Consider the following 144,179-nt stretch of genomic DNA (forward strand, 5'->3'; position numbering starts at 1 on the left):
TCCACAATTATATTGCTTTACCCAGTTAATATTGTTCCATTTGTGTCCATAAATTACCCAGACTAATATTCTTTTTGGCAGACTCTACCATATACATAACTACACTTCCAAAATAATTTCTTGAGATTTGATAAAATGCTGATGTATCCAAACTTTTTGTTTGTATGTATTATCATTAATGACCTCCTTGTTGTGTTATCTGTGTTTCAGAACCAGGTGAAGGCTGTGATCTCAAATTTCACCAATGCCACTGACTACGCCAAACCGCCAAGGAAAGAGCCTCCTGTCTACAGAGCAGGAAGTGAGAAGACGGAGGACAAGTCTGACCTGATGATGCCCAGGAGTGGAGGAAAATCTGGGAAGACCGGAGAGGTCACAGAGGACAAGAATAAGAGCCCAGAGTTCTCCAATGACGTCCGTTCCTTTGCCATCCTTGTCCTGGAAATGATGGCATGGCTGAAGCAGAAAAATGTGGACCAAGGGCTGGATGAGGAGGTTGCCATTGGTTACCGGAGTCACAGCATCTGGGAGCGGCCCGATGCAGCCACTATTGGGGCGCGGCTTGCTGCGGAAGGGAGCATGCGGACAGGGAGGGCCTCTCCAAGCATGTACTGCTCCCCACGTAGCAGTCAGGATGCCCTAGATGCAGAGTCTGGCCCTCTTACTGGCACCAGCAAGGAGGGTGCTGAGATCAGGGGGAGCCCCAGTCACAGGAGGATCTACTATGCCAACCAGGCCTATGCTGTAGATGAGATGCGTGCCAGGAGGGCCATGAGCGATGCAGGTGTCTACCGCAAGATCCTCAGCAAGCGGATGGAACGCCCCATGCTGCCTCAGAGACCCAAAAGTGGCTTCACAGATTTGCATGTGAGAGGGAGTGGTGAGATCAGACAGGTGTATGACGAAAGACAGAGAGATGGTTCTATTGTGAATGCAGGAGAAACTGACAGGGATGCACTGAAGCTTTTAAAGCAAAATAGTGCAGAGGCATCATGTTGCCATAGTAACAGTTTAGTGCAAGATTGCAATAGGAATAATATCATAGTAGAAGGAGGTAGCCTGAAAGACAATCCCAGGATGTCTGCCACATTCCCACGTCGTTCAGCAATGTCCTCTGACATCTTGAAGAGTGAGAAACGGCACAGTCTGTGCAGCAGTGACAGTGGGATTTCCTCCCCACGCAACTCCATGAGGAGCTCTGAAAACAAGGGTGGCCGGAGCCGCCGGCAAGAGGCTCACCTCTTCCAGCTGGCTCACCGAGTGGACCCTTCTCTGTCAGACAGTGAGGTCACCCATGGCTCTGCTGTGTCCAAGTTGAGGGGCATGCTTGATGCGACGGCCCAGAGTCTGAAGGCAGGAGAAGGATCAACGGACGGTGACTCCTGCCAGGAGGAAGACTCCATGATGGAGTATTCAGAAGATCGTGGGAAAAAACCAAGGAAGCTGCACTCCTGCCCCAGTGATGCTGGCAGCGATTCGTCCAAATCTGACAGCGAAAAGACGCACAGACCGTTGCGGTCTCGCATGAGGTCATGTGACCTTGCCAGTGACTCTGAAAAGCCAGATGAGACTGGCTATGACAGTGACAGGAGAAGAAGCAGTAGTGGTGATGGTCTGGAGATAAAGTCTACCAGTTCTCTCTCAAAGTTCTATGTCCGGAAAAAGTCAGTGACACCCTTCACTGCAGGTATTCCGGAGTCCCTCACCCCGCCCTGCAGCAGACCAGTGAGCCGAGCCAGCAGTGCAGCATCTCTCCTTGATGCACAGGATTCCACCCGGGCCAGATCCTCTCCAGAGAGTTGCAAATCCCATCGCAAGTATTCCCTGGGTGCCATCAGACATGAAGGTCAGCTGTATGGGCTGCCGGGTGGTGCATCATATGCCTACTCCATGGCCACCCTGCCCAAGGACCATCCCAGCCGTGCCCGATGCAAAACGATGGACAACCGGTCAGTGACCCTATCTCGTGCCTCCAACCATGAACAGCAGGTAGTCATGGGCCGCAGTGCCTGGGGCTACTCGCACTTTGTGCCCATCCACAGTGGAGGAACCACCATTGGGGCTCGCCCTCTACCCCAAGCGATGCACAACGGGGAGCACTTCTTCATCAGTACCGTGCCTAGTGGGGTGAACAAGAGTCACGTGGCCTATGCACAGCAGCTCCTGGGGGCCTTGCCCTGCCTCAAGGCGGCGCTAGGGCAGGACCAGCTTGTAGGGGTGGGGGACACTCACATGGCCTTCATGGAGTGGCTGACAACAATCAGGGATGCAGACAGCTGCCTCAACAAACAGGTGAGTGTGGGATTGAAAGCCTCCTTCCTATCTCAAGAGATCCTCTTCATAAATGCTTGCTTGTTAATTTTCTCTAATTATTTTGTGTGTGTGTGGGAGGGGGGTGGGAGGGATAATTGTCATTTTTTTTAGGAATGTTTAACTTCAATTAAGTAGAAACATGAAGCTATTTGTATTTCATGACAAAAATGGATCCTGAAACAAAAGAAGCCTCAGATTTCGATCTTGGCAGAATCTTTGTCAGAGACAAAATGACCAGAGATGGATGCTGATATCCTTACTTTCAAGACAAAAGAACTGGATTTTGGAGCTGTTAATGTTGTAGAAAGTCCACTATCGTGCTATGTGACTGCATGTACTAAATTACATGCCTTATTTTTTTGTATTATTGCTGTCAAAGAGGTGTCTGCAAGGCAAGCAGATTTTATTGTAGTTTCCACTGGCACATTTTCCTTCTGATGTAATATCGTCATTGGTGTGATTTAAGATTTATGTTACGTGATAGAAGTGTGAGAATATAAGATTTTATTAATTTGATTGCAACTATGTGTCACATGAATTTCATCTTTTGTTGTGACTCTCCTCTGTAGCTCCTGAACATCCTAAAGGCCTGCTGGACAAGAGAACCATGCCCCGAGGCTGGAGACGTCCACTGCATGCTGGACAACTGTGTGACCGAGGTTCCATTATGAGCACCATCTCTGACCTCCCCCCACGGGTGGAGGGCAATCTCTGCTCCAGATCTCCATACTCATGTCTGTCGGGGCTACTAAAAGTGCTTGCGATTCACAAGATCATCTTGAACTACGAGTGCACTTGTCAGTCAAAAGCTGCAAGACCATACACTTTCATATGCTATGTATTTTTTTTTTTCATAGAGGACAGAGGGTTATGCCTCAGAGTTGGTGGTATTCAGATGGTTAAATTCACCTGCCACAGTGATTGATTGCAATGTCATTATTAACTGATTCACTGTTAATATCTCTGTTCCATCAATTTTGAAACTGCAAGTGTATGAGGGTTCTAGGAGTATCGTTCTTCAAAATTTGAAGATTGAAATCATCTCTGTGACATTGTGAACCTTACTGACTCATATTGTCTAGTCTTGAATCACTTGTGATGCAAGCCATGGAGACAGTTGTAGAAATATTACTCCGTGATATTTATGAGGGAATGAACAGTCATTACCTGCGTAGTCCATCCACATGACAGACGTAGTGATATATCAGTACTCTAAATAATCTTAGGCAAAATGAAAATCGATGGAATTGTACAGAAGCATTTTAGTGCTTGACATGATGACCTGACTGCACCTTAATTTAGGTGAGACACTTCTATCTTGTCACTGTCTTGTCAGTTATCATGCTTACCTTGCCTGCCCAATGAGGGTAGCATTGTTTTTCAGATACCACCATGCTGTGAAAAAAAGCCTGGGGTTGCCAGCTCTGTCTATTCTTAAAAGAAAATTTGATTAATGTAGTGTCTTAATTCAGAAAGGGACAGAGTATTTTTAGCACCAGAAAGAACAGGAGAATTAAATCGTAGTACTGCATTTTCCTCTTGGGCATCACAGTAAAAAAAAAAAAAAGCCTTATTCACATTCTAAACTGTCTTTATGTACCGACAACCATGTTAGCCTAATCCATTGCTCAGAATGTTTGTGAGACAGTGAGGCTGTCTTCTTGAATGTTCCCACTAAAGAGGGACCAAATAAGTTCGTAAAGCTGCCTAGTTTGCCAATTTGCAAGGCGTGGGATGATATTTTGAAGGTAGTAATCAAGAACAAGACAAAGCAAGAGTGGAATGATAATTGGAGTAATGAGCTAGTCCTCGGGGGCCCTTCCTCCGGTTTCCTAGAGCCGGTACATCCAGACATTTTCGAGACAGACTTAATTGGGCGTAATCCCTCACAAGACATTGCCTCCAGCCTCAGATTTGAAGATGTTGACCACAAAAAAATAGAGAAACTCCAGAAGATGCAACATGCACCTCTCCTACAGTTACTGGAAGCATCACATACGTCTCCAACACTCAAGACATTGTCAGCATGTAACAAAGCATCCTATAATATGCCACTCAAAAGTGGGTACGGCTATGCGAGCCATAATGACATTTCCTCTCGAGTGCAGATATTTTGTTTTCGCCCTGCATTTTTTTTTTTCACTGACACATTTGTCGTGGCCACCTGCAGTGATTAACAGCTGTAACGTCACCTCGCAAGTGGCTCTAAGGCATTGTCCTTTGCTACTGCATGTGTGGGTGAATTGTGGATGTACCAGTTACACTCAAAGGGGCTTGTAGATGAAGGGGGGGGGGGGGGGCATAAAGAAAAGTTTCATGACAGTGCATGAAAGCTGTGGCAGTATAATGGATCTGAATTCCCTAAGTTCCAATTCTCTTCATGTAGGGTTGTATTATTGCATTCAAGTTAATGTCAAGGGTGCATTTTGCAAAATGTGCCATTTTCTGCAAAGTTTGCTGGTGAGTGGTTTAGAATATTACATCAACCACCACACAAATTTGTTCATTTGAGAGGGTAATAAGTACGAACTATTAAAAGTGTAATTGGGTCTGTGGGCTGAAATGCCACGTTTTGTCACACTTTTAAAAAGTGTGTCAAAAAACAGTGGGATGACTAAAAGTCGTCTAACAGCCATAGCATGAGAAGAAAACAGCTTTACATTTCCTCTAAAGTCACTTATCATGAAGGGGATCCATCTATAACAATGATCCTATTGCATCAGAGTATGAATAAAAAAAAAATGTGCTGTTAGTAATAGATTCATCACCCTGTAGACATATCTTGAAGGAATAGCTTTCCCTGACACGGTTGAAAGTATTGCACTTCCACCCGCTGCATGCCAAACTAGAGCACTTCCTGAAAGTAAAATGTCACAAAGTCGTTTACAGGGAGAATGCTGCACATTTTGCAATAATTTAGACTTCACTCTTTGCTGGAAAATGTCAATGAATACACGGCATTCTTTATTTCTAACGAATATAAAGCATTATCTTGTCTCCTGCCAATATTGCAGATGCATTTCTGAGAGCAGGACTTGGGAAAGATTTTGGATAATTTAGCATTTTCCATAGTAAACAGGGATGAAAAATGTCATTTGCCCAGAGCACAAATTTGATGCATATTGTTTGGAAATCTTTGGGCAATGCCCAATAAAAACAGGAACAAACAAAAACTTTGTTGAGCCATTCACACTTTCTGCTGAAAATTTTGACATTAGAGAAATTCCTACATTTTCATGAAAGTTGGTCGGCAACTGTACCACATGGTACTGAAAAAAAAATCAGAAAAAAAAACCCCAACAAAAACAAAAAAACAAAACCCTCGGAGCAGAGTGTGAAATTCCTAGCTGCTACAGCAATGTTTGGCTGCAGTGTTTGGCTGTGAGAGTGCTGACCTCAAGTAGAGTGCAATCGATGCCACACGACTACCACTGGACGTTTGGATTGCTGCCCATAACTAGGCACAAAATGTGAAGCTTGCCATCCAAGAGAATCTAAATAGAAAATGAAGTTATGAGGTTAGTCTCACATTACAGCCTAGCCATGGTGCTAAAGATGCTGGACATGTTTCTCAAAGTTACTGCATTTTAATAGCAGCATTGACATCATGATGCTGGGGTGATGATAATCATTTGTCTCACGAAGAAATTGTAGGTAGGACGTACTTCTTACCTACGATACGTCTTACCTACAATTTCTTCACGAGGCAAATGATTATCTTTACCCAAACTTCATAGAGTTCCCTGCAATGGTCAACATTTTCAAGAGGACTGAAATTAATGGGGTATAAGTTTTCTTCAAATCATCTCCCTCTGTACAGAGAGAAAAACAAATTGAAGAAAACTTGTACCCCATATCTTAACCCCTCTGCTTGATAATCTCTTGCCTTGACTGAAATTCATGTTCAACAAACCTCTCAGTGGATAGAATGTTACCACAATATATTTCTAGTTCAAGGAAACTGAGAAAGCAGATAATGTGGGTAAAGAATCTTCAGTGGCTGAGTGATGCAACTCCTTTGCATCAGCAAATTGCAATGTGCATATTTTATCAAAAGCCTGTTGTGGACATTCAATAAAGTCAGTTGCCTTGAGATGTTTAGTAAATATCTAACAATAAATCACATCTCTGAATATCATCTCTTATATGACTCAAACTATTTTCCTCATGCTGACAGTTAGTTCAAGAGTTTAGTTTTACCAGAGTAATGTGAACATTTATTTATTCATTAAAGTCAAAAGATATATGCTCTCATATATTTTACATCTGACAAGGCATGCATTCTCCCTCTGTGCATGTCCTTGGAACTATGCTAGAATCTATTTTTCGTATAAATCAAATCTATCAAAGGATTATTTTTGTGGAATATTTCCTTATGAGAAATGGTCCTATATGCAATGGAGTAAAAATTGCAATACTCAAAGTGTTTCTAAGCTGAAAGATATATTTCAGTGCAAATGTAGTTCTTTTTTTTTTCGATTCATAATACATGTACATGTAAATGTAATGGATGTGTGTAAGATATTTATGCATCTCTCTTGCCACAGAAAAAAACATTAAACAGTAATACATTGTGTGCTGACAGGTAATGCTAGCTTTTGTTGAAAGTCATGCAATGTGGAGACATATTATGAGTAATGTGTGCTCTTATATGGTTGTCATTTCTTTACCAAAGTTGACTTATAAAGCAAAAAGGAGTGTATGTTTACTGATGTACATTATCTGGCTGCTATATTGGTTCTGAACATGATAATACAAGGCCAGATTCCCAGTAACAGTCTTGTTTTTGTTGTCTGGTAGTTAGCCATATGTTTGTTTATTTACTAGCTTTTGTTTTGTTTACTTTTTATAAGACAAAAAATATCAGAAATGGTATTTATAGAGTCTGAACTACATAATTGGTGTAAGCTTGTGGTCATGAAGTGTCATTTATAGAGTAATTTACAACTGAAAATGTTGTTATAACCTCTGACAATGATAATGATGAAATTACCTAACCATAAATATGCAGCCTGCTTGGCTTGCTATGAATACAAAAGTACTCTTACATGTGCAAACACGAAATGAATGTTTGTTTACTCTGTTTTGTAGCAAATTGGACAAGTTAACGTCATGATAAGGGACTAATCTATCATATTTTATCAGTGATCAGACCAGGCAAATGGTGAACAGAATGTGCTAAAAAAAACCATAAAGAGCAAGACATGATCGTGGTTGTTATGCCTCACAGATTTTGTGGTGTACGCAATAGCTGTCAGGGTACCTATTTCAGAGCTCTCAATAGTGTGCTAATGTTTGTGAGGGATTGATATGGCAGGTCCATTTTATTCAAGTCTTGTCCATTGTTTTCTTCTTTGAAGGGTGAGTGGGAGTTTGTATTGTTGTTTGATTTTTTTTGTGTGTGTGTTTGTTTATTTAAGGAACGAGATAATTGCTGCACTAAGAATATGGAAAGTGTTTATCTCCTTGTATTTTATGAGGAATGTTGCACAGTCTGATTGGAGATAAGTTGCAGAATTAGGACATAATGACAAATTCCTTGAGATATGCAACCGGTTATGCAAGAAATAATGCAATTGCAAATACATGCAATTGTCTGTTTGCTACATTACATGAGGATTTTGTGTAGCGAAGACCTTTTTTTATTGTTACAGATGTCTAGATGTGTTTTGTTTGTGTGTATGTTTGTTTTTGTTTTGTTTTCCACTGTAATTGTCAAAGATGTTAGTCACCAGAAAAATGCTACTATGTGTACTTGGATGACAGCATCTTGAGCAACCCTGTCTTTTATGTGTGTATTATGATATGTGGGGAAAAGATAAACTAGTTAATCTTTTCTTTTATATATTTGCAGTTGTAATATCACTATCGTATGAATAATACCTGTAAATCTAGCGAAGACAGGACGGTTGAATAAAAGGAAACACACAAGTGATCCTTTCCCAGTGTATAGAAAAACAAGAAAGAATGGATGCAAGTGTGTGCATATTTTATTATTGATGAAACATAAAAACAAAAATTTCCTGTCACGATCTTTCTCTCCCCACCCCCCCCCCTTCTCTTTCTTTCTCCTAGTTGTGATGAAAGATTGTTTGCACTGGCTGCTAATGCAGTGATTATTTGTTCATTCGGGATGGCTTGGATGTTGATTTGATTTGTTGCAATTCTTGAATTGTACCTAGAGAAGAAGAACTAATGCATATTTTGATTTCACTCTCAGACTGTATTTTTTTTGTCTCCCCTGAGGTTTCCTGTGTGCTAATAAATATGGCTTTATGCAACCGTCTGCAGCTTGCTGTAGTAAAGTCCAAGTTGATGGCTGTTTCACTTTCAGAACATCTTTGGCGCCAACATTAAGCACTTTGCCTGGAGTAATGAATGACCGTTTTATTTATAGCACTGTATATAGCTAAAATTATGACCACTTAGACAGTAATGAGCTTTGTTTGTGGGTTGTTTTTTTTTACACTTGTGTGAAAAAAGAAAATCTGTTGTTTTGTCCATCAACTGTTTTCAAGAAAAACTATCAGGCTGAAGAGATTTGGGATACAATGCTGCCCATAGAGAGGCACCCCTAGTGATATTTTACAGGAAAGCTTGGAGGGGGCTGACTGGACTATGTATGATACAAGCTGTATTTATGTGTGCAGCATAGTGACAGACATACCCACCATGCAACTTTGTTTCAGAATGTACACCTTCTATTTCAAGTGTTCTTCTTTTTTTTTAAAGTATCATGTATGTAATGATTTGGTAAATAGTTGCTTCTAATCTTACAAACAGCGGACATTGTAAACCTCTATATGGATTGCAAGGAAAGATGTAAAATCATGGCAATGTAGATTGAAGTCTAAACATTGTGCATACATGGTAATTCTTCACCCATGGGAACTTGGAGAGACCTTTGCAGTGTCTATGGACATTTCAGGAGCTCATGGAAAGTTGTTACACTGGTGTTTTTGATGGAGTACTGTAAAAGTGGAAATTTTCAGGAGTGTTATATTTTTCGCGCTCAGCTGGGTAAGATGAATTGCACCTGTTTTTTAATTCCATGGACTAAGAACATCCAACAAACAGAAAGATTTGAGCATTTTTATTTCCGCAACTTTCTCATTGCATTCTATGTGCAAGACTTTCTGTACCACGAAAAATGTCCACTTATTCAGTAGTATGCCATCTGTAGATGTGTTACAGATTTTGTTTTGTGTCATGGTATGACGATATAAGCCAGCTGAACTTTGGCAGTGAGAAAAGTAGACCCATCCCTTTAAAGTGGATGTCTCGTATAGAAATGCATTCTTAAGGAAAAGAAAGAAAGAAAAAGGAAAAGACTCTGACCATCATTCCATTATCAAGTGAGCTTTATTTGTGACCAGCCAAATCTTGCTGTCTTTCTCGCAGCCACTTTGAAGCATCTCAGATGAACAGCTTGTGTCTGTTCAAATTGTTTTATTGTAGATGCTTTTGATTTTTCTTTTATGTATGTTCTGTTAAAAAACAACTTTTTTTAAAAACCATTGTAAAACAATCATATGTCTGTCTTCAGTGTCTCTTCAAATTGTTTTCATTGCTAGTGTAAGGATGGTGATTTTATTGTCGTGTTTTTTTTAATCAAGATGCAAAGGCAATTGCTTCTTTTTTTATTCATTTGTTGTGTAAATGTTTGTGATGTCATTGGTTAAACATTCAACGATTAGTCACCTATGTGTCATTTGTTCACCACTGGTATGACATTAAATTATTGTTTTTACATAACTTCAGCGCAGCCTGGTGTCCCACTTTTCTTTGCGTTGGTCAGAAGAATGAAAAGCAATCACATGGACACTCTCTGAGTTTGACTTTGAGTGTGGCTATGGAGACTGCATCGTCATGTTTTGCAGAAAATTGCCCATTGAAAGTACTTGAATCCTCATATCTGAAAAGTCAAGTGAGATGGAAACAATTCTTTTGGGTTTTGATTGCATGATGTAATAGCTAGAAATCTTTTGTAGTGCTGAATACCCTTGAGAATATGTTGTATGCTGGATTTCTGCTTTTAGATGTGATGCAACATTCATGATGCATTTGTGAAACTGTGATGAGGAAGAAAATAAATGGGTAGAAAAAAAACAAACAAACTAAAAACATATGTAACACCAACAGCAATAAAGACAAGATGGCTTAATAGGCAAAGGGAGACTTGCCAAGGGCAAAACAGAGTTTCTTATTTCCATTTTCATGCTATACTTAGTAGAAAGAGGCGAAACAGAAAGTCTTACATATGTGGAGGAATAAGTAGTTTTCTTCTCTCCCTGCAAAGTTTTGTAGGATTACGTAGTGATTGTTTTTGTCAGTGGTTGTAGATATTCATCTGTAAACATTTATATAAATGATTTCCATGAGCATACAATTTAGCACTTGTACTTGGTGCCCTTAAAGTATATATGTTATGACGATGTATGTGTGTGTGTATGTGTGTGTATAGATTATACAGATATAAACAAACACCAATGTACATGTAGTATGTTCATCTATCATATGTATGTGTATAAATATATTGACATATGTATGCTATATTCATATATATATATATATATATATATATATATATATATATATATATATATATATATATGAGAGAGAGATGATATGGAAAACAATAATCATTATGATCATGCAAAACACAAATTCATCTCACTTGCAACACATCATCCCGCACCCCCAAAAGTCCAAAAGCACATACTTCAGACTGTATTTGTGCATTTTTACTCACTGAATCAATCCACCAATATTTCAAATGAGATGAGAAAACAGTTTTATCTTTGAACATATCATAATCGATAAAACTCTGCTAGGACTTGAGATGGATGTTTTGAACAATGAGCAAATAGAAAACTGTGCTGATAATCACAAAGTCATTTGGGTGGATGAGAAATATTCACATGAATCTCATCTGCAGCAAACCATGAATCATTATGGGTAAAATATCAACTTGAGCCCCCCCCCCCCCCCCCACCCCCACCAAAAAAAAAAAAAAAAAAAAAAAATGATCTGATCTTGCTCAGAGGGTCTTCATTTTCTGGAAGGAAGTGGGAGTTTGAAAAAGATTGCAGGTTGGCATGGTCTAAAGGAAAAGAAATAATCTTAAAAGTGTGCAAGCAATCATTTTGAAAAGAAGAAGCGTTGGATGAGGTGACAATGACAATGGAAAGCGGGAACAACATTACCACCACATGTCAGAAAGAGATAACGGCTAAATGGGGGAAGCAGGTAATTGTCAGTGTTCTCATTTGGAAGAATGACCCAAGGGAGGTAAGGGTGGAGGGGGGGGGGGGGGCTCTCTAGCCCACCTTAGTCTCTTTCCCATACCCTGTCTGATCATCAGAGATGACCGGAACTAGAAAGTCATAGCAGGGAAATGGTGCTACGAGGAGCCCTCCTTTACTTCGAATGTGTCACAAGGGATGTGCCGCCTCAAACTGGCGAAGCAACAGTATGTTTAGCCTATGCTATTCAGGCACCGTATAGAAGTTTGATTTTGGGGGCCACAATTAAACATACAAGACTAGTCCACGCAAAGTTCCTTAAACAGGATGTCCAGAATAAAGGCAGTCCCTGGTCGACACATTTTTTTTTTTTTTTTTTTTGGGGGGGGGGGGGGGGGGGGGGGGGGGAGAAGGGGGTATGATTTTATTTTGCTGCAGGAATTGACGGCTCCGCTACCATTGTCAGGGCTTTGTTACTATTTGGAGCTTTCTCCCTTGAGAGGGGCAGTAAGTGACGGTAAGTGAAGAGTAAGAGAACAATGTGATGCAACTTCTGTAAATGTGTATTTAAAAGGCAAACCTTGTGGGATTCAAAGGAGGAAGAAGGTCCTTAAACAAAACAAAAACAAAAATGATTTGCTAAGTCAAACAGCATGGCACATCCAGTCAGTCAGCTAAATGCAAGCTTTTGTTGTCGTTGCTTGTTCTCCTCGCAACGGAACCGACCTTTTAAGGAGAAATGTCGAAACACTTGTGCATGTTTGGAGGCAATCTCCGCCTGTCACGATTGATTTTGTCACGTTATTGCTGTGGTGTAAAGCGAGAGGATGGGTTAAGTGATTTTCATGACATGCTGAATTACCTGTCCAATTATTTCCAAATTTGAAAAGACTACACATTCATGTGATCATCTAGGCCAGAGTTCACAGAAGGTAGTTTACATCTAGTCCATGAAATATGGGAATTTATACTGCACAATAATGTGCACGGCATATCCGGAGTGCCAAAAGTCATCCAATATTGAATGCATGGTTAACAAGTGCATTACTAGATATATGCAAATGCACCTATTATGCTCTTATTGGAGTTCAAGGACTAAAGCTAAACAAAATATGCATGTAGATATAACTTAAATTTTCTTTGAATTTGAATGTGGCCCCAGTATTTTGTTGTACATTTTTGCATCAAACAACCTATAGGAGCTGTCATGATGGCGCAAGTCAATTCACGATACTGCTTTGAACTACGGGAGAGAGATGTAACTTTGGGGTAAAAAAAAGTTAAAGCAGGGATAAAACAAACAAACAAACAATATTTGACAGCTATTATGAATATGTGAGATTTACTTTAATTTGGTTGCTGGGAGAAAATTGAATTGATATTTTCAGTTATTTGCTTCTAGGGAGGGATTGTTTGCCAGGGAAACTCTGCTGAGAAAAATAACTAAAAAACAGTTAACAGAGGAAAAAAATAAAGATATTGATGTTTGTGGGGGCTAATGACACAGACCAATTCTACTTGTTTGTGTGGGATTTCTTTCACAGCCTTGGGGAGACTCGACAATATTGATCGAGTTTGATGGACGTTGCAAGCCAGGTTGGATGCCCAGAAGGGCATTACAAGCCTTCAGTTTTGCGTCAGTGATAAATGTTTTTCTGCTTCTCATGAGACAATTAATTGCTTTCCGTCATGTTAGCGTTATGTGATGAATCTACATAGAGCGGCCAACAGTGTACATTCCAACATGTGCCTTGAACATTAAATGAACGATCGACTCACAAAAAAGAAAGATATGTAAGGAAGTATGATGTAGTCATTTAAGATTATGATGGAGAGATATATTTGTGAGCAATTTTTTTTTTTCTCAGTTTGATATTTAAAGCCAGTTGCCTTTCCACAAAATATAGTAGGCCTAGAGTGGCCGTGCATTGATAGATAGATAGACTGATATATCTTAAAGGGATGGTACAGTTTTAGTTTAGATGGGGCTGCAGGTTTCCAACTTTGTGTGTGTGTGTGTGTGTGTGTGTGTGTGTGTGTGTGTGGTAGTGTGTACATGTGTGTGTGTGTGTTTGTGAGATAATGAGGAACCTCTTATGAATATGAAAGAACATGTCATTCTTACTTCTTAGAGCTAGGAATTCACAATTTATTTGAAGAAAATTGGTCTTGAAATGGCTGAGATATCCCCCCCCCCCAAAAAAAAAAAAAAAGAGATCCTAATAAAATGTGACAGGCCACAACTTTTATTAGGATCTCTTTCTTCTACCTTAATCGGGATATATATTTCAGTCATTTCAAAACTGATTTTCATCAATAAATTAAACTTTCAATTCCCCTTAGAATTGTATACTTTTTAAAATTTAGTGAAAAAAAATGATTTATTAGTGGAAAAATGAGCAAAGAAAATGGGATTCCATCTGGATTCGAACCTGAGACCTCCGGATTACTAGCCCGGTGTTCTACCAACTGAGCTATAGGAAGCCCTAATACAGTGTTTGTCCAGAAACCCTCAATTCTCAATGCTCGAATGTTCAGAAGCCATAGCAGTGTGTTTGTGTGTGACGCACACGCACACACGTGAATGTGACATAAACCCGAAGGATAATTCAACTTGGGGATGTGGTTTCTAAATATTTCGCAAACGTTAAAAGCTGAATCCTCACCTCAACAATACCATATCATCCCTTTAAAGTGGGACCTATACATTTTCAGAAATAACAAGATCAAAAAGCAGCTAAGCATGAGATTGTGTGGTATGTCAATGCTGCTGGAGGGAACAACGCTTCTGAGCGGGGGAGGGTGTAGGAGGGGGTGAGTCGCCTCCTGCAGTAAAGAGCTTTAGCATTTTTAGGCTGTATTAACCTGTGGTCTGGTGCATACTTGATATGATATTTGGTTTATTCTGATTAAAAGCAAACAAACAAGTAACAAACAAACATTGTCTCTAAATGTGACTTTTTTGGCTGTTGGATATAAATGCTTCGTGTGTATGTTTTTTGAGGTGAGAACAAAAGCTTGTCAGGTGTGTGGGCATGATGGAGATAGACCCCTGAGGCAGGTATCTCATACCTAATGAAAGAGACTTGGTAGGTCTTAAATATTTTGATATCACAACAGTTTATTCATGATTTAAAAAGAATGTAACACTAACAACAAAAGCTAAGCCATTAAACCACTTTCCTGTTCTTCCTTGGGAAATATATGAAGAGTTTGTTCGCAAAAACCGATAAGTCCATTTTTGAGGATTTTGAAATATGGTAGTCTCTGTCATAAAGTACAAAATAATACCTTTTAATTGATATATTGGTCACTACATATAAAAGTACATTTTTGAAGTTATGGTCAAAAGAAGCAAAAATTTTCTTACTATTCTCTTTATTTTTCTTGACCTTTAATCGCAAATATCTCCACTTGGCAAATATGGACTTATCGGTTTTTGTGAACAAACTCTTCATATCTTTCAGATGCACTGAAGGAAAGGGAGCAATGTAGTCTAGTAGATATATGGCACTGGCATTGAAACAGAAAGTTCATGGTTCAAATCCCATCCAGTGCATTCATCCGTGGACAAGATATTTTACCTGTGTCCCTTATGAGCCAGGTGTAATAATGGGTTTGCAGCAACATTAATAGCACGGCTCTCTGGGAGAGGTGTGTAATGCTAATGAGAATATCCTACATAAATAGGACCAAATCATAATTCACAAATGTAACTAGAATTTCAAAAGATAATTCATATTTCACCACAGGCTTTAATTGGTCCCCCACAATGAATACGTCTATACTATGACTTAATGAAACTGTAATGATTGTTGTTTTTAATGTGGAAATGAATGAAGCGAAATGATACCTAATTTTTACCTACAGGCCTACTCCTACTCAGTATATGTAATGGAGATTGAAAAGACTTGCACATAGGGAGCCCAATATGTGAGAGAATGAAGGGGATTGTTTTGTGGAGGCAGTGTAGTTCGAGTTGTTGTTGTTGTTTTCTTCTTCTTCTTTTGCTGTTCCTCTCTGTAAATAAGAGCATAGACTTGAATTGTATTATTATAAACACTGATAGAGAAGGAACTAGTCTGGGTTCTAAAACCTCTGTAAAGAAAAAAAAAAGTTTAGTACGGTACACTGTAATTTTGTTGATCATGATTTAGAGCTTTGTGATACATATCGTCTGCAGTCAAGTTACCTGCAAAAACATATCAAGAGGGGCATAACAAAGATTACATAGTGACTGTAGCCGGTCAAAATGAAGACATTCATGGTTGGAGAGCAGCACAAATTCACATGCAAGGCTGCAAGAAAAATGTACTGGTACACACGTGCATTATGACCTCAGGGAAATGACTACAGACAATTAGTTCATCAGTAACACCAGATGGGTGCAATGACCTTCTCATCACTGTGACGTACAGTATAAACTGGTGTAACAGTTTCTACATGTCGGAGAGGAATATCACGTGGGTTTGAGAGTGTATGCCGCATGATTATCCAAAAGCTAATTGTGCATGCTGCAATTTGGACTTGATTAAAGGCTGTTAACTAGCATTTTACCATGGGCAAGGCCTTCATGGACAGTAGATGTAGCCATGAATGGTGCAGAAGTCGCAATCAAGCTCCAATCATGATTGGTGCAGAAGTCACAATCAAGCAAAGTAATGCCTCTTAAGTTTGTAAAACAACATCAGCATGACAGCATCTTGCTGTTTGTGGCTGCTTCAGCTGGTCCTCAAGGAATTTTTTTTCTTCAATTTTTTATTTTATTTTAATTCATTTTTTTTTCAAGCTGTGATGTTTCCTTGGTCGATCCGTAAAGGGAGATCAGGCCTGTGGAAATAACTGGTGCTGGGAGCCATTAGCCAATCAGATTGGTGATGTATCTCAAGTCCACTTTACGCGATACTTTCCCCAAGTACTTAAAAAGTTGTTTGTAGTTACTATCAATTGTCCCCTACCTGCATCAATATTAGGATTTGTAGCATATTGCAGCTGCCAGAGGCAGAGATGAAAATCGTCTAATTCTATGACTATGGTTTTATGAGAGATGATCGCTGTTAATTTCAGACTTCTCTCATCTTCCTATAAAACTCTGACTAAACATCAGAACCTGAAATAAAATGGCTGAACTTGTTGGCAACATTTTGCTCCTTAACAGCTGAATTCGCTTGACTGCCTATTTTGATGCTTCCAGAACTTGCATTTGCTCACAAGTGCAGTGCAAAGGAACTGCTACAAAAAAGGAACATGTCCTTTTAAGGCCCCTGATGTCCAGTTCCAAGTTGATAATCAGATTCTGGTGGTGTGACTAGGTCTACAGATCACAAATTCTGGAACTGATTGATCTAAAATGTACCGTACGTACTACAGATTTTGTTCGTTATTACCTTCCTTTTTTCCTGCACCCTCAAAGTTCTTGATCCCTTTATACGAAAATTCTTCCTTGCCTTTCCTGATGTCATGAATAGTTCAGATAAGCATTTAACAATTCCTAATGTTACACATCTAAAGAGCCATCTCACTGGAGGAGATGTCGCCATGACTGCCGCAACCGGAAAGACCATGAAATGGCTTTGCTCTAACCAAGAAGGAGGCTCCAGGGTGACATCCGAGATGTCTCCAAACAAGGTGACAACTTATTTGCCTGTTAGTTGTGGGAATGTCACCAAGATGTCTTCTCAGTCACAGAGACGACTCCACATCATCGCTGACAGGTTGCCATATGTCTCCGCAAGGTCGCAGAGACGTCTTGGCAACGCTGTAGACAAAATTAATCTCCACAACTTGGCTGCAACTAAAGAGATATCACAGTGATGTCCCCGAGACCAGCTGGCGACTGGAAAAATACTCAAATCTCTGATAAAATTTAGCATGTTGGATTTCCTCGCTACCTACTCCCTGTGATCTCCACGAGATGTTGAGGAGACGACGCATAGACGTCGTGGAGACATCTCCATGATCTCGAGTCACTATCGGGTCACCATCTGGTCTCCAATACCCACTTTACCTTGGCTATAGCACACAAAGTCACAATAGTGAGACAGTTCTCATGGAACTACACACCAAAGATAGTATGGTGGTCACTGCTATGTGGAAAATGTTCCAGGATTGAGAGTTTGGCAGGTGGTGACATGACATTTGCTCCTCCGTCAATTGCTTCGGTCTTATTTTCTCCAAGGACTTTAGGGTTAGGGTTATAGGGTTGTGACAGGGTTTTGTAGGTTCAGTTTGATGTGAGGATTAGGATTAGAGTTAGGATTATGTTTGTGGGTAGAATTTATGTTTGGCATAGTGTGCAGATATTTCATGGGAGCAATTGTCGCAGGAGCAAATGTCATGGAACCATGGCTGGCACAGGTGTGGGATTGTATTGTATGAAACCTGCCTAACTATTGTGAGCTGGTACACCTGGTCAGTGGTTATGGCAAGGTGCATACCATTAGGTACCATGACTACTCATATTCAGCTGACTTGACTGCAGATGACACCACAAAAGGCACGAAAGGTTTTTGCTCCTTTTTAAGTTGAGGTTAGTGCATGCACATAAAAATGCAAAATTTAATAATTACAAACATTTGCTACCGGTACATATTTTGATCAAAACATTCCTGAATTTGTGATAAGAAGACCCATTGACATCACTATGGAATGGATTTTCACAGGACAGGAACTGAGCATCAGAGGGCCTTTCATGCAAGTCATTTTGAATTGACTACAGTGAATGCTTTACTACAGCAACAAAAGCACAAACAAAAAGGAGTTATAACAACTTTTGATGTGAATGGCCGTTTCTACAGCACCTAGAAAAATATGAAGAAAACATTCTGGTCATGTGGCAAAGATGTCTTGTATGAAACAGCTATTGTTTGCTCTGTACACAAAAGGACCTGAATGAAATGAATTTTCCAGACTTTGCATCTCGGAATTCACTTCCCCTTTCTCTTGGTGGATGTGTAAGAACATCCTGTCCTTGTCAAATCTAGAGCAAGGTCAAGAAAACATTGTTTGTGCTGAGAAAACATAACATTTAACAGTGATGAGGAGTACCAGTACCCCAGGGAAACTATGTCAAAAACCACAAGACCACAATCGCTCTTTCAAGGTCACACTGTATGTAGATCACACGTAAGATGACTTTCACTCTCATTTTCAAGCATGTAGCTTTACACAACCAGCCGAGTAGGTGTATATATCCTATTGTATACCAGTTTTCTTTTGATCGTTGAATGTGTGTACCACTGTTGGTTTTGAATAGCTGCATGGACTATATTCATGAGGCAACATGCAGCTTTTTTTTAAATTTTTTTACTTTAACCTTTGAACACAACTTGTGGCTGAAAGTAATTTAAACTGTGACACCTCAGTCACCTAAATATACAAGCTCCCAATTTCAGATAATTGCTATTTACCAGTATAATCCGTATATAAGTTATTAGCATTTGTATACAACATAATGGATCCATGCAGTGCACATTACCCTAGTTTGATAAGAAAGGGAAAATATGTTAGCATTCCTATAATACACATCATGAGACTAAAGGGGGATTTCAGTCTCCCGCATACAAAAGACTGCATTTTTCTTTCATAAAATTTGAAATGCTAGCATAGATTCACAAATATCAAATGTGATACATGTATACTCGCTGGGTGACTCCTATTCTGAGGCTTGAATGAGCCAATTTATAACAGTGTACAAATAGTGACAATAAAATTGTCTTATTCACTATGTCGAATCAGTTCTCCCGGACGTAACACCACCTACCATTCTTTAGTACCAGGCACAGTTATCAATGCACAATTGGGATGACTTGGTAGTAGAGCTTACAATTTTAAGGTCAGAAATTGAATCAACCATATTTTACACAAAGTTCAATACATAGACCAATCAAACAGCATGAAATAACATACATGAAGGCCTCTACACGCACACACTCAGATGTCAAACATGACCAGTGCCGATGACCTTTGTGATGCACTGTCCAGCAATATATTTCATCTACTGCTGAATACCCCTTCATACACATAGTTTCTATGACTGCTATAACTCTATTCAATAGCTAGTGCTAAACATGAGTCATAAATCAGATGAATTTACTTCCTTTAAAGGGAATATAAACCTTTCAAAAACATTTGCATGAATCCAGATATCAAATAAAAATGTAATCTATTCAGCCAACATCTCAACATGTTTTAGCAGTAAAGATAACATTTTTTTTTTTTTTTTTTTTTTTTTTTGGGGGGGGGGGGTGTTGCCTTGTTACAGCCCCTAAAAAGTGGCATTTTCATTCATTCAGGTCCAAGTTTATGGCACTGACGGTACACTGACTCTCATTTGTAACATTAGGGTTAACAAGAGGAATGGTGGCACACTGGCTACTGCAAGAGCTCCAGCGTGCCCATGAAAGAATGGTCTGTATGTTTCTCCCTTACAAGATGCTGATGAAGGTACATCAAAACTAATCTGATTTCAGATGACGCTAGAATGATGATGGATGCCAGTCACAGATGCATTTATCATCTTGTCACCCAGATCACGCCACAGCCAGCCAACAAGGGAAGGAGGAGGCAGGGTAGTTTTATAGGTCCCTGGTAGATCCTGAAAGCGTGCCAACAGCTATCTGGGCACGCCTGGACGAGATGATGAATGGGCCATACTCCAAAGGGTTCCAGCCATTCCACACTGTATGAGGAATCTGACATGAATGGACGTGGTACCATGAGATATGATGTAAATCAATCACACAAAACTTCAGAGCAGAAACTGTCTCATTTGATATGATAATGCTTTATGCTAGAAAATGACTTTTTCTTCAATATTCCTCCCATTTTCACTCTTCCATCCTCATCTGCCCACTTCTTTCATTTTTTTTTTCATTTCTCACTCATCTTTTTTCTCCTCTAGATTCTCTCGTCACAGACTCTTGAGAACAATAGTCATAGCCCAACTAGACATCCAGAACTGATTGATTTACAACAGGCGCATGGCTGCTTCAATTTATTGTGCATGAGGTCATATTTCAACAATCACAGATGAATACAAAGTCAGGTATTTCCTTATTAACATCAGGAATTTGTCGTCTCTTGATGCAAAACAGTTTTTATGCATTTCTCTCATCTTTTCCCTTTTTTTTAATGAAAAATATATATGTATATAACAAGCCTCATCATAGAACAGCATATGATCACATGGTAACATAGCTAAAATCATACATACACTTTTATATTCTCATAATACATAAACTTTACAATTTATACAAAGTGGCTGCATATAAATGCACATGCTTTTCATGGTACATTTCTATTACACAATAAAAGCTAATTCAACACAAACAGACAAACTCAATGTGAAGCTGCTCATGCAAGATAACAGTGTAAGTGTACAATGAGTAACGTAATTCACTTGCTTCATGTAATCGCCTACGTACATCAACACTAACTGATATCAAATTAATAACACTGGCCTCTCTATATAACCTGGATAAGATTTAGGCCTACAGTGGATTCTGTGAGAGAAGCTACAGTGTTCCTCTTTTCGCCGTTTTTCTCTCATGAATTCTGCTGCGACATGAATTGCACTGTGTATGAGCACAGGACTTTGGTTTGTCAATGAGCATCAAAACTCTTATATTCTCAACCATCATTTGAAATATCAATAGGGTAGAGTTATCTAATACTTTGGACTCTTCCATGAAAAAGACACTGCTGTAGGATTACCATGCAGAGAAGAGACAGTCATCACCACAAGGAATACTGTAAAACATGATCTATTCGCGGCATGAATTTTTCGTGAATTAGAGCCGACGGCCTTTTTTTGCGGCATGAAATTTTCGCGAACTGCCACTGGCATTCAATGCATATAGTGTAGACAAGAACTTTCGTGTGCATTTTAATTTCAGGAATCTTGGCACTCGCGAAATTACAATGCATGCGAACATTCCTTGTTTTACAGTTTTTAGTCTTCCACCAGAAATAGCGCTGCAGATTTAGCTAATACTAGATATAGTACTAGCCTCTCTAACACAAATGCTTTCACCAGATAAAAGTTGGTAGATGGTGGCACGGGCTGGCAATAGAGGGCGACACAGTTCAACAATTCCTTGTTGCTAAGTCTTCCTCTACTGACTGTAGTTGAAAGGTAGCTAAGAATAAAGATGACTTGGGATGAATGAGTAGAGGAGTATTATCAGAAGAGTGTATTTCTATGCTTTATGTATGCATGCAATTACCACTGTACATGGATGCAAAGTAAATACAAACACCACTGCGTAAAACATGAAGTAGCGATATAAGCATGAGAAACTGTTGTGGTTCAGAGAATAAGAATATAGACTCTTGGTCTTAAGGTCCTTGGTTCACATCTGTTGGCAGCAGCAGCGGCAGTACCTCACAGCAAATTCATCCTAACTCAACTGCCTTGCCATTTTGAGGGGCCTTATTAAAGTTGCTGGTTCCAAAGATACTTGCTCCTTTATGAGTAATAGCTTCCTTAGTGGCCATTTAATATACTTAAACCCAACTTGAGCTATACATGCATCTATCACAAAGTCACCACTATAGGATGAAGTAAGAAAACAACCACAATTATGCCCTTACAAAATCAAGAGATTGATGCTTGTGATTTATGTGAGTGTGTGCTATTTTGGCTTATTGGCTTCACTGAATTTGATATACGATATAAGAAATCTATTGTGCATTGGAACTTATTTCTATAATGCAATTTTGACTAGTTTACTACACATTAGTCCATATTAGCCGGAAGTTCTATGAAGAACATGCATGTTTGGTGAAGGAAGCTACTATGCTCAAAAAGAGTAAAATGAAATTACTTGTCTCAAATTCTTAACATAAATCGGTAACTAACACTTCAATTAAATATTAGTGGAACTGGATCTTGGCAACATGTGCTCACTGGATCTATTCTCCTGTCATATCCCTCTTGTTTTGTTTAGTTTCTTTTCCCCTATTTTAAACAAACATGTAATTGAAACTGACATCTTGTACAAGTAACCAAACACCACTTGAGAATGGCCAACTCCAACAAAAATGGATCCATTGTGAAATAGGAACCTTGATAGTATCCACCCAGCTAGTTTTGAGTGTGTTGGTCCAATCAGCTCAGAGCAGTGGTCCACGTCATATGTGAACATCTCTTAGTGTTTCATTCCAGTATGCAACGCAATTTAATTATCTACAGCAAATGGGGACACATTCTTGACACACTGGAATAGCAGATAAAACAAAGCTACTTCATGGTACTTTTACAAATGTGAAACGAGGCAAAACAAAGAACTCATTTGTTGCTTTCTACAGGGTGAAGAAATGGCCGACATGCACCTAGAGTTGCAATATGAAGGTTGATACAAGACTCACTCATTTCAAAAAAAAAGAAGAAGAAGAAAGGGCAAGCAACATGAAAAATGAGAAAGGAACGTACTATTTGTAAATATCTAGTGCACACTCATACATATATGCAGCACTGTGATTCTTCACTGAACCTTGCCGTAACAATTCTTCAAGAACTACAGATTAAATAGCACCATTGTATCTACATGTACAACTGGAATATTGTCACATGCTTCAGTGACATACTAAACTCTTTGTGTGTGTGTCTGTGTGTGTTGTGTGTGAGTCTGCGTGTGTTCAGTATCACCCACACTCTGCGATTCTGCACATAACATTTGCTTTGCTGTCTTAATTTACTACAAATACTAAAACTGGAAATACTTCATTCTCTCTACACCAAAGACTTGACCAAAGGAGTGCCTCACATTACATCCATATCATCACATGAAATACAGGAAAAAAGAAACAAGGAGAAAGGAGTACCTGCTGAAGCAGATGTAATCTTGAAACTGAAAACATCTTCATTTGTCTCCCAAAGAATTTCTTTGAATCCTTTAACAATGCAAACAATAGCTTCCATCCACCCACACCAGACAAGAAACAAAGGACCTCTACATCTGGAGGCAGCACTGTACATTGCCAAACATGATGGGCATACATCCGTATCCTATGGCAACAAGACCTTGCTTTGGTATCTATGTCATATTCATTTCATCCACCACACCCCCCCCCCCCCCCCCATCACTTTGGATGCCACAAGCACATTACTACATGGAAATATGGGTTGTTGATGAATCCATTACCTACACTTGTGGTAGGGATGACAGTGGTGGTGGTGGTGGAGGTAGGGAAAATGGGGAGGGAGATGGCTCGGAGGGGCAGGAATAAAACAAACAGGTAATCCTGATGCGGGGGTGGGGGGGGGGGGGCATATCTTGGCAAGATGGCCTGCCAGATGTATCATTGATGTGGGATTGGAATGAGAGCTAACGTCCATCATCACAAGTGGCATGATAAACAGGAAACCCTCCACTTGATTTGGGACCTTGGCATTTTTTTACGCATTCATCAGATTCACATACAACAGGAAATTGTGACCCGCAAATGGCAAAAAAATTCCCATTGTCAAATGCCTAAGGGGCGCAATTCCCCGCACAATCTGTCAACGTCAAATTCATATTCATTCTTCAACATCCAAATCAAAAGTTATACAAAAAAATGTTTCCTTAAAAATTTGAATTTATGGAGGGGGAAGAAGTTCGAGAAGAAAATGGGGCAGAGCGGACTACATCCCTCTGTAACCCACATCACAAGACTTTGTGTATTCAAAAGTGATGACGTCTGGTGTGGACACATGGTTTCATGTACCTGGGAGGATGTCAAAAATACTACCTTCATCTGTTTTGTGAAGGTGGACTTACTAATCTCCATCTTTTATCTCCTGCTGTTTTGAGATCTTCAGTTGCTGGTGACTTTGAAAAGTTTTTCGCACTCTGATCTGTCAAAAACAGGAAATGCTCCTCACAATGTCAACAAGGTTCAAAAGATATTCTGAATCAGAGGATACAAAAATCAATATGTCTATATGAAAAAAAAAACACCATCAAAAACAAAAAACCCAGTCTGAAAATCCCTGTGGGATTTACGCCTGTTATGTCAAATACCACATACCTCACACTGTTAAGCATTTCAGAACAACAAAGTCTTAATACACTATAATCCCTCTCCTTCCCTCTCCCCAATATCCTATGGTTTTGTTTTGGTTTGTTTTTCTCACTGCCTCATGACTAGTCAAGCAAAAGTCAAAGGTGCAGTAAAGGGCATGATAATTGTGACTCATTATGGAAACACCCATAAATCCAGACATGAAGATGTTTATCTGGCCTGTGAATGTAGTAAGGTGGGATTCTGCCTTATTCAAGCACCAAGCCACTGCAAAGATTCTGTGATTAACGAGGCTGGAAGAAATAAAACTATCCAACATGCAGCTGGTTACTGGAAAGTCATAAAGACTGTCCTTGGTTCATCTCAATGGTATCCACAGTATTCTCAAAGATAAAGCAGAAGACTATCTCAGCAGCGAGTTACTTAACAAACAAACATATGAACAAAAAATAGACCATGAGGGAAAAAGTGAGCATTGATCAATGACATCACAATAGAACTGGAACCATCACAACTGGGGATCAGACAATAAAACAATTCTACACAGCAGAATGGATGGCACGAATAAATCAAAGCCTCTCCCCTGAACCGTGTCAGATAGACACGATTGGATCTCAGTACATAAAACAGAAGTAAAATTGTTTTTCTCACAACAATGTTTCTGAAACATAAGCCAGACTAATGGTCTAACAGACACTGAACGTGACTGACGGGTCCTAAGAACTTGTGACATTATGGACAAGTGATGACAGACATACATTTAAAGGTACTGAAAGTACGGTATTACAGGACAGGGCAGAACAGCAAGGAGAGAGAGCACACAGACGAGATGGTTCACGATGAAAATACAGCGAAGTGGTCAACTCTATTTCTCTCATCTATGTTTCATCTAGATGACGTATATAAGCATCACATCGTGGATCATTCATCCAATGCCAGCCCAGCACACTCCACCCCCACAAAGTACTGACTAATGCATAGCTCATCCAGAGATGACACAGTTGACAGATGAGCAGTGCAATCTACAGCACCAGAAAAAGAAGGCATGGAAACAAAAAAATGTTGAAATGCAGTCAGTCAGACTGGGGGTGGGGGAGGGGAGGGGAGGGAGGGGAGGAGGGGGTGGGGAAGGAAGAAACATGCCCTTACATTGTCATCCTCGGGGGATAAATGCATCTCAGACAAATGTCATCGACACCACCTACCCCGTTCGGCTCATGAATGTTTGAGAAGTTGGTGCCATATAAAGTTCACAGAACTCCCTCGTCTCTCATGTAATTGCAGGTGGCAGGGCTACTGCTCCAAGAGAAGTGACATTAGTTTAAAGGGGCATTCGACACAATTTTCATAATTTCAAATCATGAAGTACATAAATCAACAGCCCCATATCTAGATTTGTGGAATTTATTGTGGTCCTTGAGCAGGAGAAAACAATACTCTGAAGAACCAAAAAGAAATTACACTGAACAAGGATGATGACATAGGAGGCTCACACATTTCAGAAATGTAGCAATGTAATTCCATTAAAATACCACTTTCTCAACAAGTTTACCTATGTCAAATTTATGCATGCTTTCTTCTTTTGTTCTGCTTCCTCGAGCCCCAACTCATGCATTCTTATGGTGAGGCTGCCATGTCATCATCCTTGTTCAGTGTGATTGGTTGTAAATTTTGAAAACATTCTTATTTCTCATCCGAATCACTATAAATTCTAAAACTCTTAACCCAGTATAACCAATTTATAGTTGTTTAAAGGTAAATATCTGAAAATCATCAAGAGTTCTCCCACAATTACCTGCTACTAGCAGTCAGGTGGAATAAAAAGAAAAAGAGAGAGAGAAAAAAAAAATTAGATGGAGATGGAGTAGAGAAACAAAGGGGGACAGAAAGCAACCTGCAACGACAAATCACCAGCATCTATTATGTTATCCTTCTCCAACGATATGTATTTGTCTTTGTGTTGTCTTTTCAAGGGACAAAATGATATAATGAATTTCCCATAAATCATTATATTCACTTCAACCCTGTAGGACCTACAGTTTTCTTGCAAAGTTAACCTTAATCCACTGAACGCTATGTTATACTGGTTTAGACAACTCGTCATGAGAAATATAAAAACACCAGAAAATTCCTTATTTCACTGGTCTATGGGAATGGGAAGTGCATGTTTTAGCATATCCGGCACTTAACAACTAATGTTGGTATTGATTTACAGGGGAAAAAAACCCACATAAATATACCCCATGGTATCAAACAATGTGTTGCAACAAATCTCAGGGTCTGAGTCACTGGCTACTGTATATGCTGTTATTTTCACGTACGGATATTTTCACAAATGACGAGGTCACAGACATTTTCGCGAGATGTTGTTTTCGCGAATCGACGCCGACGCTTACGTTAAAGGGATAGTACAGTATTGGTGGAGATGAGAATTGGGCTTTTAACTTTTTACGAGATACCAGGAAAACACTTATGATATAGTACAGAGCATACCATTTTAAGAGGAATTCAAAGTTTATTTGATGAAAATCGGGTTTGGAATTACTGAAACATCCAAAACAAAGTAAAACAAAGCAATCGTAACAAAGTGTGGGTTCCACACTTTATTAGAATCGCTCTTTTTTGGATATCTCAGCCATTTCAAAACCAATTTTCATCAAATAAACGTTGAATTCCTCATAAAATTACATGCTCTTTCATATTTCATAAGAGGTTTTTCATTATCTCACCAAAAAATGTTAGAAACCTGAAATTAGGTCTCAACCAAAACTGTACGATCCCTTTAATGCTCTATTAACACAGCACATGGAGTCATTTTCGCGTGTTGTTAAATTCGCGTTCCAACTGTGATTCGCGAAATTCGCGAAAATTAAACCCTCGCAAAAATAACAGCTTATACAGTAATTATCACCACCAAATGACAGAAGACAAAGCTACAATCCTTTGGCTACAGAGACATGTGTTGCAGGGCAAGCTATCTCGCCTTTGGTCCTGGCACTGACCCTGAGTGTGTGTAAGATATCTTGCCTGCAGAGACCTGAGAGAGATACCAGACTCTGTGACCAGTGGCTAATAATCACTGACACAAAACAATCCCCTACTGTCTGCCTATATAGGAAATGAGGTCTGATTGAAGAAATTCATCAAGTACCTAGAACCAGCATCATTTCCATACACTAGCAAGAGAGACATTGGTGCACTCCTGAATTTCCTGCATTACAACCTTGCATATTCCCGTACATACATAAGTAGATTATGCTTCTCCATCACACACTATATACACACAGTGCTACTGATGTGTAAATAGTATTGTCAACCCTTTGCTTGTTCACATAATACAGAAAATATCTACGGTCAGGAGCCATATTCCAGGAGTCTGGAAAACAGGCAGGGGGCAACAATTTCATCATTTAGTGTGAAGACTAGACACTCTAGATTTAGGCCTAGACCCTCCATTATCCTGTATTGGTCAATTTTTAATGAATTTTTAATGTTCAAATTGCCGGCTCTGTGCATAATATGAATGCGAATTGCAATAACACAAAATACTATGGGAGCAATGACCTCATTCACGTAATATGGGATATATTACATGTTGATTGACCAATCAGATCACAGAATTCACCATCACTAAATGATGAAGTGTCATATCAGTTTCATGTGCATTCCACCATAGTGAAACCGTGTCAGGTCATCACACTCTGCCTTCTAAACGGTCTGCACTCACGACCTTGTGGCTACATCATAAAATGTCTGTTATATTACACAGAGCTGTCTGTGAAGATTGCATCTGCATGAAACGAGTGCTGCTTTATGACTTTTAAAAGAAATGATACACCCCGTCATAGTCACTTGTGGCTGGAATACCTTCAGACATCATGTTGTGAAATTAAACCGGACCCAGTCATATTACTTCTGTATCTTAACAACCTAGGTATTCTTTTGCTATTGGATGATATTCTATAGATATTCTTCAGCTATTGAACCTTACGATGACTTTTCCCTGGATGAAAAAGTTAGTAATTTCCTCATATTATGCAAGGGCAGATCCAGGAATTCCGTAAAGGGGAGGTGCCTTTACAAAATTAAAGGAGGGCACATGTGCCCACTCCCCCTCCCATTTTTTGAAAATTTTGTTTGTTTTAACAAAAAATAAAGAGGCGGCATGTACCTGGTGCGCCCCCTCTGGATCCGCCACTGTTATGTTACTTTGAGGTACATGTAAACTTCACTGAGCTACAGTCATGGACTATTACATAAAGGATAGCTAAACTGAGGCAGGTCTGAACAATAGATACAAGTTTACATGTGATGAACAGATATCAGGAACAGACCTACATTTAAAGATCAATATTCCTCAATATACTCTCTCTTTTTTGAGTGGGCACACGCACAGAAGATCCACACATAATGTGAAGTTAAATTCAATGGACATCTAGCACTGTTCAGTCACTGAAAAGACAACCAAATCTTCCTGAAGATGACTGTTGTAATAATAATAATAATAATAATAATAATAATAATAATTGTTTTGGATATAAACTCAAAATTTTATTGTCCAAGAATGGAAATTCATTTTGCCCAATTGATCGTGGGCCCGGCAGCCACTGAGCAGCGCCAGATCGACGTTGCTCTAACCTTTTCAACTGTTGAACGGCAAACAAGGCAGCAGCAACTCCCATCTTTTAACGTCTTTTGGTATAACGCGGCCAGGGTTTGAACCCACGACCTCCCGATTGTGAGGGCAGCCGCTCTACTCACTGAGCCAACACATCGGTTGTAGAGAAGAAAGAAGTTTGCTTTTTAAAGGACAAGTTCACCTTCAAAGACATGTAGGTCGAGTGAATGCAGCAATATAAGTAGAACGGATCAGTGAGAGTTTGAGAAAAATCTGACAATCCGTTCAAAAGTTATGAATTTCTTAAGTTTTTGCTCAGTCACGGCTGGATGAGTATAGCTTGTGATGTCACATGTGTGCAACGATATAAAGAAAGTATAAAGAAAAATCAACATATTTTCATTTTTCTCGCATAACATAAGAACACTCAACTTCTCTCTTTCAGAAGGCAAGGGAAATAATACTACCCTTAACATACGTCAGTAACAAGTCGAAGAAATGTGCACTTTCTTCAAAAAGTAAAGTTTTGTGAAATTCTCTTGTTATTTTACTTACATCGTTCTACGCATGTGACGTCATACACTGTAGTAGTTTTCTCATCCAGAAGTGATTGTGCAGATACTTTAAAAATTCATAACTTTTGAACGGATTGTCAGATTTTCCTCAAACTTTCACTGATGTGTTCTACTAATATTGTTGCATTTACTCAATCCCCGTGTATATGAAGGTGGACTTGTCCTTTAATGTGGCTTAGGGAAGTAATTAGGAAAAGAATGCTGACATAAACAGCCTGAGAATGCAGAGCTCTGTATGGGCATGGTATACATTAATATCGTATGTAATCAAAGACTTACTTTGGATATTTTCTAAGAAAGTTGAATTTTGACTCAGGTTTCAAATGATTTTCATTATAAACACGTTGGAGATGACTGAATGTAGGTTTATCACACATTCTCTAGATTACCCACTCTACACATACTTCTGACATACTTGAACGGGTTTTTGACTATGCAACATGCCCCTATAAATCAGAAACAGCCTCTATATTCTTGATGAAAGTTGCCATATAGATTTCCTAATCTCATGACATTAAGATTATACAAACATCAAATATCAATAAAAACTCCTTCAAGGAGACTATATCACATATAAAACACAAGAATAGTGCACTGAACTGTCACATAATGACAGAGTTTTCAAAGCATTATGCTCTTTGATAAGAGAGTGACCCTCAAACCGATAATGCACTCTTGTCAGAATCAACATTGATTAAAAAGATGGTGACAACAAATTACTATAAATACTGGCAAGTGATCTGAGTGTGGTATATTGGCGGATGGCGAAGGCTGGTTTTGCATCACGTTAACATGGAATCTATCCTTAGTAGAATACTGCTATCTCTTCCTTTCTTGCAAGAAGTCTCCATCCATTCGGACCAGATGTGCAGGCTGCGGAAATGACTCATGCGAGCTTTCCAACAGAGATTATGCGGCATGGCACTTTTTTCTCTCTCTCCCACAATGTTCACTGGTTCCCATGGCACTCCCATGGGATGGTGACATGGGCATGCTCAGGGGTGCAGACACTGGAAGAGTACACACAGGTGGGTGTGGATGGGGTGCAAGTTAAGTGAATCTTCCATCACACTCTGGATGAGAATAGCTCCTAAAGATCCTCTACATGCACCTACATATAAGTGGAAGCTGAAATCATCTAGTGATGATGTCCAAAGAGCACTAGCGATGAGATGTTCATAATGGAGTGTCTAACTCCTGCTAACTACCAAACCCCCTTCCACTGCTGCCGACACCGGCCCCCTCCCGAGATCAAAAGCGCGGAGACGCCCTCCCCACGCTGGATGTTGGCGAGCTGCGCGTGGAGGAGGGTGTGGTGGGTGACTGCTGGGAGGTGGAGTGCGGCGGGTGGGGGTTGTTGGAGGTGGAGCTAGAGAGGCGAATTGACCCTGCTTGGGTGGACAACGCGCAGCTGTCCTCATCCATGTCGGAGGAGTGTGACTCATTCTCCTCACTGTTCTGGGCGGGGCACTCAAAGTGGACACAGTGGAATACCTGGTGAGGATGATGGCAAGGGGTAAATCACTTTGGTATAACTATGATTAAAACTATTGTAAACCTATATCACAATTTATATTTAACAGTACAATGCATATTTCCAAAGGCAAAGACTTGAAGAATAAATATCATTTAGCCACTCTGTGGTTAAAGTACATGCTACTATCATTAAAAGCAGCCTTAATATTATCAGATATAAAAAGAATACCAGATACTTCATAAAATTGAATGTGGAACAAATAAGTTATGAATTATAAACTTTCACATATTTTCACAAAGCATTAATGTCAGTAGAAAAATGATATGCAAATAACATGACACTATATTATGGCCTTTAAAGTCTCTCATTTACCAACACACAATTCTTCACTACATCTCTCTTTTTGTACAGGTAATGTATCAATCATATCATATTTGGGTTGTTGTTTTGTTATTTTTGTTGTTGCATTGTAATAACCTTGCATTGGTGACTTTTGGAGGAGAAAGAGTTGTAGCTCCTGAATTAAGGGCCAAAAACAGAAGTTTTATATGTCCCTTTGCACAAACTGATGGGAAAGTTGAGAATCAATAGCATCATCACCACCGCCAATTTGCACATGCACTTGCTTCCAAAGTCACTATTGGGTAAAAGACATGAAAATGTAAAATGCCAGAAGTTTCTTCTACTCTGTCTGATTTTACTTTATATACCTCATTTGATGAATCCTACAGTGTATATACCTCATTTGATGAATCCTTGATTCTGATGGGTTGAAATCCGGGACATAAATTAGCTTCATAGAACCAAAACTGCCTCATAGCGCTGACCTGCCCCATAGTACTAAACTGCCATCTTCTGGCAGATACGCAGTACATAATGTGCATGTACTGTAAGCAATTGGCTTTCATAGCATGCGAGCTGACCCTTGTTCGATGCAATAGCAATGCAAATGTCAACATCAGTGCCTAATATGTGAACTGACTAGCTCAACCGCAAAAATTCCATGTAATTCCATTTGGTACATAGAACAGATATTGACTCCCCTTCTTTGGGCCATAGTTGATATATTGCCCCTCGGGATTTCAACCCCAACGCTATGACCCTCGGAGCAAGCTCCTCAGGTCATAGTATTGAGTTGAGATCCCTCAATGGGGCAAGAATATTAATGCCCCTAAAATGTAGTCCATAACTGTATACCAAATCATTATTTACGTCAACCTGAACATGGTGTGAGATTGCTTGTTAAGACCAACAGCCACATACCTCATTTGCTGTGTTCCTCACTCCAACTATCCTGATGAAGGTCACAGGCCTCCTCGGAAAGTAGAGCGTCTGCCAAGATCTGTTCCAGTATGATAATCCATAAAATCTTACATGACATCTATTCCTCCCATTTCTTATGCTCACACTGCAGACTTCTAAAGAAACTAACACACGCCATACTTTCACATCATATCACCGACAGCGTCATCAGAGCTTCCATTCTTCTTACATCAGCACTCCACAGCTGTTGCTTTATTCTTTCATATGCAGAAACATTTATTCACTTCTTCAAATTTATATCTTTGCATACAAAACATTCATTTATTTTATGAATCCTTACTTGCATGGCCAATGTTATTGCTGGGTACATACATCACAAAACATTGCCCTTGAAGGTTCCCACCGACCTGTGAATACTGCCCTCCGGATTCTGTAAGACCTTACTGTTGTGTAACGATATACAAAGTTATCACTACCCCCTCCCATTCCACTACGACCGGATATATCTCTTCCCCTCCGGCCAGTCAATGACCCCTACTAATACTCTCCACCTCCAGTGAGTCATCGACCTTCATCATCCCTTGAGTATACATTGTACATCTATCCCATCTAATTTATGACCAGGTTAAGTCAAACCCAAACATCCTGCCCTTCCCCCATTGATTACTTAGAATTGTTGCTGAATCCAAATCCAAGAATACTACCTCCTTTATAAAACAAGTCCCGCCTTTGTTTCTATAACAACCAAAGTTTTGCCCAATTAAAAACCTCTCTTTAACATGAAGACTCACCCATTCATAACCCATTCATAGTACAATTTGTATGTTACATCCGTGTAACCAAGGTGTATCATTGAATGTATGAGGAGAATTGTATCAAGCAGAGAAGAAGACTTGTAATCTGAAGCTCGGAGAGGGGAGAGCTCTCAAACACGGCGCCATGTTATGGAACAATCTAGAAAGTTCGCTCAAGTCTCTAAAGCTCACTACTTTTAAGAAGACATTAACCCTAAAAAGGCCGGGGGGGGGGGGTTGAATCAACCCCCCCTCGACATTTTTCGCGACTACTCCGCCGCGCGAAATTTTTTGACCGCGCCGTTCGCTGACTTTTTACTTTCAAGTCTCGCGCATCTTTTGACATCATTTTCGCGAAAATGGTGCATACCGTTACGACGCTGCATAACGTTTTATACATGCCTGTCAGATCGATAATGGCTCAAAAACATGATTTTGTGTGTAAAGTCTATGCAAATTGAGTTTTCTCTTCTTATTCATAAAGATATGATTATTTTCACTTTTATAGGCTGAAACTAATTAATTTTGGCATAATTATGCTTGATATAGGTTCTGTCATAAATTTTGCAGAAAAAAAATTGTAAAACAAAAGGTCGAAAAAACAATGAAATACATAAGAAATTCATAAAACAATAAAATACATAAGAAATCGATTTTGATACCAATTTTTTTTTTCAAGTACATTGTTAGGAATGCTACAAAGAATGTTTTCACCAAAAATTAGGATTCTAGGAGCTTTAATTTCTGATTTTATGCATATACTAGCATAATTAATTATTATGACAAAAATTTCCATTTCTTTTTGTATAGCTTGGTAGATTACGCCACAGGAAATGCACGTGCCAAATTTCATGGCGATTGCGCGATCGACGGCCGAGATCTCAGGGGGGGGGGGGGGGGGTAATCAACCCCTCCCCGGCCACAGAACACCCAAAAAAGCCCGGCCTGGTTAGGGTTAAAGATGTCCCTCCTTTGCAATTAACGATGAATAGGTACATTACCATTCACACAGTATATAACTTTACTCTGTTTTTTGTTTTTGTCGTTGCAATGCTGAGTAATTCTTCATGCGAAGTGCCCACTTTATTATGATTTCTCATGCAATGCAATCTGATCTTCATCATTTCCAGTCACTGTTATTACATGTATATTAGTTTATTGTGCTATATGATTAATTGCGTTTATATGATTATTTGCTTCAATTTATATTTTCGTAATCAATATGTCCCATTACCAGTGGGTGTAGACATTCGTATAGTCTCATCATCATTGCATGCATTTCTTGTATTCTATAGCTTCACATAGCTATGATCTCTGTGCAATACTGTGCTTCGTTTTTCCCCTGGTTGCAATACTGTGTATAATTCTCAATGTAAAGTGCCCTGTTTACTATGATTTATCATGCAATGCAATTTGATTTTCATCATTTCCATTCACTATTATTATATTATTTTATTGCGCTGTATCATTAATTGAGTTTATTTATGTTCATTTGCTTCAATTTATATTTCTGTAATCAATTTGTCCCATTACCAGTGGGTGTAGATTTTCATAAGTCTCATAAAGTAGTATCACATTGCATGCATTTCACTATTATATCATACTATAGTTTCACATTGCTATGATCTTTGTGCAATACTGTGCTTCGTTTTTTCTTCTTCTTTTGTTTGCCATTCTGAGTATAATTCCTAATGTATTATTACCTTATTTATTATAATTTATCAGTGCCACAATAGTATTTCATCGCATGCATTTTACGTATTTTACATATGTTATTAGTTCACATTATTATGATCCTTGTGCAATACATTTCTTTGAATTCACGTGCCATCATATGATTTCTTCCGATTTGACTCTGCAACAAAAATCAACGTTTCCCATCTACACTTCCTTTTTATCTGGCAAATTATGATATGAAATACTGACTAATTGTTTTTTACATGATAGTAAGCATGCTTTAAAAAACTGACATTATATTTCATTTGTATAAGTTCGAATAAGTATCTGCTTTTAATATTTTGCATGCTATATTTTTTTTGTGTGTTACTGTTCAAAGTTCATTTTAATAATTATCACTAGATGTTAGTGTTGATTAACATTAGTATTATTATTTTTCTATAAAAATCAAACAAATTATATTATTGACGCTTATAATATATTTCGAATGCTGATTGACTAACTGAATGATTTTTTACTGTTTACTTGGCCTCTGTTTAACTTATCCAATCTGATATTTCACATCTTTTGAGTCAACGTACGTTTCAACCAACATTAATTTTTTTTTTTATGCCTCACTTACCCGATATCCATTATTATTTTTTTATTTGTTGTCTTTGTGAATGTATTTTGTATGTATGTACGCTGTTTTTCTATTTTTAGTCGCTTTTATGTTGTATATTATATCATTATTTATGTTTATTATACAGTTGCAATACGGTGCACCTTACCCGACAAGCGTTTGCTTCTTATAGGTGTCACCCAAATGAATCCTTGTAATATTTACCTTGTTTTAATATCCGAAATAAATGTGAATTGAATTGAATTGAATTGAAATACTTCTTGAATAAAGTGCTCTTTGAAGTTAAACCCAACTGTGTCATAAGTCCTTCATTAAACGTGTAACTCTCAAAAATAAACCGATCCCAACACAACATTACCTGCAAGCCTCTTTGGTTTTGTCGGCAACCCTGATCCAGCTTTGGTTGTCGGTGGAGACATCCACAAAGTAGCTGTAGGTCCTCGTATCACAGTCCCACAGTAATAACCTGCCAGTGGTTTGTCAACGAAATACAACAAAAACTTACAATCTTGCCAGGTTCTCAGCAAAACGACACTAAGATTTTTTTTCTTTTTTTTTTACTTCACTGCTTCTGTTGTCATTTTGTCCTCATTTACCACATATTTATGACTAGTCACATGAAAGCAAAAAAAAGAAAAAGAAAAGTGTTTTAAGGGAAAAAAAGAGACTTATTGCATTCATCAAAATTGATCATCACTGCAATCTTGGATAATTCCTTCATTTCAGGACAAATGAGAGTATATCAAAGATTCAATTTTAGACGAACAGATAAAAGTGCATGGATTCCTGCATAACCCTTAATATGTGAAATTTGTCATTTTATCAAAATTTATGAAGCTTTTTAATCGACAAATGTAACATTTCCATGCTTCATAGTCTTTCAAACAAGTCAAAATATTTGTTCACTCGAAAATTTGTAAAAGCGCGTAATTTTTTAAAGTACAAATTACATTTTGATCCCGTGTCTCCTTGAATTTGAGGCCACATCTCTGAGTAAGGAACCACAAAGACAATCTGTGTAAGCTTCTCTCAAGGTTTTAAAAAAAGTCATTGATTAGTAGGAGAGACTTTTTTCAGAAAACTAGCAGGAAATAAGAAACGGTGATGGTGAATAACAAATTGAAACAAATCTACAGATATGCTGGCTAGTTTAGATGTCATTCCCTTGGGAAGACTGGGGGAAATAAGCTGAGGTATTGTCTTCTCTACCAGGACCCATCCACCATGGCTTATAACCCATGACCTCTGACCTACGACCCATACCTGATGCTCCCCAGGACATATGGCTGGGCCAGCTGTACTATGATGGAGCCGCTGCCCAGCTGGTGGCACGTGTAGCCCGAGTCCCAGTCATAGTTCTTTGTGTCTCCATTCAGGAGGGCGTTCCGACTCCTGCTCACTCCCTCGATCACACTTGCGCTGGCTTTGATTGTTGCCACATTTTGCTGGGGGACTACAGGTCAAAAACAACCCAAAAATATTATATCTCTCCTTTCTAATTGCAACAAATAATTCTGTGCTCCCTAGCTTGTAACACTCATATCACTCATGTCATTTCATGCTAAATTTTAACTGCACACTCGAGACACGTTATCATAATGGAATATCAATTAATTTCATTGTTTGAATTTTACATGGTGATGTAAATGAGGAAGAGAGGATTGCAGTAACACCATGCGTACATAGTCTTAAAAGGACAGTTGTTTGGTAAAGAAAGACCCTCATAAAAAGAGGAGAGTAGAGGACGGAAGTGACAATGGGAGAGTATAAGGTAAGCAAATAGTAACAGCTGAGAGGCGGAGGTGAGCTAAAGTTGAGGTTGCAGTGAGGGAGAAGGAGAATAGGAGGAAGAATGGAGAGAGAATGAAATGAAGGGTTTGAAAGACAGTAGGGAGAAAGATGAGACAGAAAGGAGGCAGGGGAAAGGGAGGAAACCTCTCTCCCTCAATGAATGGTAAACTTACAGTCCCATAGTATACTGTAAAACGAGGAATTTTCGAGTGCACTTTAATTTCGCGAATTTCGCGAGCGCCAAAATTCGCGAAATTAAAATGCCCGCAAAAGCTTTTGTCTACACTACATGCATTGAATGCCAGTAGCAATTCGCGAAAATTTCATGCCACGAAAAAGGCTGTCGGCTCCAATTCGCGAAAATTTCATGTCGGGAATATATCATGTTTTACAGTATACAGGTATGGTATTACCGGACAGCACATTTTTGCATACTGATGACATTCAGTACGCGCGAGACTTCGTAGATTAGCCTCACAGAACGTTGTGTGGACCGAAATCGCAAAAAAACGCGACATAAAAATGAAAAAAGGCGAAGAAATTCACATTTTACCTCAGATTTATAGTTGGTGACAAGCACCTCATCATAGTTAATATTTATGCATGTTTGAATCACATTTCGTCACTGAAATTCTATGAAATCCCACTCACATACAGGAAAAATGCTGAAGATTCCAATAGAACCACAAGTGCACTGATCAAAACCGGAAATTTGCAGCTATCGTCCTCAAACACGAACGATGCGGAAAGTTGTGCGCAAAGGAAGGGGCCTGTAAGGCACGCAACTCGTCACCCGCGCTCCCATAGACAAAGCATGTAAAATTCGATTGTCGATTTTTCATAAGGTTTTATCGCGTGAACTGTTCGAAATGTTCAAGATAGACATTTTACCGTAAAATACGTAATTTGAGCCTTGTTTGCCGATTTTTTCTTTGTCCTCAGCTCGGTGAGAATGTGTACGGTGATTTGTGGGATGAATTGTGATTCTGGTGCAAGGACAAGGTGCGAAAGACGTCGATTATTTCATTGCGAAAATCGTGTCCGGAATTACAATGTGATTTTACACCACGCAAAAAGACAACTTTTTGGAGAGGGGTTTATTTGAAGTCTATTTACAAAAAAATCGGAGTGAATAATTTTCATAATTTTGCCGAATTTGTAATTTTCAGGACTTTTTGAATAACTCGTGCTATTTTTGGCCGAAATTTCGTCCTCTGAATACGGAATTCAGAGCCACGAAAAAAAAGCGTCCAGTGATACGATCAACTCTCCTACTAGTGACATTAACGTGTAGGTCTGTTTCATCTAGCGATTACAAAAACCACATATAATTATAGCATCGCAAAACAAGAAGGCAATGTTAACTCTACTTTGGGAACACATATCTTCTATGAATGCTAATGTCCTCACAGAGAATATTGGAAAAATTTGATAGAATATGATAAAAACCTGGTAACAGAATTCTTCTACCAGAGTTTTTCTATTTTGTTTTCCTAATTAACAACATGACTTTGTACATACTGCAGTGCACTATATCTGCGACAGAAGGACAGAAGGAATTTCCTAACGTGGTACCCCGGGGTACTACGGTACCTCGAGATAACGTGTGATGCATCAACTATTACTGCAAGTCAGACCAAGTTACATACCTATGAGACCATCATCCAACTGGAACACCCTTGTCGTGTGAAAGGCTTCAAATGATACGAGATGAAAAACTTTATTGACTGTGTTGTGAACTCCAACAATGCGAATGTACCTAAAAATAGAACACATATGGGAAAGAGTACAAGAAATCAACTGATATATCACTGACAAATATGATTTAAAAAAATGTACTGACTCTGTAAAAATGAACATGAAGAAAAGATGACCCTAAGCATCACTATCTACATCACTTTATGGAAGATGAGAAATAGTTGTATTGACATCATTCTATACACAAAAAGGGAGCTGGGAATGAAAGGACTTAAGAAACAATGCTGCCAAATGAAAGGGTATACAAAGAGTTGGGAATGTAGATATTGTCCTGCCAAAAAAAAAAAAGGGGCCTACAAAGTAGCTGGGAATAAAACGGTTATAGAAACTCTCCTCCATAATGCAGGGGTCTACACTAAGCTGGGAATAAAAGGGTTATAGAAACTCTCCTGCCAAATGAAAGGGTCTACAAAATTGCTGGGAATAAAAGGATTATAGAAACTCTCCCTCAAAATGCAGGGGTCTACACTAAGCTGGGAATAAAAGGGTTATAGAAACTCTCCTGCCAAATGCAGGGGTCTACACATAGCTGGGAATAAAAGGGTTATTGAAACTCTCCTGCCAAATGAAAGGGCCCACACTAAGCTGGGAATAAACGGGATATAGAAACTCTCCTCCCAAATGAAAGGGCGTACACTAAGCTGGGAATGAAAGGGTTATAAAAACTCTCCTGCCAAATGAAAGGTTATACACTAAGCTGGGAATAAAAGGGTTATAGAAACGCTCCTCCAAAATGCAGGGGTCTCCATGAAGCTGGAAATAAAGGGGTTACAAAAACTCTCCTCCCAAATGCAGGGGTATACACTTAGCTGGGAATAAAAGGGTTATTGAAACTCTCCTCCCAAATGCAGGGGTCTACACTTAGCTGGGAATAAAAGGGTTATAGAAACTCTCCTTCCAAATGAAAGGGCCTACACTAAGCTGGAAATAAAAGGGTTATAGAAACTCTCCTTCCAAATGCAGGGGTCTACACTAAGCTGGGAATAAAAGGGTTACACAAACTCTCCTGCCAAATGCAAGTGCCTACACTATGCTGGGAATAAAAGGGTTATAGAAACTCTCCTGCCAAATGAAAGGGTCGACACTAAGCTGGGAATAAAAGGGTTATAGAAATTCTCCACCATAATTAAAAAGTCTACAATATTGCTGGGAATAAAAGGGTTATAGAAACTCTCCTGCCAAATGAAAGAGCCTACACTAAGCTGGGAATAAAAGGGTTAAAGAAACTCTCCTGCCGAATGAAAGGGTCTACAAAATTGCTGGGAATAAAAGGGTTATAGAAACTTTCCTTCCAAATGCAGGGGTCTACACTAAGCTGGGAATAAAAGGGGTATAGAAACTCTCCTGCCAAATGCAAGTGTCTACACTATGTTAGGAATAGAAGGGTTATAGAAATTCTCCTGCCAAATAAAAGGGTCTACAAAATTGCTGGGAAAAAAAGGGTTATAGAAATTCTCCTCCATAATAAAAGGGTCTACAATATTGCTGGGAATAAAAGGGTTATAGAAACTCTCCTGCCAAATGAAAGGGTCTACAAAATTGCTGGGAATAAAAGGGTTATAGAAACTCTCCTTCCAAATGCAGGGGTCTACACAAAGCTGGGAATAAAAGGGTTATACAAACTCTATTGCCAAATGCAAGTGCCTACACTACGCTGGGAATAAAAGGGTTATAGAAACTCTCCTGCCAAACGAAAGGGTCGACACTAAGCTGGGAATAAAAGGGTTATAGAAATTCTCCTGCCAAATAAAAGGGTCTACAAAATTGCTGGGAAAAAAAGGGTTATAGAAACTCTCCTTCCAAATGCAGGGGTCTACACTAAGCTGGGAATAAAAGGGTTATACACACTCTCCTGTCAAATGGAAGTGCCTACACTAAGCTGGGAATAAAAGGGTTATAGAAACTCTCCTTCCAAATGCAGGGTGTACACTAAGCTTGGAATAATAGGGTTATAGAAACTCTCCTGCCAAATGAAAGGGTCTACAAAATTGCTGGGAATAAAAGGGTTATAGTAACTCTCCTTCCAAATGCAGGGGTCTACACAAAGCTGGGAATAAAAGGGTTATACAAACTCTATGCCAAATGCAAGTGCCTACACTACGCTGGGAATAAAAGGGTTATAGAAACTCTCCTGCCAAATGCAGGGTGTACACTAAGCTCGGAATAATAGGGTTATACAAACACTATTGCCAAATGCAAGTGCCTACACTACGCTGGGAATAAAAGGGTTATAGAAACTCTCCTGCCAAATGAAAGGGTCGACACTTAGCTGGGAATAAAAGGGTTATAGAAATTCTCCTCCATAACAAGGCAATCGCCAAATTGTGTCTCGCCCATTCGCGTACAAGGAATTAATATTTTTTATAACTCCCAGAAGTTAATTGACCTGCTTATGACCTTTGACCTTGTGGTGACCTTCAATACCCTAAGGGACATTTACCATCCAAGTTTGGTCACAAACGGACAAAGGCATCAAAAGTAATGAGCCATAATCGAAACGCGCCATAAAAACTTAACATTGGGTCCTAAAAATTTGTTGACCCCTTTCTGTGACCTTTGACCTTGTGATGACCTTTAACTCCCCAGGGGACATCTACCGTCCAAGTTTGGTCACAAACGGACATAGGGATCAAAAGTTATGAGCCACAATCAAAACGCGCCCTAAAAACATAACATTGGGCCCTAAAAGTTTGTTGACCCCTGTCTGTGACCTTTGACCTGTGACGACCTTCACCTCCCCAAGGGACATGTTCCATCCAAGTTTGGGCACAAACAGACAAAGGGATCAAAAGTTATGAGCCATAAACAAAATGCACCCTAAAAACTTAACATTGGGCCCTAAAAGTTCGTTGACCCCTGTCTGTAACCTTTGACCTTGTGGTTACCTTCAACTTCCCAAGAGACATCTACCATCACCCAAGTTTGATTGCCATTGTAGCAACATGTGCTGAGTTATGTGTGATAAGAGAGTCTTGCAAGTAAACTTTAACGTATGACCTCAAATGACCTTTGACCTTATCATGTGACCTCTTACGGCACCATAACATGAAGGTACCCCCAGTGCATCTATGACCCAAGTTAGGTTGTAATCCAAGCAACTTATGTGAAGTTATTTGTCAAAAGAGAGTCTTGCAGGTAAACTTTAACATAGAAAAGAGGGTCTTGCACATACCCTTTAATATATGACCTCAAATGACCTTTGACCTCATCACATGACCTCTGACAACACCATAACATGAAGATACCCCTAGTGCTTCTATCACCCAAGTGTGGCTGCCATTGCTGTAACAGTTGCCAAGTTATGCATCATAAGAGAGTCTTGCAGGTAAACTTTAACATTTGTGACGGACGACGGACGACGGACGGACGACGGACGGACGACGGACGACGGACGGACGACGGACGGACGACGAACGACGGACGGACGACGGACGGACGACGGACGGACGCCATTTGGATCCCTTAGTCTCGCCTTCACCTCCGGTGGGCGAGACAATAAAAGGGTCTACAATATTGCTGGGAATAAAAGGGTTATAGAAACTCTCCTGCCAAATGAAAGGGTCTACAAAATTGCTGGGAATAAAAGGATTATAGAAACTCTCCTTCCAAATGCAGGGGTCTACACAGAGCTGGGAATAAAAGGGTTATACAAACTCTATTGCCAAATGCAAGTGCCTACACTACGCTGGGAATAAAAGGGTTATAGAAACTCTCCTGCCAAATGAAAGGGTCGACACTTAGCTGGGAATAAAAGGGTTATAGAAATTCTCCTCCATAATAAAAGGGTCTACAATATTGCTGGGAATAAAAGGGTTATAGAAACTCTCGTGCCAAATGAAAGGGCCTACACTAAGCTGGGAATAAAAGGGTTATAGAAACTCTCCTGCCAAATGAAAGGGCCTACACTAAGCTGGGAATAAAAGGGCTAAAGAAACTCTCCTGCCGAATGAAAGGGTCTACAATATTGCTGGGAATAAAAGGGTTATAGAAACTCTCGTGCCAAATGAAAGGGCCTACACTAAGCTGGGAATAAAAGGGGTATAAAAACTCTCCTGCCAAATGCAAGTGTCTACACTATGTTAGGAATAGAAGGATTATAGAAATTCTCCTGCCAAATAAAAGGGTCTACAAAATTGCTGGGAAAAAAAAGGGTTATAGAAACTCTCCTTCCAAATGCAGGGTGTACACTAAGCTCGGAATAATAGGGTTATAGAAACTCTCCTGCCAAATGAAAGGGTCTACAAAATTGCTGGGAATAAAAGGGTTATAGAAACTCTCCTTCCAAATGCAGGGGTCTACACAAAGCTGGGAATAAAAGGGTTATACAAACTCTATTGCCAAATGCAAGTGCCTACACTACGCTGGGAATAAAAGGGTTATAGAAACTCTCCTGCCAAATGAAAGCGTCGACACTAAGCTGGGAATAAAAGGGTTATAGAAATTCTCCTGCCAAATAAAAGGGTCTACAAAATTGCTGGGAAAAAAAAGGGTTATAGAAACTCTCCTTCCAAATGCAGGGGTCTACACTAAGCTGGGAATAAAAGGGTTATACACACTCTCCTGCCAAATGGAAGTGCCTACACTAAGCTGGGAATAAAAGGGTTATAGAAACTCTCCTTCCAAATGCAGGGTGTACACTAAGCTCGGAATAATAGGGTTATAGAAACTCTCCTGCCAAATGAAAGGGTCTACACAAAGCTGGGAATAAAAGGGTTATACAAACTCTATTGCCAAATGCAAGTGCCTACACTACGCTGGGAATAAAAGGGTTATAGAAACTCTCCTGCCAAATGCAGGGTGTACACTAAGCTCGGAATAATAGGGTTATACAAACTCTATTGCCAAATGCAAGTGCCTACACTACGCTGGGAATAAAAGGGTTATAGAAACTCTCCTGCCAAATGAAAGGGTCGACGCTTAGCTGGGAATAAAAGGGTTATAGAAATTCTCCTCCATAATAAAAGGGTCTACAATATTGCTGGGAATAAAAGGGTTATAGAAACTCTCCTGCCAAATGAAAGGGTCTACAAAATTGCTGGGAATAAAAGGGTTATAGAAACTTTCCTTCCAAATGCAGGGGTCTACACAGAGCTGGGAATAAAAGGGTTATACAAACTCTATTGCCAAATGCAAGTGCCTACACTACGCTGGGAATAAAAGGGTTATAGAAACTCTCCTGCCAAATGAAAGGGTCGACACTTAGCTGGGAATAAAAGGGTTATAGAAATTCTCCTCCATAATAAAAGGGTCTACAATATTGCTGGGAATAAAAGGGTTACAGAAACTCTCCTGCCAAATGAAAGGGCCTACACTAAGCTGGGAATAAAAGGGTTATAGAAACTCTCCTGCCAAATGAAAGGGCCTACACTAAGCTGGGAATAAAAGGGCTATAGAAACTCTCCTTCCAAATGCAAGTGCTTACACTAGGCTGGGAATAAAAGGGTTATAGAAACTCTCCTGCCAAATGAAAGTGCCTACACTAAGCTGGGAGTAAAAGGGTTATAGAAATTCTCCTCCATAATAAAAGGGTCTACAATATTGCTGGGAATAAAAGGGTTACAGAAACTCTCCTGCCAAATGAAAGGGCCTACACTAAGCTGGGAATAAAAGGGTTATAGAAACTCTCCTGCCAAATGAAAGGGCCTACACTAAGCTGGGAATAAAAGGGCTATAGAAACTCTCCTTCCAAATGCAAGTGCTTACACTAGGCTGGGAATAAAAGGGTTATAGAAACTCTCCTGCCAAATGAAAGTGCCTACACTAAGCTGGGAGTAAAAGGGTTATAGAAACTCTCCTTCCAAATGCAGGGTGTACACTAAGCTCGGAATAAAAGGGTTATAGAAACTCTACTGCCAAATGAAAGGGTCTACAAAATTGCTGGGAAGAAAAGGGTTATAGAAACTCTCCTTCCAAATGCAGGGGTCTACACTAGGCTGGGAATAAAAGGGTTATACACACTCTCCTGCCAAATGCAAGTGCCTACACTAAGCTGGGAATAAAAGGGTTATAGAAACTCTCCTGCCAAATGAAAGGGCCTACACTAAGCTGGGAATAAAAGGGTTATAGAAACTCTCCTGCCAAATGAAAGGGCCTACACTAAGCTGGGAATAAAAGGGCTATACACACTCTCCTGCCAAATGAAAGTGCCTACACTAAGCTGGGAATAAAAGGGTTATAGACACTCTCCTGCCAAATGCAAGTGCCTACACTAAGCTGGGAATAAAAGGGTTATAGAAACTCTCCTTCCAAATGCAGGGTGTACACTAAGCTCGGAATAAAAGGGTTATAGAAACTCTCCTGCCAAATGAAAGGGTCTACAAAATTGCTGGGAATAAAAGGGTTATAGAAACTCTCCTTCCAAATGAAAGGGGTCTACACTTAAGGGTTATAGAAACTCTCCTGCCAAATGCAAGTGCCTACACTACACTGGGAATAAAAGGATTATAGAAACTCTCCTGCCAAATGAAAGGGTCCACACTAAGCTGGGAATAAAAGGGTTATAGAAACTCTCCTTCCAAATGCAGGGTGTACACTAAGCTCGGAATAAAAGGGTTATAGAAACTCTACTGCCAAATGAAAGGGTCTACAAAATTGCTGGGAAGAAAAGGGTTATAGAAACTCTCCTTCCAAATGCAGGGGTCTACACTAAGCTGGGAATAAAAGGGTTATACACACTCTCCTGCCAAATGCAAGTGCCTACACTAAGCTGGGAATAAAAGGGTTATAGAAACTCTCCTGCCAAATGAAAGGGCCTACACTAAGCTGGGAATAAAAGGGTTATAGAAACTCTCCTGCCAAATGCAAGTGCCTACACTAAGCTGGGAATAAAAGGGTTATAGAAACTCTCCTGCCAAATGAAAGGGTCTACAAAATTGCTGGGAATAAAAGGGTTATAGAAACTCTCCTTCCAAATGAAAGGGGTCTACACTTAAGGGTTATAGAAACTCTCCTGCCAAATGCAAGTGCCTACACTACACTGGGAATAAAAGGATTATAGAAACTCTCCTGCCAAATGAAAGGGTCGACACTAAGCTGGGAATAAAAGGGTTATAGAAATTCTCCTCCATAATAAAAGGGTCTACAATATTGCTGGGAATAAAGGGGTTATAGAAACTCTCCTGCCAAATGAAAGGGCCTATACTAAGCTGGGAATAAAAGGATTATAGAAACTCTCCTGCCAAATGAAAGGGTCGACACTAAGCTGGGAATAAAAGGGTTATAGAAATTCTCCTCCATAATAAAAGGGTCTACAAAATTGCTGGGGAAAAAAAGGGTTATAGAAACTCTCCTTCCAAATGCAGGGGTCTACACTAAGCTGGGAATAAAAGGGTTATAGACACTCTCCTGCCAAATGCAAGTGCCTACACTAAGCTGAGAATAAAAGGGTTATAGAAACTCTCCTGCCAAATGAAAGGGTCTACAAAATTGCTGGGAATAAAAGGGTTATAGAAACTCTCCTTCCAAATGCAGGGGTCTACACTTAAGGGTTATAGAAACTCTCCTGCCAAATGCAAGTGCCTACACTACACTGGGAATAAAAGGATTATAGAAACTCTCCTGCCAAATGAAAGGGTCGACACTAAGCTGGGAATAAAAGGGTTATAGAAATTCTCCTCCATAATACAAGGGTCTACAATATTGCTGGGAATAAAGGGGTTATAGAAACTCTCCTGCCAAATGAAAGGGCCTATACTAAGCAGGGAATAAAAGGGTTATAGAACCTCTCCTTCCAAATGCAAATGCCTACACAAGGCTGGGAATAAAAGGGTTATAGAAACTCTCCTGCCAAATGAAAGGGCCTACACTAAGCTAGGAATAAAAGGGTTATAGAAACTCTCCTTCCAAATGCAAGTGCCTACACTAAGCTGGGAATAAAAGGGTTATAGAACTCTCCTGCCAAATGAAAGGGTCGACACTAAGCTGGGAATAAAAGGGTTACAGAAACTCTCCCTCCAAATCCAGGGGTCTACACTAAGCCGGGAAGAAAAGGGTTATAGAAACTGTCCTTCCAAATCCAGGGGTCTACACTAAGCTGGGAAGAAAAGGGTTATAGAAACTGTCCTTCCAAATCCAGGGGTCTACACTAAGCTGGGAAGAAAAGGGTTATAGAAACTGTCCTTCCAAATCCAGGGGTCTACACTAAGCTGGGAAGAAAAGGGTTATAGAAACTCTCCTGCCAAATGAAAGGGTTGACACTAAACTGGGAATAAAAGGGTTATAGAAACTCTCCTGCCAAATGCAAGTGCCTACACTAAGCTGGGAATGAAAGGGTTATAGAAACTCTCCTTCCAAATGCAAAGGCCTACACAAAGCTGGGAATAAAAGGGGTATACAAACTATCCTTCCCAATTGAAAGGCCTTCTCTAAGCTGGGAATAAAAGGGCTATAGAAGTCATTCTGCCAAATGAAAAGGTGTACAAGGGAGCTGGTGGGTTGGACAGGATTATAAAAACTGTTTTGTCAAATGAAAGGTTGTATAAAGGAGATGGGAATAAATGGGCTATAGAAATATCTCTGCCAACCAAAAGGGTCTATAGAGGAACGAGGAATGAAAGAGTTGTGAGACACATTTTTGCCACATGAAAGCCTAGAGGTGAGCTGGAAATAGAAGGGATATCAAAATGGTTCTGCCAAATGAAGGGGTGTACAAAAAGGAGCTGGGAATATAAGAGTCATATCTTTTGTTAATCATATTAGTAACATGGAAACTTAGAAATTATGCTCAGTCTAGGGAACAGTGCAGTCCAATGTCTTTTGCTACACATATTGGTACTTTAGCAATGATTGACAGATTATATCATAGACAGAATTTTGGTCTGGAAATTTTTTTGTTTTGTTTTTGTTTTGTTTTTGCTTTTTAGCTGCATCACAGCAAAAGAGAAAGAGAGCAACAAAATTATCATAAAGTGGTCATCTGGCCACGTAGGTGATGTTGACACTATCACATATGAACAGATGTCAACATGCATATGCAATACATAATTCCTTTAAATGAAGTTTTAGAAACTCACTTGCACACCCGGGATTGGAAGTGCAGAGTCTGCCATGATCGACACAGATACTTTGAATGGTCAATGATCTTGATCCAGTCCTTCTCGTCCACCGATGTCTCAATGTAGTATGAGTATGACCTTCATATGACAGTAACACAAAAGGGGAAGTTGTAAGACATGAGTGTGCAAAGAAAGTTCCTGTTTTTGTGGCCAGTGTGCCTTGAAGCACATATCACTGATGGGGCGACAAAACCTCTTATCTCGAAACTGTCAAATGTTCAGGGGAGCAAAAAAAAAAAAAGCACAACCAAAAACATGGCAGCCTCTCCTTTGATAAAACAAAACCTCTTATCTCAAAATTATCAAATGTTCAGGAGAGGACAAAAACAAAACAAAACATGGCAGTCTTTCCTTAAATATGCCATGGTGGCTTCATTTTGGGGGTAAGACTGCTAGGAGTTAGACACAACATCACTTACCTGATTACCTGACAATTAATATTAAAAATCTATTAGCACTAAAATTCTAGATAAAAAGGTCTTGTCATCCCAGCAAAGATATGACACTTTCATGTTTACAAAAAGAAATAAAAACATGCCTTTTACTCAATAACAGAAATATCATTATACCAATAAATAATAAATGAGATTATGACGGTACAACAACATTATCTACTTATGGCAAATCTCATTCATTACACCAATTACAAGCACAGGCACCTTTTGAATTCTTTTTGATTTCTTCATATCTCCACACGCATGCATCACCATCATTGTCTTATTACAATATTTCAGTGGCCTAATCTTTAAAAGATCTTTGAAGAAAAAATTCATTTTTATTTCATTTCATCCTTCTACTGGTGATAAGAGGGTAGCTTAGGAAATTGGTAGGGTTAACTCTAATGCTGATTCACAAAAAACAAGAGACCTGCGGGTCTAGCGCTCACCTGAGCATTGCACTATGCCTTTATGGCTCTCCACCTGTGGCAAACTATTTCAAAAATCTTCAGATTCGGGGATTGCTGTAGCCCCATTGACAACACTCTGCTAACTTTGGGTATGTAGGCCTTTTCATAAGGGGACCCCTGGAGGCACCACATTCATTTGTACAAATATTCATGATTCCTCCCAAGTTGTGTCAAAATCCAGCTGCCAGTTTTTCAGAATATGAAAAAGTCAAAATTTACGATAATTAGCTGATTTGAGAGATGTGGGCCCATATGGAGCACCACCTCCGTTTGCACAAACTGATGCCCTCCCCTCAATGGTGATTCCTCACAAGTTTGGTCAAAATTCAACCGCCAGTTTTAAAGAAGAAAATGAGAATGTCAAGAAGTCTGTACACAATGCACAACAAATTTTGGACAGTGAGCGATAGCAATAGCTCACTTGAGCCAATTTCTCAGGTGAGCAAATTGAATTAACTGTAAGATGGTTGACATAGCTTTCCATTCATTGCCATCAACTACTGTAAAACCAGAAACATTCACAACATGAAACCAGAAACATTCACAGCATGAAACTTTTGTAAACTGGGGCTGACGGCCTTTTTTGCAGCACGACACTTTGTGAAATGCCACTGGTATTCAATGCATTGTGTAGACAAAACCCTTTGCATTCATGTTTGTTTTGAGAATCTTGGTTCCATGCGAAATTCATGAAAGATCGAGAAGGCTGAAGTTGAACAGAAATGGTAGTTAGAATGCACAATTTGGCAGGAAAAAAAGAAAGAAAGAGAGAAAAAAAAACCCAGCGAAGTATCACCTTGTATCACGATCCCAAAGTAGGAGCCGGATGGTATTGATGATGGTGGGCTTGCCCAAAGTGATGACGATGCCCTCACAGTGTACATCCTCTATGGGGTGCCTGGTGAAGCCCCGGTCCAAGTCATAGTTTTGGCAGTCTCCGTCCAGCAGGGAGGATCTCATCTCCCCCTTTACCACCGCTGCACCATGCTTTGCCGTCGCCACGTTCTCCTCCGGGACTGGTGATGTACACACACAAGAAAAACCATGACTTTACATCATGACGCTTGCTTGCCACTACAGGGTCACTTTTGTTTGCACTCATGAAAACATCATTTTAATACACTTCAAAGGGTACAGAAGGTTTCCCATACATCTCCATGGATTCAACAAATGCATAGAGAATAGTGAAACGCTGGGTGGAAGTTTGGGGAAAACCTTACAGTCTACTCAAAGGTTATACATTTGTCCAGTTTAGGTTAATTACATGTGCTGCCCTCTCTATAGATAGGAGCTCTGCCTACAATTGTGAAAAGGGGGAAAAAAATGAATTTCACAAAAATCCATATTATCCAGGACATCGAAAGAGGCACTTCACCTTGCTCCTCCAGAAGGCATGGAGAATAAAATTTCCATAAACATCGCCACTGGAAAGGGTACACTGTACTTCACATAAAAATCAAGACATTTGAAATTAGAGAAACTTCCTCTTTAAAGAAAGATACCAAATGTGAAACCCACAGACATTTTAAAGTGTTTACATCCTTCTAATTATCAACTAAAGGGAGGACATTTTCTCATACAGAGAGTCAGAGAGGCTGTCAGGTCGGATCGGCCATTATACCGGTCAAGGTATACTCACTGAGGACTCCCCTGTAGTTGAGGTCAGCACTCCTACACTCCTCCTTTGTCTTGAAGGCATCCAGGATGGCATCAGCACAAAGGAGGTTGGATGGACGCACTGTGTACAACAATTCCTGGACACAGTGAGAGAGAAAGAGAGAGAGAAAGATAATGAGTATAGAGTGGGGTAGCAGGAGACAGCATGTGGGGAAACTGGCAACTGCTCGTTTTTACACAATGTGATCCCATCATGAAGATTAGGTCACATCCTCTGTAAATTAGAAAAGTCTGAAGTGTGATAATACCTATCAATGAAAACTTCGATGAAATATACAGCTCAAGTTGAGTGATTGATCGTTCAAGTGACTGCAGAGGGTAAACACAACTTTAAAATTCTAACTCCTCTCATTTTCTCACTCTCATGTGAAAGACTGAGCTTTCACATCTTATTGAAATGAAGAAAAACAATATCAAGAATTATTACAATTTCATAAATCATATTCAGTTGCATTAAAATCAGGTTTTTCATTCCAGAAAACTGATAAATCAACCCTAGAATATCTGGCTTGGCAATATATCACTATCACAGTGTTGAAGAGGACATCCCAGTATGTACCAGAGGTTTGCCTGTCTTAGTAATGGCAGACCATGCATCATGTGCTCACAATGCCTTTGAGTTGGAATCTAATGAGAGCTGACATTATCCTTCTTTATGCAAAAGTAAAGGAAGTATGACCATTTTATTGCATACCTCCTCCAAGAATACCGAGGATGCTTGGTCAAAAAGAAAGAAAGAAAGAAAGAAAAAAAAAAAAAAAACAGTGACCACGTAATAAGTTCAATGATGCCACGCAATATGATCCAGTTACTGGCAATATTCTGCATCTAGCTACCTAGAGAGGTTAAATGACAATTTTCAGTACAAATTGTATTGTCAATCTTCATAAACAAAGAATAAAATATTACAGAAGGCACACAATATTCAGGGTAAGTGAGCTGTGTTGTGAAGGCATGTGTTCTCCCTGCACTTTTTAGTTTAATCATAGTGATACACATCCACATGCCACTGGACAACTAACACTCACAGTTGGGCAAGCAAAATGAAGAGACACTTGCCTGCTAACAGTACAAAGCCTTAGCCCAAGTGCCAATACCTGCAACTGGGGGAAATATCTTCTGTAGTGGCTTATCATGTAAAAAAAAAAAATCCTTCAATCAATGTAGAATAAGGAAGCAAAATGTGGGACAAATATTTGAACCTGCCAATTCAAACACAGAGTACTAGACCTTTACCCTCATCACTTCACTGTATGATATTACAGTGTACAAGCTATACACAAAAGCACTGTCAAAGACTAAATGCTGCCAAATACTAAAAGTGTTGTTGATATTTTTTTACAATTTAATTCAGAGTTCAAAGTTCCACCTCACGTGTACGCTTGCATGGAGTGCAGTGAGTGTTTACAATAACTGATAAACTGAGGAAGAGAATTCTTATTCCTGGGTGATTTATTACTTTTCTCCCCCATGCACACTTCCTTCTGTGACTGCATGACATCCCAATACAGAAACACTGATGTCTTTTAATGGTTTTCATGCCTTCTTAAAATACACTTTAAATAAGCATTGAGTTTGCTCTACTGGAACATTTGCAGAGTATCATGTTTACGTAATTGTTCTGCTCCAAAATTACATAACCCATTGAGGACAAACTGATTTTGCTACAACACGCATTTCCCATAGACACCTGCTGGAGTATACTCGGGACTCGTCCTCAATGGGTCAAATTTCAACCCTGTAGATTTCTCAGGTATGTTAAATGATTAAAAACAAAAAGCAACAAGGTCTTATCTATGCTAAAAGTAGCCTCTTCAGTGTAAGCACTCCCTCTCAGGGGCTCTGCCATTTAATAGTACTACCTCAGCACTGCCAGGCACCCATCTGTACACCTGATTGAAAAGGGGGCATTGTGGGTAATATGAGCTTGTCCAGGGATGCATGCATTGGGTAGGATTCAAACCCAGGATTTCTCTTTTTGCCATTCTAGAGCCTTATCCACTATATCATCGCACTGCCACACATTTGAGATCAACAAGTACACAGCAGATTCTTTTTTCAAGTGTACATGCACGCCTTTCATACGCCAACTTTTTCCATACAGACGCACTGAGAGAACAAACGAAGATTATTCAGAGACACATCAGTAAGAGATGCACAGAACTTGATACATTGTTCTCTGTATTGGCCTACATGAAAGACCCATGACATTAAATTCCTTAAGCTGGTTATCAACATGGCCATTAGCACAAACAAGAAGCAGTGAGATCTACATACTGTAACATTGAAGACATGCACTAACAACTGATACATATCTGTTCAGTGTTGCTCAGCAAAAAAATTGTAAAGCTCTTTTATCCTAATTTATTGCTTGTTTGTCGTTGTTGTTGCTGTTTTCTGCCCATCTGACTTTGCCCAGGAAAAGTAAACATCCACACTGTGAACATGTCTGTACACATCCTCCCTATGTTGATGACTCAACAAAAAAAAAAAGAAAAAGAAGAAGAAGAAAATTTGTTTACTTGGTTCCTTTCTTGGAGATACTTTAATCTTCATTCACCTTAAAGGAATGGTATAGTTTTGGTTGAGATGGAGATTTAGGTTTTAACTTTTTTCAAGATAATTACAAACCACTTATATGAAGTATTAAAGAACATGCCATTCTAAGAGGAATTCAAAGTTTATTAGGTGAAGATTGGTTTTGAAATGGCTGATATATCAAAGAAAAAAAAAGTGAAACAAAGTGGTCTGTTCTAACAAAAGGTGCGACCCAACCTTTATCAGGACCTGTTTGTTTTTGGACATCTCAGCCATTTCAAAACCGATTTTCATCAAATAAACTTTTGATTCCTCTTAGAATTGTATGCTCTTTAATATTTCAAATATAAAGTGGTTTGCAATTATCTCACACACACACAAAAAAAAAAATCTGAACCCCTATATCAACCAAAACTATACCAGCCCTTTAACTTTATTAAGATCAGTCATGTTTACCTGTCTGCTCATTAGTGGCAACCTGATCGCATCCACTATCTCTTTATGGGGGACATCTTTGTTGGCGTGGACCCACTGCTGCACGGCCCTGAAGATGTCAATCTCCGATGCATAGAATGAGTTTCTGGATATCACCTCTTTCAGTGCGCCCTGCAGCGAGATGACCACGAAAGCAAATCACACAGAAAGAGATTTTAAGAAAGAGACAAAGGGAGAAGAAAGATGGAGGTAAAGATGAATGAAACAGAAATACAAATTGATTTCATAGAAACAGAAAAAGAAAAGCAGAGACTCCAACCCAAAGCACCTTCTGATCTGGAGATTCTCCCGCCTGAAACCCCTAGCAAATGGGAGACTCCAAGTTGATGTGTGCGAAGCGCAAAGTTCCCAGGGTTCTAGATCTCTGGTGCTATCGAAGACTTAAGTTTTCAACATACAATAGCAATAAGTAAGAAATCCCTTCCAACGGGAGACACAGAGCCAGGGCGGGGAGAAATCAAATCTCAAGCGGGAGAACGGGAGATTTTGCAAAAAATGGGTTTTCGGCGGGAGATTTCCCGTCGAAAACGGGAGAGTTGGAGTCTGTGGAAAAGAGATAAGAGACAAAAGCATTCATGGCATGCCTTTGAGGCAGAATGAAGAGGGTTTATGAGATGTGAAGATTCGTGGGAGAAATGTATTGACTAAAAAGGGATGAGAAAGTATGTTCTTATCAATGTCTTCATCACTAAGTACTGCTAACAACAAAATGCTAATAAACATCAAATACAAATATGTAAAGTCTGTCAGTTGGGTAAACACATGAAGATACAAAAAGAAGTAAAACAAAAACACACAAAGGCACTGGATTTTAACAACATCAGACTGAAAATAGAAAATGCAATCTGGATTTATTGCACTGTTAAGCACTTGAAGACAAATATGCATGATGATATCCAAAGTCCAGGTAAACCAAAGCACGCACTCTGCCATAAATTCAGCAGAAAATGCATTGTGGGTGTCTTCAGTCCATGTTGTCGTGTAAGAATGGCTTCAGAAGTATTTTAATAGCCACTTTTCTTCCCAGTGCCACACGTCACACCAATGCGCTAAGGAAAGCAGTTTATTGTCTGAATTGTGTGTGTGTGTGTGGGGGGGGGGGGGGGGGGGGAGTATGATATAGTTTGACAGTTAAAGACTGCTATTCTAGATAATGCATAGACACCCAGTGCTCGCTGATCAAACCAACACTCACTAATAATGTTTCCTCAGTAAAAGATAAAAGGTGATCTACTCAACACTGGGTGCAATATCTTTGATCCCTGTAAAAGCCCTATCAATGTATAGATTCTGTTGTCTGCAAGATTATGGGTGTGGCTTTCCAATGTAAGATACATCCTTTGAGAGGCCTATCGCATTCATGGATACAAGTTCTGCTCGCTCCCTCCCTCTCTCATTCTCTAATATCTTTCACAAAGAGGTTGAAGTCATCAAAATCAATGATTCTTACCACAAGTCTTTTTCTATCTTAACAGATTGACCGATTGCCCTTTCTTTCCCTGTAAGCTCTGAAAAAAGACTCGTCATAAAATCAATGATTCTTATGGATGTCCTCTTTCATTGCAACAGATTGACAGAAATAAACCAATTATCATGGCTACTACTAAAACACTGAATAATCAGTGTTTATTTTCATCAATGAAGGGCCATTTATCAATCAGTTGCAATATGTTGATATCACATTTGTTGCCTACTTGCTCATATTAGCACAGAAATGTTACTGCACTTGCAGGATACAGAAGAGATGGTTGAAGGGTGGTTGAACAAGCATCAGTTTCTTCCCTCTCTCCATACAAATTCACTCTAAATATTCTCTGCGCAACTGTCTACACTCATGATATTGCTTCTCCACTGGAGAGTATCAGTAGTCATCATTTATCATAGGAGGGGCCGGAGACAGAGGTAGCCCTCATTCTTGCATGATACCGAACAACAAGGTCTTGCAGAGCACTCATTCCTAATGCTTGTATAAAAATAACACTACTATAGATTTTGAATCTTTCACCGTGTAGACAGCTTTGTGATTTTCCAGCTCTATTGTACTAGCACAAAAAAAAATAAACAAAACAAAAGAGAACATGTAAATATTTGGGGGAGAATATTTACTTTTATGTAAACAAAATATCCTCTCATCCTTGAAATTATAACAAGGGAAATTCACTACAAGTTGGCTGGGCACAAGAACTTGCATGAAACTTTTAATTTTTACATGACTTCTCCATTGATTCTTTCCTCAGGTTTTCTACGGAATGAGAAAAGGATGAGACACTGACCTTGGACAGGGTGAGGAAGGTCTCGCTGTGCATGACCTCGGTGGCGTAGTGGTCCATGAAGTGGTAGCAGGTCTCCTTGAGGGCGCCCAAGGAGTACAGGCTGGCCACGTCGTAGATCAGGCACACGTTGTGGATGCTGAGGATGGCGCGGAGGTAGTCGGAGATGGAGGCCTCCAGCTCAGTGAAGCCATACTGGTGGGCCAGGCCTAGGATGTCGAGCAGGTGATCCTCCTGGTTACAATACAAAGGGAGACCATAAACTATATGATTTCGAATACACAATTGAACAGTTTTCTTTCTTTTTCAAACTGTATTTGGGAGAAATCATTGAGCTATTCGCCCCACAAAGTTGGTGAAATGTACAATACCTGCAGTGGATACTACAGGTACATGTACATATGTGACCGTGCATCACAAAGCGAACAAAAAGTCGCACCCCTTGATTTAACACGAGGACTCAAAAAAGGTGAAACAGGTCAAACAAGTCAATATTAAGTTTTTCAAATTTTCTGAAAGAGCTACATGTACCCTTCTTCTACATTATCCTCATGTTTGGGATCATAAAATGGATGAGACAGTGCATTTTTCAGCAATTTTTCTACAACTCTTTTTTGTAAGTAGTGAGATCAGGTATGTCTTAAAGGCCCCTTTTCATTTCTTGATAACCCTTTGCACTCTCTTCACTTTCAAGTCTGATAACTTTTGAAGGGATAATGCTACTGCTTTGAAAGTTGGCATTACTCATGGACAAAATGTGTTAATAGAGCATCCTCAATTTCAACTTAATTTGATAATCCCTTCATTTTTGTTGCTCCAGTGGTTTACATTCTGTTTTTTGTCCCATTCATCGCACAGCTAGCACGGTTTGGTAAAGATTAAGCGCTTGAATAGGCAGATAGATCCTGCACTTCAGAGCCTCTTTTCTCGCTTCACACTTTTCCAGAGTGTGCGCTTTCTTTCCAATATTTAGATAGGTTAGGAGAGTCCATTTCAATTGAGCTATACATCATTTTAAAGCTTAGAGTCTGCTCTTTCAGAATCTGCCCTTAACTAAAAATCCAGGTCTGGCGACTTTTTGCTGGTTTTGTGATGCATGGTCACATATATGTAGAAATCTATATTTCATAGACTGACTTTCTAAATTATCCACATAAACATGCCAGCAACATGGAAATTTGCTAAAGACTTACAACACTCCAAAAGCATCATACAAATCATACAAGGATTGAATACATGGGGAACCTTACTGTTCTTTCTCTATCTTTGACGGAAAAAATGAAAATGATTCAAGCTACACCATTCCCTCAAGACCCAGTAGCGTGGGGATAACCATGGAGTGAAAAGGCTGGCCTGCCTCAGATATTTTTGTGAATCCCGGTAACAGCCCGTGTACAGGTTAATCACTGATCTGCAAGTAATTACACATATAGCCAAAGAACCTCAACTGGAGTTGACCATTTCCAATGAGTGCACGCTCCAATGCACATACTATCATTTGTGGTGCTATTTGTGGTTTTCAAATGTACCCCAGTGGGCATTGGTGAAGATCAATTCAATCAGACCACCCATGTCTTCCCATGCTAACAGGTCTTTGAGATTTTGATCTTTAAGAGATGATTCATTGACTCAGTCTTTCCTTCGCACAAACATCCGATGCTCTCTCCTTAAAGACAAACTTGATTTTACATGAGAACTACTCCATGCTTCCAATCAGTAGAATAAACTTCTGAATTGACTGATAGTAAATGACTAAGAATTACATACCACCATTTAAAAAAAGAAGAAGACAATACAAAGAAAGAAACAAACAAATTATCTTCATGATTCTCTGGTATTTTTAGGTTTCCATTTGACAATAAAATATGCAGTTAGCATTTCTCTCTTTGACAAATACCTCTTGGCATATTAGTAGAAATTGTTCTACACCTTTAAGCACAGAACGCTCAGAAATCCGAGGGTAAAAACACTTAGGCATTCATGTTAAACAACTATTCAATCAAATGATCAATAACATCAGATACTTGGCAATGAACTGTCTCACTGTTACAATTTCAGCTTGATATGACTGACAGAAGAGCATGTCATGAAATGAACATTATCGTCGTCAATGATATGAAACACCTGGCTTCTCTAAAATTAAGTGTAGCACATTGAATAATATCATGCACTGTGCACTGGCGGGTTTCCACCTTTGAGCCACTGTCGGTGCCTCAGCAGTGACTCACGTCAAGACAATTTTCAGACATTGTTCCCTCACAAGGCATCCCACCATGTCATTATCAGAGAGGGAATCCCATCCCTAGTGCAATCCCCCCCCCCCCCCAGATCGAGTGAGAGGAAGAACCAATCTTTTTCAGTTCCTCCCAGATTAAAGCCTCACCCCAGGAGCTAAGACCTAGGCCACGAGGCAGAAGATGCCACAAAAGTGGTATCAAATGATCCAAGCAGCCATGACGCAGTCTGTCTCTTGACCAATCATAATGATTTGCTGCACAGAGTGGACCAATCAGAATTAGATATGAACCTGGGACTTACAAAAGGTTGCAGCAACTGGCATCTTGTTGCTAAGTTTCAGGCTTTAGGTTTGAGAGCCTCAGACTGAATACAACATCACATTCATTGTATTACACATGACATTTACTGAACTCTGTCTGAAATGTCTCAATTCCCAGTTCATTGCTGCCTGAGTTGGACTCTTTTCATATGTGGTGAGTGTGATGTCTACGTACGAACTGTGGCACTCATATATCCTGGGTATGTAAATAACAGCACATTTATACCACAAGGAACATTCACTCTGAATTGCATGCTACTGATTGAGCAACTTGCCACCTCCACATTATTTTCACCCTTTAACATCCCTGAGACACTGATTGTGACACATTGCTGCCCACAAAACAGACAAGGCTGAGAAAGAAATTGAGATGACGGGACATCTCTTATGAGGCATTTTACTTCTCATGACACAATGCTGGGTAGGAAAATTGGCATGTTCCCCCTTGCTTCACATCTTGAGTCAAAGCAAACACATTTTTGAAAGTCTATCATTGTCTCCGACTACATAAGTTGAGGTTCTTTTGGAAGTATAATTTACTCCATAGCAGTCAAACAAGTACAGTGTACATTCAAGCACTGTTCCATAATATTAAAAAAAAAAATCCTTCAACAAAATTTCCCTATGATAACCTTCTGCCAGTCTTAAAACATTTCATAGTTCTAACAAGAAAAATGCTTACGATATTCTAGCTTACACTGTCAGATAAATGTAATATTCTTATGAAAAGTTACATACATGTAGATATTCCCCATATTCTACTCAAATATTGTACAAGGTAACTTCAATATTTCAGACTATGATAACTGTGGTACACCTTCAAAAACACTGAAAACATAACACTGGCAAAGCTCCATTTTTGTTAGCGCAATGCAAACATCTACACAAAGATCGGGCACCAAATGCTATTACTGCTGTTTACAGAGCAACGGGTACAATGTTGTACCAGGACTCCAGTATACACAGCCTTTGTTAACCTCACATTAAGCTTTTAACGACAGGACAAGCATTCTCACGTGGGCCTACTCGTGTAAAGAGGAATGAAGAGCCTTGCTTACCTTCTAAACTCATCTTAACAAGCAAAGCGTAAAGACTGGAATGCAATTTGAGTGTGTCTTTTGGTAAAGGACTAGCCTGAAGGTGTGAATAATCTCTTTGCACCTTAAAACTTTCACTTTACCGAAAGAGTATGCATATATCTGAAAATGTTGTCATTATTTTGCCTGATATTATGAATACGACTTTGCAAGGAATGATCTTCTTTACATACAGTGTTTTTTCTCTTCTTTTTTTTCTTTTCTTTTGAGGATGGGAAAAGAACGGGGGAAATTAGACCAAGTCCTTGGTATGCATATAATTGATGTGGGACATCTTGACCGACATCCCCAAACATGTATCAATGTCAAAACACACAGTCTGACTCACACAACCAAAAATCATTTTTGAGCAAGTGAGATGGAGCTTGTGCACTTGCTATTTCAATGAATGGTCAAGTATTGGATTTTTTTTTTTTTTTACCACCCATCTCACCTTGAGGTCGAGTAGATTGAGACAGCCAGTGTAGATGTATTTGAGCAACGCCTCGAAGGCCTGGGCCGTGGTGTCCTGCAGCTCAATCTCACAGCAGTCTGGATCAGACTCTCGCAAGCCACCATAGAACAGCGCTCTGCAGAAGGGGCATGGATAGGAACACACAAAAAGGAGCATCTTTACTGACAGTTGCAAAAAATGCAAGCTCTATCTCACGAGCATTACAATGACAGGTCTTTTTAGCCACTTCAAAAGTTTACTAGTTGTCAGGTGACTTGCAAAATGCTGTCTGAATTTTATCAGCCATTAGTAATAAACAAAAGAAACCCATTAGTATCACATCACCCTTCTTTATTCGGATATGATATCCATCCTTGTACACTTGTATTGTCTCTGTTTCAGTCTTTTAGCACACATTTCCTTTTAAGATACTCAGCAATATAAAGTACTTAGTGTACGATGTATACAATCATGACTCACTATGAAGCAATCATAAACTGAGATGGCTGCCAGATTTGCTACCTCATACAATGTGGATGTGAACCTCAAACATAAGACTCAGAATACATGTACATACTATGATGTGTTAGACTTTGACGAATAGGTTCCAAAGAACACATAGACAATTTGACAATATTGTAAAAGAAAATACAACTAGAAATGTCGCTTTGGCGACTGGTATGCCTCCGCCATAATGCATGATTTTCCCAATACTGTAGGTCTAGATAGTACATGTGGACAATGTGTGATTACATTTTCACAAAATTGGCAAAATATTGAAACAACAAATTTGTCACAAATGTGTTGAATGTTCACCTTCCTTGACCTAGGTTTAATTGGATGAATAGGAGAGCATGTATCTAGGGATTTAAGGACTTTAACTTGACTTTGACCCATTCATACATTTAGGCATTGAGTAATTTTCAAGGTACAGGTGTGGAGAATTGGTGTGAATTTCTGAATTGAATAGTAAATTGTTACCATTTTCATCTGGCCCTTGACCCTAAAATTCATAAGATAATCACTTTCAGGTAGAACATGCATAATATGCACTAAGTTTCAAGATAACTTGAGCCACTTCCGAGATATGGAGGAAAAAGTTAGTTCAGCACTTTCACTTGATCTTTGACCTTTTGACCTTTGAGGCTAAAAAAGAAGAAGAAAAAAACTTTCCAGAGAATTTCTATTAGGTTACACATGCATACACCAAGTGTAAAAAAAAAATAACCCTGCTGGCATTGCATAAATATGAGGGAAATAGTAAAATTTTGAAGTGTTGCACTTGACCTTTGACCCCTGACCTTTGACCCCATGAACCCTACATTCTCTAGATAATCAATTCCAGTCAGTACATGGATACTATGTTCCATGAAGATACCTTGAACAATTTTCCAAGGTACGGAGAAAAAAAGAAGTTTTAATATTTTTACTTGACCTTTTGACCTTTGACCTCATGACCCAAACTTTCACCAGAGAATTTTAATTGGGTAATACATATATACACTAAGTTTCAAGAAAATATCTTAAGGCATTCAATAGATATGGTGGAAATAGTGAAATTTTATGTATTTGACCCTGACCTTTTGACCTTTGACCTCATGACCCAAACCTTCACCAGAGAATCTTAATTGGGTAATACAAGTATACACTAAGTTTCAAGAAAATATCTTCAGGCATTCAACAGATATGGTGGAAATAGTGAAATTTTATGTATTTGACCTTGACCTTTTGACCTTTGACCTTGAGCATGTGCACCCAAAAGTTGATAGGTACAACTTCACCCCCTAATACACATACATGCCAAGTTTCATTAGGATACCTCAACAGGTTTTGATAGTTACCTTGTCCACAAAATTCATTACGGACGGACGGAAGGACGGACGGACGGACGGACGGACGGACGGACGGACGGACGGACGGACGGACAACCCGAAAACATAATGCCTCCGGCACCACTTCGTGGCGGAGGCATAAAAACAAAACAAAACTGACAGTTTCAAAGGAAACAGTCTCCGTCAAATCACTGATCACCATCCAAATGGTATCAAATACATCACTGGAATGCCCTCAATAGGTACTGGATTCACACTATGGTAAGTTGTCCTTCACAAACTGTCAGTGACTTCAATAAGCTGAATCAGCATGGTATCACACTGCTGATCAACCATTTCTTGACAATGCAAATCAACAAAAGACTGGTGAGGTCAATGCCACTGTTATTACTAGACTTTCCACCTTTGGTACACATGGAAAGTTCAATCCAGTACAATGTATGCTGGGCAGCTCTCGGGTAGTACCATCTCGACCACAAAGGCAGTATCAATTACCAAATCGAAACTACAGAACTTAATAATCAAGTGGATTAACTGCAGTTTATCACCTTCTGGTTCCCTGTATTCTGGACAATTCAATTTCTTTGTTGTTGTTGTTTTTTTTAATGCACTCTGGAGCATCCCCAAAAGCACAGTTGTCTCATCACATCAACTTTGTTTCTTACTACACTATGATATATGTACCAGATTGATTCTACCATAAACCTCTAATGACTATTTTATAATGCATTCTGTGAATCACAATCTTATTAAATGTATGTATCTTATACGTCATAAGTACAATTTTGTTTTGCCAGAGCAGATGAATTCAGTGCAATCTCTTTAGAAATATAAAATTCACTGGAATCTCATCTCAAATGCATTACTAGCTCAAATCTTTTTAGGTCAAACTTGAAACAGTTAGCTTCTTGAATCTTATGAGAAATCATAATTTAATCAAGGTTATGGCAAAATAAACACTCATGATTTTCTGTTTGTATTGTGTTGGTCATTGTTCTGTTTCATGTTCATTGTTGTTGTTTTCTAGTGTCATATACAATTTGTATCATCGTATCTACTTTCATGCCATATTAATACCTTTGTAATGGGAATCACAAATCTCAAGTCACTGGCTTTCTAGTGGTTTCCTCGTCATTTAACCCTTGTACATGATATATTGGCTTCATTGCTTAAATGAAATCAATAAACTAGATGAACTAAATTGAGAACACTGCTGCTATAGACTTACCAAAGCCCATTGACATGAGGTATGTCAGGCAAATTGATCATGCCTGGGGAGTAAACTTGAGTGTTGTGAGTCACCTTTAATACCAGCAACAGGTGCTACAAGGAATATTATTACTTCCACTTCCGTTTGAGCAAGTGGATGAGCTCAACAAGCCAGCTAGTAGTTAGCACGTGCTACGAATGACGCCAATAAACAATTAACTTTGGAAACATGAGTGGGTCCCTGTGATCACCTTTCTAATAACCCACAATGCTCTGATGAATGTGCTGTGAAACAAGCACATTGTGTCCACTCCATAGAAATATGCATGCAAAGACCTACATTTCAGTATCTGTTTCTGCTATTATTGCATGCCCTGAAAATGGCCACAGTGATTCTAAGCAATGAAAACCTTGAGACTCAATGACCTGTATTCAAGAAGGTGGTTTGTATGAAAAATAAACCATGGTCTAAATTTAATCCATGGGGCAAAACAAGCGTAAACTAGGCGTACCTTACACACACAAGTATCAACACACGGACGTTATTAGATGTTTGTTGCCGTACACAACCAGTCACAAACATTTACGAAGAAGAAATTTGATTAAACCATGGACTAAATTTAAACCACCTTCGTATTGACCCTCAATGACAGCCACTAAGCTTGTAGCACAAGTGACATTTGAATGCTAGTTGTGCATAATCAATTTTGAACTAAATCGGATGATAATACCCAGAGTCAATCTGGTCATGGTTAAAAATAGATTAACAAATTCACTTTCTAAGTTTAGAGCCTCAGCATCAACACAACTACATTGTCTGATCACCTTTCACCTATTAAGTCCAAGAAACCACGTTCTGTGGTTTGGTGATTTATTTGTACATCATTTTTTTTTTTCATACCATTCACTATTAGCATTCATCAGGGCAGAGTTAAACACTTTTTTTCATTAGTCCTTATAACTGTTTGTGTTAGCTACCCAGGATACTGAATTTTCAAACCTCTTAATTGGCAAATCTGTGATTGATTTTTACACTGAGATGACATTATGGATTAGAATTGCTGTTTCTTTCCCTTAGTGGCATTTTTTTTTTTTTTTTGTGGGGGGGGGGGATATTTCTTTCTGATTTTGTGCAAATATATGAAATTCAATCAATTCCAGGTGATCTTTTGCCATTGTATGATATGCAAAAACATTCATGTGCAAAAGCATTTAGGATGATAATTCATGCAGGAAATTCCCCTAAACTTGTTGGGCAAAAGCGCCATACAGTTTGCAAGCCAAGAAAATATTCTCATGTCTGTGTTTTGATTTTCATTCAATATGCTTTTGTCGATAGGTTTTTAAGGTCTGGTTGAAAGCACAAGGTCTTCTTTTTTTGTCATCAATCAGCCGTCCCACAGAAAACAACTTGATACTGGACTTAGACGAGTTCCTCATTGCTTTAATTGAGAACTTCCTCTTCTCCTTGGCATGGGTACAACTTGAGGGTCTATTTTGTGACACGATACCCACGGCTGGGCATGTCTAGAAAAAAACCCAAACTTATCTGTCCACAGAAAGGGGGGGGGGGGATGGTGGAATGATAGATATTGTTCCTTCCTTTTAAAGGCAAAACATAGTTCTGGTCCGCCTGCAAAATAGTCAAATTTCGCTCCAAAATGTACACATATGCCTAGGAAATGTGTGGAATAACGATGTAATAACAAGATATTTGTTGGCTAATGATGAAAATACAAAATGTTAACCAACAAGTTTTGCATCTCAGAACTTCTCTGATCGGGGTCAGGCTGACTCGGACTCGGGACAACTCGGCCTCGCTTTGACGGCGGGGCCGAGATGTCCCTCTGGATTGTGCAGTGTTGTCCTATGGGAGCGCTTCACGTTCTGGCTGGTCGCAGTTATGGGCCGAGTTGATACAACGCGTGCATCAAAGAACCTCTTTGGCGCGCATAAAAAATGAATGTGCGCCTAAGTATAGAATATGGCCATCACAAACTGCATGTAAATTGTCTGAAATAGGATCGAGTTATCTCTAAGACCGAATTAACCTGGATCCTTCTGGAATACAAGTCGGCAAATCGACTTATATTATTGATCTCAAAATACTCCAAAACAACTCATCATCCGGCAAACTGCTTCAGCCAGGTAAGTTTCTTGGTAGCCACTTTCGATATATTGCAAGCAGATATGAAATGGTAGGAGACGGTTTCTTGCATCCTTACCAGAACTATGTTTTCACTTTAAAGGAGAAGATGTGATTATCCTGGGGGAATCATCATTGATGATTTCTCCTTTTAACTTATTCTGGAGAGTAATCCTAGGAGAAACTCAACAGTCCCATAAATACCTTGACTTTATGCATAGTTGGGACATGGATGTGGTCATTATGTCACATATCACATGTGGTTAAGCTCAGTGGCTACAGCTGACTGCATGTCTGTCTGATTAAACATATCCTCTGGGTCACAAAAAGATTAGGAGCTCAATGTGCATTCACAGCATGCAGACAGCGGAGGGTAAACTTGTCATTGCAGTAATTGACTGCTGATACTAAGGACAGTACCACATCCTACTGTATATAGCTGCTTATTATTTTGTATGCTCGTAACTCATGTCAGAGTAAATTCCACTGAAGTTAGCAACCATCATGTGTATGAGAAATTTGACATGGGGGGGGGGGGGGGTGGGGGTGGGGGGAGGAGACAAGAGACCGACCATTTATTCTCTCACACATTCAATGGCGAATATGATAGATCTGTATGGTATACAGTATGTGATATCAAAAAGTCCACTGACCTTTCCCTAGTAATCATCATCGACAGAATCCAATGAAAAGTTCCCAATGGAACTATTTAATACCAGCAATGGAAGGAAACAAAATTTATTGTGTGCCTGGGCCTCCCTTTAAATCATTTCCAAATAAAGGCCTTCACAGGCACTGTGTATACATTCATTTGATAATTTCATGGAGGCAATCATTTCCTCCTTGATCTAACTATCAATATCAACAAAGGCAGACTGATAGAATTTCTAACAAAAGGTGAGGAGTGGTAATAGACTACAATACAAGTGCAATCCATACCTTCAGGGCCCTTCTGATGGAGGAATGAAACACATGAATGAATGACTAAAACTCTGACAAAAGCTGGAAAAATTACTCAACATTTGTTTGAAGACCTTCTGCATGAAACTTCCGCATGTACATCAATGTTATGGAGCATGTGGACGATAGGATGGCTCCATGAAATGCAAAATGGGTGATAGACATAACAATTTGCAGGTTCAATCCCCAAATGGGTTTCATAATTTTTTTCCCCCATCTTGAGTGCAAAGTTATTTCCTCCCAACATGAGGGGAAAGCGAGGGGTCACCTTGAAGAGGACAATGAGTGGAGATCCAGTGTTTGGACAGCAACAGTCCCAAATTTCAAAAATGGAGCTTCATGACTCATAGATAGTGAGGTGAAACTCTGTAGTAAAGCGAAGTCGCGGAACAAGCACTGGAAATCAGTAGTGACTGGCAATATCTACAGATATCTGAGATACTAGATTATCTCATGTAAACTTGGTAAATGCCACTGAAAGGGAAATATTCATACCAAGCTTCATACCCTGTCCCCAACAAAAAAAAAAAAAAAAACCAACACAACAATCATGAATAAGAGTTAATAGACGTGATCTTCTTCCTTTCTCTTTTGCTTCTTCTTGCTGTTATTACAAATTGTAGGAAACAAGAAATGACTGAAACAAGTAGCAAAACCACTTTGAAGTACACATATATACATGATCAGCACATTACACAGTTTTGCAAAAATATCATGGCTGCTTCTATCTGGTCAGGCTTGCTGCACGAAAAAAAAAAAAAATGAATCAAGTTTCACTTTCATATCCAGTATTTTCAAGTTTCAATGTCATTTAATTCTAGTCACTGTAATTGAGGCTAGCTTTGAGGGAAATTCTAAATCAAGTTTCTATTTCACACATTTCTGAAATCTGATCGTCACAACTGCACTGAATTCTGCTGGGAACTTCCTGAGAGTTTGCAATTGTAGCCCATTCTGTGCAGAAACAAAGGCTGTTCTTCTTGCAGTATCGAGTTTACTCAGTGTTTGTTCACACTCACAACTAACTTTTCTGTGAAAAAGTCAAAATAAAATTCAAATAAGATGAGCATCTGACCTGAAATATTGACATCGTGCTGCGAGTATGACGCGGTGGGCGTGGAACCGGTGATTCTCAACCACTAGGGTCACATCACTGTAATCTTCATTTGAAAACAAGTGTCCTGCATACAGAAAATATAACAAAACATGAAGAACAAATGCTCACCATGAGAAATTGCGATAACCCTCCTTGAGTAATATACAAAAGTCAACAACAGCTGTGCTCTTTAATCTTCTTTATAACACTGTTATTAGAGATGACACATGATGATCTATAAATGCAATTACATAAACTTGACTGCTTTCGCAAGAAGGACAAGTCACAAATTGCAATTCTATAAATCATGCACTTCTCTTTTTAGCATCGAAAAACTTAGAGAAAAAAAAAAACCCAGCAATGTGCTAGATTCAGATTGAGAAGAAGCCCACATTAAATACCAAATGATAGAAAAGGATAAAAGGCAAACAGTCAATTTTTTTAGAGGAATGTGGAAATGTATATAATAACTCAAGGTGCATGTAAAATGGCTTTTTGAAAAAACAAACTGCAAGTTACAAATGTAAACACTGTATCTGTCAACACTATCATCAGCGAAAATTACAATGTAGACCTAAATGAACGAAATAAACAAATACTTACCTACCCAGTGGGCAATAAAGAAAGTGGATACTATGTGACGTTAATGCTTCCATGACATTTACTCCTGCAACAACTGCTCCCATGAAATATCTGCATGCTAAGCCAAACATAATTTCTACCCACAAACATACCCTAACCACAATCCAAATCCTCACATCAAACTAAACCTAAAACCCTATCACAACCCTAATCCTAACCCGAAGTCCTTGGAGAAAATAAGACCGGAGCAATTGATAAAGATGTCACACTATTATACACACTAACTTCTACAGTGTAGAATGTAGGTGATGGAGAACTCTTTTCCCCCTTTTTGTGTCCCACGAGGCACCCTTGGCCAATCCCTGTGTGGGAATCAGATCGGGGTTCCAGTTTGCGCATGAGCACAAAAAGGTTATTTGCACTGTAAGACAAGTTGGTTTTTGAATTTACCGAGATAAGCATAGACCCCTGTGATGTTATAATTATTCATGTACTAGTAATCCTTATAGATGGTGCTTGCCAGTACATCCACCTGACAGCAAGCCTGGTATTTGGCAATGTTAAAAAAACAAAAAAATATTGATAACCCATTTGATACAAAATAATGAAATAGATGATTATATTCCTCGAGTGTTGATTGATGAACCATACAGGTCACCTGGTCGATGCAGGTTCATTCTTTGTTTGAACACGAATTCCACGAATTGCTATAATTGCTATAAGGGCTTTTTACACTTGAAAATTTTTGCTTAGTCCCATACCAACGGTGGGGCTGGGGGGGCCTTAGCCCCACCGTTGGTACCAGACTTTCCTTAGCCCACTTTCTGTTTACACTTGTTTTTGCCAAAGTGGGCTAGCCCCACCAATAATCCCGTATTATCTGGCCCTGCGAAAAAGCAGAGTTAGCACTGCAATAGCGGTGCCAAGCAAGTGAGTGTAAACAGAATGAAGAAATAATCCGGGGCTAAGCGACGGAGATGAAGTCCGACCCCCACTGACCAATCAGAAACGAGGTAATCAAGTGCTGCCGATGGGTGCGTGTACTTGTACAGTGCACAGCGTAATCATGAATATTCATGTGGTTTGGAAAGTACGGGACTAAGAAATTATACGAGTGTAAAAAGGTCAATTTTCTCTTTAGCCCAGGACAAGAGCTTAGTACGGGATTTATTGGCGAATGTACAGGTTGTAAAAGGCTGAAAAAATTGGTACGGGGTTAACGATAGTCCTGGGTCAGAGAAAGTACGGGGTTAAGAAACACAAGTGTAAAAAGGGCTATATTGGGCAAGCTGATGTATTATGTCGCTTTGAATCGAGTAAAGTGCCTACGTAATCAACTGAGAAAAAAGAAAGGTCATTTGCACCCATAAGCATGTGAGCTACAATGTATCTCGGAACTGGCTGATTCTTTTTGACATGAGGGCTACTACACTCACCTATATCATGAGAGAGAATGGTGGTATGCTCCACTTCTCCCATGGGGGTGGACGGACTGATGCGGTGCGTGTCGCTCATGGCTGGCAGGAAGGGTGGCAGTTGCAGACCAGTCATCAAAAGCTTGATACTTCGTAGACGCATGTATACTTAGATGGTCGTCATCATAGCCACTTTTGAAAAACATCAGCTCCTGGGGATCAAAACACGAGACCGTTTTTTCATGTCTCATGCTCAAAACCACCAAATTGTTAGCTTTTGCACCAGGTTGATGCTTTCATTGTATTTTGTGCATGCATGCAATATCAATGTACAAGTGTACAGTGAACATGTACCAGGAAAGACATTCTTGACAGACACATTGTACTATCACATACTGATACAAGAATGCAACTTAACTCTTCTTAGTGTTAATTGTACAAATCTCTATTATTTTAATGACATTATTTTATTATGAAATACATTTTAATGACATACCTACAACATGTTCAAATGCCTTGTCATCTTACACTGTATGGCTTTTAAGCATACCCAGTTATGGAAACATTTTTTGCTAACTGGAATGTTTCTACCAAGTTCAGTTCTAGTACAGTGTACCCGGTATTTGTCAAACACTGCAACAAAGTTGGCAGCAAACCAATCACATGATAACATTGCCATGCTTATCATGCTAGACAATATCATAATAACAACTGATTAGGGCTTACTACAATGTATGTGGGGGGGGGGGGGATCCATCTCTGCTACAATTCTGCTGGCACCTCAGCATGAATCAATGTTTTCCAGCATGAATAGGAATTTGTGTAAATTGAAAGTTTCTGAAATAGTCTTAGAACAAGTGTACCTACAATGTATGTGTACATTGTACATCTACATGTATTCACAGTACACTTGCAAATGTTAATTTCAAGGGCAAAAAGGTCTTTTCCATAGATGTTTGTAGCTGAATTCATCATGTCAATTGACATACAAATTTTGCAAGCTATCAAGTTCACTTTAATACACAATTTCTCTCACATAACTCTGCTCATACAATGTACTTGTACATGTACAGGTACACGTGTACATGTACATGTACCAAGTACTTTACACTGTACTTGCAATTCCCCCACAAACAATTTACTATTTAGTATACTGTCGCAGTGGATTGGGTGAAGCAGGCAGTTTTTCAGTGTTTTCATCCCCTTGCTCCCCTCCCCCTACGTGTACTTACATTACATTATACATGAATATTATACCTGTGAGTGAGCTAACAACCACAGAAGCATAATACAATTTTTCAACAGCTGTTTGACAAATTGGTCCAACATTCATGTGATTTCATGGTATGAGAAACAATGACTGTGTTTGCAGCATGGATTTTGAGACCCAGGAACACATGTCCATGGACATGTATCATACGGTACACATGACATATAACTGCCTACAGGCTGTGAAAGATGCCAATACACTTTTAGTGAGGTTTTTTTTTTTGCCAGACGGTATGCATGGCATAAACAGTAACTGCCACCTACAGGCTGTGAAAGATGCTGATCCACTTTTAGTGAGAGAAGTCAGTTTTCATGGCCTGAAAATTCGAATAGTTCCTTAGCCAAAATATTGTTTCTTCACTTGAGATATGACATTGTCACCCCCCCCCCCCCCCCCCCCCCCCCCCCCCCCGAAAACGCAGATATCATATTGAGGTTCACTAGACAGGTACCCTGCTCGTAAACATTTTGATTTACAATGTATAGAAAGCAAAATGGATTTTGTACTGCATGTCACAGAAACGATATCAATCTCCTGTCAAGTGCAATGTCTGCTTCCATGGATCAATCTATAGAGCATAATACAATATGTACAGTAGTTTGTATGACTTTTTTTAATTTTTGCTTTGTTTTTTGCTTTGATCATAATGCTCTAGTCACATGTCAAGGCAAAATTTCCACTGGCGTGACCATTTTACAAGTCTTAGCACTGATGAGACAGGAATTCCCTCCTGCAGTCTCTTTGTTTTGACATTTTTTTTTTTCATTCACCAATTTAGAAGACAGAGAAGCATCAAAGATAGTCACTACATAGAAATGTTTGTCTGTTGAAGAGATGAAATGGCACACATAAAAAGGAGAAACACAGGGAGAAAATTCTGATTTCAAACATTGAAAAGCCATCATACCCAGACAATAATGAACATCACAGTAGCAATTTCAGCAGAACATGCACAAATACAATTGTGCATTAGATTATGATACATCTACAAGTATTGCTTGACAACAATACCAGAAAATTAATGTACATATGATGCAATATTTGGTACCCTGGGGTACCAAATGAAAATTCGCCATTTTGTTGAATTACTTTTTTTTTTCAGCGCTGTACCCTGGCTTACCAAAAAATGTGTCAAAATATTTTTTAGCATTATCATGCACAAAAATGTTTTCTTATTTGTGATTATGCAACAATTAATGCATGCAACTGATAATTATTTTCAGCTCTGTTATAATCTTAACTGTTTGATATTATTGTACATATTATTGTTAGTACTGACTTTAAATTATGTTGAATTTGAATGAGATTGGAAAGTAAATTTTGTTTATTATCCAAGACTGTGTCAATTTGATTCATGAATGTTCTTGCATTGAGTGAATGAATGATCAAGTGTGTTTTTATTAAGAGAGCATAAAACATCTTACATACAAGAAAGAAACACAATGCTCTTATTGAATTTGAATCGAAGCAATGTTATTGTGGGCTAAATTTCTTCACTTTCAATTATGATCTCACAAATTTGGCATGACACAATTTTCTCAAAAACTTCTTTCACAGTAACGTTTCAGTAACAGGATGAACAAGAATGTATGCTTTAACACAGCTCTTCAATTGAAATAAATATATCAAATTATGAATAATAAAATTATGAATATCAAATATTAATATCAAATATGATCTCACATAAATTATTTGGCAAGACACAATTTTCTCAAGAGTTTCAGTAACAGCAATGCCAGAACACCGGTCCTTGTAACACCTATGGTGCTAGTTCATTGCGGCGACTTTGCCGTATCCGAATTTGGAATCGGCGTATCTGAATTTGAATCATACGCATTATAAATAATGGGCATGAGATAGCGCTATACAATGCGGTACCCCGGGTTACAACGGTACCCTGGTGTACGGCGTGCCGAATCATTCAAGTTAAAAACCAAGCCATACACGAATATGAGTGTGTGCGGAGACTTGCCCATTCACAACGTGTTTTATGTATGCACATGATGAACATGTTTGTACGTTCTGATGTTATCAACAGCGGGCCATCTAAGCCCACAGACATTACATAGCTGCTGATTTATAGGCAGGATTCTTGTCTAGCGGTAAAACAGAATACAATGTATGCATGAAATAAAATCCTGATTGGTAGGTGAATTTCCAATGTTTTTTTTAAGCTAATAAGTATTAAATATCAAAAAAGATGATGTAGTAACTTTAAAAAAGGGCCCTATATTATCAGTATGTGATTTCACCCTAATCTCACTCAAGCACTAAGCAGTGCTAGCCTGACCAGACACTGTGCTGCGCACAGGGTCTGACATGTGTTAGTGTTTCAACGTTGTAAACGACCGTCACTATTGACGGCAAAATCACATAAAATACCTTTTATTTTGTATGATTTTAAGAGTAATATAATTTACAACACTTACCTACAGCGTATTTTCCTGATGGTTGAGTTGAATTCGGCGTTTTGTTGGTATCCAGACCTTATTGTTGAATTTTTCGGAGTAGATCGTGCAGTGGCATCTTTTCCTTCGAGAGCTTCACAAAAGCAACAAACTACCATGCATGCGCATTCAGAAGTGGTTGCTTTTTACGTACGCCCGTGCGCCCGTGCGTTTCATGTGTTACGTAAAGCTTGTAGTAGATCCGCGCGTGCTGCACCGGCAATGATTTGAACTTTTTTAGTCGGGGTCATCCGACTATCTCATCACTTCCGCCCCGACTACCTACGTTGTAGTATACGAGAGTGAATGCCATTCATATAACACGCAGATGAGGAGTGAAGCAGTAAGGACGTTTACAGACCTGATTTCAGCCATAGATTTCGGTAAGTTTTAGACGTAATTAAACAAAAAATCGCATACCGGTTATTGAATGATGGTCACAGATTACGATAATTCCTTATATTTTAGTTTTCCACGATTAATAAAGATATTCATGAAGGAAACAGTGAACGATAACAACGTCCGCGAAGGAATAGAGGTGCAGCGCTGTCGCCAGCGCTGCGTGTAGTTATAAGCAGTGCATGCAAATCTGTTTGAGTAAATACCTTGCACTATGGCTATGCGATATCAAAGAAATACCTCGGACCATGGCATATGCATGTACATGGATTGAGGGACCGATAATAATGGGGCCCTAGGCTAAAGACTTTAAAGTGCATGATTGCCTTACTTCCATTCCTTTTTTTTTAAATTGACCTAGCAGTTCTTTGATAGGCAATTGTGCACTCACGGCCCTATACATTATCATCGGTGCAAGATTTTACCCTAGATCAAGCAGTGCGTGCGAATTTGAGTACGGTACCTATCAGACACTGCGGGTTCGACAACATGTGTTCCGGTACTGTGCTGTGTGCATGTGTGTGAGCTTTCGCGTTTGGATGCAGTGTGTGTATGTGTCAATGTAAACTAAGGTGTGTGTAATGAAAGCACTAAGCACGCACTTGTGTACAGCGACAGGGATGTCCATCACACACACAAGCCTCGCCCGCATGTGGTTTACGCGATTTAAATGGGGTCGGGATGGATGATGGAGGCATAAAAATATTCCCGTAACCATTGTGGTTTCTATCCAGGATGTTCAGAAATGGCAGCTATTTTATCACAGTCACAAACTTACTGCTAACTTTGTCAAATTTTGCGCCTGAACATGGCAGTTTTCTGCGAGGTAACATTACTAAGTGTAAAGCTCGATAATCCTGCAGCGGAGAGCAAAGGCATGCAATATCGCGATCACATAGTGTTCTATGCGTCAGCAAAATAACCGTTAGAAGCGCAGCGAGTATGAGTGAGGTGGCTTTTAGTGACCTCATCAATCGTCAGATGCTAAATGGTTAGATGGCCTTCCACACAGCAAGAGAAGCTTGTGCTCGCCAGCTGCTCAGTGCGCGGTGGTTCATGGGATATCACCTTGGCATACGGCATTACGGGGAATGAGGTACCGATAATATAGGGCCGTAAAGTGCACAATTGCCCTTTGATATTCATTTCAACTCAGCTTGTGCCTTGCTGGGGCTGTCAAGTACTGTATACGCTATAATTTTCGCGTACATAAATTTTCGCGAATTGCCGCTGTCACACATTTTCGCGAGTGGTTAAATTCGCGATTGGTGGACCAGAGAAAATATGAAGTGGCAAAGAAAGTGTGAATTTTCAACTTACTAGCAAATAAGAATGATACTAGTTATACACTGCATGAAAAAAACTTACCAAACTCTGCGAACTAGTACATGTAAGTTAGAATTCAACATTTTTGAAGTGGTTAAGTCCATCGCGCTAGATTTCTGACGAGTGGTCCCCTCTCTACAGTATTCGTAAGTAGACGTGGACGTGCGTAAACAAGCTTAGCCAGTATGGTCTGTTCGGTAAGCCGTGACATGATATACTAGTACTGAAATGTTCGTATCATCAAGGCAAGGGATTCATTTTGGAAGGTAATATTTTCGTGTGTTGTTAATTTCGCGAATAGCTCCCGACTTGCGAAATTCGCGAAAATAAAACCCCCGCGAAATATATAGCGTATACAGTATGTGGTCATGCGCATGCATTGCAGGCGTCCGAGGCCCAGCACACCACAGCACAGGCAGAGTGGACAAAGTTAGTTAGACGATCACTGCACTAATGAACACTGTCAGGGTCACTGAGGCCGAGTGTCACTCATCGCATAGACATAGTCATAGAGCGTGTTTCTACTGAGAGCACCTCACATCCCTGGCATCGCCACGAATTTTGTCCAACGCAGCACCTCGTATTTTACGACCACTCGAGCTGTTTCTACTGAGCGATAAAATACGAGGTGATGCAAAGGTGACGTGCAAATGCGGCGATTCCGGAAGTCAGGTATTTTTAAGTCACAGATTTGGGTCCGCGCGCACTGCCTGTTTGGACGATCCGAACCCTGCCTGCTTTGCTACAACTGCGTCGGCTATTTTTTGATTAGCCATTTCTCTTCGTCTTCCCATCCAATATACCCCGAACTAACATTATCCTGCCACTGACTGATGAGAAATCTTTGGAGATCGAGGGTCCAGTTGAGATTTTCTCAAGGCTGCGACATACTAATGTGGTACTCTCGCGATTCAAGACAATATAAAATGAAATAACGCGGTGTAAAATCAAGTAAGTGATGAGGGCTTAGTAATGCGATAAGTTAGGCTGTTAATCACGCGAACAATAGACGATGAATGCTATGCCACCATTCACATGTAACGTAACGTATAGGGCCTATAACACATACACAAGCGAGTTGGTACAAACAATTCATGATGCGAACACGGTCGCTGTGTGTTATACACACGTATTTTGTACACATGTGTCGAAGGAGTGTGTGCGATGAACCGATTGAAAAGCACGGGGAGAAATTCTAGATGTCCGATACACCACGAATTTCGCTACCCGGTGTGTTTCTACTGAGAATCGTCCTTCGCGTCACCACGCATCAACCACCTCAATAGATGGACGACGGAGCACCTCGCATCAGCCGGCATCGGCCACTACCCGATCTGTTTCTACTGAGGAAAAATTCGAGGTGTCACCACGCATCGGCCGGTATCGGCCGGCATCGGCCGGTTTCACCACACATCGGCTGGCATCACCTCGAATTTTCGTCGCTCAGTAGAAACACGCTCATAGACTAGTTCTAGTCATTTGACATTTTACACCGATCAAGGGTTAATATAAAGTCTACTTACCAGCGATTTCTACTTTCTTCATAAATGTTGTACTAGCGACATAAAATGGCTACTAGTACTACGCGTCCTCAGCTCAGCTCAGCTTCTTCTGGGCCTCTAACTCTGGCTCATCAGAATTCCAAAACAACGACCAACGTTTAGATCGAGCGAGCCGCTCCGTACAAACGTTATAATAGCATCTGTGTTTTTCTAGTCGTGCGTGCCGTGGATCATGGACCCTACAAAGATACACAACAGTACTACTACTGTACTACGAAATTACGCTTAGCTCCTGGGACGTGACCTTCTATAGGCAGCAAGTACTTGTATTTGTAATGAAACAAAAAGAACGAACAGATAAGATACCTGGTACCACAGAATGAACTCACGTTAGATCTACATGGAAACGTCGTACAACTTCACAAGAGCACCCGGCAGCGGCCGTCGTGTAGTCATCAATGCAAGCAGTCAGCTAGATAGCTACATTACAAGTATGTGATGTGTCGAGTACGAGTGCGTGTGTGTAAATGGTGGGTCGAGGTCGTCGGTGTACCGATGCGTACGTACGACCTGTATGTATGTACTGTATTGAGTGAGTGCAATTTGGTGCATTGGTGCATACACGTAAAGTAGTAATAGAAGCGCACGCGGCGCACTGCGTGGTCAATGGGGAAAATCTCTTTGGGTATGGTGCATAACGAGGGATCGAGGTCGGGACTTAGTTTGCAGGCACAAACCCTTGTTGGTCGTATACAGTAGGAGTCTGCATGCGCCAAGACTAATACACGCACCACTACACTGCAGCCTCTCCCAAGAGAAGCTTCAACACAGGGCCTATGGGACAGTGCCAAAGTGGTGCATGTAGTAGTCTTGGCGCAGACTCCTTTACGACCAACAAGGGTTTGTGCCTGCAAACTAGTCGGGACTCGGGGGTGTCGTGAGGGAGCTGGAAGAGAGATCTTCCACCTCCGTGGGTGGTGTAACCGAGGAGCACAAGTGCATATCGTACCTCCTTGGTGCAACCATGGACCATGGTGCAACCGTCCTTGAATTTGTTTGAACTAGATGTGCACCGTCAGCGCACCAATCTACATCGACATCAACGAGGTTCCATATTAGTGCACGTATGTAACCTCTTTGATCGGGAGCAGTGAAAAAAAAAAAAAAAATTCACAACATCCAAATTTTCAATGACCCGCAGCCCAGGAATAAATCATTACAGAGATATTCTGGTGAAATTATCAATCCTCGTGCTTGATATCCTCTCCTCTCTCTGTATCTCTTCTTTCCCCTCTCATCTCAGCTTGCCTTATCTAATCCCTCTATTTCTTATATCCAATATGTGAAGTTTGGAAATGTTAAATCTCAAATGCAAACTGTTAAATGTGGTGTGCCTCAGGGTTCCATTCTTGATTCGCTTTTATTTATATTGTATGTAAATGATGTTATTAATTTGTCATATAAGTTGAAATTAATTCCTTTTGCTGATGATACCAGTGTGTTTATGTCTTTTAAAGATACTCCTAATATGCAATATACAGAGTACATTTGTTTTAGTGTTTGATAAATTGGTAAATTGGTTTTATATTAATAGATTGGTTTTGAATTATAAAAAGACAAATTTTGTTTTTTACAAATCGACTTGTGAATACAGATAACATTGAAATTTAGGTTGGAAGTTATAACATTACAAGAGTTTCCTCCGTGAAGTTTTTAGGAATTATTATTGACGACAAATTATCTTGGAATGTTCACATTGGTGTTATATGCAATAAAATTGGGAAGTGTTTGGGTGTTTTGAATAGGATGAAAAATTTCCCTCACGAAATTTTATTGATAGTATTATAATTCTTTAATTGTACTGCATGTAAATTATTGTTTACCTGCTTGGGGAAATTCAAGTGAGAAAAATATGAACAGGCTTTTTAAACTCCAAAAAAGGGCTGTCAGAATTATTTGTCATTCACCCTTATTGTGCACATACAAGACCTTTGTTTTTAAAGTTAAAGTTTCTTGATATTTGTGATATGTATAAATTTCAAATTGCAATTTTTTGTGTTCTTACCGAAATGATTTATTACCAAAGTCTTTTCTAGAGTGTTTTAAACTTAATAAAAGGTTCATAGTTATAATACAAGAAATGTAAATAATTTTCATTTGCCACAAACTGGAACATCTGTGTATAAGAGATCTGTATTTTTCTTATGACCGCACTTAAGAAATTATTTGCCAGAAACTGTTCAGAAAAGTCAAAGTTTTTAACTGTTTTAAAAGGAGGTATGAACATTATTTGTTGAATAATGGGTAATAATTTTCATAGGAAACTATATCATTTGTATAATTGGAACATTGCTTGTGTGTATGATCAGGTATTCTGTATATTGTAATTTCATACAGTTATAGTGTTATGTGATTACTGCGTGTGAGTGTGTGTGTGTGTGTGTGTGTGTGTGTGTATTGTGTTTAGTGTATGATTGTTATGATTATCTCTGGGTCTCAGCTTTTATATAAGGCCTCGGCCTTTCTGCTGATTCTTTACACTTGCATAATTTCTCCCTTTTTGATACATGAAGTGTCATGATCTTTGCATTGTCTTATTTTGTGATGTATCTTTGTATGTTTTATGCCAAGTGTTAAACAAAAGAACTAGAACTTGAAAAAACAATCCTCTCTTCCCATCTCTTTCCCATAATATGGAGTTTAAGTTTTGTTTTGTTTTTAAAATGCCAATTTGGTATGTACTCTGTTATGTGTTTAATTGGCTCATTATGACATGATTTTAATTTTTGAGGGCCTAAGTTATACAAGCCGTGCTTTTTGTTTAGGCTCCACCACTTTGGTTCTTATGACTGCTATATTTACAAATTGTTGCAAATGTCAGAATATATCAGAATTTTTAGAATGTGAGGAAGCTTTTGCTCATTTGAAATTGAAATTCATTGATCAGGGCACACTCTGGGTGGAATATTTAAAGTGTTCAATCTAACAAGTAAGACATGAATATTCAGGGACAATCTTAAGCTTTGTAGCTGTCACCTCTTGATCCGTGTTGCATGTCAGTGTGTCTTGACTCTTCACTGTATACTAAATCTAAAGAGATGGACCAAGGATATCTCCCCTTGATCGCACACGAGGAAGCTCTTGCATTTCAGAACTGAAATTCAACAATCTAGTGCACTTTGGATGAAATATTTGAAACTTTTTCAATACAAAAATATTTTATTTCCATCACGTTTACCAATTTTGAACAAATTAGAAGATACAAAATCCATCAAATCCTAACAAATAGAAAAATAGGGCGAATCATCTCATAAGAATATAATCGTGTACTTAGTTTATATAAATGCAAACACTTTTTGTTTCAAAAATTTTCAGTAGGCCTACAATACAGAAGTACAAATTATTTTTCTCTTTTCGCTTTGGGAACCTGCTAATTGTATAAGCTTTGCTTTCTTTTTCTTTTGCAAGTTCCCTCCATATTCCTTTTAGTAGGCATATATTTCACTTCACAGTGATTTCAGAAGATCAAAATAATATTTGGGACCTACGCTTAACAAGCTTGCTAGGTTCCATCATATTTCTTTAGCATTTATACATAGAGCCAAACTTACAAAGATTGACCGCCATGTTTTATATGTTTACATTAATTTACTGTGCATCCAAGCCAGATATTATGATTCCCTCCATTTTATCATATTTGATGTATGTTCCTTCATTGAGAAATATGAAAATAAATTGAATGAATTGAATTGAATTGAATTGTATTGATTTGTAATTGAATGCCTTGCAGATATGTGTCACAGCAAATTCAAAACCCTCTACATGACCAAATGCAAAACCCAAACAGTGTGCAAAACTTTCCATCTTTGGGAAGCAGTTCACTCACCAGTAAAATTCTCCATAAATTAAAGAAACCATCTGCATTAAATGTATGAATGCTATTTTTGCCTTCACCAAAAAAGAAACAGGCACTGAAAGTGGACAACCACAAGACACACATATATACAGATCCATACATTTCCATCATTACATACACCTCATTTTTCATTATTTTTTTTAGTGAACAAAATAAGCAAAGAAAATGGGATTCCATGAGGATTTCCATCTGATTTAATACATATATGTTGTTTAAATACAATTTACATTTGAATTTAATATTTGCGATTAAAGGAACATCGTTCAGCTTTCCCCTCTTTCATTCACACACACACACACACACACACTCACACACACACACAAACAAGGACATGCTTACATAAATGACAACTATGCTTGCAATATTTCAGATGTGCCAGCAACATACCAAAAGAAGTCATTCATTTTCAGTTTGTATCTTACTCTTTTTCATTAAACAAAACTGTGGAAGACAGTATTGGCTGGACTTCACTGCACTGTTTCATATATTGCAAATGCGGTATTTCAACATTGCTGGACATTCTGTGTTCGAAGTGCCCATGGTAAGTCCAAGTTGTGGTGTAAGTGTATACATCACGTAAAGTGTAGAAGTCGTGGTTAGTCAGAACCTTTTGGTTTAAAGAAGACTGATACAAAGTTAGAGGGTATTTTGTTAACATTACACACAGAGAACACAAATATGAGAACAAAAGGATGAAAACATAGTGGATTTTGATTTGTTTTTATTGAAAACAATGACTCAATATATATCATAAATATGAGCTATCATAACATTCATAATCATCTTTTTCATTTTCTTTTTCCACCTGATCAACAGGGTTCATTCATTCATAATTCAACAGTTTGTGGTTTGTAATGCTAGTACTGTTCATAATATCAATTGCTTTATTGCTTTCAGTTGATTCAATGGCAAGTAGTGTATATTTTGATGATTTGGCAGACTTGACAACATGCACCATGTGCAACATTTTAAGTTTATGTTTCCCTATTCTGGTGCTGCACTTATTGTTTGTTATTATGGAGTGATCTACAAAGATAAAGAGGTTAAGAGTCTACAATCATCTATGGTATGTGTGAGTAAGGTTCACTCTCCACGATCCAGGAAGGTTTGATAATCAAGGGTGAGCTGTTATACCCCATAAAGGCTTAAAATCAACCCAAGCAGAACTTGCCAGAGATGGTGGATGTGGAAACGACTTGAGACAAAGGGGGAGGAAAAAGCCACACATTCTCATTCACTGTGTGTTCAATCATTGGCCATCTCTGATAAACCATCACATCAAACGACATCATAAGAGGAGCACAGAATGTTATTTCAGATGCAACAAAGCTTTCAAAAGCATCCTTGTTATTCCTTCCAGCTACACAAAGCCAGGAAGAAAATGTCTTAAACTGATTGGCTTACCAATAGTTCAGGGGAATCTCTAATGGACAGAGAATGAAATCTGAATAGAGGACTGGATTCATGATGTGTGAATGTAATGGAAGTGGCGGTGTTGAGACTATTATAACCATGACACAAACTGCATGGTGTGATTTGCATGACCTTGCCCAAAGAAGAATATTACAGTCAGAGATCTGGCAAGATGGTTCAAGCCATTTTCCTGGTGAAAGTGTGAAAATGGGGTCCCAAAAGTTATGGCCACTGAAACATAGGTGATCATGTACACTGTTAGCAGAGACAATGTATTACGCAGAGAGAAAAATTAGTCTGGATGTAATCTTAACCAAACAGCCTCACAATGATGAGAGGGTTGGCTGGTTGTTCTGATCCAAGTGCCAAAGGAGGTCCAATAGATCTTTGTCACCAAAGGTTGCTATTGAGTAGAACGGTAAATGGATATAATGAGACTGAAACTGCCTGATAGCCGGGACTGTTGTACCAAATGATGGTCAGGGAGTAAGGCGATAATGTAATCTGCAAATTAGATTTAAAATTATTGAATGGTGATATCTACCCTTGTATGTGAATTCTAGGAAGATCGTGTAGAGAAAATAAACCCTGTGTGGCAGAAGTCAAAGGATCTTAAGGTACAGTATTAATACTATAATCAGGAAATAAGATTGGTGGAAATATTTGTCAAGGTGGGTGGACAAATCATGTACCAGGGTACAGAAGATGATGATTGGACCTGAGATTTACTGCTGGAGTTCACTGATACAGTCATAGAATGGTTACAGGCTAGATGAAGTCATCCTGAACAGATCTGAAGGACAGATATGGTGATGACCATTTCTGTACCCAGGGAAAAGTTACTCTTACCCAACATGCCCATCTGTTGTATACCATCTGTTGTATACCCCTCCCCCATTTCACCCTGGCTAAATACTGGTTAGTGATAAGGTTAGAATAAAGATTAGGGCTAGAGTTAGGTTTAAGGTTACAGTTTGGGTTAGGGTTAAGATTAGGATTAGGGTTAAGATTAGGATTAGGATTAGGATTGGGATTACGGTTAGGGGAAGGGGAAGGGGTAATTGCCCAGGGGGCAATTGTCCTAGACCCTCATCTGTACATCCTGAGTGCTATTCCTTACCAATGGTGGAGGTCAATGCTTGATTGATCAAAGGCTACAAGTAGACTGGAAGTGAAAGGTCCTTACCTAGGAAAATCTCATCAAGCTGAAAGGAGATGAGACAATTACATTGACCACAAACTTTGGTACTGGTGCAGCAATCAATCCAGGAACCCAGCTCATTTATCACAGTACATTGTCAATATATGGCTTATTTCAACATTTTTCTTAATTCTTTTACTACATTTTTGTTGCTTTTGCTTTTTCTCCTGATATAACTTAGTTCCCTTGATTTAAAGTTTCACATCATAATACAATCTCAACTTTTTTCTTTATTCTTTTACTACATTTTTGTTGCTTTTGCTTTTTCTCTTGATGTAACTTAGTTCCCTTGATTTAAAGTTTCACATCATAATACAATCATAATCATAATAACTACATAAAATATAGTAATTATCTACTCATACGCTACACATTCAAAAATAGCATATAAAAACAATGATATATCAATTTCAAATACTTAGTTAACATAGCAATATAACAAAACTATGATAAAGAAGTAGGTGTCCAGACCTTTTGCTGCACCAGTACTCAAGGCTGGGGAACAGAAATAAATGTACTTTCACCAATCAGTGCTAGGGAAGAGATGACATACTATTTCCATAAGCCTATACCTTAGATGGAACAAAGGGTATGATCTTTGGTGAACCAGTCCCATGATGGAAAAGAGGACCTGTTGTTTAATTGACCAATCCTCAGATGAAGCCAGTCCTTGGGTGAAAAAGTGGACTGGTATGTTGTTTCATTGACCTGTCCTCGATGGAAAAGAGAACCTGTTGTTCAATCAACCAGTCTTCAGATGAAAAGAAGACCTATTGTTTAATTGACCTATCCTCAGATGGCCCAGTCCTCTGGTGAAAAAATGGACCAGCATAATGTTTCATTGACCAGTTCTCAGATGGTAAAGAGGACCTGCCATTTACTTGACCAGTCTTCAGATGGCACTAGTCCTCAGGTGAAAAGAGGACCTGCATGTTGTTTCATTTACCAGTCCTTAGATGGAAAAGAGGACAGGTTGTTTCAGGAACCATCCCTAAGATCGAAAAGAGGACCTGTTGTTTAATTGACCCATCCTCAGATTGAACTTGTCCTCGGGTGGAAAAAAAAAAGGACCAGCATGATGTTTCATTGACCAGTCTCAGATGGAAAAGAGGACATATACATTCCTAAGGTGGGAGACAAAGCAGGGAAGTTCATGTAATTCATTCAGCAAGTGAGAAAGGAATGCATTTTAGCTCATGTTAGTCATTGATTTCTCAAATGGAATGGAAGGTAAAGAAACCAACATTACTTATTCTTATCATGGAACGGAATGCATGTAGGAGATGATAATTGAAGAGATAATAGACCTGTACAGCTGTCTGCTATGGTAGAAGATATTTATGTATAGATGTGAAGGCATTGATGAAAAACAGTTTAACAGTTTAATCCTCAATACCTTGGGACTTATGGCACCATATGTGGAGATTGGCTCAACCCCCCCCCCCCAAAAAAAAAAAAAAATAAAATAAATAAATAAATAAAAAATAAAAAATAAAAAAATAAAAAAAAATGTGCATGCATCTATCTGCCTTCCCATCCTTCCATAAGTTACCTGGTGAGCAATCTGTATTTTGAACTATCCTCTTTGAAGACCACCCTTGCAATGTTCATGATCTAAAAGTAACAGTGGTAGAGCCAGAGGCCCAAGACTGATGATGTTGTGATCTAGTTATCACAGGGGAAGACAATGATGGTGAAGAGCCAATTCCATTAATTCAGAAACAAATGCACCCACCAGGCAAATTATGAAAGAACAGACAGACATATACACAGGTCCGTGAACTCCTCAAATCTTAACACCCTTTGCCAAGTGTGATGGCGACAGATTGCTGCCTACAGCCTTCAGATGGCAATCTTTGCTGATTTGAAATTTTGCCAAAGGTTGTTTTCTGTTACTCAATATTAAGCTAGACAGTGAGAGGTTTGCAAGATGGAAATCATGATGTACATGTAACTGCTAATGATGTTTGGACAACCTCTTTTGACCCCATTTTCCAGCTCCTCTTTCTACAATAACCTCATGGGCAAGGTCCCTTTCATGTCAGGAGTTCACATCAATTATTGTTTAAGTTAATGCTAAGAAGTGCTGTTGTATACAAACTACCTATCCGAAATGATGCAGATGGTTGGAAGGACAAAGGCAATCTCTTGAAATATAGCTGCTTGATGCAATGACATAGTTAGTCAAACACTAAACCACACAGTGAACCATTCTGTGCAGCCCATTCAACCCCTTTGCCTCAAACCGTTCCACATCCACCCCAGTTGGCATTCTCTACCAAGATGGATCTTTTGCCTATGAACAAACCTTCTTGAGCCATGGCAAGCAGTGGAACATTGCACTCACATGCCAAGATTCTTGATGACTCTTGCCCCTTACCAGTGAATCACATATCCTACCTTGGTAACCACACGATTTTCAGTGTGATGAAGACATTGCTAGCAGTTATAATAACTTGATATCTACTGAAGATTTCTCTCTTCATACTGTAGTTTTAGACAAATCATCACACTTGTTTGTTGCTCATGGTGCTGTGAAAAACTAATTGCACTGTTGAAGTTGCTGTTGTTTTTGTTGCTGTTGCTGCTACTGTTGTTGTTGTTGTTTTGTTGTTGTTGTTGTTGTTATGTTGTGAGTCTATTTAGGAGGCCCCATGGGAGTGCAGCTGCGAGCCCTGAGAGCTGCATCTTGCTTGCGCTGCATCTCTTTGGCCTTCTCCAGGCGCTCCTGCCGCTTCTCCTCTTGGTTGAGCTCCCATCGCTGCTGCTTGGCATCAAGCTTGATGGCTGTCATGACAGCCCGGTGGGCCTGCAGGTCCTCTGCCTTCTGCCTGGTTTCGTAGGCCCGCATCTCATGCTCCTTGCACCGGATCTGGATGCCAGTCTTGATGAACTGTGTTCAGAGTGTGACAAAGTAATATAATGGTGATGTCATACAAAGACTTTATATCATGGAAAATGGTGCTGGTTTGGCACCCATTAACATACAGTAATTACTTATTGCCAGGATGATGAATGTGGATGAAGCCAAACAAATATTCAAATATTATCCCTAAACTCAACAAAGGATATCTTTATCATCTGCCTCATACAACCTTGACTGAATATAAATCTTATATCCAAAGTTTCCCAATACTCAGGAAGTGACTATGTACTTGCAAGCTCACTGTGATAGAAAAGGTCTAAATACTGCAAGACATGTTAAAATCCAGCAACATTCTCCTCCAAGCATTTTTGGACTTCGATGACAAACAACTTAGGAATACCGGTACCAAACTCTTTATATTTACTGGTATTGGCAATACGATTTAAAATACTAGTCACTAGTGCACTGATCTTAATCAGTACACTGTACAATTAATTGCCATGTGGAACACATAGCAAAAAGTGCATAGCAACCCAGATTTGTTACACAAGCCTGAAGTTCAACATTTATTGGTTACTTAGTACCTCTTGCCGCTCTTGTGTTAACTTCATGCGACTCCTGATCTTTGCCATTCTCTCCTCTGGAGTCGTTTTTGGCCTCGCCTGTAGCAGGGTCTTGAGATGTGAAGGAGGCTTTTTGAGTACGGCAAAGCCATCACGAGGGTCGTAGTACTCGAAGCTCAAGCCCCCGGCTTTAACTTTCAGGGAGCCAATAATACCCTGAGTGTGCTCCTGGACCCTGATATTTTGGGTTTTTGGCTCCCTGAAGGTGCTACTCTTGGCAGAGTTTGGAGCAGCATAGGATACTCCATACACAGTCAAATCTGCAAGGTAGGAAGAGAAATGACGGTTTAATGGTTAACAACAGAGAGATTTTTTTTTTTTGGGGGGGGGGAGGGGGGAGGGGGAAGATCCTGCGAAGGTTGTTTTATTTTTCTTCAGTAAACCAGTATAAATTAGGAGTCTATACTGTGTATTGCACCATATCACAAGTGAACAAAGCATAACATTTATGAATTAACAGAACATGAACAGATCAGTGTTCAAAGAGGCACTAACCGTGTCAGTTTATCATCCAAAGTCCTTTTGGTAAACAGTATTTTAAACTGATTAGAGCATTACTTGAAACAGTCTTTAATTGGTTTGATATACCATATTGTCCACTATATTGGCTAAGTTATTCTTCAAAAACTAAGTCCAGCAAGGCTCACAAACACACACAAACATAGATGCACATACACATAAACAATTTTGTTTTTGAAGGTAAATAGCTTATTCTGCATGATAATGCTGAGTCTACATCAAACAGTAAATGGAAATGACAGTGCAAAAAATATCATAACTGCACAGAATCACTACACAATTCATGGAATAGTTTTCAACAAAGTTTTCCACAAAGTTTATACACAGCAGGTTCAGAACAAAGTATGTGGACTCAAACAAGAAGGCTGAAGAAGCATGAAGGGATGTCAAGAGTGGAACTGACATGATTTTAGGTAAAGCTTTATTTGTTTTTTATCATTCCATATTCCACATTTCAAGAAATAAACCATACACATAACAAAAAAATTAAATTGATGAATTGTCGAATGCAGCAATTAAGACAATTAAATATGTGAAATATGAGGAATCTAAAGTTACAAAGAAGCATTGCTTGCAGGGTGTATTTCTTGATGAGCTGCCCTAAATGAAGGAACAATTTACACTTGTGTCCAAGATGCAGTATTGTCATTCAAGTTGAATGCAATAATGAAAACAAAAATGGGCAAATTTTAGTGACAATGATGGTCAAGTGTTAACTCCGCACATTCTTTATGGACTTTGTTAGATTTGAAATAAATCAATCTTGCTTCAACATTTGATTTCATCTACAGTTACATTTGTATCTACACAATGAATGGAAATGTTGGATAACTGAAATGTATCACTGAACAATCAAGATCGTGTACGGTACTAGGTACCGGTACTTACCGGGGGCTTGAGCTTCTTCCTCCGCTACAGGCGAGCAGGAACTGGTGGCAGTGGGAGAGGTTGATGATGGTAGGAGCCGGTCAGCGATGTGTGCATATGAATGTGGGCTGTGCGTTGGCACATTCCTTGTGTCATTCTCGACCTCTTCTCTTGCTGCAACAATCAAAGGCTCGACCTGACACATTAAGAGATGATTATTACAAAAGATGGGGAAATTATAGAATAGCCTACCAGTTTCATGTGTACCATGCAAGTGTAAACTGCACATACCGTGATTGTATACCGGTAGTAAGTACTGTGAGTGAGCATAACCTGGAGGTGGGGGCCAAAGACAATGCAAGAATGATAATGCTAGTCATTCTTGATTAGGGCCTACTGTTGTGTAATATCCAATGAAGGCTCAATGATATTAAGACAGGCTCAACTACTACTAGATTTCTACTAAGTACAAAGTAGTTTCCCATGTTGGCAGCGGGCCCTGATTATTGCAAATACAAGAAAGATTGTTGACTGTTACAGCAGAAGGTGGAACTGTTCAGCATGTCAAGCATTGGTTAAAAAAAAAAAAAAATGTAACATATGAAAAGTCCATTAATTGTAGGACACCAAGCAATACCCTCACTTATGCGTGCTGGCTGAAAAGAGAGGCGACATCTTGACCCAGCCCAACATAATGGGTCCTAACACAGGTGACAGGCTATTAGGAAACCCCGGGACGCTCCGTGTACACAGTTACACACTGTTGCGTGTTGGGGGCTGGTCGCAGTTAGTGACAGGCTACTGTACGACATGCAATATTCGTGTTGAAATCATGTAACGTTAGATTTCTAACGTTATTTGTTAGACTTTAACGACGCAACGTTAGACCCTGAGATCCGATTAATAAGTAGTACTACACTACAGGGGAAGCTTTATAGAGAACAATTACATACTTTACGTGTCTTTAGATCTCTACTCATTTCCAGTGAGTCTGGTGGTTTTTTATGTTGATTTCTTTCTTTCTTAATATTTTTTGTGTGAGCGAGTTGATGTGTTTCTTGTGAAACGAGAGTGAGTGTGACGTTACCTTGTTGCGCTTTCTCAACAGCCTCCTCCACGACCACACCCTGATCTGCGATCGCTTTGATGATGATCTGTTGCAATCCTCCACATTTGGTTCGCGCTCTCTCTTAGAATGATTGCAACCCATATCTTCTTTTTTCTAAATTCCTAAAGATGACTGAGTGCCTTCCTCTGATAAAATTCTTACGCTTGCTGGTAATTTTCTACTTATCCACAACTTCCTTGTCAACTCAGTCCAATTATTACTAGTTCGTAAACACGCACAGAACTCAGCACTCTAAACAGCTGAGTACAGTTGTATTTATTATACCTGCTGCGCTCTTGAGCAATGTGTGCGCGCATGATATGACGTAACAGTGACATCAGTCTTTTCTTGCATACTTCAACCTTCTGTATAAAACTACTTTTCAATGAAATACGCATTTAGATTCATTGCTGGAACAAAACTTTAATATTCATAATCTTTAAAGATTTTTGGCAAAAAATTTGCATTCTGAAAAAGCGTTAGCATTTTACATACTAGTAGATGTCATCAAACGTTATAGCTGTTTATTGGCAACTTGGGAGTGGGCGGAGTTGCCTACGTTATATGCGCGCATGGACCTTGTAATATTTTGCATAAACCGGGGAAACGGTTGGCAATGGTTATGAAACTGAAATGACTTTCATGTGTCCTTGTCATGTTCTTCCGAAAATCAAATAAGATTTCTGTGATCTTATACAAGGCTAGGTGCTTAAAAAAAACAACAAACAAACATTTCCCACTTTTGATCCTTCGAAAACTATACCTCAAATGACACTGTCATTGATCGAGTAATAGCTGAATAGTGTACAATTATTGGAGGTGAATTGAATACGAAATTATGAAACAGTTTCGTTAAATTCATGATTAATTTCAAAGTTACGTTCCAGATTTTGGTCAAATTTGAACCCTCTGTACAAAACTGAACTCTACACAGGAATCAATGATTTGTATGTGAGTATGTGCGTACAGTGACCCTGAACTATAGACATGAAGACCACGAATACTGCACCTTTTCAGAGCACCGGTGTATAGGGAAAACGGCGCCCGGGGCAAGAACGAAAATTGCGCCCCTAATCTCTGAAAAAGTATATTCAACCCCAACCCCATCCCGGTATAAGGGACTTCTAAAAAAAGTTTACATGATATGCTTTTTCAATCACTTTAAAGAGGTCTATTGAGGGTGATTTAAATGTAATCAATTTTGATACATTTTGGCGAGCGAGCGGCGCAGTGTGTGAGTCGAAAATTTTTGTATTTCAGCTTATGGAATTCGTGTCATTGTTTGCTTATTAAATCTTACAATTCTAATCAAGATTAAGTGACGGCCTTATAGATAACGATTTATACCAACAAACTAAGGAATTTGAAAAAAAATACTCTAAATTAGTACCCGCGAGTGAGCCAAAATTTGTATATTTCCGCATCAACAACACCTTTGTTCACAATATCTTTTTTTTAAATAAATTTTGGCGAGCGAGCTCAGCGAGCAAGCCGAAAATACAAGTAGGCCCTATTTGTATTTCGGCTGACAGAACATGGAATTAATGTCATTTTTTGGTTATTAAATCTTACAATTCTAATCAAGATAAAGTGACGGCCTTATAGATTTATATACCAACAAACTGAGGACTTTGAAAAAATACTCTTACTCTAAATTAGTATACGCACGAGTGAGCCGATTTTTTAATGTTTACTACATCAACATCACGTTTTGTTGTTAGCTTGTTTAATCTATTTTTTTCGCCCCCCCCCCCCCACATGTCGAAACCATTGGCGTCCTCTTTTGATCCAATCGGCGATCGCTTCAGAACGAAAGAAATTGTGGCCTGCTGCTCCGTGTGCATTTTGCCTGTTAAATATAAAATGACATGTGTGAACACAATGACATTGTCATTTTCATCATCACGTTTTGTCTAGTCTTTTCTTCTTTTTTTGAGCGAGCGCAGCGAGCGAGCCGCAAAATGTTGTATTTCAGCTTACAAGACATGCAATTTTTTTGTGAACCAAATAAACATTGTCATTTTGTCCGCGTCGTTGTCATGTTTTCTTTTTATCTTGTTTGATTTGGAAATAACATGTGTGAACACGATACACATAGTCAGTTTGTCCGCGTCATCATCACGTTTTGTTCTTATCTTCTTTTTTTATATAGATTTGGGCCAGCGAGCCGCAAAATTTTGTATTTCAGCTTACAGAACATGCTTCTTGTGTGAACAAAATAAACATTGTCATTTTGTCCGCTTCAGCATCATGTTTTGTTTTTATCTTGTTTGATTTGATTTTGCGCTCCCCCCATTCTCCCTTCCCCCCCCCCCCCTCCCCCCCCCCCCTCCCCGGGTCCGGGCGAAGTTTTTTTTTCCTTGCTTTCTTTCTTTCTTTTTCTTCTTCTTCGCTTTTTTTTTCGTTTTTTGGCGCCCCAAGGAGTGGCGCCTGCTTGGGGCACATGGTGCCCCCCTCACCAGCACTGTTTCAGAGCTATGCTGACTGTAGGCTAATTCTTTATGGTCCTTTGCTCCATCAAGTTGATGGACTGCTCTAAGCACTGCTAGTCTGAATTCATGGTGAAGGGTAAAATGCATGCCCTCGAAAATAAAAAAAAGCAAGCACATGTTTTCATGTGCTAGCATAGTACATTTCAGGATGAATAATAGCTAGCTATATACGATAGTGGAATTTCTCATGAATATTTAATGTACCAGAGCATTCTTGGAAACCCTGGTCATTGTTCAGGACCATGTATTGTGGGTTCACCACACGTGCACTTATGCTCGTATACCCAATACAATTATATTGACCCCTGTCTGTTATATCCTATAACTTAGAAATACATAGGCCTATAGCAGGGCTCGACACTAACGGTGGCCCGGTGGCCCGGGGCCACCAAAAATGAAAGTCGGGCCACCAAATTTCAGAAAAGGGGAAATTTGGTGGCCCACCTCGGGCCACCAAAATTTTCTGAAAAGTGTGTCAACAAATTCGTAACTTTTTGCGCCGGAAATGCATAAATGCATGCAGTGAGTGTGCGACTTATTAAAAAAAAAATGGACTTTTATCAATTTTTTTTTCGGGCCACCAAATTTTTCTCTCGGGCCACCAAAAATTTGAAATTGATGATTTTGGTGGCCCCATCGGGCCACCGAAAAATAAAGTTAATGTCGAGCCCTGCCTATAGGCTTATCCCAATCTTCAATTTAATAAAAATGATTTAGGTTTTCATTTTTTAAACTACCTCCAAGAAAATTGCACACTAGTATGCAGCTATTGCTCCGTTCAGTGTCAGGATATTCATATTCTGATATAAGAGACCTATTATGGTGTTTAAAGTAATTCAACTATCAAAGATCAAAAGTGGGAAATAATAGTTACGTAAAACCTAGAATGCACGTGATTGTTTGCACTATTTAAAATCAATATCTCAGACCTGTTGCTTCTCGATCGTGACCGAATAAAAGATCGTCTGATGAAAAAAAGGCAGTGTTTGAATACTAAGTCTGTTGTTAATCAAATTAACAATACTTATTGGAAAGGCAAGTGTGACTAATTTAGTATCGATTGTTCGTTTTTTTTTAAAATCAAAAACTGCATCACCCAATGTTCAACTGCCTTAACATTCCGCTATTTATTATGTATAAGTCAAGAGTGCAGATGGTGATACGGGAAGCCGCAGATTATATAAGAAAAAAAAATCAAATTAAAAGAAAAAAGTCTATATATTTGCATTTATCCACCTAACATACTATGTTATTCTCTCTCTCTCTCTCTCTTCTTTTATTTGGAGTGTAACCAAATATGCCACTATACGACAGACACGGCAACCCCGATAGTGCTGTTATCACAAGGTCGGGGAGTAGAAAATAGGCCCCTATAAATAAATGACCATAATACACTCCCACTGCAAGCTCCATATTACATACATTTTTATTTCTTTGTGACTGGTTTGTATGACAAAGACACTTTGATTTATCAATCTTGATGGAGATTATAGAGAATGCATTATTCAGTTGGTCTCGTTGATATAGGTCAGTGCTTGTAGAGCGTATATAGGTTAACATAGGCGCCGGAAGTGGGGGGCAGGGGGGGCGGCCGCCCCCCCCCCCCCAATCCAAAAAGTGGGGGGGGGGCAAAACGCATTTTTGCCCCCCAAAAAGCCCCCCCCAAAAAAAAAAAAAAATAAATAAATAAATAAATAAATAAAAAAATAAAATAAAAATAAATAAATAAACAAATAAATAAAAATAGATGAAGTAAAATAGATATATGAATAAACGCGAAAAAAAAAATAGCTACAAACGGCAGTTTTTGGACTGTAAAATGTCAAAATTTCCACGCTCGCTCGCTCCGCTCGCTCGCATTCAATCGCTATGCCATTCTCCTGATGTTGCTGCCAGTAATTGCCAGCAGTTGCGCCTGCCCCCCCCCTTAATTTCCAAAGCGAAAAAAAAATATAGCTACAAATGGCAGTTTGGGGACTGTAAAATATCAAAAATAATCGTCAAATTTATTCGTTATGCCATTTTCCTAATGTTGCAGCCAGTAATTGCCAGCAGTTGAGCCCGGTGCGCCTCCCCCCCCCCTTAATTTCCAAAGCGAAAAACATAGCTACAACGGCAGTTTTTGGACTGAAGAATGTCAAAATTTTCAAGCTCGCTCGCTTCACTCGCTCGCATTGAATCATTATGCCATTCTCCTAATGTTGCTGCCAGTAATTGCAAGCAGTTGCGCCCGATGCGCCCCATTAATTTCCAAAGCGAAAGATATAGCTACAAACGGCAGTTTGGGGACTGTAGAATGTCAAAATCTTCAAGCTCGCTCGCTTCGCTCGCTCGCATTGAATCGTTATGCCATTCTCCTAATGTTGCCGCCAGTAAATTGCCAGCTGTTGCGCCCGATGCCCCCACCCCCCCCCTTAATTTCCAAAGCGAAAGATATAGCTACAAACGGCAGTTTTGGGACTGTAAAATGTCAAAATTTTCAAGCTCTCTCGCTCCGCTCGCTCGCATTTTATTGTTATGCAATTCTCCTGATGTTGCTGACAGTATATAATTTGTCGTTTCACACCGTCATTCCATAATCCATGTAAGGAAAACTTACAATGTTGCTCAATGACTGCGTTGTTGAATGTGTCACATTTCGTAATGTATTGTAGTCCCATTATTGCGCACGCACACACGCACAAGCATATACACACTGTCAAAATTACTTTTCCACAAGGTGCCCCCCAATGTTTCGACCCACCGTACGCCACTTTACATACACACACACACACACACACACACATATATATATATATATATATATATATATATGTGTGTGTGTGTGTGTGTGTGTGTTTGTGTGTGTGTGTATGTGTATATTGTGTAACATATGTATGGTCTATCGTGAGCCCCCTCCAATATTTGCCCCCCCCCCCCGATCCAAAACTGCTTCCGGCGCGCCTGTAGGTTAATGCATTCCGCTTGAAATGTATATATACAAAGGCCTATACAGGGACAATAATTGCTCCTATACAATACCATACCACACCATACCATTTATTGTGTGTTGTTATTGTTTTTTCATGTGCTGTTTGTATACAAGTAGTTTTAGCTCCCCCTGCATGCTCGTTACTGGCAAAGTAAATTGCCTGGGGAGTTGTTTAGGCATCCATATAGTTTGAATTGCATCCTTTAAGGTTAAATATAATTTCATCAAGTTGTTTCCACGAAATACCAAAAAGCTTCATTTCTCGCTGTCATCTCCTATATCAAACTTCGTTTTTTTTTTCTTCCTTCCCCTGCACATTCCTACAGGTTCTTTCCCCTCACAAATCTACATATTATATATTGTTTCTTTTTCTTTAAAAAATATAGTTTGTTCCTTATCTGCATAACTGTTTATCTTCTTTTTAAAGAACTCGGCATTTACTAAACAAGCTTGCTACATGATCTATAGGTTCCACTATTTGCTTCATAGACTTCATTCTTCTTCTTTTTTCGTATCCAGATTGACGGTCATTTTTTTTTTAATACATTGTTGTAATTTATTGTGCATCCGAAATGGCTGGATATAGTGAATGCCTCATTCTATTCTGTCTTATCTGCATGCATATTTTCATTTATAATAAAGATAAAAATGAAATGAAAAAAGTAGGGCCTATATCATTTAATAATCTTGTTCAACGAGCTGTGCGATTTATATAGGTAAACCTGCAATTTTGTAACTAAAATTTTATGCACATGTCGTGGCCGGCGCCACGTTTTCAAAAGTGTGTGTGTGCCGGTGTGTGTGTGTGTGGGGGGGGGAGGGCACTTCCACGTTTCATCAGCTAACAAGCACACACACACACACACACACACAAATGGAAATAAAATGCAAAGGGGTTTTAGCGCAACTTCTGGTGCCACTGTTGGGTTTCTTCAGCTGGCAGCCCCCCAAAAAACAACAACAAACAAACAAACAACAAACAAACAAACAAACAAACAAAAAACCCAAAAAAAGGGGGGGAGTACGTATAAAAAAGAAAGAAAAAAGTGGAGGGGCCCAAAGTGGTGACATCCTATGAGTAGGGGCCGGGGGTGGGGCGAGTCCCCCAGGTTCCGCGCCGCCGGCCCTGCATGTTCAATCTCCAGTATGCCAGCACTGTAGAAGTGGAAATTTTCGCGGTGTGGAAATTTTCGCGCATTTCACTCGACCCGACGCTAGCGTGAAAATTAAGCACGCGAATATTTTTGCATGCCTTTTGTTCCAGTAATGAATGTCCTGATTCCGCGCGGAATTACTCAAAATCAATCTTACCCGGCCGAGCGCGAAAAATTACGCGAAAATATCTCCCTTTAGGCCTAGGCCTACAGGGTGAATGTTTGCTGCGATATGGGTCTTGCATTGCCTGAGTGCATGCCGCCTATACGGTCTTGCTAGTTCGGTGGCTGTGCAAATTAGCAGCGCATACATAAAATCAGACGACGCGATTTTGCGCATGCACCATACGACCGACCCCTCTTGTACTCTCAACCACCGAACTAAAACATAGTAGAATGCGTGTCCCTATTCCCAACATACACGAGACCGTGCAGCCAAATTACCGTGTTGCGTCGCCATCTTGCTAGAGCAATTTTTCCTTATATGGAGTGCACGCTTAGGCGCGGTCAGACTGGGCCACTGGTACGCGCGCAAGCAAGAGTACGCCGTCCAGTGGCTAGTAATAATAACGACGTAACAATGCACGTTTGTACATGACAATGGTCTTGCGCTTCGGAGACACAGCCCGCACTCCATATAAGGAAAAATTGCCCTAGCAAAATGGCGGTGGTAGCAATTAAAGGCGGTGGTAGCAACGGTGGCTGCGTATTTCCTGGGTGCGTGAACACGCGTTCCACTGCACTATGTTTTAGTTCGGTGCTCTCAACGCGCATGCGTTCGCGTCGCAAAAATCTAAGTTTGTACACTTGTATTGTACTAGAATCGTTCCGTTCGCACCGCGCTGAACATTTTACATCGACGCTCGACTATATCGACTGTGGGTGATCGATATCGACTGTAATTATCGTCTGCAGAGTGTCATGTCGTTGTAGATCGTCGTCGTTGGAGATCGTCGTCGCGCACGATGTGAGTCGCGTCGACATACAGTCGAGAGCTAGAGAACACACACACTTAGCAGCTAACAACGTAAGTGGCATGGAGAGTTTCTTTATTTTCAAATTAGACCTAGAGTAGAGACAGTTTAGGCATCCCCATAAGATTAAAAAAAGAAGAAGAAATCAACCGTAATGCCAATGGGTAATGGCGTATTTTACTAGGTCTAGCGTTAGCAAGTTAGGGGGAAATTACAGAATACCGGTTTTGCGTCATATAAATTAGCATATTGGTGCGTATAAGAGCCGCCGGAGGCGGGGCCTTCGGCCCCGCCTCCGGCGACTCTCCCTTAGAGATGAATTTCAGCCCGAAGGGCTGAAATTCGTCTTTTCCGTCGTCTGGGGCCCCCAAAAAGCCCGGGAACGGAACGGCCGTCAAAAAGTAGATTGACCACACAATTTTTATGAAAATTGAGTGGTTTCAGAGGAAAACTGCTCTAAATCAAGATAACTCGAGTAAATCGTCGATAAAGAAAATCGAGCCGATTTTGACGGAACTATTTTAAAGGTGATGACGTCATCACAACTAGCAGCTCTTCTTCCTTTCACTCTTTTCGACACAAGTCATTCACGATCAATCACACTACACACTACTAGTAGTTTGGCAAGGCAGCGCGTATATACGCGTATAGTGTCAAGAGACATGTGCGCACTCAACTGCTATACGTATAGTACACTGTACTAGTAAACATGCGCGCGTTCAGCAGACTCAATACGCGCTACCACTGCACACGTGCGCATCATACGATGTGTAGGGCACTGTTGTATGTTCAAATGTACGACTGCATAGAGTCAACATGGTGGGCTGTCAAACGCACCCACACAGTGCGTAAGCAGCTACTGTAAGCTACCACCAGCAATTAGATAAGTGATTGTTTTCTTGTCTCACCTAAATTGCTATCGATTTCTAGGATATGGACTATCCTCGACTCCTAAAAACGTGAGTATACATCGTAAATTCGGGTAAATTTTAACGGCTAGTCTAGACTAGCATTGTCAGGATCTAGAACTACATTATTCGGGGGACACCCCCGAAACCCCCGAGAACAACGTAAGATACCACACTTCTCACCGCACAGATCAAAGAAAACACACGTAAACAAATGCAATCGTCGACAGCCGAATCACGGACCGTATCGCAGATCGGATTAATATTTCAGATGGTTGCTATCGGCAAGCGTAATTACGCTCTTTTCAGAGCGATTTGCGCTCTCCGTGATTGGCTGCCGGTATTCTGTAATTTACCTAGAGTCTACTTGTTACTGTTAGAAAATTATAGGACAGAGTTCCTTGGGATAGGCTAATTGAACTTAGGCCTACCGTTGTCGTTAGTTTTTGGTTTGATCTGTGTGTAACTTAGAACTGTGTAACGTGTGTGTGTCTCTATGAGGGTGAGGCCGTGTGGGACTATTGTGTTAGAGTTCTCCGGAAAATCTCCCTTCATCGATCTTCCCAAGACGAGTTAGATTTTTTTTTAATCAGTTGTGCACAGTTAGGATCTTGGCCACATTTAAAGTGTTTCTGTGAGTATATTTAGTCATTATATTGGTGAAATTCTGATGGGGATTCTATGATATGTTGTGTTGTGTACCACGCTCCAGAACAGGACACCACAAAATGTCTTTTTTCCCCAGAAGTAACTGTGGTTATAGGCCTAACGTTATAGCCTATAGGGCTGAGGCCTAGATATAACACTTGCATTTGGAACAGGGAACATCCTCCCAGACACCCCACTGCATGGCCGGCACATGTCTGACCAAATGAGCACTGTAACAGTTAAACAGGCTAACGTTAGAACTCCAGTGGTTATACGTACGACAATCGCTAGTCACAGCATAATAGGTCTAGCGTTAGACTTAGTCATTGCTGGCATTGATCGAGAAGCATGTTGAGGAACGATCAAGATTTTTTCAACGACTGAGAGTGCTGACTAGCGTTAAACGCTACGTTAGACATCTAACATGTTAGAACTAATCTATAACGTTAAACGTTAGACGTTAGACCTAGAACTTCTAGATCTGGACACTGTCCAGTCTAGTGTTTCAATCATATCTAGTCAAATAGGAGGGTCTAATGAGTAATGACAATGTTTAGATTCTAGCTGTTACTTTTGGTTTTATGTTCATGACTAGCCCGACCAGACGCTGTTACGCTATGCCTGTCGCGACGTACCATGTACAGCGACTGGGCTGTGTATAGTTAGTTCATGACATGTTCTACGAGTACCAACGACTGTAACGTTTAAATAATCTAGAAATATTCAAATGAGGGATTTGATGCTGTCTCATACGCTCACAATTTTCCATGATGTTCATGAAGGCCGGCCTACCGAATGTTAATTAACTAGTTAGGCCTATACCCTAAGTACAATGTATCAGTAATTCTGCCTCGGGTCTAAAACTGGTTAGTTAGATCAGTAACCAGCAGTAAGCCTGTTCTAAATGCTAGGTCTAGAAAAAATTGTGTTAGCTATTACAACTCTAATACTAATATAACTACACGCAGCGCTGCGCAGCACAGTGTCTGATCAGGCTAATACTAATAGTAATATGTCCAACAGTCGAGTTAGAAGGAGATTTTTTTCTAGGCCTATCGACAGAAAGCATGTTCTCATAATAATCATATCAAGATAGACGTCTATGAGTTAGAACTCCTATATCACTCTATAGAGTAAGCATTAGTTCTTTTATTACCTCCGCCAAGGGAGGAGGTTATGTTTTTGTTACCGTTACCAGCGTTGGATTGTTCATTAGTTTGTCCGTGTGCAAAATAACTCAAAAATTAGTTTACGGATTGCAATGAAACTTGCAGGAAAGGTTAAGAATGACACAAGTAACAAACGATTAACTTTTGGTAGTGATCCAAGAATTTTTTGGGAATTTATGAAGGATTTTTAAGATATTTTGGCAGGTAAGGTCAATGAACTTGGGAGTTCAGGCTGCGCATATATTGAGGTTTGCATGCGCGCACTAAAGTGTGTGCTCTAGTAGCCTCTAGTTTCTGCTAGGGCGAGGCACGCCGTGCAGCTGAGGGTTTTGACGTAACAAAGGCTTCTATATTGGGAAATCGGGCAACTTTCAGCACACAATGCTATAGAGTACTGTACGTATGGGTGGAAATCACTGATAATATCTCTATGGAAGAACAAGATCAGTGGTGGAAATGAGCTGCATGCTTGGCGGAGGTCTGTGCTCTCAGAGTGCTCTTCTAGTTTTGGTTGTTTTTTAGGCAAGATTTATATTGTTATGCTGCTGAACTATGAGATTTTTGTCATGAAATGAATAAGAAAGTGTGAGAGTATGACATCGTTGACTTGCTCATTATTCATATTAAGGACTGGTCACAAAGTGTTTTCAGAAAAAGTGAAATTTCAAAATGTCGTATCTCCCTCATTTCTTATCCATTTTTTTTTGTGTCTCCGCCATGAAGTGTTGCCGGAGGCATTATGTTTTTGGGTTGTCCGTCCGTCCGTCCGTCTGTCCGCAATCAATTTTGTGGACGACGTATCCAAAAAACTGTTAGAGGTATCCTAATGAAACTTGGCATGTATATGAGTGGGCGAAGTAGTGCTTATCAACTTTTAGGCGCACATGCTCAAGGTCAAAAGGTCGAGGTCAAATGCTCAAAATTTCACTATTTCCCCTATATCTATGCAATGCCTGAAGGTATTTTCTTGAAATTTAGTACATACATGAACTACCAAATAAATATTCCCGGAGAGAGCTTTCAGTCATGAGGTCAAAGGTCAAGGGTCAAGGTCAAGTGAAAATGTTAACATTTCACTTTTTTTCTCCATATCTCTCAAATATTTCAAGATACCTTCATAGAACTTAATATATCTGTCCTGACTGGCAGTGATTATGTAGGGAATTTTAGGGGTCATGGGTCAAAGGTCATGGGTCAGAGGTCAAGGTCAATTCATCAAAATGTCATTATTTCTCTTTTATCTATGCAATGCCTGCAGGATTTTATCTTGAAACTTAGTATGTGCATGTATTATTCACTACAGATTATCTTGGATATTTCTTGCCAAAAGGTCAAAGGTCAAGTGAAAGTGCTAAATTTCACTTCTTCTTTAAACTTATACAGTAATAGGGTCAAAAGTTGGGTACAAATCCTCAAATCCCCAAATACATGCACTCTTAGACAGTATAGCCATGCATCCAAATAAACCTAGTTCAAGGAAAGTGAACACTCAATGCATTTGTGACTTAATCCTGTCATTTTAATATTTTGCCAGTTATGTGAAACTGTCGTCACACATTGTCAACAGAGACTCCAACCCCAAGCACCTTCTGATCGGGAGATTCTCCCGCCTGAAACCCCTAGTAAACGGGAGACTCCAAGTTGATGTGTGCGAAGCGCGAAGTTCCTAGGGTTCTAGATGTTCTCTGGTGCTATCTAAGGCTTATTTTTTCAACATACGATAGCAAAAAGTAAGAAATCCTTTCCACCGGGAGACACAGAGCCAGGGCGGGAGAAATCAAATCTCAAACGGGAGAACGGGAGATTTTGCAAAAAATGGGCTTTCGGCGGGAGATCTCCCGTCGAAAACGGGAGAGTTGGAGTCTCTGTGTCAAGACATTGTGCTATAGACCTACTTGGAGAACCATGCGTTATGGTGGAGGCATACCAGTTGTCATAGCAACATTTCTAGTTCATTTTGTATCGTTCTGTAGGAAATGTTTTTCTCTTTCTTTTGCTGTTTATTTTGGGGGTGGATTTCTTCTTTAATTAAAAGGAAGTGAATTTATTATGTTAACCTTTATTTATCATGTTGCCCTCACTCAAGACGGATTGCACAGTGACCCAGATTAGTTGACAAGAGTTTGAAGTTCAGCTTTAAAGTTTTATGTGTTACCTCTTCAACTTGGCACTCTTTTGACTTAATGTCACATAGTTCCTGGTCTTCTCCAGTTTCTCCTCAGGTGTCATTTTTGGGCTCGCCTGTAGCCATCTCGCATGATGTTCTGGTGGTTTCTGTTACACTGCGAATCCATGGCCACGGTTGAAGTACTCGAAGCTCAAGCCCCTGGATCTAATTTTCAGGGAGCCAATAATACCCTGTGTGTCTTTCTGGACACTCAGACATTAAGTCTTCAGCTCCGTAAAGGTGCCAATCTTAAAACAAGTTTGAAGCAGCAGAGGACAGCCTGACAGTGTCGAATTGGATATCTAAAAGGTGTAGTAATGAGCATAGAATAGAGTAAATTTTTAGAGCAAATGAAGCAGTACATGTTTGTCCTGTCAAGACATTATCAGTAATCACTGGAAAGAATGAGTTTACAACAGTTCATGAGTAAAATAAAAATAATACAATAGAAATAATATTTCAAATGAACTGTATTTTTTTCATTCATTCTTCTTTTTTCTTTGCAAATTAGTACAGTGCACTTGTGGAAAATTTGGATAACTGAAGTACAAATATTTTAAAAGTGAAATGAATTAAATCTATAATGTCAACCTTCCTCCTGTTGCAGTCACAACTGATTGCACAGTGACCCAAATTAGTTACATGCGATTGAAGTTTAGTTTTGACTTAATGTCACATAGTTCCTGGTTCTCTCCATTCTCTTCTCAGGTGTCGTCTTTTGGGCTCGCCTGTAGCAGCCTCTAAAGATGTGCTGGAGGCTTTTTCAGTATGGCGAAGACATAGCAGGGGTCAAAGTACTCAAAGCTCAAGCCCCCTAATCTCACTTTCAGGGAGCCAATGATTGCGGGTGTCCCTTTCTGGACATTCAGACATTTAGTCTTCATCTCCTTCTTAGGGCCAGTCTTGAAACAAATTTGGAGCAGCACAGGACAGCCTGACACTCAAAGCTAAAAGGTGTAGTAATGAGCATAAATGAGTTATTTTTAGAGTGCAGTTTTAGAGCACATTTTTAGAGCAAATGAAGCAACATGTTTGTCCTTTCAAGACATTATCAGTATTTACTATAAAGAATGAGTTTATATCAGTCAATGAGTAACATAAAAAGAATACTATAGAAGTAATATTTAAGATGAACTGTATTTTTTCCATTCGTTCTTTTTTTTTTCTTTGCAAATCAGCACAGTGTACTTGTGGAAAATTTGGGTAACTCTGTTGTACAAAGATTTTAAAAGTGAAATGAATTAAATCTCAAATTTTCAACCTTCCTCCTGTTGCAGTCACTCACAATGGATGCACAGTGACCCAAATTAGTTACATGTGATTGAAATTTTGCTTTTATGGGTTACCTCTTGGCACTCTTTTGACTTTTGACTTGTCACATAGTTCCTGGTCCTCTCCATTCTCTTCTCAGGTGTCATCTTCGGGCTCGCCTGTAGCCGCCTCTCAAGCTGTGCCAGAGGTTTTTTCAGTGTGGCGAAACCATAGCAGCGGTCAAAGTACTCAAAGCTCAAGCCCCCTGATCTCACTTCTAGGGAGCCAATGATTCCGGGTGTCCCTTCCTGGACACTCAGACATTGATTAAGTCTTTGGCTCCTTCTCAGTGCAGCGTCAATCTTGAAACAAATTTGGAGCAGCACAGGACAGCCTGACACTTGTCAAATCTAAAAGGTGTAGTAATGAGTACCAGTATAAAATAGAGTGATACATTTTTAGAGCAGATGAAGTAATACATGTTTGTCCTTTCAAGACATTGTCTATAATTACTATAAGGAAGTGAGTTTGTAACAGTTCATGAGTAAAATGAAAATGATGCTTTAGAAGTGATGTATACTTTCTATGAACTTTATTTCATTCATTCCTTCTTTTTTTGCAAATCTTTTTTCTTTATTCTCTTTATTATGTAGTTGAACTTTGGAGAGCTTTGTGGTGCAGTCAGATGAGAAACAAGCCAGTCTGATGCACCTGAGCAAGGCTTACTTTTGAAGAACCATCGAATTTGAGCTGTGCTATGCATGAATGGGTGAGCTTGTGAGTCTGTCTGTCAATGCTAAGTAGCTATATTGAATTCCAGTGCGCAGTTTAGCCTCTCTTACATCCCGTCGTGCGTGTTTAGAGATCATGCGGACTCGGAGTGCCTGTCAGGCGTGGAGTTGTCGCAGGGTGAAACCTAAATCGGAAGGGAAGTATGTAGTAAGTACAGTGCACTCCCGTTACAACGAACACGGTTATAACGAAATTTCGTTATAACGAAGTAAATCCTCTGGTCCCAAAATTATCACCATTATAGTCTATGGTACAAAATTCGCTTATAACGAACACAATTATAGCGAAATTTCCGTTATAACGAAGTCTTTTCCGAGCGCCACAGACAAAGAAAAACAAAAGAAATGTGCTCCGTTATAACGAAATGCGAATTGCTTTCGAAAATACGTAGCGGAAGAAGCATTTATAGCGTCTCTGTATGGGTGAGCGCTTCACACCACTGTGTGTTCGCTCCTTGTGTCACGCAGTTTCTGAAGGGAACTTGCGTTTACAATTGTAATACAGTTATCCCATCACATTTCACATAGCTTTCCAGTGTATGATGAGTATTCAGCAAACGTAATACAACTGTATGATATATACGTGGTTCCTTGTTTTCGTTATATATTGTATTTGTTCGGTTATTACGAAATTTCGTTATAACGAAAGAAAACTGCTGGTCCCGAGCATTTCGTTATAACGGGAGTGCACTGTACTTAATGAGTGGGTGTGTCTTGCTCAAAAAGTGAGGCCCGCAAGTGGTCTGTACGCCTTTTTGGAAGTAGGAAGAAGTAAGGAGCACGTAAGATCTGTACTTCTGTCACACACAACGAGTGGGATAATTGTACGTGAATTGCAAGTGAGGCCTACGTTTTCAGAAATCGTACTTACGAAGAAAAAGAAATGTAAGGAGCATATAAGTGTTAAGCAAGACAATCGTGCGTCAAATTGGAAGAACGCAAGGATAATCACAATAATATTAAATAATATTAAAAGGTGCACTGAGTCTCTTCATCATTCATGTGGACTCACTGCAGAAAATGTAGACGCGGAAGTGAAAGCATGCTGTCCATATCAGCTTTTATATAGGAGCAATGTGCACCTCAGCATGTCTCAACATAGTACTTCTGACGCACTTTTTATCGTGCTTATCACGTTCGTCGTCTGAGTGTGACGTACTTCACAAGTATGGTAGTAGTACTCACCACCCATTTTGGAAGTAGGTAATATGCACGGAGGAAGTGCGCTCACCCTCCTTTTGTTAACAGGTACATTGAAAGCAAGTGGAAAGTAAGAGCCTCTTGCGTGATAAGTACGCCTTCGTGTGAAAATACCCCCTGAAATTGTTGCATATTTTGCCTGCGTTACACGCACACCTATCGAACTTACTCAGTACTTTTATCTTGCGTACTCCGAGCGTGCCCCACGCGTGCTAATTGTCACAGCCAGGTCGTAGCGAAAAACTGGCCTCCCAGTTTTCAGGCTGCGTGCTATGCATCGTGTTTGCGAGCACCAAAAAGAGTACTTTCCACTTGCGTGCCTCTCACTACATGGCCCATTTTTGGCACGCAAACCACTCGTAGGAGCACGCATGACCGGATGTAAGAGAGCCTTTAGGGATGGGAAAGGGAATTGTGCCAAGTTAAAAGCTAGACAATGAAATTTGTAGATATTTTTATGGAATTATCATTTCTAACCATTTTTAGCTCACCTGAGCCAAAGGCTCAAGTGAGCTATTGCGATCGCCCTTCGTCCGGCGTCCGTCGTGCGTCGTGCGTCGTCCGTCGTCCGTCGTCCGTCGTCCGTCGTCCGTCGTGCGTCGTGCGTAAACTTTTTACATTTTCATCTTCTTCTTGAAAACCCCAAGACCGATTTTCATCAAACTTGGCAGGTAGCATCCCTAGGGGGTTAGGAACTCAATTTGTTAAAATGGGCACCATGCCCCACCCAGGGGGCCCCCAGGGGGGCCCAAACCCCCCAAAATTAAGGAATCTGTAAAAATCTTCTTCTCTAGAACCAGAAGTGATAGAGCTAAGTTAATACTATGAGTTAGTACATTGATGACTGTAGTTTCAAGTTTGTTCATGGCAGAATCAGGGGTGCCCCCCTTGGGACCCAGGGGAGGGGGGTGGGGAGGGGTTCTAATGGGGCCTAAATTGTACATTTTCATCTTCTTCTTAAGAATCCCATGACCCATTTTCACCAAACTTGGCAGCTAGCATCCCTAGGGGGTTAGGAACCCAATTTGTTAAAATGGGCACCATGCCCCACCCAGGGGGCCCCAGGGGGCCCAAACCCCCCAAAATTAAGGAATCTGTAAAAATCTTCTTCTCTAGAACCATAAGTGATAGAGCTAAGTTAATACTATGAGTTTGTGCATTAATGACTGTAGTTTCAAGTTTGTTCATGGCAGAATCAGGGGTGCCCCCCTTGGGACCCAGGGGAGGGGGGTGAGGAGGGATCCTAATGGGGCCTAAATTGTACATTTTTATCTTCTTGAGAACCCCATGACCCATTTTCACCAAACTTGGCAGGTAGCATCCCTAAGGGGTTAGGATCTCAATTTCTTAAAATGGGCACCATGCCCCACCCAGGGGGCCCCCGGGGGGCCCACACCCCCAAAATGAAGGAATCTTTTAAAATCTTCTCTAGTATCAGAAGTTATAGAGCTAAGATAATACTATGAGTGAGTACATTAATGACTGTAGTTTCAAGTTTGTTCATAGGAGATCCAGGGGTGCCCCTCGGGGAGGGGGGGGGGGTGGTTGGGAAGGTCCAAATGGGGGCCTAAATTGTACATTTTCATCTTCTTCCTGAAAACCTCATGATGGATTTTCGTCAAACTTGGCAAGTAGCATCCCTAGGGGATCAGGATCACAATTTATCAAAATGAGCACCATGCCCCACCCAGAGGGCCCCAGGGGGCCCCAATCCCCCCAAATTAAGGAATCTTTTAAAAAATGGGACCTTATTGTACATTTTCATCTTCTACTTGAGAGTGCCTGGTCAAATTTTGGTAGAGCTGTGAATAATTTAGATTAGTGACTGCGTGAAAGGTGAACTTGCGATACTCAGGTGAGCGCTAGACCCGCGGGTCCCTTGTTTTTTTCAATTTTCAGAATGAAATTTAACATAATTGGGCATTCCAGATGATATTTTATGATTTCATATCATGTAGTACATAAATTCCAAGTTCCATGCATAAATTTGTGAAATTTGGTGTGGCCCTTGAGCAGATATAAATCAATACTATGAAAAACCCAAAATATACTGAATGAGGATGATAAAGGAGGCTCATATGTTCCAGTATAGTAGCAATGCAATTCCATATTGCAGTACCACTTGCTTAACAAATTCACCTGTGAAGAATTTATGCATAGTTTCTTCTTTTCTTCTGCTTCCTTGAGCACCCATTCATGCATTCATAAATTAATGTAAAGCTGAGTATACAGTCAAACTCGGATACCTCGAACTCGGATAAGCCGAATATCGCTTACCTCGAAGGCAAAATGAAAGTCCCGATTGTTCCTATGGAGTTTTCGTGTGTTAAAATTCGCGTAGCTCGAAAAAAACTAACTCGAAGTTCGGTTACCTCGAAGGGAAATCTCATGTCCCGATCTTAATTAACTTATTGTTTTTCCCAGCATGTTGCTCGAATTGAAATTGCAAACATCACTCAGCATTTCCGATGAAGCGCGCGTGGACAGCGAAGACATGTCACAAATCTTTTCACACTCGATTGTAAATATTCTGAGCCCCAGAACGATCGTGCGCTCAAATACCCGATACACAGCTGACAAGGAAAATCCCGAACACCTACTGTACCTACACACGTACCCGGAATGCATATACTTGTAGCAGCCGTGCAAATGGAGAGCTTACAATAGCACTACGCTCTGTTTTGATTTGCGATCGTGATAGTCATGCCGTGCGCGTACATTTCTTAACCGTCGTGGCGCACCTGCTTAGGTGTTAACAGTTATATCTTTGGCATTAATCAAGGTCCACTGTCCAAACATCAATCTCCCGCTAGTTTTTTTTTTCCTTTCACGAAGTTTGTTTCATTAATTCTCCCCGAGAACGCAAGCTCTGAATATTTTTTTCCAGCAATGCGATTATGAAGCATAAGTGTGGTATATGATCTGGAAGTATAGGCCTAGCATAATAAAGAATAGTATAGATATGATTTAACAACAGTTTATTTTGATAAATTTCGAAGTAACGGAATAATACGCTTTACGATTTTCAGACAAAAAAAAAGAAGAAAGAAATCATCATGTATTTTACCCCTGTTTTGAATTGAATCTTTTTCGAGTTTTCGGTATTTTTTTTTCTTTTCTTTTCTAGCACAATCGTCAAGGCCCCCTAAGATTGTTTCGCTTCTTTTTTTTTTTTAATGCGAACAATCCTCTTCAGTAAATGTTTATGATTACAGCAATAGCACTGTCCTCAGAAGCCATAGCCGGAATCTGATCTAGCGATATCACTCACTAGTAGCCCATCCTTAATGTACTGTGCTGCACTTATTCAGGGCTCGACACTTACAGTGGCCCGAGGCCACCAAAACGCACGTCGGGCCACCAAAAAAAAAGTCGGATGTTTGCCTTTACTTTTGGAGATGAACAGCGGTAACAATCGGCCCCGAAAGTTGCTACAATGAATGTCGGATGATTGCTTTTGATTTTGGAAATGAATAACAGTAATATTTGACTCCATACGATACTAAAATAAATGTCGGATGTTTGCTTATACTTTTGGAAATGAATAACGGTAAGATTCAGCTCTGTACGGTGCTTAAATTAATGTCAGATATTTGATTTTGCGTTTGGAAATAAACAAGGATAACATTCGGCTCCGAAAGATACAAAAATAAATGTCGAACGATCCCTTAGACGTTCGGAAATGAATAACAATAGTATTCAACTCCGTATGATGTTTGCTTTTATATTCGAAAATAAATAGCAATGACATTCGGCTCCGGAAGATGCTAAAATAAATTTCGAATGTTTGCTTTGACGTTCGGAAATAAATAATAATATTCAACTCCGTACGATGATAATATATGAATGCCGGATGTTTGCTTTTACGTTCGAAAGTACATAGCGATAACATTGGGCTCCGGGATAGGCTAAAATGAATGTCGAATGATCCCTTTTACGTTCGGAAATGAATAACAATAACATTCAACTCCGTACGATGATTAAATAAATGTCGGATGTTTGCTTTTACTTTCGAAAGTAAATAGCAAGAACAATCGGCTGCGGAAGATTCCAAAATAAATATCACAGTCATGATTGCTTTTACATTTGGAAGTGAATAGCAGTAACATTCTGCTCCATACGATGCTAAAATAAATGTCGGATATTTGCTATTATACATTTCGAAATTAATAACAGTAACATTCAGCTCCATTCGATGATAATGATTGTCAGATAATTCATTTCACTTTTGGAAGTGGACAGCAGTAATATTGGGCTCCGTATGGTAGTAAAACGAATGTCGGATGTTTGCTTGGAAATTTAGAAATGAATAACAGTAATATTCTGCTCCGTATGATACTAAAATAAATAACTGATCGTTGCTTTTACATTTGGAAATGATTAACGGTATCGCCTGCTGACTGTGAGTGCTGCTGGTAGACACATGGAAGACCGGTGCGATAGCGGTGCGACATTGCCGTCGCTCCCTGTAGCTCTACACAGTCTTGGTGAGCTACATGTACACCCATAGTTGTGCGAAATTTTAATAGTTTGCAAAGCTAAGACTGATTCTTGTGTTGGATATTGTGTACGAGATGATGACTTAGAGAGAGAAAAGGAGGAAAAACGAATAGTGATCGAGGGGGTACCTACGCCGACGCGACAATGTACATTCAGCACGCATGTTCTGCAACCCTGTCTTGCGCTCGATTACGTACCGGTATTTTCTTTTTGTTTTTATGGTGATTTAAGTCATTTAATTGTTCACCAGAAAACACTGATGAAAGAAGAACATCGATTTTCATTCAATTCATTCATATTAAAGTTGATTCAAATCCAATTGACAAGCATACAAACAATCGGTAGGCACTGTAACAGATACCATGTTGAACATCGACAAAAATCGGATAAGTCGAAGAAAATTCGACGTACGCGTACCTCGAAATTCGCGTACCTCGAACCAATTTCTTCAGTCCCGACGACTTCGAGGTATCCGAGTTTGACTGTATGTCATTATCCTTGTTCCTTGTGATTTGCTATGAATTTGGAAGACATTATTATTTCCAATCCCAATTACAATACATTCTGACACTCTACTCAGTAGATGGACCTACTACACATGGACATTCACCATTTTGCTAATTAATGCATCCTCTGTCTGTGTCAAAAGCGTCACAAAAACATTTTTACAAATACTCTTCCCTGCTTCAAACTCATGATATCTGCCGCTGGCAAGCCAGAGCTGAAAAACACAACGCAACTTTGAATACTTTAAAACAAATGTGCAGAAGAAAATAACTGTTTTAAATCAAGGAAAATGCATGTGCAGTTGTGGTGTCGTGGTGTGTATCTGTATGTCATGGCTCAGATATCTTCATTAGCAAATTTTAGATACTGCTAGAGAGAACTATTTAGCTTTGTAATAGATAATGATTTGTAATCTAATTTTCCATCTTTTCTGCACATTTTCCCAGAGTAAAAAGAGACAGCAAGGGAAGCGGACATGCATGTCTCACTATTAGACAAGGTTCTATGTGTGAGATAGCGAGCGAGGCTGTAATTTCCAAGCAAAATACACGAAATTAGTCATGCTCTAACATTTGCTGCTTCTCATCATTGGCATTTATTCAAAGACTTTTCCACCTGAAAAGGTGCATCAGCCGGATAAGTCCAGGATTAGGGAAACAGTTCCTTGTCATTGAGGATACATGATTATGCAATCATCATTTTCGATACGCTTGTGCGTACTCGTTGAGATGCCCAGTCAGGTGGTGGCGGATCTCATTCTTCGAAGTGGTTGGATTCGTTTAAAGTCCATTTGTTAGTAGGTCAATGGTATACCAATTAATAGATATTTAAATGCAGAAGTCTGAAAGTCATCCAGATGTCTCCTTTATTGACTGAAAAGTGAATGTAGGACCTTAATAAAGTGCACTGAGAATCAATCTGTTAATACAAAGGCAAATCACAAGATCATCACCATTAGAAGCAGTTAGTAAATTCTTTATACATTCATTTTGATATAATACATCATAGGTGGCTGCTGTTTTGAAAACTCAAAATGATACGGTTTAGACAATATTTCACATCAAACTCTTTTATTCGTCCATATTTTCCTCTTTATTTGTACGAAGTGTCGCCGGAGGCATTATGTTTTCGGGTTGTCCGTCCGTCCGTCTGTAATGAATTTTGTTGACAGGGTGACTAAAAAACCGTTTAAGGTATTCTAATGAAACTTGGTATATGCATTAGTGGACGAAGTTGTGCCTATCAACTTTTTGGGGCGCATGCTCAAGGTCAAAGGTCAAAAGGTCAAGGTCAAATACTCAAATTTTACTATTTCCCTTATCTCTGTGCAATGCCTGGAGGTTTTTTTTTTATTATTATTATTATTACTATTATTTATAGTGCGCTTTTCCCACAAGGCCCAAAGCGCTTACAATCAATTCAAAACATGTACGACAGTATGTATAATTGGATAAATGTTATATATACAGCTACGAACTAGTTGCTACTGAAAAGATGTGTTTTCAAGGCTTTTTTGAACACACTGACTGATGGAGACTGTCTAACGGTAAGTGGTAAATTGTTCCAGTGCTTTGAAGCAGACACAGTAAATGTCCTATCACCGGCTAAGGTGCGAGTAACAGAGTATGTGAGACGAAGCGGATCACTAGATGACCTCAAATTTCTAGTAGGTGTATATAAAGTCAAACAGGCGTCTAAATATTTCGGAGCTTGATCGTTAAGGATTTTATAAACAAACAAAACTAATTTGAAAATTATCCGTTGCTTCAAAGGAAGCCAGTGCAACGACTTCAGAAGTGGCTGAGATGGGTAGTCCCTAGAAACCTGAAACACTAATCGGGCTGCCCAATTTTGAAGTCGCTGCACACGATCCAGTTGAGTTGAAGGAATGGAAGAGAGAAGCCCGTTACAATAATCTATACGGGATAGAACTAAAGAACGCACTGCGTTATGACATGCAGATTGATCAATAAATCTCCTAATCCTAGCAATATTTCTTAAATAAAACGTAACAGTACTACAAATTTGAGAAATATGTTGAGACATTGACATTCGACAATCAAAAATAACACCAAGATTTCTTATTGTTTCTGAGGGGCTAATTAGTGTGCAACCAACATTGAGCTGAATGTTTGAAAGACCGCGCAGATTGTGGGCTGAAGCTGCCACAAAAAACTCAGTCTTCGAATCATTCAGTTTCAACTTATTTGCTACCATCCATTTCTTAATATCTAAAATACACATTTCAAGTTTAGTGATGGCATTAAAAGAAGCTCCTGGAGTCTTCGGGTCATAAGAAATATATAACTGTATATCATCAGCATAAAGATGATAATTAACATCATAATGTTGGGCTATCTCGCCAACTGGAAGAGTATAAATTGAGTATCCTATGGGTCCTACTATTGATCCCTGGGGAAGTCCAAACTCTAACACAGTGGGGTTTGACAAATTACCGGCAATGTCAACTTGAGAAGACCATCCCAAAAGGTATGACTGAAACCAGGACAAAACTGTTGACCTAACACCTGTTCGTTTATATAAACGAGAAAGAAAAATTTGATGATCAATCGTGTCAAATGCGGCTGACAGATCTAAAAGAACAGCAAAAACAACCTTGTTTGAATCAATGGCAAACATAATATCATTTTTCACTTTTACTAAAGCTGACTCAGTACTGTGCAGAGACCTGTAAGCAGATTGAAAAGAATCAAAAAGATTGTTAGACTCAATGTGATGAACTAACTGTTTACAAACTGCTTTCTCAATAAGTTTACCTAGAAATGTTAAATTTGACACTGGTCTATAATTCTTAAATTCGTTTTGGTCCAGGCTGGGTTTCTTCAAAAGTGGTTTTACTATTGCCGAGTGTGCTCCTTTGGGAAAAACACCTGTGGAAAGAGATTGATTGACTATGTTTGTAAGCAATGGTAATACATGATTGAGGTTCTCTTTCAGGAGCCATGTTGGAATGGGATCAAGTTGACAAGATTTAGTAGCAGATGACATAATGATTCTGGATAAATCTGATTGTGTAAGCAACTGAAAATTCTCAAAAAGAGGAATATTTACGTTTACAGTATCACAAAATTGGTTTACAGTGATTCTGTTGCACGCATCTACTTCATCTCTAATTTTTCTTATCTTTCCGACAAAAAACAAAGAAAATTGATTCGCTAATATGGATGCAGAATCATACAAGGGGAGATAACTTGCTTTCTTATTCAAAAGTGAGTGGATAATGCGATATACCTCCTTGACAGTGCATGAACTCAACTTGTCTTTCAAAAATTTCTCTTTAGAGACATTAATAACCCGACATACATCTTTATTTGCTGCAATGAACAGTTTACGATCTGAATCAAGTCTTGTTTTCCGCCATTTTCGTTCTGCTTTACGACGAAGTTGGCGAGCTACAAGTGTGGACTCATTAAACCAAGGCATACGTGATTTCAAAGGGCGAGATTTTGTCTCAGATGGAGCATAGGTATCGAGTACCTTAGTAACTCCAGAAACATACCAATCAAACAAGGACTCGCTATCTAATCCTGCGGGTTGAGACGACACTAATTCCTGCAAAGCATTAGCAAATTGAACTTTATCAATTTTGCGATAATTGCGTAATGAAGAAGTAATAGAAATTAACTCTGATTTCTGTTTAGCCAGTGAGAAACGGATCATATGATGATCAGAGATACATATTTCAAATGTATTACAATCTGATATTACTAAATCATCTCGGGTAAAAACTAAATCTAAGGTGTGACCCAGATTATGAGTTGGACCTTGGACGTGTTGGATAAGCCCAGCAGATGCTGTACTATTATTCATATGGAGCACATCGCTTTTAGACATGTCTTCCCAATGGATATTGAAGTCTCCTAATAACACCAATTTCCCCGGATACAAGGATATCTCACTTACAAATTCATCAAATTCGTTCAGAAACTTAGAAGATGTGAGTCTATTTACTGAAGAGGGTGGTGGTCTATACACAATGAAAAAATTGACCGAACATGACAAATCAGTAATGTGTGCCCACTCAAAAGTGGAAAAAGACAGAACAGAATTTTTCATCATCAACTTAAGAGTAGACTTGTACAATACACCAATTCCACCCCCACGTGTACTTGTATTTCGTGGTGAATTTATAAAAGAATACCCTCTAGGAGTCAACTCCCCAATTATCACATCATCCTGGGGGTTAAGCCACGTTTCTGTGATAAACATGATATCGAAGTCATGTTCGTGAACATATTCAGCAATGCATATTGTTTTGTTTCTGACAGAATGTACATTCCATAAACAAACATTACAATTGGACTCTACAAAAGAATTACTTAAATTTGGCACGACTTTAAGATTGTCGACGTTCATCCCTCTCAGTTTCTTGTAGGTCAGTTTCCTACATGATGAGGTGATCACTGGTATATGTGACAATGAAGGGGCACTTAGTATTGTGCTCACTCGTGTCCGTGTCTTAACATTCTTCCGACGTCCCCATCTCTTCCCTCGAAGATGTGTCTGAACACCTAGCTCTTTGATTCTTCTCCATACATTCTCATTGAGCATGCCCCTGTTCTTGCCTGTTCTATAAAGAAAATTGGGCAAATCATTAGTCACTGTCTCCAGACTCAAATGTCTCCATGCAGGGTTGCACAGCAGTAGAATCTCCCTGTTGTATACAATGCGTTCCCCAGTACCAAGTCTATTGTAGGATGTAGAATGTATCGGAGTGCGACAGCTCAAGTGAGAATACTCAGCTGTTGGTCCTGGGTTAGGGGCGACATCTCCGGCTTTCAGTAAATTGAGCTGAAATGTTGCAGAGGAATTCCTGTAGTATGGCAGCCGGTATTTAAAGTATTTACAATGAAGAAAGGGCTCTCTATTCCCTGAATACCCTTGTACACGTACATGATAGTTTGTGGTTGAGACTTGACAAACAGATACAATGTGAATGATGAGCCAAAGTCTCAATAGATCCATTATACTACCAGAGTAACAATGACTTAGAGTATGGCGGGCACTCTGTTAGAGTTGAGCGAACATGAATAAGGCGCAGATGAAAGTGAAGTGCATAGTCACTGTGTACACAAAATGGTTTACAAATTCAGTGTAGCTCAAATCAGAACTTGTAAGAAAATAATGCATAAAATATCTCACCAAATACAGCAAAATACAGTTCCAGATTTGGCCACCTGTATCCATGTACGTTACAAAATAGGATGATACAATCGAAAATCCAATATTTCACAGAAATACAGTGAAAATAACACAAAATGTCAGAGCACAAAATAAGAGCATGTCAACCACGCAGGGCGACTTACAAAGTTTTTTTTCCTGGAAACTTAGTGTATATGTAATATTATATTCCACATACTAAGAATGTTACAATAGGATTGGTCCAGAGCTGATCACGTGATGAAGCGTAGTTTTGACCATCACATCACCTAAGAAGAAAAGTTCGTTACACTCTATGTTGATAGTCCCTTTTGTTTCGCTGATCTCCACACAGTCCTAACGCAAGATGAATACTCGCGAAATAAAAGTGCGTTGCACTGTGGACTATCATGTGACCTAGGTCACTTGATAGTACACAGTGCAACGCACTTTCACTTCGGTGCCGCGCGGTGCGCGCAGCAAATTCATTGTTTTGTCATCTACGCGCACACGTAGCCTAAGGATACCTAAAGACAGCTAAAACGGTTTCAGATGTGAAATAAAATGGGAATTTCTAGGACCCTAGATGTGGAATATAAAGCAAATAATCAACTTTTAGTTTCAGGCAATGAGCCAAACTATCACTTCCTCTGCGATCTGAATGTGTACGCTATCTTTCCTCAGCTGCGCTTCGGAAAGATAGCTACATCCAGATCGCCTCGGAAGTGATAGTTTGTCCCATCACCTTCACCAAAGTTGATTATTTGCTTACTAAAATACAGATTCTCCAGAGAGAGTTTCAGGTCATGAGGTCAAAGGTCAGAGGTCAAGTGAAAATGTTAAAATTTCATTGTTTTCTCCATATCTTGGAAATGGTTCAAGCTATCTTCATGGAATTTAGTACATATACATGTACTGACTAGCAGTGATTATCTAGGGAATGTGGGGGTCATGGGTCAAAGGTCATGGTCAACTCCTCATAATTTCACTTTTCCCCTCATATTTAAATGCAATACTCGCCAGATTTTTCTTGAAACTTGATATATACATATAACCAAAAAGAGATTCTCTGGGAAGTTTCTTGCCCAAAGGTTAAAGGTCAAGTGAAGTAGATATCCTCAAATCCCCAAATACCTGCGCTCTTTGGCAGTATAGCCATCCATCCAATTAAACCTAGTTCAAGGAAAGTGAACATTCAACACATTTGTGACAAACCTGTCATGTTAATATTTTGCCAATTATGTGAAACTTGTCACACATTGTCAAGACATTGTACTATAGACCTATTAGGAGAACCATGCATTAAGGCAGAGGCACACCTGTTGCCATAGCGACATTTCTAGTCTAGCATTCACTTTATATGTGAAATTTCTAGTTTAGCATTCACTTTATATGTGAAATAGAGTTGATGTCAAACTTGTGAAAATTGGTTCAAGTAAAGCTGTTGTGTCACATCATTTTGCAGAAACAAAGGATTCAGTCCACTTAAACTTCAGTCCCTGCCAATGTAGATGCCAGCAGTAAACCCTTACATCAGATATTGGTGGAACCACTGCGTAAGGAACCACTACAAAAAGGAAGCCAACACTGTGCACCTGACTGGCCAGTATCAACTGTACCATCATTATCCACATCTAGTTCTTCTTGACCCTGTCAGCTAGGACGCTTGCTCAAGAAAACACCTGAAAGAAGGAGCAGGGATGCAGTGTGCAATCCACGTGTGAGTTATGTCGAGAAAAAAAAAAAGGAATGAAATATTAACTTTTAATTTTTTTTCAGTCACCCTGAACCCATCGCAAAATGGGGTTCTTGATCCTGTTGGTGATACTGAGTGCTGAACACAGTAAGTCTGTGCATTATACTTGGGATCAATGAAACATGAGGTTGAAGATTAAGACAGATGATACTTAGGGGATCATTTTTTAAAGGGCGAGTTACCAAAATCAAATATACAATTTTTGCAGGTCAGATGATGACGCATTAGTTCAGTTTTTATTCAAGAGTAAGCATTATTCAATTATGTAAAACTTCATCATAGTAACTTCTTTTGCAAATTAGGTAGTTTGGCACTAAGTATTTTCATCATCTTTGTTTTTAGACACCCCCCCCCCAAAAAAAAAAAAAAAGAAGAAGAAAGAAATACAACAAGACATTGAAATCAACTGGGTAACCTATATCTGTACTCATGGTATTCAAGCCCAAATTGTAAAGTTTGTTGCCTCGGATGTATGTGGCAATTCACACCACAGGTGTATAAAGCATAAGTTAGCTGTGGTAGCCTGACCAGGAATCATATTAGGCTCATTTTCTGTGTGTCAATCTGCAAGGTGCATTAATCCACTTTGAAAACTGCCAGAGTGCCGTGATTACTGCCTGCATGTTTCAGCTTTGCTGTAAGTGGCTTCCCAGTCGTGAAAACATGCTTTATTACTTTATTTTCACAGTTATTTTTTGCTGTAATGGTCTGCCACCTCTGCCACGTTAGAGTTGGTTAATTGTGCTCCTGTGGCCAAACTCTGAAGTTGTATAGAACCCTTTTAACATTTACTCTCATTTCAGAAACTTCTATTTCATTTTCTGTAAACTGCTTATTTCCTCCTTCAAAGCTTAACTGAAGAAGAATTCTTGGGTGTATTGTCCTTGTTCTGTTTGAGTTTGAGCTCTCTAAAGTTAAGCCTGTTTGTCTAGGGAGTCAGGTTAAAATACATCTTCAGAATTGAATTACCTCTTTCACACAGTCTTCCAACCCATTCTGCTCATGGGTTAGTGAAAAGATTCTGTCCGGAGGGACTATCACACTGCATATTTATCTGGAACATCCCAAGGATTAGGCTCTTTAGGACTTACCGGTACCCCTTTTTCTGTCAAGTATTTGATGAATTCTGCTTTTGTCAGGTCTTTTTAAGACATCTTCAATTTCCCCACATTCATCCCGTATATCCCTTATTCCTCCCATATTCAAGATTTCTTTTCTTCATGCTGAAAGGTTCTGCCTATCAATGTCTTAATTTTGTCATACTCTTGAGGTATCCACAGCTCTGTATCTGTACAGCTCTGTATCTACATAGAGATTAGTAATCTACTGTAGATGTTGAAGTAGTATGTAAATGTAGTGCTCACAAGTTATTTCAGTCGATGGCAATTCAGTTTCTCCCATTATATAAGAGTGCTCTTGGTTCTTTGTGTGTTACCTGAATAATTCAATGGTCATTAATTAACTGATTACTGTACCATAACCAACTTCACCTTTCAAACATCACTGTCAATCCTGCCATCCAACGCCAAACTTAGTCAAAGTTAGAAACAGATAGCTGGACTTACTTTACGTATCACAACATACCACAACCGCAGCCACAATATCCTCTTATTTTCTCAAGTGTATCAAGTAAGATCAAAGAAATCATTGTCTGAGACATGATATAACTTCAATAGAACTGTAATTCTTGAACCCAAAGTCTGGAATTTCTGCAAGAGTGCACACATATGATATAAATGAAATGACATATGAAATAGAGCCATGTTGAGATTTCAGATCTATATATATAAAAAAGACAAATTACATAATTGTCTCAAATAAAAGACTTTATGTACTGATACTGGTATTCCTATAGCTATCGTCAATCACTCACTGCACATGTACCATACAGTACTCACGTCGTACAAGTTACTCCTTCGACACATTCTTAAAGATCTAGAACAATAATCACAGGATTCACATTTCAATACACACATAACAGACACAATCTCAGTCTCTTTTCAACTTTCATTCACACATTTTAGGTCTCCTAGTAGCATGTCTACATAATTAGCTTGCTATCCACTGTAGATGTTGAACTATTACGTAGCTGTAGCATGAGTTGTTTCCATCAGTGGCTGATCGTTTTCTCGCAGTATACGAAAGTGGTCTGGGTTCTTCGCATGTTACTAAATGTCCAATTACCAACAACTAGTTTTGTGTACCATACCAAACTTCATCTTTCTACCACCACCATTCATCCTGCCATGCATCTGCATAGTGTAGAAACAGATAACTTCACTAGACTTTCTTCATGAAACACATCACAACACTGACTCAACTGCAACAACTTCATATTCATGTGTGCATTGAACAGGGGAAATAAATCATTGTCTGAGAATTGTAGAAGAAGTTCAACAGAACTTTAATCCTGGAAGCAAATCTGAGAATCCTCCAGGAATGAACAAATCAACGTTGTTCAGTAAACGCAATGTACAAATTGAGAATGTTGAGAATAAGAGCTGTATCAAGGAACAAATAGTTCTACAGTTTAACCTTACTATCTCTACTTGATATAAATGAGATCTTCCTTTTTTTTAAAGATTTTTATCCTCTATATTACCTGAAATAGTGACTAGACACTATCCCTATTCAACTACATTTATGGATATATTTATATACATAGAGTTGTATTGGGTCTATGTTCTTTTTAATGCTCTTAACTAAAAACTATGGTTCACAGTGATTCCAGGATCACTAGACCTTATCTGGCATCACAAGCTGAATTTTAAGAGTTATCCTATGTAACCTCTTGTTACATTATTCAACGTGTCCCCCAAACAATAAAAATTTTCAACCTAATAAAAAAAATACACACATTACGCTCTACCTTATAGGCTTGTCTTTGATAAGCAAACTGTCTATGTTCCACTTCTTCTTCGAGTAAACAAAAACAAGACTATCCAATCCCAGCTTATGACTCCATTCACTATGCAAGCTGACCTATTAAAAAAAAAATGGTACTCCTCAGTGACCATCTTTAATTGCCTATATAGCCTCAGGAATGTGTCCCCTATACAAACAATTTGTTCCGGGTAACAACATGAACGCTTTATTCTAGGCACTCTCAGTCCATATACTGACATGTGGTCTCCACCCTCTCTGTCTGAGTTTATCAAGTAAGCAAGAACGAATGCATATCTGCAATGCTCCTTATTGACTTCCTAGTTTTATCTTTATTCCTAATCCTGACCATTATTATTCAACCTGATGCTGTGACTTCTTGACATAGGTGTATCTTAAAAGCTGACACAACAAAAGTTAAGACTGAGATCAACAAACATTTCCATTGTCATTATACATATATCTAATTGTGTCTTTTGCTGTACTAATGATCACCTCATTACTGAAATTGTATTTTATTCCAGCAGAATATTTATTACCTAAACAAAGACATCATAACTGGTATTGCATAAACCAACAGGATGTGTCTAGAGTTCTATTACATAAACAATAACATTACTGAGGTTGTTGCATAAAGCTATGAGAAGTATGCTTGACCTAGCTACCACCTACATTACTGCCAACTGCAGCATGTATGTAATCATCATGGTTATTTAACTAGCAACTTATTAAAAAATCAGGTACAAGGACCTACAAAGAAGAGAAAGAATTCCCAATAGATTTACGTGAATATGCCTAAATACAAGACTTCTTATTAATCCTATTGAGTTTCAGTATTCTGACATTGAACTTTCATCTATTCCATCAATTCCTATAACAAAATCCACAAATATGGAAAAGCGGTATTTCTCATAAGTTTTCTTTTGACTATTCATCACTCAAGTTCACAATCTCCTAAACCAAAAATATTTAAAAGAATAAGCTTCTATTCTCTTTCACTGAATCACTGAAGATATTCCACAAAAGGTTGACATTAAAAAAGAAATTGAATACTTGTAATCTTATAAGTGTTTATCCTAAAAACACTAGCAGAGGAGAGTATTCTATCATCAAAATATACGAGAGACCTTTCTACTCACAGTGGATGATGGGGCTCAACTATCTGTTACGTGATGATTGGAATACAATCGTGGAACTGTCTGTTTCTCTCTGTTTCTTTTCCTATTCTGTAGTGGCCTGCCTCATCTCTCAAGACAAAGATTTTTGCTGCTGACCGCAGCCTGTATGAAACTGTCGTTATTTAGTGTCAGAATGACGGTACAATAAGTCAATAAATCTTATGTGGGTATAAAGTTTAAGAGATCCAGAGAAAGAAAGCAAAATCTCCAGACCACCCAGCTCATTAAATCCCTGCAGACCTGACTGATGCTACCATCAAGAGAGAGGCATGGGGCTGTGGAGTACTGATTGAATTATTCTTAATATAATGGGTGATTAGAATTATTTATTTACATATTTACATTTAAGTGCTTATTCTTATTTGTTGTAAGTAAGTGAAATTTCTCTTCTGTTCCTGCTAACCTGTGTGAACCTCATCCTACTAGCGAACTCCTGAAGACAATAGACTCACTTAGACTCCAAGTCTTCCTATCCGTCTCTTTCCAAATAACATCACTCAGTAATCGCGCATTACTCTCTCCAATAGAATAAAGAAATAAAGCAATGAAGAATAAAATCCTTCCATAACCACTCTGGATACCCTCTGGGATTTCAATCCTAAACATAAAACTGCTGCACCACACAAAAGAGTATTAATGTTCCACACACATTGTCAGTGGCCACGCGTCGCTGTCTGTCTTCTCTGGCAGAATTTGGCCTCAAGTCCCAAATTACCCTTGCTAACAAAAAGCCTACAAAATTCTACAATGTTTCCATTAAGCATCTAAGCACGTCGACTTGCTCATGACTCGTCCCGCAAGTTTCTTGAAACAAAAAGAAGACATTTTTCTGTCTCAACAAATTAGCTTGCTATCTTGAATATTGACTACCATGGGTCTTTATGACTAACAGGCCAAGTTGATGAGTAACCTTTTACTCAAGTGTTCAAGAATGGAGCTTGCTACTAACAGGGTGGGGAAATTGAAAGGGCTGGAATGGGGAGGGGTAGAAGGGTCTGGACTCAGTCTGGTGAACAGCTTCCAGTCTCCCTCCAGAAGACATGTGTCACCACGCTCGGTCAATCAGCCAGTAGGCCTGCTAGTTTGTCACCATGAACCCTCAGATAAAGATAAGTTGACACAGTCAATGTTGCCCTCAGTGGGTGGTGTCGGCACTCCAAAGGGAAGGGGGGAGATAGGGGTAGGGGTAGGGAAAGGAGAGGAATGGGGAAGGTAGTGGACACCAGCCCTCAGACACTGGCACAGTAGCATCCATCTGTTGATTTCGCTGTTTTCCAGGTATAGACTGCATTACCAGACCTGGGAGACCCTCTCTATTGGCTGCAAACCCTGATGTTGTCACTCTCTCCTAAGCCTCGCCTGGTCTGCCAGGTAGTCCCATTCAGTTCCCATCTCATCCGTGAAGTGGCCACAGTTGCAAGGGATGAGGGAAGTGGGGAAGGGATGGGGAAGCAGTTCCTATTCTCACTAAAGTATTATCTAATGATTTTCTTATTAAATGGATGAGCCAGTTACTGATATAATCTTATACATCTTATAAGAACCTTGGTCATGTTCACTACCTGTGATACAATAACTGTCATTTCAATGATAAGCTGGTATGATGTGTTAAGCATCCATCTTAATATTGACATAAAAGGTATGTACATCATAAGAAATGCGATGAGCACCTCTGTGCTCAATTAATAACAATAATAGATACCCTGTAAATTTAGCTATCAACAAGGGTACACTTGGATTATATCAAAGACACACTATGAAATAGGTGGAGGGTACTCCCTCCACTGCACTTCCATGTTGTAGATTATCTGGCACAGCTGGCAAATAAATATAAGAAAGACTACAATTCATGCATAAAATCAACTATTAGGGACACTGGAATACATCAAGTATTTACTCACTAACACCTATCAAAGGGCATTTATATCTACCAAAGATCATAATTCCCAAAAAAAAACATGGAAAAGAGCTCCAACAAATCCTAACTGGAGTTATAAATGGAGTTTGTAGGCAAAGTATGCATTATAAAATTCTGTAAAACCAGCTGTATCTTCCTATATATAAATTATAACTCTGTTTAGAATATCCTTGAATTCATACTGGACCTTGGACGGTCAAGATCATAATTCCTGATAAACATGGAAAAGAGCTCCAACAAATCCTAACTGGAGTTGTAAATGGAGTTTCTAGGCAAAGTATGCATTATAAAATTCAGTAAAGCCAGCTGTATCTTCCTATATATAAATTATAACTCTGTTCAGTCCTCATACTGGACCTTGGAAGGTCACTCGTCAAATCAGCAATTAATTCCCAAAACCTGGTTAAGAGCTTCAAAATCAATAAATCCACTTCTACTTGGAGATAAGGGACAAACAATACACTACCACAACGAGCATGCAGTGTAGAATAATTTAAACTCCAATTCTGACCCCAATTTTTAGTAATTAAAATTTTGTTCCTCAACTCCATCAGCCACTGTGTAACAGAATTACCTGAAACATGGTAAAGAGAGCCAAAAATCCTTATTTCTGCAGTTTCATGAAAAATTCCCCAAGCAACATATCATCTTAAACAGAATATTATTTCCTATCATAATAACAACAAATTATCTAACAATTCTGCATTTTACAATTTATTTTCATTTCCTAACCCTTTTTCCAAATCTTCCCTCACTCTTCTTAGCTACAACCTACATTGTATCATTTATCAATTAGGCCTATACAAGAACAGCAAACCCCAAAAACCTTCACTCCAATGAATATTCACATTCTGCATGAACTAATATCCCATACCATTCACATATATTGTTTAACATTAAGAGGACCTTTAATCATCTCATTCATTTCAGCAAAACTTATAGATCCTAACATCTTCTTTACTTATGTTGCCTGGGTATTGATCTACGGCTTAACTGAGTACTTGGAAAATTTTGTTGAACTTCCTTTGAACTCCAGTCGACAATCAATCAGCTGTGTAGAGTAAATAGTCGCCTGCTTGTACGCGTATTTATACCTCTTCGGCCCCTTTACACAAGCGTGTACTCTACGCTACTACATTCCCACAGCTGCCTATGGACTGATCCATTTTACACACATAGGGGTTCTTACAACTATGGAAGAAAATTATCAGATGTTACGTTAAAGATACGAAGAGGGACTGCAAATTATGACGTCTATCACCAGGAAATGTACCATGAACAGCAGGCAAGTACCTATAAATATGAGTCTCTAACTTGGCCCTCCGTAAACTAACTGTCATTACAACCCTACTCGTCTATGGACAGGGCAACCTAGATTCATGTGCTGTACGAGTGACAGCAGTGTATATGACAACCTACAGCGTGAGTGACTGTATACACACATGTAGGTTCTACGTGCACGATCTAGGGCAGTATGAATGAACTCCTAGGTAGTCTCTTTCCCAGTGTTGTTATAGTCACATACACATAAAAGAATAAATAATAATGTTCTGGGCGTTTTTGCCACACAATAATTATCCTGTAAGTTTATGATGTACAATCATGGACTACTAGTACTTATTACCAGGTGCACCCATGAACAAAATAACTCACCAGAAATTAAAAAGCAAAGAAAAAGAATGACACCAGTCATACAGATCCACTCATAGTCAAAGTAGTGTGTGTGTTTGTTTAAGCTAGCTCTTTTCTCTTCTCCGTAGACGTGGCAGAAGGTCTCTGTCACTATGACAATAGATTTTGATTTCAGCATCCCCATGCGATTGCTTCCCTTATGCACTTTAAAACTCACTAAATCATCATCCTCATTAACACTCGGGGACACTGGATGGATGGTCTCTGGAGCTTCCGATGTGTTGAGACGTTGGAACATCACACATGTCGGCTTTGGGGACTCTGATAGGATGGGGAAAGGATGCACTGGACTCTTTTCTGCACTGGTAGATGGTCATGCCAGGCGTGTTGATGTGGTTGCACCCTCATTGTCGATGTCAGATTCTCCATATAGGCTGATGCTACAGTCTTCAGGTTTCTCAGATGACTTCTTGGGGATTTTAGGCAAGGTAGGGAGCCATGGCCCAGAAATGGAGTTTGTTGTCTGTCGAGGAGCTGGAGGTGTGGAGGGAGTGTCCCGTTTCCTCTTCTCTCTTTGTAGTTACCTCAGAAATGCTGGACTCGCTTCTGCAAGCTTGCAGGCCCTTATGTTGTGTCCTTTGCTGAATGCAGTTCTCTTCGTGTGTAGTGTTCTTTTCAAGTTTGCTATCTTCTCGCTTTCATAGAAGCAAAATTCGCATTTCCAGGTGAATGGAATCTGATGCGTGTCCTCCAGATAGAAGTGCAGTTCTGCTAGGCTACTAAATGCACTTTTGCATCTAGTACAGTTATGCAGCATCTGTACACAAAAAAATAGCAACCGTATACTGATATCGTAGGTAAACTGCGTCTACTCCAGGTATCGTTCTGATACATGTCTATTTCTCACTGGATTCTTTTTAGACACTGGTCTATTCAGCCAGTTCTGTAGACGAGGCCTGGTGGATTTCTCAAAGTCTATGAGTACTTCTCTGACCCAGAGTGCTTGAGGCATACCTTCAGGGCTTGAAGTGCGACGGGTTATATTCGCCCGTCTTCTTTCCTGACGTAGTGATGTACCCCAGTGATACTTGCTTGCAGCATTCACCCTCCTTTATGAATGTGTGAATGGTTACGAGTTGGTACATCCGGCTGCTTTACCACCTGGAGGGGGAGTGCGTGGAGAAGGAGAACAAGAAAGAGAAGAAGAAACCGTTAGAATACTGATATGTTGCCAGTTCACTTGATCAAGGCACATATCACAAGATGTCACATTTGCACAGCCATAAAAAAAAAAAGAAGAAATAGCAAGGTAGGTTTGCTGTACAGTCCAAACATGCCCCTGGGCACCTGCACTTGTTGGAAGAGTGTTAAAGCTAGAATGAAATAGTACATGTACACATAATTTCAGGTCTGTATAAACAATTTTTTACAGACCACGATATTTTTTTTTTTTTTTAATTAAAACTTTAGGAAAGAGAGAGGTATGTAAAAAAAAAGAAATATGTTATTACACCATTCCATTTTCTGACAAGCCAAGAACTCCATTGTGTGAATGAGGTAAATACATTTGCCCTTTTATCTTTCCCTTCTTTTGTATCATGTTTTTGTTTTATCTTGTTTTGCCTCTAAAAAGAGCCATTGGGTGTGTTTGGGCTCAAGGCTTAATGGACTGAAGTCACCTCCTCCCCATGTTTTTCAATCACTGCAGGAATCACTTGCTGGAGATGGTTGATGTACAGCTGTATAAGGCCAGATTGAATTCTTGAGAGAACCATCGTAGGAGTGGATATTTATGTTTCATGAGTATCACTACCTCCATAGTAATCTAAATACATGCCACATAGTAATTTACACACGTTCGCTTATAGTGACTAGCCTCGAGATTCTATCTCCCAACAACTATGTCAGGTAGATTCTTCTCATAAAAACAACTGCCTGTGTTTTCCAACCTGTTCCATTACCTTCAAAAACATTTATAATATAATTATGAGAATTTTAATTTCAGCAGTGACATCTAGTAAAATGATCACATGCAAATGTGAACCAATACTATAAAAGTGAACCACTTAACTTAATGCCAAGTGAAGTCCTAACATATCGCTCCTCATGCTGGGGGGGGGGGGGGGGGGGGGGGGGGGAGAAGGTTCAACGGCAGACAAGAAGGTCCAGATTCTCCAACTAACACGGTGGCTGGAACCCAGGTTGGTAGCTACAGGTCCTCTTGCTTGCCAGAGTCCAGCCTATATGCAGGAATGATACTAAGATCAGGTGCACGAGTTGAAGGAAAATGCAAGTTATGCTAATTCGGCAAATAAACACTAGGCTCTGTATTGCTAATACCATGTAACATTCCCTAGTTGAGAATGCACCTTTCGACTGTGCTTGTTCAGCACAACAACTGTTATCCTTATGCAGGATTTCGACGCCAGATGAGTTGAGATGAGATGAGTCAGATTCGAAAAAGGGGAGGGGAGGGTAAGGGAAGAAGGGTGGGCAATGTACATACGTATATTCTGTACATGCACCAGGCATCAATAACTGCTGAAAAGTGCTAACTTAGAAAATAATTCGAGGGAAGATAGATTATAATGCATCCATACATGCTATAGGGTCTAATTGCATGTAAGCACATCCTTACGATTCCTTATCTAAGCCTGTATAACATACTGACTTCTGCTATACATTTCTATAACATTTGTTCCATAATAATCTTGCCACAGTGCCTGGACTTATACTTCATATACCAATGTATTGTATGGCAACAATGTCGAAGAGTACCAACTTAGCCAGTACAGTAGATTCATTTGTACATCACTTATTTCCTAATGAGGTTGGCCTACGCTTTACCACATAAAACTAAGTTCTGAGTGTATGACAACATTTTAATTGATTGGTATCATTAATAAATTGATGATTTACTAAGGCCACAAAAATGCTTCTTTCTGCATTCAAATTCGAGAGTGTGTTAAACTTCACATCTACTGAAGATGAGCCAAAATATCAATAATTGTGTTCTAAAAGATTATTGACAATCCATAGTCAGAGAGAGTCCAAAAGTCGAACAAATCATTAAAAATCTATCCATGTTCCCCTGACCAAGGATCCCCGCGTCCCATATTTCCACCTCTCTTTGCCCTGTTGCATAAAACTTTTTCTTGCCGTAAAAAACGATGGTAAGTTAACTTCGTTTCTCTTACGATCGATGGTAGCCTACCATCGTTCTTGCATAAAAGCGATGTTAGGTTATCATCGGTAAAATAATTTAAGTGGCAGTTTGAATATTCTTGAACGAGTCTCAGGCGGGCAAAAATGCGCACAAATCCCATTGATTGCACAATATTTGCTTTGTGATTCACAGCTTCGTGAGTGAAACCCTCACTCTGTAGCCAATCGTACCACCGCCAACAATCACTCAAGATTTTGGTCCCCGGCCGAATGTACTCCTTGATTAGAGGTATTAACGTGTCGGCCGTAGGATCAGCTACGCGAACCATAAAGCATCGCTGCGGGTTGTCTCGCTCGATCCCACCGAAGATCCAGGAACCATCGACTCTCCTTCCCTTGTTGAATTTTCTTTTCCCGAATTTGGATTCGTCAATTTCTACGATGGTTCCAGGACCTCCGATGGGCTCGCTCTCGCGCTCGAGCACACTGACACAGACCTCCCTCGCAAAGTTCTGCCAAACGACGATAGTAGAATGCAATCCAATTTCCAGCTCTCGCATGATGAAAGCTGGGGCAGCTCGATAAATCCAGAGATACGTCAATAGTAGTATCTGCCGGATTGACAGCCTCGAATTGGCGAACCAGCTGTCGGTACGGATTGAGACCTGCGTGTTGCACCCGGGAGTGCAACACTTCCAGAACTCACGATCTGTCGGGTAGGTGGTGCCTTTTTGGTCTCTCGTGATCCGGAAATTTGCTTCACCACACTTTTTGCACTTTACTGAGGCCAAATCAATCAAAACACCCTGCTCACGAAGCCAACTGAAAAGCCGAAATTGATCTGAACAAATCAAGAACAGATCAAACAGTTTGATTTCTCCAGTTGCCTGGGCGGCGGCTCCTGCGGCATTTACGATGAACCTAGATAAGACAGCTGGCGATAACTAGCAGTGGCAGTGACAGCAGTTGTTGTTGAGCTCACAAAATGTCTCAAAATGTTTGTTTGGAAACAGACGACAAGGAATTATACCAAAAAATACAATCTTACCTGTGCGTGACTCCAAGGTAATCAAAAACCAATCCTTTTCTTAAATCAACGCAACTTAATACTCTTCTGGTGCACTGTTCAACACACTAATAACACGGCATAGTATGGCTGTGCTTATTTGTTGTTTGTGAGGTACTAGTAGTCACGCGTATTGCGCGTACTGCACGTAAACATTATCTATTTTTAGATGTTGGTAAACTCCAGCTGATCGGGTACTAGTACTGTATTACGCAAGTCAATTTTGGCTCAATTTTCTTTATCGTCAATTTACTCGAGTTATCTTGATTTAGAGCAGTTTTCCTCTGAAACTGCTCAATTTTCATAAAAATTGTGTGGTCAACCTACTTTTTGACGGCCGTTCCGTTCCCGGGCTTTTTTGGGGCCCCAGACGACGGGAAAGACGAATTTCAGCCCTTTGGGCTGAAATTCATCTCTAATGGAGAGCTGCCGGAGGCGGGGTCCAAAGGCCCCGCCTCCGGCAGCTCCTATACGCACACTATACGCTCTAATATGTTAACTTTTATGACGTAAAACCAGTAAACTGTAATTTCCCCCATACTGCACCCGTGGCCAGTGCAGTATGTATCATAGGCAGTACCCGTAGTCGTAATGATAGTATACATGTAGTAGAGTAGGCCTACTATTGATGATAGACCTCGGCCTCTGTAGACGAATTTGATAGTGAAATTAATCATAATTTTTCTTTACCTCGTCCCGTTTTTCGCGATGCTGTAGATTTGTGGATGCCATGGATGCAACTTGTTGCATCCATGACAGAGCCACCTGCATAGAACCTAAGCGCTATGAATACTTGAAGGCTTAGTGGAAGTGCTTGGTTCCTGCGGGTTTGATGTTGAAGTCTCTCTGATATCCGGTCTATTATAGACAGGCATCCATGCCTGCTGAACCTGTACACCTTTAGCATTTGCTCGTCGGTGTACAAGTCCAGAGGATGCCTTCTATCTCTGAAAATTTGCTCTCTTCTTAATGGGCTGCGGTGTTCCAAGGCATACAAGATGGCTGCCATAACGGAATGACATAGATACCGCAGTTTTTGCTGGCTTACCGCACCCCTGAGAATTATCCTTGTGCAGGATTTCCACTCTAGTTGGATAGACAATACTCGGAGTCAGAGTTGAAAGGGGCGGGGGGGGGGGGGGTAAGGGTAAAAAGGGGGGACATACTCTGTCTAGCATCAAGCGTCAATGCTTTTGAACAGTGCTAACTTAGATATCGAGGGAAGATGCATTATAATGCATCCATACATGATATACTTTCATGTAAACACACCCTTACACAAATCCTTATTTATGCCTTTATAACATACTGACTTCTGCTATACATTTCTATAACACATATTTGTTCCATAGTAATCTTGCCGCAATACCTGGACTTACACTTCTTATACCAATGTACAGTGTGGCAATCATGCCAAAGAGTACCAACCCAGTACAGGAGATACATTTGTACATCACTTGTTTCCTAATGAGGTATGTTTTACCACATCAAACTAAGTTTTAAATGTATGGCAACATCTCCATTGATTGGTATTACTAATAAATGGATGATTTACTAAGACCACAAAAATGTTTCTTTATGCATTCAATTCAAGAGTAAAATTCACATCTACTGAAGATGAGCTAAAATATCAATACCGGTAGTTGTGTTGTAAAAAATTATTATTGTATTGGAAATCAGTAGTCAGAAAGAGAGTTCAAAAGTCAAGAATATTGTCACGCGAGAGGGGGGGGGGGGAAGAAGAAATGAATCCTTCTGGCTGCCACTAATACAAATGTGACATGGGGAGTCGGAGACCTATAATCATACTAAATTGCTGCCACCAGTTAATCTTTACAAGGAATTAACAAACCTTATTCAGGAGTGTTATACTACTCCAGTTATCAATGTTATCACAACACTGTTACACTAACGAGAGTCTGGCTGTTATCTGATCGTGTGGTTGGTAATGTCATTGTCACTGAGCATGTTCGTTGGAACCGAGTGTTTTGAGTACCTGCTACAACACCATTGTCGCGTGATCACAAACCGCGCGAACTTCCTGAATCGTACATCACATGTGAGCTAGCTACGCGTATGTGGAGGACTGTGGAGTGTGGATCACCACTGACTGTGAATGTCACAGAATTGTGTTATTTCCTCAGTATGGTAAGTAGACTGATATTTGTATGCCTATTTGTGAATGATCATTTCTAGACTGATACATGGATTCATTTCACTCTCTTACAAATTAAGGAATTTACGTACTGATACTGGTGTTCTTGTAGCTATCATCAATCACTCACTGACACTGTACTGCACATAGAGTCTACATCATACACTGCACTCACGTCATACAAGTTATCCTTTACGCAGTCTTAAGATCTAGAACAGTGTACTAACGTGGAATCCACATTCTATGCACACATGACAAACACGACCTCACTCTCTTATTACTGTACATCCATACATCTTCCTAGGTCTCCTAGTAGCATTTCTACATAATTAGGTAACTATCAACTGTAGATGCTGAATTGTTATGTAGATGTAGCACGAGTTGTTCAATCGATGACTGTTCGTTTTCTCGAAGTCTACGAGGGTGGTTTGGTATCTTTGCATGTTTATAACCAACAACTAATTTCCTGTACCATACTAATCTGCACCATTCTACATCACCATTCATTCTGCCAACAACTCCTTATTACTGTAGACACACAGATATCATACCTAAATTAACTTTACAAGCACTTCACATCACATCACAACACAAACTCTACAACTTCACATTCATGTGTGTATCGGACAAGGGAAAATAAATCATTGTCTGAGAATTTGGGTAAAGTTCAACGGAACTTTAATTTCAGAGGCAATCTGAACATCCTCCATCAATAAACAATCATCAATTCATTTTACACAATGTACATTTCGAGATAGAGCTATGTTGAGAATATAAGAGCCATGTCAGCGTACACCTTATAATAACTACCGTATGTACCGAATACCTTACAAATCTCTAAAACCCTATCCATTTTAAGTTAAATCTTCCCTACGCTCCCTATACTTTTAGTCATTTTATTCCCAAACCTGAAATGATAACTAAATATTTCCCTATCGATGAAATTACATTTATACTCCGTAGAGTTGTATTGGGTCGATGTAATTGTTCATGCTCTTAAACCGACAAACTGCGCTCCACAATGATTCCAGGATCATTGGTTCTTATCTGGCGTAACTAGCTTGACTTTATGCGTTATCCTCTGTAACCCATGTTACATAAACCATCACGTTCCCAGCCAATAAAGTATCCAACCTAATAAAAATCAGAACCTACACACATCACGTTCTGCCTTATAGACCTGCTATATAACAAATACCGGATCCACGTTCCCCCTCTTCTCCGAGCAATAAAACCAAATAACCACTCCTAGCTTCTGACCCCACTCACTATGTCGGTGCGAGCCTAGCTAATAACCGGTACACCTTCAACTCCAAAATTATCTATACAGCCTCAGGAACTCATCCCTATATAGACAATTATTCAGGCTAACAACATAAAAAGCTTTCCTCTAGGCAATCACAGTTCGTATACTAACTTGTGGCCTCGGCCCTCACTGTCTGAGCTTGTCAAGTAAGCAACAGCAAATACATAACGACAATACTTCTTATTCCTAACTGTTACCCCTAACCCTAACCATTATTATTCCATTTTTATATCACGACTCCTGACATACGATACTCAATAACTGACCTTATCTGACATGACATAACTTACTACTAAGCTCTACAAACATTTTCTTGTCATTGTTTCTACTACTATCCAAAAGAAATTCAATAACTGAACACCAACTATTTGAAAACAAGAACAACTAACAACTATCGATCTCCAACTAACTCAATCACATAGCAACGAACAACCTCACATATTGCTATAAGACATCGTCATCAATGTGTCCGTCACTGATATATTGATAATCAGTCATAACTGAAATTTCTGCAATTTGTACCGACAGAATAATCCTCTCTAGAATTCTATCACATAGCAATACACATTTCTGGTTGTTGCATAAAGCAACGGTGTGTACACTTAAAAATTTGACAACATTAACAATAACATGTTTGATTCGTTTGTTGCATAATGCAACGGGATGTACACTTGACCTAACGTACCAACTACGTCACTGCTGAACGCAGCACGTAAGTGACCATCATGGCTAATTAATTTGCAATCTAAGAAAGTGTTTGGTGTAAAGCCCTACAAAAGAAAAGAAGAGAGAATTCCCAATAAATTTATGAATGTACCAAAATACGAGACTTCTCATAACTTAATCATTTCTGTTAACTTTCTATATTTTTACGTACTGTCATCTATCAACTTCTTCGCAAAATACACAAAAATAGACAACAAAATATTCCACAAATTCTATCTCTTCACCACTCGATCAAAATATTCCATGAAAGATTTAACAAAATTTCTTGTCATAGTTCTGACTGCAAAATCAAATACACGCTATCTTATCTCTTATCTGTATAATTATATGCACTGACAATAAATACCTAGGATCTATAATCCTAACAGCAAAATATATGAGGACATTTCTACTCAACGTTGAATGGGGATTCGCTAACTGTAGGGAGAAATGGGAAAACAATTCAACTGTTTAAATCTGTTAAGAGGCTGTAGTCTGTTTTCTTCTTCTTTCTCTTCTAGCTGTTCTACGCCTTATCTCTCGACAAGACAAATTTTCTCGTTCAGACGACCCCTTTATATACCCTCGGGCCGATCCGAAATTACCATTGGTTCAATGTTATGTAATACAACACCCGCGAACTAATTAATATTTATGGGGAATAAATTGCGCACGCATCGCACTTGTACTGTGGCAGATTCAAATCTCCCATGGGGAATCTGGTGTTGAAATAACAAAAACTAGTATTTATCCTGGAAATATCTTGCTTAATAATCATAATTGTTGTGAGAAACAACTTCAACCCATTCAATTTGTTATAACACACATGAATATGGATATCACATTTGGCATAGCTCTCGATCGTTATACTGCGTAAATACCAGTCCCACATACGGAATTATCTGTATGGCTGTCACATGAACATCACATGAATTCTCATCTTCTCGTGGAAGACCGTACTCTTTTCTCATCTTTTAACAACATGCCTCTGTATAATCTATGAGTTCAAGAACGGATTGCAATCTGTCACTCGAAATTAAGAAAAATCAGGTCACTTTTATGGGGTGAAGTACCGTCTTCGCACACCGTACTTATACAATACATGGCTATGTATACACTGTACACTATGTAGTAACATTGCAGGGAAAACAAGGTCACCTTGACCTTTCGTCGTACCGTGTGTGTGTGTGTACACTCACTCAGAACGCACTTACATATCCCTTAATGCTTTACATTTTGGAAATGAATCGGGGGGGGGGGGAATTAAAAAAAATGAATTTAGTCAAAGATTGAGGGGGTTTCCTTCACACTATTATCAACAGTTTATCCATGTTCCCCTAACCAAAGATCCTGGATCCCAAATTTGCACCTCTCTTGACATCCTGTGGTGTCTCTCCTTGGTCTCATCTAATATGAATAAATGATTCATGAAACAATAAAACATACAACTGAGTACAGTATCTCAATCTTGATCAATAAAATTAGTTTTCTTTCAGTCTACACTTTGGCCACTATACTAAATCCATCTCTTCTAACATTGCCAACAGTATTAAAACCATTCTAAGTTGTCAACAGATTTAATATCATCATCAAACCAAACACATTAGTCCCTGACATATTATACCTTAGCTCTAGGAGTCTACAAGGCATAAAAACAAAGCAAGTTAGATTTACGGTAGATGGGTGACGGGGATGATGGATCAAGAAATGTAGAAGTGGTGTGAGTTGTTTTGCTGGAGTGATTTTTTTTCCAAAAAGTGACAAAGCGAGCTTCCCAGCTGCTATATACACAGCCGATCCTGGCCACTCTTTGGCTGAAAGTCCCGTAGTTATGCCCTTTATTGTACTTCGCCCTCTACGTTCATGTTCATTATCACAAGGACCACTACGGGTTACACGTCTACTACACAGGCAGAGACTCCAACCCCAAGCACCTTCTGATCTGGAGATTCTCCCGCCTGCAACCCTTAGCAAACGGGAGACCCAAGTTTATGTGTGCGAAGCGCGAAGTTCCTAGGGTTATAGATGCTCTCTGGTGCTATCTAAGGCTTATTTTTGCAACATACGATAGCAATAAGTAAGAAATCCTCTCAAACGGGAGACATTGAGCCAGGGCGGGAGAAATTAAATCTCAAACGGGAGGACGGGAGATTTTCCAAAAATGGGTTTTCGGCGGGAGATCTCCCGTCGAAAACGGGAGAGTTGGAGTCTCTGCACAGGGGAACCGGCAAACTACAAACGGGACAGTCGGGATTCTGACTATAAATCAAGCTTAATTATTCAGAATGTTCATAAAAAACAATACATTATGATAATTTAGAAGTATGAATACCTCTCAGCTTGACCGGCTGCAGAAACAGGTATAGTACACCTTTAATTCATGTGACAAGATAGGGTTCGCTAAACAATCGCAACTTAATCCCACGTACTGTAATCTATAGTGTTATTGATACCTACTGCCTACAATGTGTCAAATGAATGTGTATTGTATCACGATCATAGTTCTGAATAAAATCTGAAGTCTGCACTTAGAAAAAGATTTTTAAAAAGTGTAGGGGGGGATATTCACCACAATACCAAGTGAAATCAAAGATTTCGATTTCATTTATTCTATTGTGTAATTGTTTATCAGTTTTACCAATAGTAAGGTAGACTTTCATTAAATGCACATTAGTGTAGTATGTGTCAAGGGTAAAAGAGGAAATGGGGGGGGGGGTATCAATGGCAGACAAGAAGGTAATAATGCTGTGGCTTGAACCCAGGTTGGTACAGGTCCTCTTGCTTGCCAGACTCCAGCCTAGATCAGGTGCGCGCTTTGAAGAAAAATCAAAGTTATACCTATTCAGCAAGTAACCACCAGACCCGTGTATTGCTATCACCATGTAACATTTCCTATTCGAGAATGCACACCCTTGCAACCATGCTTGTTCAGCACAGCAATTGTTATCCTTATGCAGGATTTCTGTTCCTGATGAGTTGGGGGTAAAGGTGAAGGGGGTGTACATACTCTGCACATGCACCAAGCATCAATAACTGCTGAAAAGTGCAAACTTAGAAAATATAACAAGGGAAGATGCATTACAATGCATCTCATAAATGCTATTGCATGTAAACACGTCTTTATAACAATTCCTTATTCATTGGTACTTAACATACTGACTTGTGCTACAATATATAACACACATCCATTCCATTGTTATCTTCCCAAAGCACTTGAGCATGTAGTTGGTACACAAGTGTATCACGTGGCAAGAGCTGCCGAAAACTGCTGACTTAGACAATGTGACAAGAGTATTAGACACTCTTCAAAAGACACCATATCATGTAAGGCTTCTTGCTATTTTCATGTATTCATTCCCCTGTATTAGTCTAATAGTTATAAGCATGCTCGCCAATATACAAATAACGCGCGGCTCTGTCATTTGATAAATCAAGTGAAATCTAAATGTCTTAATGTTAGTCTAGATCTAGTAAAAGTTAGGCTTAACATTACATGTAGATCAACAACAAAACCTGCTTCACATTCACAATCATAAGTATGAACAGACTCTAGCCTACATTACGGTATGTATTGTAGGTACATGCATAGATCTAATCGTGATTTGGTACTGGCAAAAATGGTAGTCTACTCACCCAGGGCCGTTGATCATGTCCCTCCTCAGCCTCGAAAGCAAAACGCCGGCAACAGTTAAACTTGAAAAGGTTGAATGAAAAATCCAAAACGCTATTTACATGTAGTCTAACGTAGGACCTAAATAGTCTAGGTCTTGTTATAGATGTTCACATTGCATCCATGGAAATTGAATATTTGTTGTTTGCTCGAGAAATCTTGATGCAGATGTTCTTCTTGCGACAACGAAACTGATGTTGGTGCGCGACGTGTCAGATCTGCCGGTAGATCCAGGTCTAGATCTAACTCTAAGTCTGAGCCTTTACTAGGACCAGGCATTGTAGAAACAGCTGTGCTATCCATTGAGTCACGACTTTGAACCATTTGCAGAGTCAAAGGTTGTGCTTTACCTTTTTTTGGTTGTGTTTCTTCTGTGCCGGCTTCATTCAATTTCTGACCGAGCATGGTACTCATTTCTTTCTTTCTTTTGTCGCTTGTTTTACTGTAGTTTTTAATTGACTGCTCACTATGGTGACCGCTTACAGTCATGATATCACGCGAATGAAACCCTGCAGTGTCCAGAGTTGTGATACAAGTGGCCCTCAAACAATGATTCGTGTAGATCTTGCTACATCCAGACTTAATAGAAATGTCCTTCGTTTTGTTTCCCAGAGTGTTCACACCCAGTGGAGCGTTGCAATACCACGGGTCATTTCCATTCTCTGGCATCTTTTGCTTGGGTTTTTGCCAGAAACATGAGCACATCGGATTGAGTTTAGACTTGTACTTGAGAAAAAGACACCTTTCACAGCCAGGCACTTCGTACATCACACCCATGTTGGAGGATTCGTTTTGATCTTCTCTATTGTTCTTCGTCAATTGATCGCATTTAGTGATATAACGGAGTCCATCTTCATCTGTCTTAAGGGAGAAATCTTCAGCCGTCATGAATCTCAGGTTCTCTCGACCGCGATTGCAAAAATATATCATGACGTCCATGAAAACCTTATTCTGAAGGCCGGCTGGGTCATTGGTATCACAAGATGTAGCTATCTTCTCCATATCTTGAGTTGAAATGACGCTTTTGTGATTAACAACCCCTTTACCTTCATGTTTAAGCTTTATCATCACAGCTTTAAACATCTTCACACTCTTTGGAAACTGAACTTTAGAACAATTGTCCATGTCATGCTGATGAAGATAATGCCTCTGCACTCCATACCGTATCGCTTGTAGACTTATCTTTGTGTATAGAGTCCCATCTGACTTTCGAAGAGATGCATAAAAGGAACACAAAAGGTGATCCAGTTCAGGAATGGTTCTGTCTGCGAGATTGATGTTCTGAATCAATGCAAATTCCTGCAGTTTAGAAAATCCAAATTTGATGGAGCGTTTGGTACTCGGCGCATCAGTTCCATCCAGCAATTGTTGTAATTCCTCTTCAGAAAGTATCTGAAAATTCGGAGCTGCCGCCATTCTTTGAATCAAAATAAATCAATATAAGATTAGAAAAGTTCTTCGAAGAGATGTTCGATGTAACGTTAGACCTGGATCTACCGGCACAAATTGAGCTAAATTAACTAGCTAGCTGCGCACAGCGGCCAGCGCGTAGGTCCCTAGTGATCCCCAGGGACGAGATACGAACACGTACGCTCACTGCTTTAATCAGTACGTGCTGCTCGATTTATTATTAGCGGTCACATTGAAGCACACGCATGTTAGTAAAAAAATGCACGCTTGCTAGGAAAAAAATGCATGCTTGCTAGGAAAAAATGCACGCTTGCTAGGAAAAAAGATGCACGGTCCACGTAACAGTGGAAATGATGCATGTCATGTGATCAGCTCTTAGCCAATCATTTGATTAGGATCCATATATATCCATTTTATAAACTGCACTGTCTATATAGAAAGTTATCATCAGTATTCATATTGACTGCCCAAATGTCCAAACTTGTACTTCCTATACAAATGTACTGTGTGGCAGTAATGCTGAAGAGTACTAACTTAAACTCTTGCCTGTACAATAGATTTTTTTTTTTTGTATGAGGTATGCTTTATCACATTAACTATGTTTTGAGTGCTTAGTGACATTTCTATTGATTGATATTTCTCATTAAAGGTTGATGTTTACAAAGACCCCCCCCCCCAAAAAAAAAAAGAAAAAGAAAAGAAAGTTCTGCATTCAAAGTGAGAGTTTATATTAATTTCATATCTACTAAAGATGATCTAAATTGTCAATAATGGTTTTGCCAAAAGAAAAAAAAAATGTATCAAGAGTTCAAAGTCAGAGTCCAAAAGTAAAAAAGAGCTATCATGTTTCCCGTAACCAAGGATCCCTGGGTCCCATATCCTAACCTCTCTTCCAGATCCTCTTGTGTCTCTCCTTGATCTTATGGTACATAGTGAATAAATTGTTCAGGAAACAATAAAACATCATATAATCAAGTATCTCATCTATCAGCTTACACTTTGATCACTAACTATTAGAATTAATACCTCGGAAAATTTCCAACAACATAACCATTCTTGGCTGCCAACAACATTGTAATATCCTTATCAAAACCAGATACGTCAGTAGACTGACATATTCCTAAGCTGTATACAAAGCATTAAAAAAAAAAAAACAGATAGACTTAGGGTGGCTGCAAGATGGGAACTATGGATGAATGAAAGCTGTTGAGAGTATACTGTTGACCATTGTTGTGCATGCGAAGATTCGCCACAAAGTGACAAATTGAGCTTCCCATCGGTTATATAAAGGGCCGGCCCTTGCCGCTCATTGGCTGAAAGTCCCGTAATTATGCTCTTTATTATACTTCGCCTTCTATGTCCACGTTCAATGTCACCAGAAAAACTAATAGGTTACTCATCTACTACATGGGGAACCCGCAAACCATAAACAGGACAGTTGGAATTCTGACTATAAATCGGGCTTATAATCAGGGTATTCATCAAAAACAGTAAATTATGGGAATTTAGAATTACGAGTACCTCTCAGCTTGACTGGCTACAGGAACAGGTACTGTTTGCAAGTGTAATCTGTGTGATAAGATAGGTCTTTTTCTGCACAGTCGCCTCATAGTCCAACATACTATAATCTATGGCGTTATCGATCCCTACAATAATCTATGGCGTTATCGATCCCTACAATTTGTAATGTACGTGGATCATTAACGCATACCGGGTATATAGTTCTTAATAAAGTCTTAAGTCTGCACTTAGAAATAAAATGAAGGGGGGGGGGGTTATTCATCACAATATATATTCTATCTATATCCAACTCCACTTATTCACTAATATCATCCAAACTAAAGTCTTGACAGGAGGGACTCATATTAAAAGGATGTGAAACATTATAGAGACAAAATGAGACATGAATAATAGTTCATGAATAAGGTTACCAAGACCTCTTTCAGTTCTTACAGTGACGAGTTGGCCGTACGAGTAATGTCGAAAGTGCTTGAGGAATACAACTAGACTCTATTGCTTGTAGTTATCTTCTTGTAACACTAATTCTGCTCAGCTTTATTGAGAGCTCTACTGGCATCTTGATAGGCAATCTCTCTTTGCCTTGTTGTTCCTGTGATAGACTCCTCCAATACCAAACTTGCTTGCATCTGTGTCTAACACACAAACTCAACACCAACAGTCAGGCACAGGCGCAGAAAACTGCGCCTGTCGAAAAGAGCCAAATTCTGCTATCATGAATGTTATAATGACAATACCCATCATGCAACGCGATGCTCATAGTGTAAAAGGCATGGGGAAAATTTTGGTGATGAAGACATCAAATCGATACTAATTTTGTAGCAAAATTTGAACCCTGACACTTTTCTGATTTTTCATCTGTAGTAAGCCAAATACCTAATCTTGCATAGGAATCCTTTTCTAGGGGAAAAAACACACAGACGGTATCAATGAAACCGACTGTTTGCAGAAACTACGAGAATCAATTGTAGCGGGCACACTTGCTCGGCGCTCGGGCGGATAACCCCAAAGTAGCAGTTTTCTGCGCCTGGTGGGAGGCGCAGTTTTCTGCGCCTGGGCCTGACTGACCAAGCTGAGGATAAGCCAAAATAGGAGCTGTAGTTAATCTCTACTTCAAGTCATCAAATGCAGATTCACACTCTCCTGTCCTTTTGAACTTATGGTCTTTGATAAGTTAGGTCTTGCTACACAGTCGCCACATAGTCCCATGCACATACTATGAACTATGGCATTATGGATCTCTACAATGTGTAATATGTGTAATACAAATGTAGTTCTAAATAAAGCTTTAAGTCTGCACTTAGAAATAAGATGAAGGAGAGGGGGTATTCATCACAATATATGTATTCTATCTATCCAGCTCCGCTAATTCACTAATATAACATCCAAACTAAAGTCTTGACTGGAAAGACTCGTACAGGATGTGAAACATTATAGAGAAAAAATGAGATATCATTAATAGTTCATGAATAAGGTTATCAAGACCTCTCAGTTTTTACAGTGATGGGTTGGCCATACAAGAAATTTGTAAAAAGTGCTTGAGGAATACAACTATTGCTAGTAGTTCTTTCTAACACAGTAATTCTGCTCAGCTTTATTGAGAGTTCTACTAGCATAGGCAATCACTCTCTCTTTGCCTTTTGGATATACGGTATCTCACTTCTATTATGTATGAAAATTGTAAGCAACAGAAGTAAGAAACTTGTATCATAAATATGGCACATACATTGTCATAATTTGAAGTCATAGAAAGTGGATCTGTACTACTGTACTGATTGAAGTACTCCCTATATACACTAGTGATTGGAATTACATAATACAAGTGCTTCCTCTCACATTACAATGTACAATTGATATGCGAGCTTATTATATACTACAAGGTACTGCACAGTGTAGAGGAACCCTGAAGATGATTGCAAAGAAGACTGAAATATAGATAATGATGTCAAAGAAGAAGGCTGAAGAATCCATTAAAGGAAGATCATTAATAATACAGAAAAACTCAGTTCTGTCAAAACAGTCAATTCACATTCCTCAGACATAAAAAGCATTATGTGTTACTTCTGTCCAATGATGGCTGATAATGCAAATGACGATTAAACTTTATGTAATTTGCTGCAAGTTGTGTTAACTAATATTTAGTGAAAAGGTAAGCAAGCAGTCAAAACATAATTCTCATCAGGAATGTTGAAAAGACAGTCGTCATCTCTGTCTATCTTCCTCGACAAATTGCAAGAGTCTGCCAAAATGTGTAAACACCAATGCATCATACGAATACTCAGCCATGGCAATGGCAAACAAAATGCATGAATATGTTAATGTATATCTACTGTGGCTAAATGCAAACGTCAATATATACATGCCACATTGAGTACTTTAAAGGGGGGGGGGTGGGGGAGTGTTGGCTAATGTATCACTGACCCTTCTTAGTCATAGCCTATCTTTGCCATATTTTCAATTGACAAGTAATGAGTACCGGGTACAGTTTGTAAAGTCTATTTCTAGTAAAAATAATCTACATGGTTGACCATAATCTTAAGAATTCATATTTAATGGTACACTGCCAAAAGAAAAGTATATTTACATCACTCCCCAATCCCACCAATGCCTATGCCTCCACATGGTTTTTCATTTCATTTCATTTATTTCATTTCACTGTGCTGTTGACAATAAAAGTGTGGATAAAATATAAAAGTTGGATATTTTGTGCTTCTTTGCTTTCTCTACTAATGCGCTCATTAAACTTTCTATAGTTGTCTTGTGACCTCCTCGGTGTGAGTATGGACCTTAAAAACACATTTACCATTGACAGTTGGTCTTCCTGCCAATTTAACCTGAACCATGTTCAATTTAGCGTAAAGTTCTTGAGTTGTAAGACCGGTATTAAAGCACATCAAAACTCACTCTGGCCTTGGAAATCTCATCACATGTGACAGTAAAAGAAAAACATCATTCCATAGCATCGTACTGAAACACGGTAACGATGTATCATACATGTATATCAATCTATCTTTCTCCACTTACTAATAACATCCTATCATGTTGACACAAGAAAGGATTTGAAACATTAGAGACAAAATATGAGACATCATTACCAGTTCAAGATCAAGGCCATCAAGTCCTCTATGTAGCATCAATAACTATAAACTTTCTTCCAAGGTCATCAAGACCAGAAATATAAAATATCCTCATCTTATAGGTTATCGAGACCTCTGACATCTAATCTAGACAATTAAACTTACAAGTATCATGTTAAACAATGTTTGGTGACAACCTATCGAAGTCTTGAATACTATACTTTGTAAGCAGTAGCTGAAAACTGTAAGGGGGAGGGGGAGACAACTCTGGAAGGAGGTATCAGCTGGAAAATGGTAAAAATTTCATCTTCTGCTCCTCCTTTTATACTCATGATGTGGTGGGTTTCCTTGCTTACATTATGGGCTATCCAGGGTCTACATATCCAGGGGCAAACCCTGTCTTTGGGCCAGTAAAGGCTCCTAAGCCATGCCTTCTCTTGACAAACATGATTTACTAAACGTTGATTGGTCAAAAGAAAGATCATGCATGTGCAGCACGAAAAGATGTGATTTCAAGCTGAGCTACTACGATGTCTCTTGTAGCATCCGTGCACATTAAAATCACCAGAACTGCAGCAAATAGTTATCAGAATATTCCAAATACCCTTAAATTATCTCTCTTGTAGGAAGATCTTTATGTCATCAAGCTATAAAGGGATTCTTACCATGAGTGACTGTAACTTGCTGTCATGTTAAGCCTTCGTAACCATCAGTTCTACATGTACAAAATCGTGTAGGTAAGATGTAGTGTGTCTAGTTAATAGGCTATGTGTATACAGTGTGCTTTACCAACGGAGGGGGAGGGGAATGAAAGTAGCCCCCCCCCCCTCCAAAAAAAAAGAGAAAAAAAGAAGAAAGGTGAGAGCCATATTCAATCCCAACGTACACTATTCCTATGTAGTATTAAAGACATGACAATCTGCTTCCTTTGATGTTTTCTTTGGAATGTGCAATGCATGGTAATTAATACACATATAACTATAAACCGGTTCCTACAGTGTAAATGTTGATTATCATATTTGATGAACATTTTTTGAAATCTATTTTCTTTAACCCTGACATGGTACATGTCCTTGACACAACTTCGTACTCAGTATCTATGACTGTGTGTCTATGTAAATAATATGCAATGTTATTACATCTGTTATACATTGTATCTCAGTAGGCCTGATGTAACCATCAAATATTTTTCATGCTGTATTGTATGTCATAAATATATAAAATAAAATCTGAATGTGTTGACAGACCTATTGAAATTCAAAATTTTCTGTGGAATTCTATTGTGTTCATTGTCATAAATATGCATGTGCACATACGCTTATCTCCACTTTAACACGTGTGTATTCTCTCGATCATGTGCATACAAGCTTGCATGTATGTTCTAGAGCATATCATCATATAGTAGGATTACAGGAAAAGGGGAAATCTCCCAGAAATGCATCATGCTGTGGTTTAACAACAACAGTTTATATATTTGGATAAAACACAAATTTTGTGGCGCCCTATCCTTTGTCAAGAGGTTTTGAATACAAACTGAGAGATATATGATCGGTCATAATATATTACTACGATGAAGTACAGGAAAATTGAACAAAGTTGAAATTGAAGTAGATCTTTTCTACAATTTTAATGGAATGACATCATACACAATATCTGCTGAGCTTGGTCCCGGGAATGCTTCACAGCTGAAGATTTTTCCTGTTTTTTTATCCTGCTGCTAAGTTAAAAGTGGACCTCCATGCACACGCTGTTCAGCACTGTCTGATCCTACAAGTAGCAGAAATAAATGATTTTGGAAAAAATAGTAATGATCCTGAGGAATTAAATGTGTGAATATTTAACAATAAATTTCTGTAAAATAACCATTCTATCTTATACAATTCTGTATAGCATCCTATCAATTATGTATTTAGCATTCTTAGAAATGTATGTTGTATGACAATAAATATATAGTAATAAATAATGTGTGGATTGTGTGCTCTA

The 144,179-nt window shown here is 39.3% G+C and overlaps 2 protein-coding genes across 3 annotated transcripts; both read right to left on the reverse strand.

The window, feature by feature from the left end:
- Positions 1 to 30,474: 30,474 nt before the first annotated feature.
- Positions 30,475 to 76,837, reverse strand: LOC139723194 (BTB/POZ domain-containing protein 9-like). 2 transcript variants are annotated; one of them, XM_071634451.1, is made up of 14 exons: positions 76,742 to 76,837; positions 69,430 to 69,620; positions 67,391 to 67,496; positions 60,169 to 60,304; positions 56,085 to 56,315; positions 53,773 to 53,922; positions 50,741 to 50,855; positions 49,898 to 50,117; positions 48,153 to 48,272; positions 39,033 to 39,142; positions 36,856 to 37,045; positions 35,951 to 36,058; positions 32,500 to 32,578; positions 30,475 to 31,253 (listed from the first exon to the last, which is right to left on the reverse strand). In XM_071634451.1, the coding sequence occupies exons 2-14, from the start codon at positions 69,569 to 69,571 to the stop codon at positions 31,011 to 31,013; spliced, it is 1,950 nt and encodes a 649-aa protein (XP_071490552.1). In that variant the 5' UTR covers positions 69,572 to 69,620; positions 76,742 to 76,837; the 3' UTR covers positions 30,475 to 31,010. The 2 variants fall into 2 exon arrangements, with proteins under 2 accessions (XP_071490552.1, XP_071490553.1); XM_071634452.1 differs by lacking the exon at positions 76,742 to 76,837 and adding an exon at positions 76,374 to 76,676.
- Positions 76,838 to 136,281: 59,444 nt separating this feature from the next.
- On the reverse strand, positions 136,282 to 137,607 carry LOC139723219 (uncharacterized). Its single transcript, XM_071634479.1, has one exon. The coding sequence runs from the start codon at positions 137,605 to 137,607 to the stop codon at positions 136,282 to 136,284; it is 1,326 nt and encodes a 441-aa protein (XP_071490580.1).
- Positions 137,608 to 144,179: the final 6,572 nt, after the last annotated feature.

The sequence above is a fragment of the Diadema antillarum genome, unplaced genomic scaffold (assembly GCF_040938485.1).
Source record: "Diadema antillarum isolate AM-2024a unplaced genomic scaffold, OU_Dant_1.0 scf00000183, whole genome shotgun sequence".
NCBI lineage: Eukaryota > Metazoa > Echinodermata > Echinoidea > Diadematoida > Diadematidae > Diadema > Diadema antillarum.

What these genes read in the sequence shown, in the direction of transcription:
- LOC139723194 (XM_071634451.1), bottom strand. Translation starts at nt 69,571, where the DNA reads ATGCGTCTACGAAGTATCAAGCTTTTGATGACTGGTCTGCAACTGCCA. An exon ending in CCTTCCTCACCCTGTCCAAG is followed by an intron (nt 53,923 to 56,084) that starts GTCAGTGTCTCA and finishes ATCTCGCTGCAG; the next exon opens with GGCGCACTGAAAGAGGTGAT. An exon ending in TATGTCCTGGGGAGCATCAG is followed by an intron (nt 36,059 to 36,855) that starts GTATGGGTCGTA and finishes AACCACTGGCAG; the next exon opens with GTTATTACTGTGGGACTGTG.
- LOC139723219 (XM_071634479.1), bottom strand. Translation starts at nt 137,607, where the DNA reads ATGGCGGCAGCTCCGAATTTTCAGATACTTTCTGAAGAGGAATTACAA.